A 117,012-nucleotide genomic window follows, 5' to 3' on the forward strand; every position below is an offset into this window, starting at 1 on the left:
ATTTTCTTTAAGAACATTCACAAAAAAAACCTACCAAAATCCAACAAATTTCACTGGATTTTGGTTGATTTTTTGTGAACGTTCTTAAGAAACATTTTTAACATTTCTTTTTTTCCACCAAAAAATGTTCAAAGATTTCCCAAAAATGTTGAAAATGTGGACATCAGAAGGTTCACTGTGAAAATAGATATTTTTTTCCCCACATTTTCAAATTCTAAAACAGGCCAATTTTGAACTCCAGGACAACACAAGGGATAAACGTGGTTTGGATTTTTTATTTTTTTTTAAACGCATGTTTGAAAGTGTTTAAATAAATCCCATGTTAAATGGTGACATCAGAATCCCACAGGCAGGACAATCAAGTGGCAACATAAGTAGGTGTATAAAAAATTTAATCGTAAGAGTCTTGATAGCCATATGTTTGACAGATGTTTTTAAAAAATGCCAGTGATGGACATCTGTGACTAATAATGCTGCTTAATTCAGCTTGATGTCCTTATAGAGCCATACTGTTGAGCTTCATATGGAGACAAAATGTATTGGTGCTATCCAAACACAAAGGTGCTTTTCACCACTTTACAGATCAGCTGTTTTGTCTTTGCAGCTTGGCAACACTAAAAAGGCAGAGAATTAATTTTCACATCTTAAATGAATTGACTAAATCAAAAATTAAGTCAGCAATTTTCAGGTCCTGTATTATATTGCAATTTCATCACGCCAGTCCCAACTGTGTAAAACATATTTGACGTCAGAATGAATAATCTGAATCAGAGCTGCAGTACTTCAAGTTTTACAAACTGCACCACCTATTGGCCAGTAATGTAACAGCAGAGGCAGTTTAGGGCTGCAGATGTGTTCCATCTACAGACAAATACACAGTAAAAGAAAAAGCACAACAAGAGAGAACTATTCCAGGACAGAGCCAATGTACTCAAAAAGCCCCCCTGATCTTCTTTTCAACTTGCGTAAAAAGGACAGAACAAAAATAATGTTTATAGGTACTCAACAAAAGCAAGCCAAGATTCTTTTGGAAAGAAATCTTTGACTCCAGGGCTTTAAGCCAAAGCAACATAATGCCCAATGTGTCCTCACCTTTGCCTGCAGACATAGATGACATTTAATATTCCTCACAGATGAGACAATGTGTCTTCAGGAGAGCTAAATCACCATCTGCGGTGGAGCAAACATCCTGCTGACCGAGTCATGTGAAGGCAATAACTGCTTTCATCATCTCCACTTACTAAAAACTGCCCTGTGTGACTCATGAAACCCCTCTACGCAATCTGCAGGACAATTTATAGTCTCCAAGTAACATCACTTTAACACCGCAAATTCTCAGTTCACTTTAAGTGTTAGAACACATTTTAGAGGCTGCATTTATGACTCTGTTCCAGCTTTCGCTGTATAATTTGTAATAAAAGTTGAGTAAAGCAAACATCTCAAACATGAAATTGGTAAAATTTTATTTTCCAAGTTTATCTTCATACAATGGTAAGTTGTGGGAAGGGGAGGAAAGTATGTTAACGCATGAAAAATATTGCATTTTACAATACAATGTCAAACTAAACTGCATATTTAAAAAAAAACATGCACAATACAAGATGCAGCATACAAGTGAGCAACTAAAAAAACTAAAATACAAAAATGGAAATGCGAGTTGAATGTAACTGCACAGGATGTACGAAAGCAGATCTATGACCATCGAAAAATGGAATCATAAATTAAAAATTTTCTTTTTAAAAATTGAATTCCACAAGAGGAACGATCAAGAAGTTTTCCTTCAGTAAGGTCGGTCTCTGCGCTCCTGGCGATGGTCCCTAAAGACAAGAGAACATATGGCTGATCAGTATAAACTGACTCAAATACCGATAACAGTTCTGCCATGGATTTGCATTTGCTGACTTTTCTATGATCTTTTAGACATTCGTGTAGTTGACAAGGAGTCTTGAAATAAGTTAACTGCAAGATTTGACTGCTGATAGTCTAAACCCTACCTCATATCCATCTTGCCACCTGGTGGTCCCATTCCTCTTCCACCTCTGCCACCCATCCGGTCCATCGGTGGTCCTCCACGTCCAGCCCCACGGAAGCCTCCCCGATCCATTCCACCACGTCCTCTGAATCCCCCACGGTCGCCTCCCCAGCCTCCACGGAAACCTCCAGGGCCTCCTGGACCTCCAGCTCCTGCTGGCCCGCCGCGGTCCATACCTCGGCCTCCACGCATTCCCATTCCACCTCTGCCCCGGTCACCTCCCATGGGGAAAGGAGGGCCGCCACCTAACCCTTCTGGTTTGGGAGCTTTGCACTGATTGCACTCCATCCTCCAGGCAAAGTTCTGGTTGCCACAACCCCTAGAAACACACGACCGTAACGTAAACTACAAACTTCTGAGACACAAACAAAGCATCCAAAAGACACTGTGCCATGATGTAACACATACGGATTAGGACACTCCCAGTCTCCTGCTCTCTGCTGCATGTTGCCTCCTGTGGGTCCACCTCTGCCCATACCACGAGGACCACCACGCGGGACAAACCCACCACGGTCTCCTCCACGGCCCATCATACCTGATGAGACAAGGAAATTACACATCTTTTCAAATGTGTGACTGCAAAAGGACAACTTCCCTATTTTTAAAGCAATCTACAACAGATATGTAGTTCAGAAGAGCAGACCCGCTTCAGCTGCAAGTCTGTCATCTGAAGCAAGACTGAGCAGTCTTAACATATTACTGTATTTTCCAGACTATTAAGCGCACCTGAATATAAGCCGCACCCACCAAATTTAAAAAGTTTTTTTTTTTGGACATATGTAGGCCGCACTTGTCGATAAACTGCAGGTGTCCACATTTTAACATCGGGTATTTACACAGAAAGATTTTCTTTAACATTTAATTAAATAAATGTTTTTTTTCCCCCCCAACAGTGTCTGTAACACGGCAGTAAAATGCATCGAGTCAGTTCATGCTGCTGATTCCAACGTCTCACCATCGATTCATTGATGTCAAGCTTACGTGCAGCAGCTCTATTTCCTTCTTCGAGAGGCAGATCGATTGCCTTTTAAGTTAAAGCTGCATCATATGCATTTCTTCGAGTGTTTTCCATGATGAGGGTGTGAGCATGAAGCGCAAAATGACAAATTTGAAGAATTTAGTGGGAGCAGAACTGCCAACCTTGGCAAAATATTTTTAGTACCACTTAATCTCACACACACAAACACACAGCTCGCGTTCATGTCGATAGGAAAAAAAAACTTGGTGCTTATTTCCCCGATATGACATCGTATTTTCAACGTGAAAGTAACGTTATTAACAGTACATATTTGCGGAGCGTACCAGCGTACTTTGATGTCAAATTGCGTACCTGCTACGCAAAATGCGTACAGGTTGGCAGGTCGGTGTGAGTGCGTTTGGTTTGATTTAATTCAAACAGTTTCATTTGTCTGATATGACGAGGTTAAATGTATTGGCCGCATGAAGCTCACCCGTAAAAATCTGTACATTAACCGCAATGTTGTATAAGCCGCAGGGCTCAAAGTGTGTGGAAAAAGTAGCGGCTTATAGTTTAGAAAGCATGGTATTCTACTTTTACTGAATCTGTACTTAGACATTTCACAGAAACTTGAGGAAAAGGTTTGAAGGGTTCCAAATATCATAAGCAACTTCCAGTGAAAAGATAAGTGGGAAGATGCTCTCAGATAGTCCAACACCAACATATTCCGCTGATATTTACCTCCACGGCCCATCATGCCATCCCGCATGGGCATGCCGCCTCTCATTCCACCCATCATTGGCTTTCGACGTGCCATGGACACTTTAAGCCTTCGGCCTTGGAACTCTTTACCTACAAGTAAAAATATAAAGATTAAAAACATAATAATAGAGTTATATTTGTCAGATACTTTATAACAGGTATTTTGAGAACAGTATCTGAGATTCCTTTTAGGTGTGATATGCAATCAGTAAACATACCATCAAAATGCTCCACAGCTGCTTTGGCACAGATAGGCTCCTCATAAGAAAGAGTGGCATCTCCTTTCGGCTTTCCTGTGTCCTTGTCTGTGTATATGTTAATGGCGGGCTGGCCAAGTCTGCGGTTCATCTTAATACACAACATAGAGTGTGTTCAGCTTCCACAATAGCTATGCTAAAATCAACATTTAGAGTGGGGGAGCTATTCTTACCCTAATTGGGCCAACGTGTTTGAAAAACTCAGCCATTTCCTCCAGGTTCGCCTTCTCAGTCAGCCCGGTGATGTAAATCGTGCTGTTCTCAGAGTCATCCTGCTCTTCTGGGCGTCCTACAAGAAAGCCATTTAAAAAAAACAAACAAACAACAACAGTAAACACCCAGGAGACAAGGAACTTTGCCTAGTATTACTTCTAGTGAGGTTCCGTATACACTACCCACCAATATCAAGTAGCAGTAAGGGGTTTAATGAGTTTCTACTCACCCATTTCACGCTCGTTGTCACTGTTCATAGGTCCTGTAGTCCATCAGTCGGGGGGAAAAGAAACAGATTGAGAAAAGTCAGTGTGTGGAACTGAAGTACAGTACGCAACACCTGAGGAGTACTACAAAAGATAATCCAGACACTCCTTTATAGACGCATCAGCCATATTGGGAAGTTGAAAATGGCACCATATGGTACACCACATTTCCCACAAGTGATATATTGAATTGAAAATGGAACACCTCAGACCCTTTGGCAAATAATTGTGTGTCATTTGAAAAGCCTCTAAGACCAGTAAGAAATCCTCAAAAAAACCCAGGAATTCAACTCAGATTTGTTAAAACAGTGAAACACATTTGAGTGGAAATTTGTCATTAACCTGTCAAAAACTCATTGTCAAACCATAAGCAGTGACTGAATTACTCCAAGTATCCCAGAGAAAATGGTCTCAGGCATTGAAAAAAATCCCCAATATTTTCAGATGTGTTCACGTAGATAAATTTTGCATACCACAATGTAAGACACATCAATACTCGAAGCATATTTGCTCAAAAAGTTTAAGGCTTTGAAAGGACTAACCAGTGTAATACTCGTTAACTTACCACCAGGCTTATTGAAGCCACCTCTGTCTCCAGCGCTGCTATGGGGGAATAAATGGAGATATGAAGGCGACTTCCCTTTAACAGCCACTTCCATGGCTCGAGCAAAGTGGCTTGATTGAGGGAGTAATCAAAACATTCTAACTAGCCGGACAGCAGTTTGAAAAAAAATTGTAAAGAAAAAATTTCCCAAAACTATAAATACACATTCTACTCGAGGGGATTAGTGTATTAACTATGTGCCATTTCTTAGCTAGCTCAGTACAACTTCAGTGACAGTTTTCAGTAGTGGATATACATTTGTGAAAAAATATTAACTACTAACATATTTTCACTGCCCTTTAAAAACGTGACAACAACCCAAACATTTGTACACAAATAAATAGATTTCAGATGCATTGATGGCATAAATAGTTGTACCCAGAAACAAGCCACGACCCCGACAACATTACTTCTAGGGAAAGTTACAGCTAAAACAGGTATGCACTGGTATAAAAATAGATACAATGCATCTGAAATTTCACAAGAACTGGGTGATCACATTTACCGAATAATAAAACAAATACAAAAAAAATACAATTATACATTTTTTAAGATAACACCAAAAAGAACATTGACAGTGTTTACCAAGGTTACTTTAAATTAAAAACAAACACTCGGTCACTTAATATACCCATCATGCTTATAAAAACCACCATCCTCAGTTCTTGAAAAAAGGCAGACCTCGAATCTTTGTTTAAGCTCCCTCCTGTTGCTTAAGCTGGCGGCTCTGTACTGAGTACAGATACTTTTTAGAGAATAGATGGTTTTAAATGGCTCTCACTGTTACCTGTACGGTATAAATGTGACAAAGCATGTTAAAAAGTGCTCAAAAGAAAGTGATCAAACATTTGTATTCCAAACCACAAAAACAATTTAAAACATTTCAAAATGACAATGTGCCCCCCCACCTCCCCCCACATCACACAAATATACCTGTGCAAAGCTAAAACTAGTTTAAAATTAAACTTTAACTGTTTAATTTTAACCTGTGCTATGGCTGAGTATAAAAAATATACTTGATTGTTTTCCTATTAATGACTTATTTACCACTGCACAGTGCTTGATTAGAGTCCCATATTGTATGAAATTCACTGACATATCAATGTGCTTCTTTCTCTGCATGTATTTGCTGCACCAAAAACCAAAGAGACCAAGTCATGCAAAACTCTGTTCTAAAAAGACTGAGACTGGTAAATCAGAAAAGATAATTGCTGGAAAATTTAAAAAGAACACTTGACTACGCCATGTGCTGTTCTGAATAAAAGATTTGGGGACATAAAGCTTCCCCAAGCCTAATGCTAAAAATGAAAACCTGTCACCATTCTTCATATTGAGGACTGCCTCTGTATATCTGACAACCCAAATATGCCGTTCAGCAATGTTGTTTATCTGTTCATGTCTTAGTTTTAGATGTAAAATAACCAACCTAAAATCAAACCAAGTGTACAGTACAACTTCTGATCACTTTAATACCCTTACACTTATAACCTCTTCAATTCCTTTCAAGGGAGTTGAATAATATTGAATCTGATTTGGAGTTTGGTCAAACCAATTTAAAAAGACAATATAGGAATAGGAAACAAACTGAAAATTTGCTTGCCATTTCAAAGAAGGTAACAGTCTTTACTTAGTGAGACTGTAAATGGGCCCTATACCTCCACCAAGTTTAATTACGTCCAGGATCAGCTTAATTAAGTTTAAAATTCATTCTCATGAGGAATACACATTTTCAGACCTTCAATACCACAAAGTATAAAGCACCTGAAAGCCGTTTTTGTAACCATTCTGATATTAAACTGAACCAAACGACACCAAAATTCACAGACTAATAGTATCTACATTAATGTAATACCTAGAACACTCCTTAAATCTTATCAAGTTGTGTTTCTCATGTCACAGATGGCAAAATCATGTGACTCCTTTTCTTTGCCTCCAACATTAAAAAGAAGGAGTGACACCACAGAATGCTGCCAATACATATGGTTATTTAAAACAGTGCAATTGCTTTCAAAAAGTCACGACAATTTTTTATCAAATTTGCTCCTAATGTATTTTGATCATGCATTTTTTGTTGAGTCATTTTAATTTGGCTACATACTGAAACACCAAAAACCCATTAAAAGAGATTCAAAAACTCTTTCCAGTACAACAGAACATAAAATATATTGTCATCTTTTAGGACCAATGTCCGATCTATAAACAAAAAATGATTGATGTTAAGAAAAGAATATTTCCTCAATTACTTGTCTCCGTAGATAAAGCAATGTATTACTGAGGCTTTGCAGTACCATTAGCAGATCAGACTTGCCCTTTTTAACGGTGCAATTTCTCATTTTGCTATTAATTCCTCAAAATCAATCACATGAGGACAAATCCTTATTGTCATTGACAGCCCTGCAAAAACCAACCACACTCTGAAACATGAAATGAATTTGTAAAATGAAGAAAAACCTTTGTATATATTATATAATATATTGACCCAAACATTGCACTTGAATGAGCAATGTGTATTTGAAAGGAAACTGAATGCACTGCATGAGGTCAGTGACTTTTTATAAATTTCTAAAAATACCAATGTTGTGTTATATGGTCTTGCAGGATAGACTAAGTTTTAGTTAAGGACTCCAGCATCAAAATATACGAAAAATAATCTGTAGGCTTTAAGCAACTTCTTATTGAGATGGTGAGATTGTAATAGCTTGAACGTTCTTTAAAGAATTCCCTTTCTGCAATAAGATGCTATCACATTCCCCAACAAACTTCCCAGTTTTTACTAAAACCTTTGATACTGACTCACAACCAAATGATGGCCTATCATAAAAGCTGTTCACCCTCAATATTTATGCACAGGACTCTGTTCACAGTGAACTTGGAACAAAAAGAACAAACCTTGTTGCTTACCTTTGGCCAAAAGAGGCAGGGCTGAGAGAAGCTGGATGAGAATGGATACAACCGATAGCAGCGTTGCCATCAAGACATGCCATCATTGGTGGTAGACATTTAATTATCTATATTTAACTATCAATGATTGCTGACAAATCAGCATTGAGTACGACTAAATCCTTCCCATAGCAAGGGAAGACAAAGTTGCATAATTGACTTGTCTCCACCCTGCCCCAAGTGGCAACAGCACCTGTAGAGTCAAAAATCAACGTGAGACTTGCATACTAAGGAAAGACACTTACCCCATACCACGCCCCATGCCTCCACGTCCACGATGCATCATTCCACCTCGGTCAAAGCCGTCCCTGCCTGGGCCCCTGTTCTCCCCAACCCCTGGGTACCTTGAGGATTCACTGCCAGGGTAACCAGAACCTCCACCCTGGCCATCCTGTCTGTAATTATCTACAAAACAGTAGCACAAATACATCAACACATACAGTCCTCAAAGCATATTTTAAGTGGCATTAAAAAGAAAAAAACAAGTTTTAAAAAAAGGAACAAAAGTAAAGCTTACTGTAATGGCTGGACTGGTTGTAACTGGGTGGTCCACCTTGCTGGCTGTACTGGTTGGCAGTTGGCTGCCCGTAGGAACCAGCGGCCTGAGGGGGGTAAGCAGGAGGAGCCTGTTGCTGTTGCTGTGCCTGCTGCTGGTAGCCCTGCTGCTGGTTGTAGCCGGCCTGTTGGCCCTGGTAACCAGGCTGTTGTTGACCATATGCTGCTGGCTGGGAGTAGTTATTCTGGTTGTAACTAGTCGGCTGGCTGCTGGCATTGTAACTGATAGAGACAAAACAATGATAGAGCACAACATAAACAATCAGCATGTCCTTGCGGAACTTAGTTGTTCTTTTAGTCGTAATCAAGGAGGTATTTACCTTTGAGGTGCAGTGGGGGCAGCCTGCTGGCCATAACCGGGGTAGGCAGACTGTGCAGTATATCCTGGCTGAGAGCCATAAGACTGGGAAGCAGCTGGAGCAGCAGCAGCAGGAGTGCTGTCATAACCACTGGCTCCATACCCCTGGCCTGACTGTGAGTAGTTATGTGTAGTAGACTGGGCAGCAGGATAGCCAGCTGTAGAAACACATCAACAGCAAGAAACGTTTTAGAAAGCTAAAATCTGACAGCACTGAGTTAATATAGACTCAGGAGTCCATCTGTGAATGAAAAGCTCAGCAGAAAAGTCAGTCATTTTGTGCTACTGTATGTATAAACCAGTAAGATTTGCAAGTTTACCCATCAATACCTACAAACTGCCATCAAGGAAATGCTACAATTTGTGCAATGCAGTCCAACGTAGACTGGCTTCAAAATAATGAACAACACTCCTATCTTCATAACTGACCTGATGCTTGCTGGCCATATGAGGAGCCATACTGTTGCTGCTGCTGAGGGTAGCCTCCAGCAGCAGGTGTTGACTGGGTGTAACTGCTGTCAGCAGCAGCAGGCTGGGCGTATGATCCATAATTCTGCTGGCCATAGCTTTGCTGAAAGGAGAGAACACACTTTAGTTGTTAGGCAGAATGCACAACTATCAATAACTCATCAAATGGAATATTTTACACTCAAAGATTTTTGAATTCAATGTAAAAACAAACAAACAAACACACATACTACTGAACTCAGACAGTTAGCTACCAATTACGGTTGTACCATTTTCAACATTGGACTTAGATAAATTTCTGTTTATCACCATAACACTGATTAACTTAACTAATTCAGCCACGACTTGCAAATAACACAATCATAGGTAGAGCAAAAAGCAATCCCCAACAATCAAACAACTTTGTTGTTACAGTAAATCTCACCTGTGCCGACTGTCCATAATTTTGTGAAGGCTGGGCTGCATAGGAGGCATACCTGTGAAAATACAAAACGAAGATTTTGCATTAGAAGAGTAGGGTCCTGGTTCGACTTGACAGTATTGTGCACCCCTAGTTTAATACTGGTGTTCACCTGTAATAGGTATACAATGATAACTTATACAAAATATTTCTATATTCACATCTGCATGTGAAACATTTAGACTGCGAGGTGTCTATTTTTAAATGAAAATCCTTCAATGGGCATTGTCATCGTCCTTTCCGTTATACTTCGTTTGCTCGCTTAATTGAGGTCACTCGTTCGATACTTACAAAACTACAACATCTAAAATTTCCATTCAAGTTTCTGTGGTAGGTTGAATGAAGAGTCTTACCCCTGTTGACCACCAGTTTGATTGTAGGAGCTGTAATCTGTCGAAGAAAGGTAAAGTTTGTTTGTTAACGGCTCAACATACGAACAATACGTGTTTAGCGCGCGAGCAGCACGTTGCACAGAGCAGTCGTCAAGTCGCCATTCTACAAAAAGCTAACGTCCACCAACAGAAGCCATTCATTGCACAAACATGTCGCTGCCAAAGCAACAAACGCACGTAGGACGTCTTAACTTACACATTTAAAATTACTTTTTATGGATGATAATCTAACGTAACCCTAAACGTGCGCAAACACAAATACCCATCTGCTAGAAAATACCGCAATGACTCGGGGCGCTAACAAGACCAGGCCTCAGACGTAGCGCTAGCCGAGTTCACGGTGCGACGGTATAGGACTAAATATAAACTGGGAAACCGACATACTTTCGTGTACAGTAAAATAAACTACCTAACTGCGAACGAATTTACAAAATATCGTACAAAATAAATATAAACGAGCTTAATTCCTCACTCACCAGAAGCTGACGCCATTTTAGTTCCCGTGCGATACGACTGGACAGAGCTGACTGCCGAAGAACCGTTCTTAAACTCACGGAGCAGCCAAATCTCGCGAGATTTGGGCCAACAGCCTGCCCTTGAACAGAGGACGGGTACGTAATTAACATTGTACAACAAACATAACCAAGATTATTACATTTGGCTTGATTTACTTCAAAAGTGGGCAACCGACCTACTGTTCTCCATTTGTGAAAACATAAAATACAAAAGCATAAAGGAGAAGCCTGTCATCACTTCAAAGGGGGAATGAAATAAATGTATTAAATAAATGTAATAAATCATCATAAAAATGAAGCCAAATTCTAACAGTAGGGCATATTTTTTCCATAACATACGTTAATACTGTAAAAATCTTACAAGAATGATCATTTATTTGCAGTATTTTTATTATTAATTTTTTTTGAGTGAACCACATGCAGCAACTGACTTTTAATCATTTTTATTCTCTATCCTACAAACCAATGAAAAGTTTAGTAAGATAATTCTGAGAAATTAAGTCTTAAGCTGTGAAGCTGGTTACTCAAGCTGAGAGGTAGGTTTAATTGATACTAACTTGGCATAATTTTAGCAAGCTTCTGGTAGGCCAAGAGCACAAGAGAGTATTTTCAGATAGTGTCTTCAACAGTTTTAAGTTTGAATACTGTAAAAACAGAATTTTCTTTTGACAGCTGGATACCTATAGTTACATATAGTTACAACAGTTTCATTTGATTACTTTTAGATTTTTTCAGTGGAGAACATAAAGGTTTCACTTTTGTCAGAAAACACTTATGTAAGACCTACCTAAAGTCAACAATTTTTAATTAAAAGTATATTGCAGTTTTGCTTGTAAGTAAGGACACATTTCACTCAAAAACTGGGCTTCATGAAAGACAAAGTGTTTTTTATACTTTCCACAATATGCAGCTAGTCATCTTCCTCTGTTTCACATTGCAGAGGTGAAACAGGGTGCATGTTTTGGGACACTCTGGTACAACACACCAGAAATGTTACTTGGAGTACCATTCAAAGAGTCTATCGATATGTGGGCTTTGGGCCTAATCATGGCGGAGCTGATATTAGGGTGCCAACTTTAACGGAGTACGAAATGCTTCAATTTATCATAGAAACTCAAGGCCAGCCACCTGATGAAATCCTGGACCAAGGGCTGTACACTGAAAGTCTTTTCTTTAAACAGGACAACAGAACACCATGCTGGAGATATAGTCTCCAGACGATACGTATCATGAGTATGGTTTCGATGCATCAGAGACGAGGACTATCAAACTGAAGTCTCTTGATGAGATTGAGCAATACATGGAACAAGGTGAGGAACTTCACAGGGATCAGAAGATGCTGGTGAGCCTCATCAAAAACATGCTGAACCTGGATGCAAGCAAGAGGATTACAGCTCGAGAGATGTTCTCGAGCATCCATAATTTGATCCTAGCATCCCTGAGAGCCCTTCTGCAAATGCTGGAGAAGTACTGACACACATGGAAAACCATGTAAGAAACACATCTCCCTCCATGTCTGCTTCATCAGGGAAAGAACGCACAGATTCCTACACCCAACATCCAGCTCCTGCCCTTTCTCCTGTGTCATTGGTAGAACGTGTAGATTTCAACGCACAAAGTCCTTCTCAGTCTTTGTCTACTGCATCATGGGAAAAACGTGCAGACTTCGTAGCATCATGGAAGGACGCTATAGGCTTCAACGCTCATAGTCCAGCTCAGTTCTCGTCTGCAGCATCATTAGAAGAACAGACAGACTTAAATGCTCAAAGTTCTTCTCTGTCCTTGTCTATGGTGCCATGGGAAGAATGCATGGACTTTAACGCCCACAGTCCAGCTTGGTCCTTGTCTGCAACATGCTCAGATTTGAACCCCCAGCGTTCTTCTCAGTCCTTGTCTGCTGCGTCATTGGAAGAATCCATAGACTTTATAGCATCACGGAAGGAAATTCTGGACTTCGACACCCAAAGTCCAGCTCATTCCTCGTCTGCTGCATCATGGCAGGCATGCATTGACCTCAGTGCCCAATGCCTGGCTTCCTCTCTGGCTGACATGTCACGGGGGAAAAAATTGAGACCAAAAGCCAACCTGAGCATGTGGTCATTGAAAAAGGGGATGACATTGTTGAATCAACTCCTTCTCCAACTGTTGTGTCATGGGAATACGGTCCAACCAAGACTACCAAGAAGAAAATCAGCTGGTGGAGACGCATCATGAGAAGAATTGCAAAGGCCTTCCACACGTAGATATATTAGTGGATCGATTACCCCCTATCCATCTCCCACACCCTCATTCCTCCCTCCACCCATAACTCCCTGCACTCCTCACCCCTCTATTTCTCACCCCCTCTTTCTTTAAGGGCACCACACTGGCTCAGTCATTAGAACTGCAGCCCCACAAAAACACCTCCCTCTGGTGGGATGTTTTCTGTCACAGATGTTTCTGTTTGGAGAGCTATGCTCTTTCCATGTTCATGTGGATGCAAACCTTATGCTAAGTGGATATTCTAAATGCATCCAGTAAAATTATATCCGCTCTCCCCAGTATAATAGCTCCTCAGTTCAAGCAAGGAGAGCAGAATTTTATTTTATTTTTTTAGAGAATTTGTTATAAATGGTTAATTTTTGTACACTTTTTATATAATAAAATGATATAAAAATTTATTTTACTGAAAACACTATCTTTTAAGTTTAGATTTGGTGAATTTTCCTGACAGAACTGTACATTACATATGATTCATTCAAGGACTGTTGCAAAGTTGAAAACCTCGCAAACCTTTCTGTTTTATTTATTTATTTTTTGGCAGTAGTAAACAATGTAATTTGGGGGAAAAATAGCTACAAATTTATATAAAGGATATTATCCTAAATAGTGAATGATTATGGGAAACTATATGCTCACTACTGTAAGCCTTCTGTACTGTAAATTCGTTCATAGTAGTAAACCTAACCACAAAAAACTGGTCAACATTTTTGTGGGTAGTAATACAACAATGTCATATTATTTTATGCAAAACTGAATTTTCAAAAGTATGCACCTCTTGCAAAGTTCTTACTTTCTTTTACAAAAAATAACAGCTAATTGTAAACTGTGGAAAAAGGTTGGAATATGTTGCCAGGAAGAAATATCCCATGAGAACAATAATTATTCTGAAGTGCCAACTGTGAAACAGATCTGCCACCTAGTGACAACAGCAGACAATTGTTTGTATATAAACAGTGAGTGGTGAAAGTAACTTAGTAAGCTACTTAAAAACAGCTTTGACAAACTTGTACTTTACTTGAATGATTCTGTTTTATGCTATTTTATACTTCTACTTCAGTACATGTTAAATGGAAAAATATTGTATTAACTATTCCACTAAATTTGGAATTTATTTATGTATATAATCATAGTAATATATGATGATGTATAAGTCACAACAACTAAACCACCACTTTTACTTTAACTACATTTGGCTGCTGATGATTGTTCATTTTTACTTAAGTAAGACTTTTCATGTGGGATGAAACTACAAAAAATGTGAACTATATGAAATTGTTAAAAACATCACTTTGTATGCTGTGCCAGATTATAAAGGCAGGACTTTCACTTGTGATGAATATTTTGGAAATGTGTTTTGAATATTTTTACATTTTGTCTGAATATTTACTCACAATGGAGGATTTTTTTTTTAAATAATGCAAATAACAGCAAGTACCCTAAACCCAGAGATACATCTTCCAAATTATTGTTTTGATAGATGGAAGATATTCAAACTTCCCTTAGCAACAAACCCAAAAACTTTAGATTAAAGAGGGACCATTTTGCTGATTGAATGAGTTTATGATTAACTGACCTATAGACCCTGTGCACGTCAAAATGTTAACTTCCGCGTTCTGACCGGGAGGGCTTACAGGTCCTTCCGGTCAGAACGCGGAAGGGATAACATGGAATGAAAAAGGAAAAACACTGTTTTCGCGGCAAAACAAAAAATCAGATTTCAGCGTGTTCAAGGTCGATATGGGAGGTACTGTAGTGTACCATTATGTTCGGCTTCTGGTGTTTATAACGGTTCTATAAGCTTTCACCGTTTTCCAAAAGACCGGCATTTGCAGGCTCATTGCCAAAATTAGACGAAAAAAAAGTTTCACACTGAGCTGAGGATCGGGAATATTAGTGCATAGTCACTGATCAAACAGCAAGTATCTGATAAACTATAACAACAATCCGTGCACTCTTCAATCATTTGTTATTCCGTTTTGACACCTAATCAAATATAGAGGAAATCCAAGCATTTATTTGTCATTTTGTTCAAACAAAACTAAATGATAAATGAAAAATAAAATGATAAGGTACATGTTTGGCAAGCGCAGTACATGAGAGAAGTGCCCGGAGTGCTGCAGCATCTCACCTGTTTTGCTGTTTTCCCCTCTTCTACATTTAGTAAATAATAAAGGAATTACGTTAGAATGCTGTATTGAGTCTAACTTGTCCCTAATAACCAAAATAACATGAATCTGCTAGGACGAACGAGTAAAGGTTTCAATATGTGATTACACTCGTGTATCCCTCTCGATGACGTTGTTTATCAACTTAGTGCATTTACGCGTGTATATGTGTTACATTGTTTATTTATTTCTATCTAGAGTTCAGAATTGCATGACTCCTCTGACGAAGAGTATGTCCCAGACGCCCCAACATCTTCCTCCAGAGGTCGGGAATCTAAACGAAGCCGTCAGCCGGCTATGGAGGCCGTGGTCGGGGAGCGACGCGAGTACCCCGACCACAGCATCTAAACGAAGGCGTCAGCCGGGCTATGGAGGCTGTGGTCGGGGAGCGACGCGAGCACCCCGAGCCAAAAACGTCCTGCAGTCTCTTGGCCTGAACAAGCCGTGGGATAAGGTAGCGCTTCAAAGTTATATATGTACTTAGATATATACAATTTTAATCCCTTTTCCCGTTTGCTTTGAGGAGCTGACGAAAAATCATCAACGAGACGATAAACATTGTCAACAGAAATTTTAGACAAGTTGCCTTGGCATCTGGAAAAGTAAAGTTTTCTGCTGGCTTCTTCCATTTTGACAGCCCTGGAGGCGGGATGTACAGGGTGTATGCAGCAAGAGGCGCTAAAGCTCCTTTACGCTACTAATTAAACAACGACGAAGAAGAAAACGCGGAAGTTAGCATCTGCTTAGCTTTCTTACATTTCTACGCTGGGATTTTTCTTACTTTTAACACTTATTCCTAACATTTTAATTTACATTATATTATAGAACAACAACTAAACTCTTAAGCTCGTCGTTTGAGTTTATTATGGCCTATGTCGTTGGCATAGAGTTTAACAGGAGGATTCTGCAGCCAGTAACCTTCTGTTGGGAATTATAATGTTGTGATGATGGACTCCATCTCCCACTCTCGTATTGTTAGAAGTAAAAACTGTTGTCTATCTGTAACCCTTTCGTTTCTCAAGACATTGTTTTTGTTATGAGCACCACTTGACGTTTATATCCCAGAATTATGCCACTAAAATACAAGTGAGTGGAGAACCTACAGCTGATCCTAAATAATGCTGGGACGTGTAATGTCAGTGTGGTTCTGGTTTGGGTCAGATCGCTCTGGATTCTGCCTGGGAACATGTTTATTGATAACACTTACACTGCTGATGTATGCTGGGGGCATCCAGGCAAGTCTGAGCGTAGGTCCAGGAGGAGACTTCCCAACATTCACAGGTTGCTCATGTTGTTTCCAAGCAGATCTTCAGTGTCAGAGTTGGTGAAATCAAGGCATATAATGTATTTTTCCTCCTCAGATGTGTGTCTTTATGCTGTCAGTCATGATGAGCTGACCTCTCTGCTGGTCAGCGTTGCTCTCCTGCTGTTGTTTGGACCATGTCAGGAGCGTCGCTGGGGGACAGTGGCCTGGCTCGCCCTCTCCATCCTGACAGTGGTCATTCTGCCTTTCCTCTACGCTGTGGTCCTCTTTGCTGGTGGGGGCGAGGCGAGTCGGATCTATGGTTTCTCTGCTGTCCAGCTCGCTCTGTTTACTGCTCAGTGTCGACAGGTGACACAAAGACGGCTGCTGAGGTGTTTGCCAGTCTGGTTTCTGCCCTGGCTTCTCCTGCTGATCGGCTTGCTGCTGTTGCCCGGGACCCCTGCCCTGCTTCACTTCTGTGCCATATGCATCGGACACAACTGTATCCTTCCCTGTTTATACTGTTGTTTGATGGCAGTGCTGAAGGGTGATGCAACTTATATTGCTGAATTACTGATTCTCAGCTTTTATCCACATTTTAGCGTTGTGAAACCATTTTAGATGTTTTAGGGAGATCCTTGATAGTGTCTAAATCCCACTTTCAGATTTCTTAAACCTTTCTTCTATTTGTGAAAATGCTATAAAGAAAGATTTGTGTGCTCCTTTGACACACAGAGCACATTAGACCAGGCCTATAGTTAGACTAGTGTGGATTAGACTTTCTCAGAGAGGCTGAAGATTTTTTAAAACACAGTCTCTGCTTTGTAAAATCTCTACTAAAAAAAGGGGAGAATTCTCTACTTTTTTGCATCAAAACCACATTTGATCAGCTCAAGATATAAAAAAGCAGTGAAATCTCCCTTTTTGCAGTTTCACAAACAGCATAAAGGTTTCACAAATTTGAATCTTCAGCCTCTCTGAGATACTTTGATCCAGGTTTGACCCCTCTGATGATTGTAGTTTTAGATCTGGACCTGGTTTAATGTGATCCAGATGTGAAAAAGAAGCAGTAAAAATCATCCTTGTATGCATTTTCACCAATAGAACGATGGTTTCACAAATTTGAAAGTGAGTTAGTGACACAAACATACCTTAACTGCTGAACAGCATCATCAATTGATACTTGTAGCATATACTGTGGCTTGTAGAGGCAGAGTAAACTAGTAAACAAAGTGTTTTCTCTTATTATTATTCTGCTGCTGTGGCCTTAATGAGCTTGTACAGACTATATTTAATTGTCACTTTTAATAGTTTTGTTAAACCTTTTAAGGTGGGGCCTTGTGCAGCTTTATTATTCTTATTAGTGTATAAAAATTGTTTACATCACATAATTTCCACCAAAGGTCCTCCAAACCAGGTGGAGCAGGATTATAACAGGCTATTGTCTATAATAATGACTAAACACTTTCCTGAATATGTTTTATGCCTGAACACTCATTTATTTTTTGTTTCATGCTGTGATGGTAAATGATAATAGTTGTGTTTAAAATGTAGTTATATATATAGATATGTAAGTACAGGGTGTCCATAAAGTCTCTTTACAGTTTTAAGAATGTATTACAAAGGCACTTGATAAGATATCTTAACCAGATTTGTTTTATTGTTATCAGAGTTTATTAAAGTTTGTAATCACATTGAAATTGTGTGTTTCAGATATCCTGTTGGTGAAAGAGGTACTGTTAAATGAAACTCTAAAAATGGCGACTCATCAAGAGAAGGCACAATGTGTCCTCATGGTTTGTTGAGACAAAATCGAATGTGCAGACCCAGCAAAAATACAGAACTAAGTATGGAAGAGATCCTCCATCACATCCTTCAATTTATGGAGACAGGGACAGTGTTGGATAAAGGGAGGAGTGGGTGACCAAGAACATCTGAGGAAAACATTGAGTTTCATTTAACAGTACCTCTTTCACCAACAGGATACCTGAAACACACAATTTCAATGTGATGACAAACTTTAATAATAATAATGGATTAGTTTTCTGTAGCGCTTTTCTAAGGCACTCAAAGCATGTATAATGGATCCATTATTCATTCACTCACACATTCTCACTCTGATGGTGGTAAACTACATTTGTACCCTCAGCTGCCCTGGAGCAGACTGACGGAAGCGTGGCTGCCAATCCACGCCTACGCTCCCTCCGACCACCACCAACATTCATACACCAGTGTGAGTAGCCACACTGGAGGCAAGGCGGGTAAAGTGTCTTGCCCAAGGACACAGCAGCACATGACTAGGACAGAGTGGGAATCGAACCACCGACCCTTCGATCGTTGGACTACCCGCTCTATCTACCACCTGAGCCATTGATTAGAATAAAACTGATCTGGTCAAGATAACTTATTGACTGCCTTTGCAATAAATTCTTAAAAATTGTAACGAGACTTTATGGACACCCTGTATTTCTCAGTGTGAGCTGAAAGTTCCCTATCCCACTAAATCTCTCAGTGTTTATTTCGACATAAATACCTGGGTGCCTCTTTCTCACATCTTGTGCTGTTATACTTAACGGACCTTGTAGATCGTCAGTCCTTTATTGGGATGATACAGGAGCAGGAGGAATGCAGGCTCTTGGATTTCATTCCTGATTGGGCGTATGTTCGCACTTCAGCCAGGTTCAGATTGCCCGTCTATGCTACCTCACAAAGGTGTGACTTGACTCATTCACATCTAAACTCTCATTGAATGTACATCACCTGCATGCATAGCTGTGGCAGATTTAATCATTTCTGCTTCGTCTGTTGTCCCATATCTAGATCGCTTTCTCCCTCTGCTCCCCCACTGAGTGATCCCTCTGCATTGAGCCACCACCACCACCACCCATGGATTGAACCTTTGCCTGCCTGGGTGATGGAGGAGTCTGCTGCTCAGTCTGAGGCTGAGGTGCTGGAGGAGCAGATGCTCAGGGCAGGGATACTGGCCTCACTACAGGATGCGCCCGATGGTCCTGATGCAAAAGTGGAGGTGCCCAAATCATCAGTGTCTTCCCTGCGGTCAGTAATAAATGAATCTCGTATTAAGTAGTTGAATGGGGAGATATGTTTTTAAATAAGCATGCCTCATATTACTTATATATAGTTTGTATTTTCAAGCAGTACTACAGTTAACTAAAATACCAGTGTTTCCTCTCAGACTGCAGCAGCTGGAGAAGATGGGCTTCCCCACAGAGAAAGCTGTAGTGGCTTTAGCAGCCTCAAAACAACTAGATGGCGCCATCTCCCTGCTCATTGAGGACAGCGTTGGAGAACAAGCCGTGGTGGTATCGAAGGGAAAGAGCCCTCTGCCACCACAAAGCAGCTAGATGACCTCACGCGCCTGGACTGACTCTGTAAAGATGTTTGCACTTACGCAGTAAACTGAACGTACATATTACGCTTGGGTTTTGCTGAGCTTCAGTGTTTTCCCTGTGGGCTATTTGTAGAACTATTTTAACGATCCACATGTAAAGAGGAGAAGAAAGTCTACTCGAGGGTGGATGCAAACTTGACTCACTTTATGCATCTGCACATATAAATGTACATCGGAGAGAATGGATGTCATTAATTTATGTTCTAAAAGTGTTTAATGAATACTGTTGTACCACAAATGAAAACAGGTGACATGTTTAAAAAACAAACAACGAACATTATTTTATTACACCGATCATCTAGACAGGATTATCTTAACACAGTAACACATTTGCAAGGGAAAAAAAAAGGTCCAAAATATGAAATGGTTACACGACAGCATACAAAATAAACTACAATTCATCATTTAAATAGTTTCACAATACATTTGATATAAGATGACACAAAAAGTCTTTTCATAAGGACATTTTAAGCAGTTTACCAACACAATAGTGGTAAAAACATGTTCAAGTTCTATAAAGTTTTGTTTTTTTCCTCTGTGTGTGTGTGTGTGTTAAAGATCCTGACATAGACAGCCAGAGTTATTTCAGTGTATTTTGTTTCCAACACTGTTTTCGACTGTTCCCGCTGATATGCAGCCAAACCCAAATACAAATGTTTGTGCTTTTTTTTTTAAATTTTTTTTTTGCACAGAGTAAATGTCAAAATGCTATTCTCTTTATTACTTTAAGGGGGAAACTCACTCACACTTACACCAGAAAACTACAAATCACTGTTAGCAACACATACAGTATCAGAGTGGAGATGACTTCATCTTTTTAGTGCACTACATAACATTGAGTTAAACGATAGGATAGAAGGATAACAAAATTAATACTAGAAGAGGAGGTTTGTTTGTGTAATTGTATCCCGCAAACTGTACATGCACAATATATTTAAATAATGGACTCTCTTCCGATTGCAGTTATATCATGTAAGCAATACAAACTCAAATCCAGTCTCTTTTCTCACATCTGATTTCTCTTTCATTTGATTACACTAAATGACCCTTTTTGTCCAGAACTGTTTGTAGCTTGAGCACCACAGAAGTTTCAGATTTCCTTTTTTTCCCCCAAAACACCTTAATCTGAGGCTTTAGTTCTGTAACCAGAGAAATGTGATACAGTAGGAGCTATTGGGAGTGTTGTGTAAAGGTAAGTGTTGGTTATGGCGATGTGTGTGTGCGTGGGTGGGGGTCAAACTAGTTCTCAGGTTCCCGATGGAGCAGGGCATTGTGGAGTATCAGTGGAGTTTCCCTGAGGTGTCACCCATCCTAAATCTGACGATCCAGCTCAGAGAGGGTATCAGATATGATCTAAATCTGTTGAGAGCCGATGAGACCTAGGAGGGGAGGTCAACCCAGCCTGTGATCCTCAGGGTGAGCAGGGAGGGGGGGCTACTTCCCTCGAACCTTGGTGTCGGACGACAGAGGAGAAGCAAGTCGATGTGGAAGTGCACCTGCTCGCTTATCTCTGTAGAAACTAGGGGAGACTGTGCCAAACGGTCCATCCCCAGACCCTAGATCAGGCTCTGTTGAAGAAAGACAGCAGTTGGAACGGGTCCTCCCTCTCCATCAGAGTGTGTGGACATAATGTGCACTCTGTAGTCCTAATCCAACTCTTAACCTGAAGGCATTGTAAGTGAATGTTTTATTTTGAGTGGTCAGTTGTATTAAAAGCATTTATTAACTACCCTGCTGTAAAGGAGGTGCATCTGACTAGTGGAGCTGCAACAGATATTTTTGTCATCAATAAACTGGTCAGTTGCTCTTTTATACAGCAGTGAATAAAAGTTTGCACACATTTGAAAAGTCTTGAGCTTCCAATGACTCCGATAACTCATAACTTTCTATGATGTAATCACTAGAACACATGCATCTCTGTCACAAACACAATCATGTATCTTGGTTCTTTCATAGATTTATTATGGGTCTTCTGGACAAATGTATGATCGGTTTTGGTGATGTGGAAAACTGGTGATCTTTTTTATTTTTGTGGCCTGGCCTCTTAACTTCTCATGAGCGATTGATTTACGATAGAATACAGCTACTTATTCCTCTGAGGAAATCTAAATAAGGCCCATTCATTCATCAGAAAAAGCAAATCATTGACTTGAACAAATTTGGAAAGTTACTTGGACCCGTTTAAAAGCAGCTACAGATCGCCAAATCATCTGTACAAACAATTCTAAGTATAAAGTGTATGGTACAGTTGTGCCACTGCCACGATCAGGGAGAAAGCAGAAGCTATCACCTGCTGCTGAGAGACAACTGATCTGGATGATCAAGAATCAAAGAAGAATCACCAACAAGCAGGTCTGCAGTAAATTAGGTGAGGGAACACAGGCGTCATTGTCCACAGTCACATGTGTTCAACATCACCATGAACGGAGAGGCCATGCAAGAAGGAAGCTTTTCCTCATGAAGTGGCACATTTAAAGTCAACTGAAGTTTGATGCTGATCAGCTGAACAAAGAAAAGGCTTTCTAGAGGAAGGTTCTGTGGAAAATTAAAACAAAAATTAAGCCATTTGGCCACAATGACTATAAATATGCTTGGAGGAGGAAGGTGAGGCCCTTAACACCAAGAACTTTACACCTATTATCTAGCATGGTGGTGGCAGTGTTAGACTCTGGAGATGTTTTGCTGAGCCGTTGCTTTATACAAAGTAAATTAAATAGTGAAGGATTAGGATTACTTCCACAATCTTCTGGAAAACCTAAAATCGTTGGCCAGAGAGTTGAGTCTTGGATGCAGTTGGGTGTTCCAACCAGACAATGACCCAAACACATATAAAAATGGTTAAGAAATGAGTAAGTTGTGATTTAAACCTCATTAAAAACCTGTGGGCTGTTATGATGGAATAAATCTGTCAGAAACCCAACAAATTTCTGTCGAGAGGAGTCAAAGGTGCAACCAGAAACTTGCCAGAAGCTTTTGCACAGTTACTAAAAACATGTAGTTGAGGCGAAAATGGCCAAAGGACATCAAAACAAATAATAAAATTGTTGTATGTGTACTTGTGACCAAGCAGATTTTGTCATATTTCCAGAAGACCAATAATAAATCTATGAAAGAACCAAAATGCATCATTGTTTTTTGTGACAAAGATGTATGCGTTTCAATGATTCCAACACAGGAAATTAAGAGTTGAAAAAGTCACTGGAAACTCAAGACTACTGTGATATATTCAGTCTTTATGACTGTATGTAAACCTTTGCTCACGGCTGGAGACTGGGCGTCTCAACAATCAAATGTTGAAAAGAAAAAAAGCAAAGTGTATCCTCAGATTTTCTGGTTTTCTTTTAACCAACAGTCCAATACCCAAAGATGTTCAATTTCCAAAGCACAAAGCAGCAAATTATCATATTTTGAAAGCTAAAATCAGTGAGTGTTTGGCACAAGTTTCCTGAAAACTGGTTTCACATCTTGGATTTCCATAATAGGATTCATGACTAAAATAACAACAAGCAAAGTCAAGGTAATAAAAACAGAGGTTCACACTTGAAATTTAGCTAATCTCCTTCATCAGGATGCATGGATGGAATCAGATATAATTGACAGGATTGACAACTTCAACAACCAAACAATTAAACTGTCATCTGATTTTGGTGCTTGAAAGTATGTGACGTTATCTTTTTCCACCTGAGCTCAATTCACTTTAGACCAGTGAGAAGAGCACAGAAAAATGCACAAATACAAAATTATCTCATTTGATTAAAAAAAAAAACAAAAGTCTTAAAACCTTTGCAGAAAAACAACGTGTATGCAGCACCCGTCTTTCATAGTAAGAAGTTGAGTGGGTAAATTGATTTTAATATCTGTGCCGGCATCAAATAATCCTCAAAACTAAAACAGATTATACACAAGAATACATTTCTAAAACACATCTACTTTTCAGTGATGAGAGCAACATTTCGCAGTTCAGTAACAAGTGGTTATTTTACGCTTTTAACACTTGATCAGCATTTTTTACATGTAAAAAAGAGGTAAGAGAGGGCTGGCAGAGCTGTGGGTGAGGATGTCTCAGCGTTACCTGGCCAGATGATAGCCTCCAGCAGTGTCACCCTGCGAGCCAGAAGCTCAAGATCTGCCTGCAAGTCGTGGAACATCTGCAAGCTAATGTCCTATCAGAGAGCAGTGACAGGGGGACTGTGTGAGGGTGTGGAAACGCCAGCCCAAGTCCTGGGGCTGCTCACGACTGTTCCCACTCCCTGTCTCAGCAGTGAGGCTCAGTGGGAGTTTGAGGCACCCACCTTTGACCCCTGCCTAAAGCTGACCCTGCCTCAGGCCTCCTACTCACCATGAATACCGATCATAGTCTCAAGGATTAAAACCCTCTCGGCTAAGATCTTCAGCGCCTCTCTGATCTGATGTATTCCGTCCCCCTGTGAAGATAGATACAGCCGTCAAGGTAAGGAGCACAAGCCAAAGAACTGCTCGCCAAGATGCAAGTCATTTCTCTCAATACAGTTGAGCAGTTAGAAGGTTAAAACAGTCCACATGTCTGCCCAGCACTGTCAGAAGCTAACCTGCTTTTCTCTACCGTCTCCCTCATTCTCTGATACATGCTGCTACACGAAGTCAGTCTCTGCCATGCCGGACTGGGCAACATCAGCATGCACATTACAGACCAGCATCATGCTGGTTGAACTGCGCTCTCCCAGGACAAAGATTCAATCATGCCATCTGCATTCTTTCTGTTGGGTAGCAGGTCAGCCAGGCAATTACTTTCAGCTCCACAGTGTTCATTCTTAACACCGCACTTACAAAAGTTACCCATCATCTGACAGAATGAAACCAGTAAAGGTTCACACTGACATCTGGTTTGTCTTTAGTTACAAGATAAAGCAATGGCTTCATGAGTCATACCTTCAAAAATAACAAAAGTAGTTGAACAAGAAGTAGGTAAAGCAGACAGAGACAGCTGAGAGTGTCGCCATCACAAAAGAAGGCATGCAGAGAACAGCTGAAGCCTTTACTGCCCAGGTGAGTGATTCCCACTATGACATGCTCTGATTAATAAGACAAAATGTATGTTTGAAGAAAAAAGGCAAAGTCGCACTCGCAGCATGGCTCTCGGGATCATAATGTCAGCTTGTTGGTTGGTTGAAATATCTCAACTTTGGGACAGATTGTAGAGAAATTTTGTTTATGAGACGCGGAAGAAGAATCCATTGGTGAACTTCTGTACCACCAGGTTTGTGTTTTTCAAGAAAATATGTTGACAACTATTGGATGAATTGCCATAAAACCTAGTACAGACATTCAGGATTTCCTAAATCTAAGCTTAAAATGGTGAAGACTAACTTTTTTCTGTCTCATTAATAGTTTGCCAAAAATGATCAGTTTGAACTGAACAAACTGTAAAAAACAAAAACTTGTGTGCTCCTTGGTATAATCATGTAGTTATTAGTGACTCAGCTGACAAAACAGTGACACCTGGCTGAACTGCAGGCTCTGTTTACAAATATTTTGACTAGTCTGTAGAAACTGCTTGGAGCTCACAGGGTTAATGATCAGTGCTTATGATAATGGCGATATCAACGTTCATCCCTATTATTCATATACTGTAAGCATGTTAAACTACTATCACTGATAGTGAACATTGTAACTATTATACCGAATTAAAATCAGCAAGTCAGAGAGTTGATCCCCAAATAAAACTTTGGGAATTTGGACCTGCTTTGCCTTTTTTCAACAGCACTGTGTCATTTTTCATGGTTGATTTACACATGCAGAGAAAGAGAAAGTTTATGTGATGAAGGAAAAGACATAATCATGCAAAGTTGCATTGTGGGAGAAAAGAGGATAGCTGTATCCACTCCACTCACATCAGAGCACAACACCTCTGAACCCAACAGGACCCACCACTGACACATATGGAGTGATTTGGCATATACATTCACACTTTCTTTTGTGGTTCATTGACACATTTAGAAAAAAAATCTGTGAAATCAAACAAAATGATCAGATGCACTGTTAGATTCAAATGAAATAATTTGATTTTTGCAAGGACTTTTGCTCTATTTTACATCTTTTCAGTCCGTCAGAGCTGGTGCATGATGCCGTTCTGTATATTTATATGTATATGCCAAAGTCAGATGCTGAAAAGGTGACTGTGAAAGGTAGCCATGGGGACAGTAGCTTGCAGAGGGAGTCAGACAGCTTTAGGGTCAAGAGGACAGCAGTCCAGAGCACACCCCAAGGACCAACAAAAACACATTAACACACAAAATCAGACAGATCAAAAGCTACAGTCATATATGAACAAACAGAAACAACAATGTTAAACGGACACTTTGACTACCAACAGGTTGGAAAGTATGGGCTGGAGAGAAAAAGAGATGCAGCTAAACAACACTTTGTGGCCAATCACAACCATAAACACGGTGACTGTAAAGAGATTGTAACCATAACCACAGATGTTGGTCATGGTTAGACTTAATTTAGGTCACTGAAAAGATTCATTGCATTGCAAAGTGAACATGTGATGACATGAATAAAAATATCTTACATTTAGATTGCTCTTGTAAAATGAGAAGGAGGTAAAAGAAAAGTAAGGGTTAGACAGACAGAAGACATTCAATGCTCAGCAAAGGAATCTTAAAACTTTTTCAAAATCTGAAAATCTTCCAGTCCAGAGCCATGTGAATTGTAAACAACCACCAACTACTTTCTTACCGGTAAGCCCTTCTCTCCTGGCTCTCCCTTGGGACCTGGCGCTCCCTGTGAATAAACGTTAATGACAGAAAAAAATGAATCTGACCTCAAAACATTTAGAAAAGCTGTGCTGCAGTTTGCATTAACACAAAGATCTCCTTCTCTCTGTGATTGTGTTGTTGTTGGTCAGTGTGGTTTGTAGTGCTGCTGGTGAATGTAGTTTACAGTAACATAACCAGCTGTGACATATGTTGACGTTTCCCTCCCCATACATTCTTGTTCTCAGGATATAATCTTGAAGGCAGCAGAGGTAGAGGTGGCTTACCGGCTCGCCTCTGAAGCCCCTCTCTCCTGGGTAACCTAAAGGACCCTGAAAAAGCAAAAGCACATCTCAGAAAGTTGGTAAATGAAGGAAAGGAACTGAATGCTCACGCACTGCCCAGATTATGATGCAAGAAAGATGTTCCTGAGTGCAATTATTCTCTTAAATATTACATATGATGGACAACGGGGGTTAACAACACTATGAATCAAAACTAAAAATCTAAAATAAGAAGCCTTTTGTATTGTAATCACTGTCATATCCTATAGATGTACAACATTTTAAGCTGTGAAAACATGGAGATTGTGTTTAGCATAGACGAAAAAAAACAATCTGGCCTCTTGTCTGTTTATTGGAGAACCAATAAGACAAACATTGTAAATATTTTTTTTAAAAAGATCACAAAACTGGAATAACACATCAAGCTGCAAAGTAAATGTCATTCCCAATTTCTTAGTAATCACATCTGTGCACATTAGAACAGGGTCATGTGTTGCTATCTTGTCAAGAGTCCCGCTGAAAATATTACAGCTGTTTATAGTCTGAGTACAAGTGAAGCCAAGTGTTTTCTTATTTGTCACATTTCCTTATTGCATTGTATTATATTATGATATTTCATTGAATTTGCATTTTCTTTAGATAAAATGTGCCTTCTGCCTAACTCCATCCCTGTCAGCTAAATGAATAAACTAATCTAAACTAGACCAAATGTACTCACTCTCTCCCCACGTTCTCCCTTTGGCCCCACAGGGCCCTGTGTTCCAGGAGCTCCAGGTTTCCCCTGTAGTGGGTCAGAAAGGAAATTCAAAATGACAAAGACACATTTTCACAGACAATGTTGAACTCCTGCAGTGCACCACTAAGCTGTGAGTAAGCTTACGTTCTGTCCTGCCGGGCCAGGTGGTCCAAGTGGGCCTCTAGGGCCTGGAGGACCTGCATGAACATTTATAACAGCACATCAGTTTAGCCTGGTGAGGAGCAATAAACTCAGCTTCACATGTGCAGAGAACCAGCAGGTGTTTATGACTTCTAAGTGTAGCTTTCAGGGATGTTTGTGTTTCACCTAGTTAAGAATAAGCTTTCAGTTTTTTCTTATAAAATGGCAAAAAGCAAATTTACAGCTCACTGACAGAGGCAAAAAGAGACTTATGGTAGACACCAAACACTGAGAAAGCTGAATAAACTGTATATCATTTGTGGGTGTTGTTTGCACTCTGCTGCTACTGTGTTTTCTTCATGTAAAGCCATTTTCAATATTAGAATCTTTAAATGTTTAAATAGGTGTTACCCAACCACCATGCAAACATCCTGTGTGCAGCATGAAGAGGCCAGTAAACACTCACCGATAGGCCCGGGAGGACCCTGAGGTCCTGGAACAGGCAACCCTCGTGAGTCATGGAAAGTGTTGGTGAAGAAGGGGTCTTTTCCACGATCTGGAGTTGAAACAAAATGTGCACGCTTAATGGGATGCAGAAGCTAGTCTCCTGGCTATTTGCAAAGTCAACTATCAGTCTGTCAGATCTTTTTTGTGGCTTCACTCTCCAGACAAGCTTCTAATGACTGTATGAAGTGTGTATCTATGGGTTGTAAATGAAAATAGTTGATTTCATTCGATATGTTCTACTTATGGGTTTGAATATTTGAAAAGACTGTCACAAATCCAAAGTGCAGCCTCACAAAATGAATATTTGAATGTTATTCACTGTCTAATTGAAGACTTGTGCTGCGGTTATGAAATAGTTCATATGATGCTGCTTCCATGCAACAAGTTCCACCAATCAAATGGTGTTTGGATATATTTATTGATGCTGATGTCTTGGATCAGGTCCCTGCTTGCCGTTTGAATGTGTCGAGTTTGACGGATGAACCACATTTGGGGTGTATCCTGAGAGAAAGTGCTCCCTGAGATGTGAATGTGGGAAAATGCATTGTTCTCACAGAAACATGAACTTCTCTGTTAGCTGCAGTGGTGGGCAGGCTCTCATCCCAGCAGTCAAGAGGCATTTTAGCATGCAATGTTTGTCTTTTGTTTTCATGAGACCGTGCCAGATGCGCCTAGTAACTACTCTGGTGAATATTAAGCAACCCTGCTGTGTTGATGCTGCCTCAGAAGTTCAACTCAGCCAAGTGAAGCCTGACAAATCAGTGCTACCTGTAGAGGGCAGTGTTTTCCAACAAACAGTTCATTTAATGAGTTCAGCAGAGTAATAAACTACACAAAAATGTATAAATGTCAGCAGTGGATCAGAGTTTGATATTCATTAAAAGTTGCATAATTCAGCATAAAATCTACAATGAAACAGCTCTGACTGGACAGAAACAACTAAATGTGTCCACAGAAAAAGGACAGGAGGAAGAGGGTGGTGTATGTGTGAATGACAGAGGAAGTGTGCGGTCATTGGGTCACTTTATACTGACAGGAAAAACAGATCCAATCATAGCATTAGACTTCAGGAGATACAAGTAGGAGGAGAATGAAGAGAAACATCCTCCAGCTGTCAGATCTTTGCACACCGCTAACAGATCGGGACCTGAGGTGACATCCAAACCAGACTCCAGACACTACTTTCATTTCCTGCTCTGAACATGCTGGGATCTGTGACTTAATATGACATGAAAACATGCAAGAATGTTGACAAACACTGTACTTTTGAGCAGGCCTCCTCTTTGCTATAATGTTCTTGCTGCTGCTTTAGGAACCCTCTCCTGTTCTGCAGAAGGGAATTCCAACATCCTGATGCAGATGTAAAAGCCAAATAAGACAGTGTTTTCCAAAGGAAGCTCAGCACAGAACCGCCCCCACTGCTCATGTTCCCCACTGTTACTTTGATGTGAACAAAAACGGTCCACAGTCTCGAAGTCATCATGCCAACCTCAACGTCCCCACAGCTTTCTCCACACAGGAACCTGGAGCGTGCAAATCTGTTTGCTGCATACTTTGTTTTACCACCGAATCTACGTATAAAACCCGCCCATGAGTTGACCTTGAAAGAGCCGCGGTGGGCTCCCATCTGTGTCTCTCATCCCCCCACATCTGTCTGAGCGGCCTACATCTGGAAGCTGTTGAGTGACATCAGTGGTGGACAGGTTCTCATCCCAGCAGTCAAGTCTGTCTGTGTCAATCTCACTGTCTCTGCCTCCATTTAACACTCTTTGATTCTGTTCTACTTGGCCGCTCGACAGCAAGGAGCAAGTAGCAGCTACAGGCTTAACGTCATATGGACTGTTTCTTATTGTCTTTGCTTCTTTGTGAGGCTTTTAAAGACATGAATACTAGTTTGAAGTGGAAGTCTGTAAAACCTACGTGACCCTGCCAGAGAACAAAGGCTCTGAATGTATTTGTGTACACGCACAGTCTGATTTTGGGCTCGCATTGTCTGGTTTGGCTCGGAAAGACACCACTTCATGTGAGGAGGAAGTAGGGAAGTGGTCGTCTGACATGGATGTACTCTCCATTTGGGTTTTTGACCTTTGGGAGAGATCCAGGTCCATAAAAATAAGGTGTGAGAATTCATAAGGAGAACCGTAGCAGACGTCCAATTTTTATAAATGCGCAGAAGAAGGGGGAAAAAAAAAAAAATCACATAAAAATGAAATATGCAGGAAGGAAAGGGGAAGTGAACTGACTTTATAAAGTCTTTTGTTTTACATGTGGGAGCTGTGTGAAGTCTGAAAAGTTGCCTCAGGTGACATCAGTTGGTTCGGTCTTATGATTATTAGTTTAAAAATGAATCAACGGCACAGACTTCTAACTTTGTCTTTTAGCTATCTGCACCCCAAAATCTGCTGGCGGGTTTGAAAGACTTTTTTTTTTTTTAAATTGGCCAAAATGACACCATGTATCAAAGCCAAAAACTGTTCTATAGAAAGAAATGCTGGATTTTCAACTTTCTGACATCACTGAATACATTCAGTGATGTCAGAAAGTTGTGTGGTTCTATCTGAAATAATAACAAAATATAAGCTTAAAATTGTGATATTTCTTCAAAATCATTTTATTTTGCATGTTTTAAGTGGTAAAACATGCAGTGGTAATAAATTAAGCAGATTGTGTAAAAAAATTAAATTATGCACTCCTCAGTGCAACTATGAAGCTATTAGTGACTCAACTCCAGCCAGTAATCTTAGAGACTTTTCAGCTGAACTGCAGGCTGTTTACAGAGAGCAGATAGGAGAAAAGTATGGGAACAAATCAAAAATGTAAGTAGCAAAATGATAGAAGCAAAAACAGTAAATAGAGCCTTCATTTTATGCAGTGTTGGTAACATCTGTGGGCACTTGGAAAAAGTTGTACCATACATATTATTTGTAGGTGTTTTTATAAAATAAATAATGAAGGGAATTCAGCTTTTGCTTTAACATATTTCACATTCTCTCTCCTTCGAGCCATGGTTGTGCTGTTTCCATTTACGTGCAGGACTTTGTACTGCAGTGAAAATGAGCCCACAGTGAGTAAAAATGTGACAGGATCAACAAACATCCAGAAAGTGTTTGGGGTTCAGAGGGTTAAACAGTCCAGCAAGAGTCAGACGGTATGAAAGCAAGGCAACGGTAATTTGCCAATTACTCTTTTTAGATGCATTTATTGTTATTTATTTTAAATTTTACGGGTGTTTTTGCATTTTTTATTGGACAGACGGGAAGCGAGACAGGAAATGTGGTGAAAGAGAGCAGGGGAATGACATGTAGTAAGGGCCCGGACCTGCAGTTACAACGGTGAGTCACTGTGGACGTCCATGTGGTACGTGTCCTTACCACTCAGCTATCAGCTCACCCCATACAAAGAGGACTTTTGCCCATTTATTGTGGAATTTGTGTCATGCTGACTGTATGTACAGTAGTCTGTTAGCTGTCCAGGGTCTTACTGTGATCTGGTTCTGGGATGTGGGCACTGGCTGGCGCTGGAGGCCCCGGTGGACCAGGCGGGCCCGGTAGACCCCTCTCTCCTGGGAGTCCTGGTGGACCACGGGGGCCTGAGAAGAGGGATGACAGAAAAATCACCGCGGTGACAGACGCACTGTGCTGTAGAGGTATGTCATAGCAAAATATGATCTTAAAGTTTCTCCTGGAGAGACACAGCTCACGGCAGACTGATAAATGACTGTGGCTGATGTGATGAAAGGAGGATAAACTCTGACAGAGACCAGAGAGGAAAAAGATTAGATAAAGTGCTGAGTGATACAACGTAATAGTGTCTGGCAGGAGTGAGTGCTTTTATATCTGTGTGTGTGTGTGTGTGTGTGTGTGTGTGTGTGTGTGTGTGTGTGTGTGTGTGTGTGTGTGTGTGTGTGTGTGTGTGTGTGTGTGTGTGTGTGTGTGTGTGTGTGTGTACATGTGGACTATCTGGACAGAGAAGGAGACGTGTATGAACCGGCTGACTTTTTTTCTCTGTAATTAACAGGAGGAGGCTCTTTAATGGTCCAGTGCTGGGAACCAACTCAGGGACAAGGGAAAACTCAAATAAACACCATTAAACTCTGCAAAGTGTTACTGGCACAGGCTCATAGTGAATTAAGCACTCCTTGCATACACCCCGCTAGCTTTTGTACGTGTGTGTGTGTGTGTGTGTGTGTGTGTGTGTGTGTGTGTGTGTGTGTGTGTGTGTGTGTGTGTGTGTGTGTGTGTGTGTGTGTGTGTGTGTGTCAGAAACAGCCTGTAGCTGCTCCATATGGGCCGATTAGTGAGAGTGTCCCTCCTCCTCCCCTAGTCATTATTTGGAAGGTGGAAAAAAGCACCAGCGCAACATCTGACCTCATTGTTTGGATTCTCCTGAGGTAATGCTGCCAGCTGACCGCCACCTCTGGGCCTCTGACAGACACAAACTCACCACCTTTCTCTATATGTACTGATGAAACGGATGATGACAGTCCACTAATTATGTCCTTGCAAGGAAAAGTTTACGCAGCTCTGATTTGTAACCTCCGCAGGGCATTTTCTCTTGGTAAACACTGCAGTGTAACCGGCGGTGTTTTGGCTGCTCCATGTGGACTGTAAGCTACAATCTGCAGTGGTTGAAATGGCCATTCTATGTGACATATTAGGGGAAACAGTTTAGGTTTTTCCTGTAGAATAATGGCTCCCTTGAGCAGCTGAGGGGATGCTGCGACAAAATATGACTCAACGTTTGCCATACAGCTTATCAGGACACATCATAACATACAACATCACTCACTTTTCTCCCATCTTTCCCATGAGCCTGGCTCCAAAACCTATTTGTCTACATTTTGCATGACACTGGACACATTCCAGTCCTGTGTTTATCTTTCACTTTAAATGGAAAGAAAAAAAAGAATCAGCACAATAAGAAAAACACAGCACTGCTTTTGGATACTTATGAAGTAATGGAGATAGAAAAACAATAACACCACAGGCATATGGAAATCATAAGGGCCTGGGATTTGTGTATGTATAGCTCATGTTCATTTCAGATTGAAGTCACATGGCGCTTGGGTTTTTTTAAGTTTAAGTTTCGCTCTAAATCTCATCTTTGCCCAGCAGCAGGCACAGAGCAGGGGTCATGTGTTAGCCTGAGAGGAGAGGCGCTCCCTTCATGATCCGGAGGGATAACAGCCTATAGCCGGAGCAGATGTTGTGACACACTTATCCCACCATTTACTTTATTCATCATTCAAGTTGCAGCTGCCTGAGGATTTTCCCAACAGGTCATTTATTATTTTGTACATAACCACCGAGCCCTGAACAGCTTCATGATTCAGTGTCTGGTCTGGCTGGTGACCATGAACAAGCAGCACATGTTGGAGAGTCTATATGGAGTCTGCAAACAAATACTTCTGCTGCCCACCGAAGCAGTACTTTTAGAAACGTATGATTTTAACGGCCAACCAACAAAATGCCCAAATTCCAGTAAGTTACCAGAAAGCCTCAAGGGCCGCTGGAATGCTTCATCATTTACCACTGGAGGGTCTGTGGGCCAACCGAGAGAGTAAAGAGAAAGACAAACACTGTAGAGCAGAACATCACAGGTCAGCCTTTTTGCAGGAGATCTCATTGATTTCTGCTGTTTCCACAAGCCTTTGCTCAATAGTGTGGAATTCAAATGTCCTATTCTACAGACAAAATGTTAAGCAGACAAAGAAGTAAACAACTGTCCCAGAATGCATCCAACTTTACAGCATGCTTATTCACAAACTGTGCCAATGTCTACTAAGATAAAGTTCGTTTGTTCCTCCCATTTCCTAGCTGTCTGCTAACAGTGAGCCGAGTGCATTTCCGCCTTCGGTCCTCTCTTACCTGCTGGTCCTGTAGATCCTTTCGATCCAGGGCTTCCAGATGGGCCCCTCGTCCCGGCCTCCCCCCGGGGCCCACTGGGACCTGGCAGCCCTCGAGAGCCCGGCTTCCCTAAGAGGAGGAAACAGACACGAGTAATCATGGAGCCTTAACTGGTTTACATCTTCACTGGTTTCACATCAACTGAGAGGCAACTATGGTTACAATTTACCATCTCTGCCAGGAAGCCCATCTCTCCCCTTCTCACCCTGAGGGCCTGAAATGAAATCAGAAAGGTGGCTTAATTGAGAGGTTTTGCACTGAAAACAAAAAATATTTTGAGCTCATGCCACCTGGAGAAGAGGTTGTATAAAATCCACTGAGGCTCAAGGTGCAGTTCTGCCCCAGTAATAGAGCAACATGAGGGCCAAAGTACTAAATATTTGCTTTTTTTTACTTTAAAGGAGCAATTAATTTTGAGCATGAGAATGGATTTCTGAAATTGACGTCTGGTTGAAAGATTTCCACCCTAAGCTGCTGTTACTTAGGCTTTGGTTGTAGGTTCATGGCAGGACTCTGGCTACAGTGACATTAAGACATGCTCTCTTAGTTAAAGTGGAACTCCACCAACTCCAGGGAACTGTGTAATGTTTGCTAAATTACCTCATGAGTAGTCACTTGAATCAGAATCGGTTAAGGACTTATTAGACTAAAGCCCCACTAGAGTAGAGTAGCCTCTCGAAGGAAGAGTTTACACTGCAGACCAGAACAGACTTTACACTATTATTTGAGCCTTAATATGCAGCGGTACTGGGAGAAAAAAAACACAGTCGAGAGAGTAAAGAAAGACTGAATCACAACTATGCTCTGCAAATTTCATAATTATTTGCTCATTTTCTTAGGACATGTATCTTGCATGTAAAGATGCACTTTGGCCTGACGGTGGGACTAGAGGAAAAGTTCACAGAGTGACCAAAATAGAAAAGGTTTATCCTCTGGGCAGAATGATTGAATCTGAAGTGGAGCTGCACTGTTAGACATGAAAATTTCAGCATATGGCGCCACCAAGTAGTAGTATAAAAGTCACTCTGTATATAGTGCGCTATGTTTAGCTCTATATTTACCCTCTGCTGTTTCAGTGTTTAAATTGTGAATGTGAACTGTATGTACTATATAGCTCCCTCAAAAAATTCAGAATGGAACAAAACAATCCCTCAGTGCGGTGTTTTTATAGATGTAAAAATATCCATGTGTTTGCAGAGAATGAGTGCATTTGGGTGTGATTCTGGACACAGCAGTAAACCACACTACACTCCTTTTTCACTGGGATTGTGTCATTTTATATAAATGAAAACTCACGCCATCACACTAATGATTTCAGATCATATAAACACATAAAATTCCTTCACACTACAGCTCAAATGGGGTATTTTAATAAAGCTGATGCACTTTTTCCCCTCCTTCTTCTGACAGTGTAGCAGGGTCAGTAAACTGTGTTTTTAGCTACAGCCAGCGCTGGGCTCGACTCCAGGAAAGGAGAGGACTTCTACACAGCCGCAGAGCGCTGAAAGTGAGCAGCACAGACAACTGGGCTCTCGCTTTTGTTAAAGGAAATGAGTGTGTGTATGTGTGTGTGTGTGTGTGTGTTTGTGCAGTGAAAGAAATAGGATACGAGCAGAGGTGAGCAGGTATTGAGCAGAAAAAAGCAGCAAGAAGTGATTTCTGACTCAATTATCCAAACACAAAACCCTGAACTCCACTTAATGGAAATATGATTTTTTTTAACTTAAAATGTATTTGCGTGTGACAGCGTGAACTACCGACCTGCAGGTCCCTGCTCACCAGGAGCCCCCTGAGCGGGCACGGCCCCCATCAGTAAGGAGGTCTCAGGAACAGTTCCTCCTTTGCTCTGAAGGTGGCGATGTGATGAGGAGGCCGGTGCTGTGAGTACCTGGACCTGGTATAAAAACACATAGAACAAATGCAGGTAGTTAAAAAACATGCTTGTTTATTATAAAGCTGTCATATTTATTAGGTTTATAAATACTGAGACTGAGTCTTCACCTTTGCCTCTAGTGAGTTCAGCCTGTCACTCAAAGCTGTGATTCGACTGCAGTTGAGACAATCTAAAAAACAAAAAATGGCTTTCTTTATGTCAGGAATCAGACATTTAAACATGTCACAAACCCATTGCGTTGTCTTGTGAAAGCAGTAACATGTTAACAGTTCTTACTGGAGATGGACTCTCCTGTGCGAGCAGGCGGCCGGCGTAGTGTGGATGGTTTCCTCACTGCCTCTTGAGCTACAAGCTGGTTCCCTGAATCTGTAACAGAATAAAAATTCAGGGGACAAGTCAGGTCTGTAACTTCTGGAGCTTGAAAATGTAAAATTTGTATTGAGAAATTTCTATTTCCTTCCATATGCAATATGGAAAAGTTGCAAAGTTGAATAGAAATGGTTTCAAATGTGTTTCACAATAAGCTAAGGATGTTAGAGCTGAATGATGAATTGACTCATGAAATTCTCCTTGAAGCAAAAACACCAAGGATCATCTGCTTCAAAAAAAAAAGCAGACAAGAAAAGTGCCTGTTTCTCTTTATACTCATTAACAGTCTGACTCATGTTGAAGTGACAGAACCGATTAAGTTCCATCAGTGTTCATGTTCATCAATCATGCTTCTCTGTGAAAGAAACCAGAAATCTCCCCTGTGCTTTGTCTATCCTGCAGGTGAGCTTCTTACCATTATCCAGACGGAGCAGGAAGAACATTTCCAGTGTGTAGATACGACAGAATCAGAAATGACCAGTGACAGTTGCAGCTTTTGTTTGTGTTACATTTCCAAGACACAAACAGTTTGCACGCTACATCTTTGCCAACTTAACTCCAGCCCGTTCCTTTTGCCTTGTTTCTTTATGAAGTATAAAAATCACAAGGCCGCGGAGAGAGGGCGTGTAAAGACAAACAATAGTTTCCTTGTGCAAAGAGAATGGGCAGTCTCAGCTCGCATTTTGTCTTGCCTTCATTTCATGAAGTGTGGGAGTTTGTGTCCCAGAGTTCTGGATGTTTTGAATGGGCAGACCTTTGTGGAAACGCTAGACTGACTCCATTGTCTTGACCTGGTCTGGCTCTGGTTGGTCCAGGTGCTCCTGATACAAACAAGAGGTTGGGTTCAGCACCTCATTAGCCACCGGGAAGCAGGTCTTTCCATTCAGTGGTCAGCGGGCACAGTCAACGCCAAGTGCTACATTAAAAGAAGCCACAAATAGCACCTGCAGCGCCGAGGCCAGGCAGGCGAACAGTATTCTTCTGAAACGGCTTCACTTACTGTAACATCAGATGTCATAATCTGTGCCTGACCACTGCAGACCCAGAAAAGGAAAATGGAGAGCTTATTGTCACGAAGAAAAATAAACGTTTTGGAACTTAAGACGCGAATGCATAATGGATTGAGTGATTACCCAAAGAGAGAAGAGAGAGAGGGCAATGGGCGAGGACGAAAAGTACACAGAACACATGGTTTAGGGTAAACTGAGACCACTCCAATAATTCCCCCTCCTCAACCTCTGTGCTCATGATTTCACTGTTTTGGGTTCTGGGTTTTTCTCAGAGGATTACAAGTGTAGATGGATTTAAACCATGTAAGACCTGAGACTGAAATGTTATGGCAGGAGCTCTAAATTGTAGAAAACTCTTCTACGTTTCAATAACAATATAAACTTTGGACGGAGATGAGGGGATCACACACCGGAATCTGCTCTTCACTCCACATGGGGGACACAAAGAGAGGTGAGGATGTGTGCACACTGTACATGCAGGCCGTTTCTGAGGAGCTCGGCTTGTGTAGATGGCTGCATTCAATTAGAAAGGGGAGCTCCGGATAAGAAACCTCGCTCCTCCCCTCCCAGCACCTCTTCTCCCTCCAGAGCAAAGAACATTCAAGCGCCAAGATCCCCTCACCCACACTCCAGCTATTGTTTGAAGCACTAAGCTGGCTTTGGCACAAGAACCGTTGCCTCCCACACACACCTCGTACACACTTTCCTTCTTTCTGTCTCGCAAGAACAAGTTTAAAATCTTTTCTTCTGCATCCCCAGTGGCTCTATCACCTGCAGTGTGGTGTGTGCACACAGACCGGGACGCCTCAAGTGTGATCCACCGCTCTGTTGGCCAACAATAACATCATAACAGTTAATGACTGCCCCCCGATGGACGCGGTTCATTGTATCCGCTCTTTGATCTCAGTAGGCTAATTGCCCCAGTGGGGGGGTCAAAGAAATGTGTGAACGTATTTGACCTTTTTACCCCAATGTTGAGCTGGGCTCTAATCAGTGGCTGAGTCAGAGCTCTTGATTAGAGAAATACTCCCGCCGAGAGTTCAGCGGGCCAGAGGTTGTGCTGACATCAGCCGCCTCTCGTCTCACTTTTTGCTCTCACACTCACACACAGTTCAATATTATGTTTACAAACACTGTCTAGATCATCTTTGCTCCTGCTGGTGCATTAATCCCAAAGGAAAAGAGGAAGATAGAAGCAGGGGTCACAGTACGAAGTTTATCTTTTCCTATTTCATAATGAGCCTATATTTACGCAGTTATGAAGGATGACTTCAGGGACTGTTTGAGCTCACGTGCATGATGGTAAAGATATTCTGTAGCAGCAGGAAAAGGTGTGAGGGCTCTGATGAGACACCTCTGAAAAGCAAATTGGATTTTGAGGCCGATTTGATCTAGTTTGAAGTTTATTACGGAACTCTGAGGCCCTCCAAAAGTCGAAGGGAGACACTAAACACACTGTTTCCAAGCACGTCGGCGGGGGCTAAGGTTAGACAGACCAATGAAACCGTTTGCTGAAATCTGGGCAATAGGTCTGCCAAACCACACATGTAGCTGTGTGAGCCTTAGCCTCAGCTTTCTCTGCTGTGTTTTCTCTGGTTTCCGCCACAAGATGCAATAAAGGAACAACATTGAAAGTGAGTAAATCGTTATTTGCACCTCATGTCCAGTCCAGATCCAGCAGAGACAAACTGTGGTTCACATGTAGAGATAAATGTGCACAGAGCCGTCACGTTTGACTTTGCTGATAGAATACACATTTACTTTGTGCAAATTGGATAAAATCGGCAAAATAGTTCAGAAAGTGTGAAGCAGACAGGAGGAGAGTTAGTAACAGACTGTTTTCTTATGCCAAGTGTGAACAGAGCCAAAGGGGGAAGCCCTCAATCTGAACTTACTGCTCTCCAGACGATGCAACTTTTGCAATTTGGATTCCACCAAAAGCATTAACAACCTACTTTTACTGCTATATCAATATAGTTTCTGCTATGGCAGCTTTATTGCAAAGTTATTATGCTTGGCCTTAAAAAACCCACTTGAAACTCTGCGGGTATCACCAGAGTTAGAGCCAAACACACTGCGACCAGAACTCCAGCTGCACCGCTCAATGCAATCTAAGGTGTGTGTGCACATGCCGAGTTTTTGTCCGTGTGAGTGGGAAACTGCCTGTGTGACAAACACACACACACACAGGCTGTATTATTAATGTGCCAAGGTCATCCGTTGCAGTGATACTCTCTCTGTGAAAATAAACCCAATGTTAAGAGCCCAGTTAGTCCTGCCAGCCGGAGCCCTTAAACACACAGCTCACACTCAGCTCCTCTGACTGCCAGATCCTCAAAGCTCATCACCTACTGAGGCTTATTTGTTCTCCGCTTCTGCAGAAAGATTCTGCAGACAGGCAGACAGACTTGACGAGCTTTATGAATGTACGAGTTGAACATTTGTTGTTCTGTCTGCAGCTGAGGCTGACTGAATATATGAAGACACGCTCGAATAGGCTAGAAAAGCTTCTGTTTTCAGAAGCTGTTATCTCAAAGTTTGAGGGGAGATACAGTACGTGGTCTGGCAGCAGCTGAGAACGAAAACATCAAAACACACGAACACGCACGCCAACAGCAGCAAGCAGACACAGCAGAGCAGAAGGTCCTGATCCATCTCTGTCTGGTCAATTAGCTGAGCTCAGCGCTGCAGCATCATTAGTGACCAGGTGCTGACAGGCAGCCAGGCGAAGCGTTTGTCTCTGTCTCTGCACCGGACGGACTGATAACTGCTGCTGCTGCTGCCTTCACATAAACACATGGTCCGCCTACTGTACTGCTAGAAAGAAGCCAAGCTGAACAAGGCAGCTACTTAGAACAGATGTTTGCTGACCGAGCAGTTTCTTTTGTCTATTTTGAATCCAAAGAGACAAATTGAGGTCATGTGATCCTGTTGTTGTGCTGTTCTGCTCTTATCTCTCTTTTTTCTCCTCCAATACTAATTCTATTCTCTAAAAATTACTTCTGCACAAGGAACAATAAAGGGACACAAGTAATGTAAGTTTGCTTTAACCTGGCTATACCATACCTAAATTAATTTAAACTGTCACTGTCCATCCTTAGTGGTTTGATGCAGGTGATGTACAATACATCTCCTGACTGGTTCATACAGGAGCTTTTAGTGTATTCAGTCCATTAAGACGGCAAGTAAGACTTTATTGTATGAAAATCAGGTCATTTATTTGCTTCAGCTATTACGTGGCAGCCACCAGAACCCAACCAAGACTTAACTTCATGCTGTCAGTTCATCCGCAGAAGAGCTCAACACAAACTATATTTATTTTTCAACTTTTGCCAGCAGTTTTTTCTTTGAGTAAAGCGCATTACAGACATAAAACCGATCTTAAAATGAGTCCTCTCCAACAGGACGGAGGCCAACCAGATCACACAGATGAGGCATCAGGCATAATGTGCTAGATCCAAACTAGATACAGTTTCTTTGTCTGTGTCTTTATTGAATTCAGTATTTTCCCTTTAGTTACATTCATTTAGTCACGGTGGGTTGCTACAGTACCACAGAAACCACCGTACTTCAACATGATTCCACTGAGTTTATAAGTTTACAGAATTTAAATCAGGGAAATGACAGCACTGGTATGGGATCAGTACTGAGGAATTTTAATGGGTATTGACAGAAATAAGATGAATTGAGCACCCCTGTCTTCTGCATTTCTTTGATGGCTGTCTCAAATCACTGTCAGCTGGTAACAAGGTGGATTAAATCAGACCCACCAGCAGCTTCTACCTCCCAGACAGCCGACAGCTCTCCGTCTGACCAGGGCAAACCTGCGTCTGAACTCCGGCGTTTACTGTGCTTTCCCAGGGTCGCAGGTTTCTTTTATTAGGTGATTGGCTTAAAGGGCGGGACACACTTCATCATTTCCTTACTTTGGAATTTCCACTCGGCCTGTCCACCTCTGCAGAGCGGAGCAGCCCACACATCGGACAGGTTCAACTGTAATTACAGGTGAGAAGGAAGTGCGGCGCTGCAATAACAACTGGCAGGTAATTGATCCCAGAGGAGAAGGTGAGCTTACCGAATCCTCACTTTCACACTGTTTGACTTGAAAACAAGTGCACTGAGGCAGCCAGTCTACATCTGCTGTTTTTTTTTTTTTTTTTACAAGTTTAGGTGAGGTGTTGCAAAGACCTGCTGCAAATGAAACCACGCTACAGTCCCCAGGACCCTGAAGTGAGAGTGTGCAGGGTCAGAGAGGTTCTCACCTCCAGCACACACATCTCACCTCATCAATCAGCACAGACACTTCAGCCACAGCAGTGTGGGGGCAGCAAACAAATACACGAATCCCACCCTCCGCAGAGCTGAACCGACTGCCGACACTCAAAATAACTAATTACATTTAGTCTGCTTACATCAACTGAAGAGATGATTTATGTACTTGTACTGCTTTAAGCAGTTTTTACTGCTTATGCTTTACTGTTATGTTTCCTTCTGGTAAGTTTTTATAGATTAAATGTACTTAGGAGGAATTTAACTCTTGACTGAGCAAGAATATTGCATTATATACTACATGTATCATACTTTTGCCCTTTACAGTTAGTTGTTTAACTAGCTTAAATGGTATCATGTATTTAAAAAAAAAAAATCTGAAACAGATTTATTGCCAAGTAGGTTTTCACATACGACAACTTTGATATGGTGTTTTTATGCAGAACAAGCGCACAGAGAGTGGAAAACATTTAAAGAGGAATAAGAAGACAGGAAAAGACAAGTTTTACAAGACAAATGAGAAGCAAGTGTAACAAATTGAAGGTTTTATAAAAGCAGTAAAGAGTATTAACAGTGCAGGAATTTGCAACCTATTTGTCTGAGAATGCGCAAGGCTACGTAGTTTATGCTGTAAACAACTTGAAATGTATGAAGGACAATGACAATCTTATTTGCAAATTCCCCCACTGTGACTAATGGAGCCTCATCATATCGTTATTTTATACAGTTGTGCAGTAAAACGTATTGATTTGTTTCTGTCATAAGAGCACACTGCAAAAAAATGTTTGTACATTTTACGGTGAAAAACTGTCAAACCATAACGGTAAAAATCTGTAAATTCTAAAACAGTTTGATGCAGTTTTTATAACACTGAATCACTGTAACTGGGTTAATCAGGAGAAAAGTGTGTTTTTTGAAAAAATAAATTTCCCGACTTCTGCACAGTTTCTAATGGAAAAATGCTGCAATATGTATAAAAATACTGTAATTTTTGCATTTTATTCTCTAAAAGAAAACAGTTTTTCCTAGTTAAATGTGCATATTGTTACTGGTAATAGAAACATGCTGCAATATTTACAACAAGTAACAATGCAATTTCTGCATTTATTACATGTAAAAAAAATACAGTTTGTTACTGGTCAATATTTTTGTTCTAATAATGAACATATGCTTTTAATATTGATGAAAGTTTTAACCGCAGTTTTTGCTAAAAAAATACATAACTGTCATGCTGATAATGGAAAAATGTTGTAATATGTATAATAAATTACATAAATTTTACTTTAGAAAGTATTTTCATGTAATTTTTCAAATTTTTAAAGGTTAAAACTCTTTCCTTACAGTAAAATATGGACTGAAGCATGTTTATTTAACTAGAGAAGCCACTGCTGTATTTTGGGTCACTCGGTGTTCATTGTGTTACTTTTTTGAAGCATATGTGTGCAGATATTTCTATAATTGCATCCTGCATCCTGCACAAACACAGATAAACGCTGCAGAGGCCGGTTGACTGTCACCAGCAGTTTTTCTTCACTAATGCTCTTCAGTTCTACTTTGCTCGTGCCAATTCTCACACCAGTCCTTTCAGCTCTTCCAGCCCATCCAGATGTGCTTGCACACACAGCCTCTAATCTTCACAGGAAGGAGGAGGGTCTCCCGCCTCGCCTCCCACTCTCTGTCCCACACCGGGCTGCCTTCACCTCACCTTCCCTCTCGCTCACTCACTCCCCCTTTATCTGTCTCACTCTCTCTGTTTTTCCAGCCTGCAGTGATGCTGATGCCAGTGACAGCATCTGCATCTCGGTCTGGATGCCCCTCCTGCCCCCCTCCCCAGCAGGCGGTGGTGTGTAATTACAGACCAATGCCAGGCTCAATGGTCTGACTGCTGACAGAGGGGTTTGTCTAGCCTGCAGACATGTGCTCCCATTAGCACTCTGGGAGAGGGGACTGGTCGCACTGGTCCCCGACAGCTGTGAAGTAAAGCTCTCAGGCACAGGATGCAGCATTACCTCCCATCCCTCCCTCTCGTCAAGCTTCTTGCTTATTGTATTTTCCAGAAGGCCTCATCCTGAGAAACCGACAGCTATCTGCCCCACAGAGGCTCAGACCAGACTGTCGAGAATACCTGCGAGGCGCTTGTGGATGTTAATTACAGGAAAATTGAGCTTTATTTCACTCATCGCCTTTGCCTCTAATTACTGAGCAGAGCAGACTTGCCTCCGCTGTTTGTTAAGTTCTTGTTTTGGGGGGCAGCAGTGTGGTGTTTCTCTCCTTTTATCAATAACTGGAGTGACTGTTTGCAGTCTCAGCGCAAGATAATGCCTGAAAGTCCACAACAGCAGGAGAAGCGGTTTGTGTTCAAAGTGTGAGCCAGTTGAGAAAATAAAAAAAACCCTCCAAATTAAGTGAATTTAAAAATGAGTAACTGCAACTTTTTGCAGCCCGACTGGTATAAATAAAGAAAACCCATCAGCTTCTATCAAAATGGAAACAATTTCCGTGTGCCACGAAAGCAAACAATGCTGCGGTCTGTGTAAAGTGGCTAAAATTAGTGGTGGGTACATCTGTCAAACTGCAGCGTGCTGATTTCAGATAGTGTGCGGTCGGGACAGGCAGCGCTGCAAATCCACCCAGCAGTCTTGAAGCGTTCCTCGACTTGAAGCAGCCAGATGTCTAATAAAAGCATGCGGCAGAGGCTGACAATCAGCTCACACCCTCCATTTTATTAAGAGAGACACAATAACACAGAAAACCCAACGAAAGCCGGCTCCTCCCTCGTGATCCTTGTCGACCCAAATAAAAGCTGCTTTGTAAACTTTGCCTTGGCGACACTCTCCCTTTCAGTGAACTCGGCTGGCATCTTATTCAGTGATGCGCAACCTCTCTCCCCCGTCCAGTCTCAGCCTCCGTCTCCTCTGTGGTCACCAAGGAAACGGTGGAAAACAGGCCTGCATAGCTGCAGACCAGGATGAAACCACACACTCTGCTGCTGCTGCTTTGGTGTGGCAGGGAGGGGACCGTCTTGTCTGTGACCTCTCCATATAAAACGCTGCTGACACACAGCAGTAATTAAACTCCTCTAAGCCGACACGCTGCCACAAGAGGCCAACAAACAATAGCTCTAAAAACACCCAAGACCAGGATTAGACCTCCCCACACATGACATATTAACTTAAATTACTGCGGCTGACTACTAAGCTTTAAATATCACGAATGCTGCGCTAAGCTGTAGAACAGTTTGCACTTTATAACCTTCTGTGACTGAAATAGACAAACGCCATCAATGTGCTTTAAAAGGATAACTCCACTGCATTAAAATTTGGATCTTAGTTTGTAGGCTTCTCTACAATGACATCCAACGGGAACATGAGCAGTCTGGCTAAAAGGGTGTCGACAGGTTAACAGGCCAACACTTGTGTGCACGCAGACAGTCTGAACTAATTCAGCTGGAGGTGAGTACAGTTGAACTAAGCCAGTTTTTGTTTACAAAGGAGAGCCTGGGAAAAATAATTTTACAGAATAGAATAGAATAGTCCTTTATTGTCACTGTAGCCAGTACAACGAAATTTAAAAGTGCCAGACAGTCAGCGCATCATTAAAAAAGACAACACAAGTTAATAAATAGAAAAACAATAAATAAATAAATACTCAATCAGACATGACATTCCTTAAGGCATTGAGGGTAGTTATTGCTGTGGGGTAGAAACTGTTTTTCAGTCTATTTGGTAAATAGTTGCTGAGGATTAATTAATAGACTAATTGCTGCTCCAGTGTGGTTTGTGTGTTTGGATTTGCATTTATCATCTGGCTTGGATTCTTTTTTTTACCACTCCCTTTTGTGTGCTTTTGTGTCTTTTCTTTTCTGGCAATGTGGCTGCGTCCTGACATCTCTGCTGCTAAAGGGATAGTTTGCTTCCTTTGAGGCAGGGTTATGCGAGGTCTACAGTCAGTGCAGTAAACACGGTAGAGAGTAGTTGGAGTTTGAGGCAGACAAGAGGACCAGCACAGAGGATAAGCAAAAAAACTATTGTGGACAGGGTGCAGGGACGTATTTTAGCCATCCAAAAATAAGCCAGTCTAGTAAATAATCAGTATCATTTGTATGTGTACACTAGACATTTATAGGGTGGTCCCTGTAAATATCTCTCTGGTCTCACACTGAAGGACAAGACATTAAAACCCAAGTTGCCCCAGATGATATACAAGCACTTCGTATTAGCGTGTGAATGCGGAACACATAGAAAGTAATTTGTAAAATCAAGCTAAGGTCAAAAGGTGTCACATAAGTGCAGACAATTTACATATATTTAGTTATTTTTACCACTTCACCTTGTCACCAGACTGCAATTCCTCATTTTAATTGAAGCCTTTATATTGCATTACTTAAACATTTTAGTTATAGTCGACTTCTTTGCTGTCTTAGCAGGATCTGGATGGACGGTTGTTCGGTGGAGAGGCAAACAGGAGGATCAGCATTCAAGCTAAGCAGAGAACGGCTGTAAATGGGTCAGCAGCAAAATAGACTTTAGACACATAAGGTCCAGCTGATAGAAATCATTGTAAGTTTTAAGTGTATGCTGGATTTTGAATATTTTCATCACTTTACCTTGCTGTCAGACAGCCCAGCCTGAAGGAGTTTTATCACTTTTCAAAGCCGCCAGACTCCATTGACGGAAACAGTAGTATTACCTCACACAACACTGGTAACACTGGTCCAGTGTTGCCTTGATCAGTTACTGTAGTTTGTTTCATTGTGTGAATTTCGCATTTTAATGTGTCAGTTCAGATCCAAACTAACATGTCAAAACACCAAAGTCACACAATTACAAACCAGAAACTCCCTTGCTCTGTGAAGATAAAATTACTGTTTTTGGCAATGGAGTTTGGTGGATAAAAAAAAAAAAGGAAAATAGTGGTGGAAATATTCAGAAAATACTGAACTGAAAAACTGATATTGATGTGTATTGGCTGAGCCTCAGGTGGCTGTAATATGTTTGTTGCTGACTGTCCACAGCTGTTCACTTCTCTTACATGCTGGTCCTCATGTTTTCTTCTCCAAACTGCTCCGCTACACTCACCAGCTCCTGTTAAGACAGGAAACAAGTCGACATTAAGTAAAATATTTAGGTACTGCAGTATGACAGGGATTAGTTAGTGTAATATAATTACTGAATATCAAACTACAATCCCTGATTTGTTACTGAAAAAGTCACGAACTGGCTGCATCACTGTCCAACACTGAATAGGACCCAAACAAAATGGGATATGAGATGTTACACAAAGAAACTTGTGGAGAATCAAAAAGATCCAAACAATAGGCTGCAAAGACTAAACAGAACAAAGCTGTTGAATTGACCAACTGCAGTGGAGAAGTGGCGTTTACACACTGTTGCTCTCTGCAAAAACATGCTGCTGAATTCCTGGCCAGCAGACCCTTTACTCTGACCCTGTTCGTTACCATACAGAAGTTGACATGCGCTCCAGCTCTCTGCCCACAGCTGCAGCCAAGCAAAGCGCAGGCCAATCCACAAGGCTTCAGCCAAACATCCTGCCCCATGTCTTCTGCTGTACACACTCAGTGCCGGGTGACTAAATGCTTTGCCTTCAGTGTTTGAAGGACACGTCCAGTCCGGCCCGCAGTTTATTTGTCCAAGGTTGGTCTGAACGCTCGGTTCTTACGGCTCAGAGACCTGTTGCTGCATCAGCCAAGTGTAATATCCCTCCTGTGGTATGATTTCTGTGTGAGTACACATGAGAGCAAGATTTGTTAAGAAAAAGGTTTCAGGAACCTATACTTTTCCTTAACCACCGTGTAAACAATAAAAACAATTGAGTCCGCTCTACGACCGTGCAGAAGGATCCATGACAACCAAAAACAAATGTTCGAGCTGAGCACAATGACTGTGTGATAGCGACTGCACTCGTCCGTCCAGAGCCAAGACACAACTGCCAGACTGTAGCCCTTCCAACTCCCTCTAGGACGATATTCTGCTTCAATAGCAAACCATAAACCTGCCTCACTATGCAGGGCTATAAATGAACTGAGAGCAGCAGACATGTGTGGTAAGAAATGGCCAAATCTTTCTTCACTATTGTTTCAATTTTCCTCATGATTCAGCTCCTTTCAGAGAGCATTGTCAACTTCCTCCACCATAACAAATCATTTGATTTGTCAGTTTCCTTCGGGACCTCTCATATAACACCCTAATCTCCATTTTGCCTTCATAAGCCTGGATCGTATTACTGTGGAGGTATTTGACCCAGCTCAGAGGTTCGTCAGGGTGAAAAATGTTAGATGTAACATACTGAAATAGCTAAAAACCACCGTTTCACCACTTACTTTAAATGGCGCAGAGGCAGAGGAATCTATGAGAACATCCTCTCATCATCTTCTCATCGTAAATATGCTTGACTGCCGATATAAACCATCTGTAGAAACATAAACTGTTGTGTAAAAACTCCTCAGAGTGTTGCAGTTTCGGGAAGAACTCTTAGTGCTATTTCTAACTGAAGAAATTCTGTGAAATAATGGCTTATGACGGGATTTTTGAATGATTTCAGAAACTGAATTAAGTATCTGCCATTAATGCTATCACTGACTACTGTATGTCACTGAAACCAACAACGCTACATGTTCCATTTTAAAAGAGCACTGTGGTGTTTGTGATCACAGGTTATGCTATAGAGCAACTTTCTTTGTTTGCATTTCATTTATATACACAAAGATGCTCATACAGGAGTATGTGGGTCATTTTCTCCCTAAACCACATGGAAGTAAACAATAAAATCTCCAACAAAATGTCTGTTACAGAGGAAATTCCTCAAGGATACATGGAGTGGGTTTGGTTGAGAACATAAATTAAACAACGTGGGTGCTGCCATAAACATTTGCATGATTATTATGACTCAGCATTGCTTTACCCGGCCTTCAAATGTGGCCAGCAGCCACAATGCCTTTGCGTTAAGGTTTTCTTTAACATATAAGGTTCTTGCAGAGTATCACAACACCGTCTCTGTAATTGGTCTGCACTTTGATTATTGAGAACCGTGACAGGTTCTCCAACAGCAGATGCAGTTATGCATGAACAGAGAGAAGACAGAGAAGTGTGGCTGATAAAAGCAGAGCGGCTGTGTTGTCCATTACAAAACATCATGAAGCAGTGTAGTCAGATCATCTTTGGTGGTTCATTTCATGTAAATGAGTTTTGATAGTTTCTATTTAATTGGACTTGAATGCCAAATTGTTATTTTCAAACCACTTCAGAACTTAGAATCACAAGTTTTTGAATGAACAGCTGAGAGTTCACTCAACTCACTAAATTCAGTTTATAAGGGAAAAAAAGCCCATGTATAAGCAGATTCAGCAGGATGCATTGTTAGACAGTGAAACTCCCCACAGACTCTTGCTCTTTGTAGTTTGAGAAAAAAGAAGCGGTGAAAACTTACAATATGTCCTAAAAACAGGTTTAAACTAAACTATGATTGTTTCTTTTTATAAATAAATAATCCTAACCATGACAAATGCTAGCATTGAACTTCGTCCCTACACTTGCAGACTTGTAATTTATCTCACTTTAACCAGAAACAGCTCTACAGATTGTCTTTGTGTTGACTTAAAAATAGCTTCAAAGCTGAAAACTTTGTGTCTACTTGACTTGTTGATTCAACTTAATCTCTTAAGCTCATTGAACTATTTTCTTAGGTTCAATTAAATTAACTCAGCTACTTTTACACTTTCAAAAATGATACAAACACTTTGAACTAACTGCAGCTATCCCACATTTTTGAAGGCAGCAAGGGACCTTCCATCTCTAAGCTGAAAGAACTTAAAATGATTTACGGTGTGTGGACCTGGCTGAGTCACATACAGTCGGCTGCTGCACACAGACCTGACTCAACAGCAGGGTCTCAGTCTCAAAGCCCCTGATTTAGATTGGCTCGTATTGTCTCCTCAAATGAAAACTCCCGTTTGAGTGAAGAATGACAGTAAAATCTCAGAAAAACCACAGCATGGACACATGGGCGTGGGTTTTGTTTGAACATTGGGAGGGACACGTTAAACGCTGGGGAAGGAAACTTTTGAGCATTAAACACCTAATTTCCTGCTTTCTGGTGAACGTTCATGCACCAGTTTGTGCCTTTTCTGCATCAGTTTATGGTGAATGATGGGAATGTCTTTATTTATATGGGAAAAAAAACAGAATTCAGTCACCAGGTGATAAGAATTTAAGAGATGCTGTATTGTTTTCAAATATAAACTCCTGTAGATCAATATTTCTCTTAATTTTCTACTAAGTCAATACACGCACAGATATGATTCACTTCTGTCCTTTTTTGTGTCTCTTGCTTTGTAACGTAACCTCATTAAATGTGCATGCGGCACTTTTTCAAGTCAATGAAAATTATGATTATTTTATCATTTTAAATACTCAGGGTCCACTAGGGATACTCCCAGGTAAAAAAGAGGAAAAACACCTAAACTAAACTGACATGAGACACACATCCTTTTCATTAACTCATATGAAATCTACCTACTGATGCTTTGTTACATACAGTCACATGTGTATAGGCTTTTAGTGCAGGCACAGTGCCATGATCAACATCAGTCCCTCCACACTCCAGTTCAGCATAAGATTGATGAGCCTGCTGTCTCACTGTCTTCACCATCGACTTAATGCCAAATCTGAGCATCACTCTTTACATCACTGTTCACTTCTGTGCAACTGTGCACCTGTTAAAACACACACAGGCCGACTGCAACGCTGCAGCAAGAGTTTGAATAACACAGTCATTCACCTGATACCGCCGCGTCCCAACTCTCAGTGTGCTGACAGACGGGGCCTCCGCGCTCAGTATTTCTTGAAGACACACGTCATCCTGCTGCAGCAGAAAATTAAGCTATAATTAAAGACAGCGGCATGGAGATTTTAGCTTTTAGTTTTCTCCTGTGAGGATCGATAGAGCACAAAAAAAACATCAAAAATCTGTTCGGAGAAGTGGTGGTGCGATCACACCAGATGGTTGATCTCCTGCTGTTGATTTCTGGATTATAGATGTTTATAAAACTGCTCCGGAGTCCAAAAATGACAAATGAAAAGACATTTATTTAATCACTGCAGAAATGGAGATCAGCTTCAAACATAACTCAAGCTCGACTAAATTTCTGTAATGTCATTGCTGGAGTCATAGCTGGCTGATAAAGCATGCATTTATATTTACGGCCTTCATGTCATCATGGGATGAGCATATTCTGTTATCCAAATGAATGATTTCCAATGAAAAACTAAAAATATGTAAATAAAGGTTTGGTTTTACTGGAATTAATTCCACAAAACATCATATTGTTAATTTTATGTGCGATTTTACAAACATCTGCCAAAATATCAGCTACAGATCTATGAAAAATTGTGCATCTAATATAGTTTTGTTTTTTTTACTTTTCAGCCTTGGCACAGACAATTTGGCCTTGTTGGAGCTCTTCCTGCTTTGAAACCTCAGACAGGCCCAAAGAATCAAAGAGCTTATTATAGTGACAAATGCTGCTAATGAGTGTTCAACCTAATCTGACTTGACTTTCTAGCAATGTCAGCAAAGTCTGACTGAGGTTGAGATTATTTTATCCAGCCCTCTTTCTGCATGCATGCATGCACAATTTGCGTACATGCACATCTGCACGCACACACGCCAAACCCGCATACAGTAGATACACCCCTGCAGAGTGAGCAGAGTAAATGACTGTGTGAAACTGAGCTGCTCTCGGTCTAATCCCTGGGTGAATGGTGAGCTGTGTGCCAGGCATTCCTCTGTGTCTTTCTAAGGCTTTCTGGGGATTAGACCCCACTTACTTCCAGGGGCCGCAGGGTGGGATCAAAGCTGATTGAGCCTTTTGGGTTCAGGGTGATAGCTGTGGAGCAGTGAGCCTGTGGTCAGGTAGATTTGCAACGAGGCATCGGGGAACACGACACCCCGCCGAGATGTGAGACGGCGACACAGGTCGGACACACCTGGTGGGGGTCAAACCTGCGCTAATCCAGCACCACGCTAACCGGCGCTACGCTGATTGATGGCTGGCCTGCAGGAGGTAAGGCTTTAATGCCAGCAATAATGCAGGTATGCCGCGCCTCGGCTCAGAGAGGTTACACAAACACAAATGAGAGATTTTAATCACAGCACCCCCCCATCGTTCATACAGTTTGCACAACATAAGGAGCCTTTTGTGAGGAAAACATAAATGAAACATGTATGTGACAGACGGTGCCACAATCTGGACCTGATTCTCCTGACGGCTTGCATAGCACTGAAGGCTTCACACCGACTAAACTTACTTCCAGCAAAACAGAAGAGAGACAAAACAAACATGATGGCTGATCTGCAGTGACCTCAGAACACCTCCAAAGATCTACACAGCGCCTGACCTTTACCCTGGCAGAAAATATCAGAGATTTCCTTTAATCCATTAAAGACAAAACAGAGGAAGTGGAGGATGTTCTTATTGTGGCAGCACAATGTGTTAAACATCTGAATGATCAGAATAGCCCAGAGCAAGACAAATACACTGAGACGGTAAAGAGCTCTGAGCTCTGGTCTGCTGTCAGAGATACAACAGCAGGAATTAAAAGGGCTAACATGGCGAGACGCTCCAGGCACACTGACAATAAACAGAACATATCCTCAATACACTGAACCATCAATGGGAAATCAGTGCGTCATGTGCAATATTCAGAGACACACGGTGCGTGCAAGGATGAGACTAATTACTGCATGTAGGAATTTCAAAAACTAATCATGAATAGCCAAAGCTATCTGCAGCATCTCCATCCTGATGACAAACACTTACGTACGACATGTTTCAGACACTCCCTCGGAAACAAACAAAATGACCTTCAGAGGATTTCAGCGCCCTGCAGATAAGCATAATCATAACAGGCATGCTCTGCCCTGATTGTGTGTGCACGCTACTTAAGCTGCAGCGAGTCTGATGTTGTATTCCTGCTCTTTGTTCTATCAGCACAGATGGAGGATAATGTGGGCCTTCTGTGCACCTCATGTCGTCCCTGCACAGGTGTCTTTTTGCATCTGCATGTTCTATCTCTGCTCTGTCTGAAGTGAGACCAGCCCCCACAGACGAGAACCAAAACCTAGTGACGACACCTCAGGCCTGGGCAGCGTTACTCCTGCATGTGGTTCTGTCTAATGTCTGCTTGCTCTGACAGCTGGAATTAAAAGGGGCCCTTATGCACACAGGGGCTACGGTTTGTTTGTGTTTTGCACGATTGGTGATAAGTATGCATGCTCTACAAAGGGATGATAAGCTAAAGAGGGTCTGAACAGCACAGAGGACAGAAATCCAGTCAGAGGAGATAGCTGGTGTTTTTTACAACTACAGAGAGGTCCTGAAAACACTGATCTGGAGAAAGGAACAAAGAAAAGAAAAGCGATGAAAAGAAAAGAAAAGTTGAGCACTTTCCAGTAGAATGCCTTGAGTTTCTGAGTTGCAGAAAGGAAAATAGCGTGATGTGGTTTGAACTCCAGCAGCACTTACAGTTTATTGAGCAACTTTTCTTTTACACATTACAGCTTGTCGCCTTCAATATAAATTATGAAGAACATTAAAATCAGATAAGGTTGAAAAAAATTTAAAAGGTAAAATAAATGTATAAATATACTGTATGTGTAAATACACTAACCAGCCACAGTTTTAAGACCAACTGCCTCACACTGTAAAGGTTCTGACCCCTAGAGGAAAGGACTCCACAAAACCTCTGAAGGTGTCCTCTGGTATCACACACCAGGATGTTAGCAGTGTTGGAGTTAGTTCTGATGTTTGCATGGGGATTGTATTCACCTTCAGTGGTGGACAGGCCTCAGTATGGGAACAATGCAGCTCCAGGAATGCAGCAAACTGCAATACACTATGTTTGGACACCTTTCTGTCATCACCAGCATTCAGGTCTTCAGACATTTGTCCTACAGTAGTTCTTCTGTAGGATCAGACCACACATTCCCAGCATCAGCGAGACTTGGGCTCTGAAGATCTTGTTACTGGTTCAGGAACAACTTTTGTTCCTCGGACAACCTATGGCCACAACACAACCTGAATGCCTGTCATATTGGAGCTGCTCTGACCCAGACATCAAACCATCATAATTTGTTTCTTGTCAGAGTGTTCAGATCCTTTTGCAATGTATTTTTCCTGCTTACAACATAACTTTAAAAAAACTTCCTAACATATCCCACCTCTTTACAGATGCCAATCTAATGAGATAATCCATACATTTCATGGTGGTAGGAAGTATCCAAGCTGTTGGAGGGAGGTATTTCCTGAAAAGTCCATCTTAAGTACGTCATATTATGAAAACATGAAACTAATTGAAAGTTAAAAGTTTAAATAACAAGTTGATGTAGTTTTGTGAGTTAGATTTTTTTTCATCTCACAATCTGAAATGCAAAAAAAAAAAAAAAAGCAATTTTGACAGTATTTTTAAGTACAACTAATGGTGCCATTTCATTGGTTTAAAACTCCAGCATGAAGAAAACGGTCTGAACAGTCGTGCACTATCCATAAACAATCAGTAGAAAGCATGTTTCTGATTAGTGTCTTCAGTCCACCATCAACGTGCTTTCTTGCTATCCGTATTTAAAAGAATAGTATTTGAAATTCTACCATGAAGCAGTAATCAATAATATAAAAAGTAGGTTCTGAAGGAAAACAAATGAGGCCAAATTTTAAAATGAACAGTTTTACAATAAGTTATTTTATGCTTCAAAGACAGATTTATTAACTGCAGAATGAGCTATGCTCCAAATTGTAGAGCAGATGCAGGGATTAGAGTTTTCTGCTCACATTTTGGCTATGACACACAAATAGGGGGAGCTGTATGATTTAGTCCGGAAAAACTGCCATTAATATAGTAGTGTTATTTTATGTCCAACTCCTTCTCTGTGCCTCACTTTGCCAAAGCGGAGATGCTGCTAGGTGATGGAGTGCTCCGAAGTTAACGTGCCAATCCGTTCTGTGTCACTCTCAGGATAAAAACAGCGGTGGCGACACAGAAACTCTCCCACAGTTTGCGAGCACAATGGAGTTAAGCGCCTCTACTCCAAATCACTGAGACGGAGAAATGAGGAAACTGCAGGGAAAAATACAAAAAAGGAGTGAAGATAAGATGAACAAAGGAAACGAGGGGAGGAAGATGAGATGCTTCTATTCACAGTGCTTTCACTCCCTTCATCCTCTGCCCTTCTGCCATCACATCGGAATGAGGGTCTTATCTCTGAACAGCACTTCAACACAACATGCCCACAGACAGAGCTGACTGTGTGAGGACATGCAGGGATGAAAGCACATTCAGAGGAGAGGCTCCCATGTAGGGGAGTTGAGGCAGATTACAGGATCAGAGAAGATCAAAATGCAGCAGAACCACCGCTGAATTTACAGCCGCGTAAGAAACAACAGGCCAGACGAGAGGCGAACAATGCCGAGCCATCAGTCACGTCGGTCCTGTCAGCTCATAAAACAGAATGAGTGATCAGAGTTTCAGGTCAGCAGGGGTTGGCCGACCTACGGGGCTCCATGCAGCGGGGACTGACGTGGTGGTTGTGGCTCTTATCTCAGTGCCGCATTACAAAGGAACACAAGCTCCCCCTCACACTCCTCCTTGCTGGCAGTCGCTTAGTTTTTCATCAACAGCCTTCCTGCACTCCCTCACAGTCACCCAGAGAGAAAGTGCTGATCGAAGAAAAGGAAAAACTGCTCAGTAGCTTAAAAGTAACATCAATGAATAAAGTAGTAGGACCTCTTGGAAAAAAAAAAACTAGCACTGCCAAAAGCCATGATTTTTCATTACTGATTAACCCTCTGAAGCCCAAACAGTTTTCTGCTCCTGTCACATTTGTAGTTACCGGCCTCATTTTTCACTGCAGCATAAAGTCCTGCACCTCTATGGAAAAAGCACAAAAAAGACTAAGAGTAGAGGAAACTCAGTAATGCTGCCTCTGTAGTATGACTCAGTTATAATGCAATAAATCCTGAAAAATGAAGAAACGAAAGCTGAATTTGTTTGATTACTTCTTATGTAAACTGACAAAACTGGAATCAACTTGTACAACATTTTTCTATGTGTCCAAACGTGTTACCAACTAGATAAAATGTGAATACATACTATAGAAGTTATGCTACTTATATTTTTAGTTTGTTTCCACACTTGTCTCCCAACTGTTTTGTGCAAACACAGCCTGCAGTTCATCCCAGTTCACCTGAAAAGTCTGAATTTTGTCACATGACTGTCGGTTTCAGTTCAGTCACTCATGGTACACCAGCTAAGATGTGAAACACAGATTTTAACCCTTTAAGCTTCAGTCAATTCCAGCCGTTTTCAGTACAAAAAATCGTTAATATTCTATTTTTAAATAAAAAAAATTACGAAAAATACGGGGAATATTGGACGCGCATCGGGAGGTGCATTTCCTTGAAAACGACCGATTCGGGGATTTTATACCGACTTCAGGACATGTTTTGGACAAAATAGTTTACTGGCTTGTGTCATCTGATGTAAAAGGTTGGATTATGGCCGTTTTTTGTGGAATCTTTTTTTTTGTGTGTAATAATAAACCCGGAAATGTGAGTCGCGCTGTGTGCTTTGAAGCCGTGTATAGAGAACGGATGGATGAATATTTGTTTTTGTCGGACAAATGTGTTTTTCTCACCCGCTGTGGTAATCGCATCTGAAAGTGGTTTATACCGACGGATTCATGAGAATCTAAGCTTTCCATCAGTGTATAGTGTTTGTATAATCGCGTTTGCACCTGTCGGACATTCTTGAAATTCCTATGCAAATTAGTAGGTGTACCGCCGGCGGTACACTGAAGCTTAAAGGGTTAATTTATTTTTTTTGAGAAACTGGTTTGTCCAAACTGTTTACTTTGTAGAATAAAGTGATTTTGATGACTGTTTGGCATTTTAATCACATACAGCCATCATCAGCAGAGAATTAATCATCATATGAGCACGGTTTTGTTATTTCAGTTATTATGTTGTCACTGCTGCAGCATAAAGGCGAATGGTCGTATTTAGACAGTTGCTTAAGTGAAGATAAAGTTTCCTTATCAGGTTATGAGGGGGAAGTCATGCCGTGTTATGACAGACGTATGGTATCAAAGGTGTTTTGTGGCTTTTCAGGTGTAAATCACGTACGGTCGACCTCCCATGGTCAGCGTGGAGTCATTTATCAGGTCACAGCAGCCGTGGCGACGTGCCGAGCTTCAGCTCCAGAGATTAACACTCCTCCTTCAGTGGGAGCAGAGTGGTCTGACACACACCCTGAGATAAAACATCTGGCCCGTCTCGACTGAATATGTCTCCCATGTGTGTATGTTTGCAGTGGCTGTCTGTCTGTCCGTCTGTCTGTCCACAGAGAACATGTGTGTGTAAAGTCCAGACGTGATGTGTGTATCCTCGCTGTCCTCCCCTCTTCATTGCTGCTATCTGGCAGTGTGAGTTGTGCTCCAAAGCAAACTTGTAGGTCTTGGCTGAATGACCTGATCCCTGCAGGCATCTGATGCTGCAGTAAAAAAAAAAAGGATTGATGTGTCCCACTGTCTTGCTCAGAGCCAAAAAATGTCCGACATAAATCAAGCTGTGGGACTTGAAAATACGGAGTAAGTGTATGTGAGGAAAACAAGCACTCCCTCTTCTTCATCTCCTCTCGTCGGCTGCTTTTTTTAAGGGCTTCGAGACGCAGCGGTCAACCAGTCCCATCAACGGCACCTCTTATGAGCTCTTAATCCTCTTTCTCACCCTCTATACTCTGCTATTCATCGTGTTTAATTGATTCATAAAAGTCCATATTGAAAGATTGAGTTCCCTTATGCACACTCGGGCTGATTGTGCTGACTCAGTGGGCTGTTCCTGTTTAATCTGCAGTGTGCTAAACTACTTACAAATCCTGTAAAAACACGCTAGTGACAATTTAGAGCAAAGCAATCTTGCAAAACTCATTATACACCCATCTATATAAATCTACACACCAGACCACTGTTTTAAAAGCATTTCAGTTCAAGGTTTTATGGAAGCTTCACATGACTTCACTCAGCGGGGAGATAAGACACCACACGCAGAAAATGAAAGTCATTTGTTTTAGCACTTAAGTCCTCCCTGTTTCTGTGCAGTTACGACGGTGAAAACTCAGAGAGCGTAAGGAGTTATCATAACTCACACGTGAAGTGAAGCCGGTGGGCCTCAGGCCTGGTTTCATAGCAGCAAAGTTTAATGATGATCCTTCTTTCTGTGCAGTGGCTGAGTCATGACGTCTGAACCTTTGTGTCTCTCAGAGCTTTATGGGGCCACAATAGCTTTACACCCAGTGGCCAATTTGTAAAGTCAGGGTAAAATAGTAGCTGATGAGATGTCTACAGTACGGACCTTCAGTGGGTCCAAAGCTGAAATTTTAATCAAAAGTTCTAAAGCTCAGAAACAGAAACTGGTCACAAATAAATTTCCTTGGACTCACTGCGAGCCAGCAAGCAGGAGACCTTGGTGTGGTCTTGATCTGGTTTTTAAGGCTGATGTGAGGTTTGACTCCACATCTTACTTTCATCACCTCAAAAATATTACCAAAGCGCCACTATTCCTCTCTCTGAGTGACACAGAGAAACTGATGCACAATTGATCAGACTCGACTACTATAATTCTCTGCTTTCTGGTCAACCCCAAAACGTTGTTAATCATCTACAGGTGATTCAGAACAATGCAGCCTCAGAGCTTACCAGGACCAAAAGGACAGAACTACCAACTTACCCTTATTTTAAAGTCCTCACAGTGTTGTCTGTAGTGATTTTTTTTAATTACTTAGCCTGTCCTTACACACACTTAATAGTTTTGCACCAGAACATATATTTGAATATATTCAATATTTGAGAGTGGTAATGTGTCACATGCTCATACAGTATGTGCAGTGAAATGCAAATATATGAATGGATATCTGTGCATGAACCTGTGCGATCCCTCAGGTCCACAGGCACAAGTCTGTATGTTGATCCACAGTGCAGAACTAAAACATTTTAATGAAACAGCTTCCTGCCATTATGCTCCAAGCTTTTGAACAGCCTGAGGTAAAAGTGTTGAAATCTTGATTGAGCATGCTTCTTAGACATTACTTAATGCTATTTTACATTGACACATCTGATTCTACTATATTTTAATGTTTTCTCTTTAACCTATTTAGTCTATTTTATTTTACACCATTGCACACTTGTATTGTCTGTTGTATTGAAGTGCACTAACCTGCATAAAAGACGCTTTGTTATGAATAAAGTTTGATTGATTGGACAATTTCTTCTAACGAAAGTAGAAAATATGTTGTTGTCGTTACCTTCCAGCACACACAACTTCAATGTTTTCTGATCTGTCTCCATCTTTGTGGCTACAAAAGAGTAACAAATAACAGCTGGAAAAATTATTAAAATGAAGAAAGATTGTGGTTATACTTAAAAGTTGACTCTCAGTCAGAGCAAATGTCACATGCTTTGTTGGCCCATCCATCCACCCCGCCCCCTCAAAGTTTCACTTTTACTAAAACAGCATGGTGCGATTTCTGCCTTTGTTCCTGACAGAAAATGGTCATAATTCAAACAGCCACTAGAGAATACACAAGTAAGCATACGTGTAAATAATTTAGGCATTTAAACAAACAGCACTGTCATTTTTCTCGTTAAACAGTCCCACAGTCAAGTTCAGCTAAATTACAAACATGGATTTAAAACTTTCATATGTAATTTTGCAGCGATGTCAACACCACAAACCAGATTTCATCCACATCTGATCGTAGAACAACAACCATACAAATGTGACCTAATGTCCAAATCTAGTGTGTTAACACACTCATCCGCTTCATCCTCTTGGTTTCACTGATGTTTTTCAGTGCTTATCTGTGATACGACACTGTGAAAACAGCAGCTGTGTTTATCCAAAGTAGGTCCTGAATGTCACGGCTCAAAACGTCCACCGTGTCCAGCATAAATGCAGAAAATGTAATATCAGTTGTACAGCAGTCCATTTGCTTCATCATACAGGTCCTAAACTGCACGCAGAATAATAAAACATTTGCCAAAAGGGATGACTTAAAACTTTAAAGTCTGGGCTTCACACTTTCCCCAACAGGTTCAGTGATACTTAGATTTTTCACTGTGGGTACATTTAGCAAATCACATGGATTAGAATATGGAAAAAAAAAGTATTTAGCCTCCGACATGAATCTGAACAACAGCTGTGTATTTCTTGTCCAATAAGTATGCCCCTTTTTCCACATCTTCTGTGCAGTCGACCCTGCCACATTATGCCGTTCCCTTTCAAAATTGACACGTTTCATCAGCAATTCTAACCCAACTTTTATTCAAGCAACATTAGTCAAGCTGCTAATGATAGCCGTCCACGCTGCTCGGATTGGTCCTTCAGGCACTTCCACAGAGGAGGGTGGCTGATCGCTGCTGACAGAAGCAGCCTCAGTCTTCACTGAGAAAACCTCCTGAAAAGCTCCAGCAAAGTCAGCTGCACTTTTGGAACAAATAAGTGAACTGGCAGTAGCTCAGGTTTTGGTTTCTGCACTGTCAGGTGCAGCCAAAGGAAAGGAATTCCAGCTTGGCAAAAAGAGCCGCTCTGATGGATGAATGATCCCGAGCAGTGTTTGTAATTCATCTCCCAGAGTGCCCTCTCCTGTCCCTAAGCGGACCAGGGAGTGTGTGAGGCCTCCATCACAATTACACATCCACAGTGAAAGCATTAGCTGCATGCATCTCTGGAGGTCTCAATGCTGGCCACAGATTTCAGTCTAACAGTGCAGATGAAGAGAAAACAGAGGAACAAAGCTCAGTTAGACCTAAAGAGTGGAGAAGCTAATACAAAGTGCACTCAATTCTCCCTGGATATCTCATCTTCCTAAATGTTGAAGCGCTTGTGTAGCACTGCCTTTGGCTTTAATCACTCTATTGATTTACTGATACGCCGCTGCTAAAAGAGACACATTGTGCCCTTGCAGCATTATCAGCTCACGACATAAAGCTCTGAAGTGACTCAGAAATTTAAGACAGACACCAAATGAGCATGGCCAAGAAATTTTCTATCATAGTCCTGGTACAGTGCTGCCACTTAAGGAACAATACATGCCATTATTCTGCAGGAAAGCACAAACCCTGCACCCCTCAATTCTGTGCCCTTTAACCCTTTAGGCGTCCCTATGGCTACCCACCCACACTCAGAGGGTAGCGGTGCGTGGACTGTCAGAGCGTACAAAGACAAGGGAGCCGCAAATCTAATTGTGCTATTTTTTTTTTAGTTCAGTTACATTACGAAAAGATAAATGACCTCAAAGGAGCATTGTGGTTGTGGCTCTACAGAGAGAGTATGAATGATGCTCATCATGGTTATTACTTCAGTCTGTTCTTTGTCCTTTTAACAGTAACATGAACAGGCCTTTCCAGTTAAGAAAAACCCTCCATTTCCTCTTCTCTCCATGTCCCTTATAATATTTTCCCCCCTTCATCTGACTTAAAACAACAGTACCATCCCATTTCTGTGCAAGTGTCAACAAGAGAGGAAGGAAAACACATCCTCTTTTTCCGTTCTCATTCGTGTTGCCTTTTTCTACCTGGCAGCACTCAGGGAAACGTGTCCCACTGGAGCTATGCCACTCTTTCACTAGCACAGCCATTCTCATTTTACACACTCATCTCTTTCTCCATCTAGGAGCGAGGGAATAGATTATCCCCCCCTTCGAGTGAGGCCAGAGGGAAGAGAGGAAGAGGAGGAGGAGGAGGGACTCAGACTTTCAGTGCAAACTGTAATTCTCCACTTTGTCTCGGGGTTGAGGACCCATCTGGCTGCAGATTTAGTAACTCAGCTTCAATAGGGCTCTGTTTACTCGAGTAGCTAGGTTTACACAGGCAAAGTGAAGGGTTCATATAAAACGCATTAACTGAGAATAATCCCTTTGGTCTTTTGTAAATAGGATGTAATGACGGGGGATGTCCAAAGAGGGTAACCATTCTGGAGAGGCTCAGAAAGGCCAATTTGTGTGCAGGCAGCGGTTCAGTACCAGATCCTCTCATCTGTACAACTGTGGTTTCTGACATATCAGTATCACACACGGTTTCACATAGATACTGAATTAAGTATGCAAGTAATAAACACAAATGAGAAAAACTGCAACTGAGTAACCACTATGAGCATCTGAAAAATGTCCAATGTGAAACTAAACCTGTACTGTTCCTCCTTATTTTCATTAGTTCAATAATGGGCAAAATGAGAAGCATATGTCATTTGCTGGATGTTTTTATCCAAACTACGTTATAGTCTTGGGCATATTTCAGTCTTAGCTGTCCCAATGAGACTTGAATTTCTGTCCAAATTAAATAAGGGGTTACAGAGTAGCAAGACAGGCTATTTACACAGCCTTTGTAGCAACGCTGTGGCTCAGGCCCTGTTCACACCCGACATTAACATGTGTCTTGGGTGATCCAGTCACAACCTGACAGCTCAGTACAGGTGTAAATGACCCCAAGAGGACGCACTGAGATCTGGTTTCTCAACCCAGTCTCCACAACATTATCTTTCTCAACAACTAAAGTGTATTCTCAGTTACATTTTGAGAGAAAAGTGTTAAGTTTTGTTAACTTACATTTGATTGCTCCCAATCAAAAGCACATTTCTACTCATCATATCTTTGCCACGTATTTTTTTGCTTCACTGTTGCTCCTTTTAAACCAACCAGTCGTATATTAGACGGAGACTTGTCACCTTGGTAACCCAAAAACGAAGAAGAGGTTTCAAACATGTTAAGGGGTTATAATTTAACCCAAACCATGATATTTTTACTAATCCCAACCAAGTAACTTCAGTGCCTAAACTTAAATCAAGCTTCTAACATGTAATTTGTGTTGTGAAAGTGTTAATTAAAGCTGGATTTTTTTTAAAGAAAACCTAACCGCATAGTTTTAGTGTCTAAACCTAACCAGAGAGTAAGTGAACATAAAACTTAAGTATAAGACAAATGGTCCCTCTTGGGAGGTGAAACCCAGTCTTCTTGGTTAGAGTCCAGTCGCTTATGTCACCGTCCTCCTTACATATGTGTCTCTTTCAAACTGGAAGCCTTTCTATACAGTACCCCAGGTGAGAACATATTTCATTTAAAAATAAACTGATATTACCCTCAAAATGTAATCAAGAAGCCATCTGATTGCATAGGAACGTAATTTTGTGCCACATTCCTTCACCAGTGGGAGGAACGATGTGCCTCCCACTGGTGAAAAACAACAATGCATTTGACAGAGTGCCGCACTAAATCAAGGACCTGTAGCTATCATTAGCTTTTTGTGTTACAGTAGGCTGAAGTAAAAATAAAGCACTTTAAAGTAAGCAATCATTATGCAACTTGTGCATTTCATAATGATTTGACATTTATAAACGGGTCAGAGCCGGTCTGGATTTGGGATTAATGGTAGGTCATGGGTCAGTTCTGGTCCTGAACAATGTTTTAAGTAGTTGCATGATTGCTAAACTGGACCCATGCAGGACTAGAACATTTGAACTTTGCAAATAGAAATGATACATGTTTGCAGTGAAGTGGGAGCTAATGACAAGTGGTCACTAGAGACACAGTCTAATGTCTGGTGTGAGATGTGAGACCACTTGTGATTAGATCACACAAGATGGGATGGGATGGGATGGGATGGGATGGGATGGGATGGGATGGGATGGGGTGGGTGGGTGAGTCACCCACCCACCGGTCGGTCGGTCGGTCGGTCGGTCGGTCGGTTAATGCAGGCTATGCACAGGGCTATTTTCTCCAAAGAACTGCAACTAACAGTTAGTATGATCACTGACCAATCTGAAAGTTATTTTCTTTAATAATCAATTAATTTTTTAATCAATTATTGGTAGAAAATGGTGAAAATATCTGGTTCAATGTGTCTGTGTAAATTCTTCTCTCTTGTTGGTCATTAGGAGCTTCAGTATATATATATATATATATATATATATATATATATATATATATATATAAAAACAGCTTCTCTTTGATGTTCTTCTTTTTGAGTTACAACTGAAGAAGCCCTCCAGAAAGAGAAGTGAAATATCTTCAAGAACATAAAAGAGAAGTCAGTTGCATTTTTCCAAAGTTTCTAGGATTACTTTGTACAAATATACAGGTCCAATAAAAAGTAACTGATTTACTACTAGAATGAAACAAGGATAATCCTCACAAGAGATTTTTTGTTTGACATTTGTTGAAATTACCAATCAAAATTGTTGATTTTAAGGCAACCGATTAAAGGTTCAGCTGTCTTTTTCTTTTCTGTAACACAGTAGCTTTAGTCATTTCTGCAAACCTTCTCCTTGCTATAATAATAAAAGCACAATAGGACTTGATAATGTACCACCGTCTAGTGTTGCCACAGTGTCATCAGCAAGTGAAAGTCAATCTAACTTGAATCATATGTCACTACCTGAACCCACATTAACACAGACAGTGTTACAACTGATGAGCACTTAGTGATTTTCTATAATTTGATGATTGTCCTGTTTGGCCGTCAGCCAAAGTGTCTCCACATAACAGTCAAGACAGATGGGGTCTCATATGGCCACAGACGGTCCCCCTCAGGTGAGATGGAACCTCTTAAGAAAACAATATGGATGGCAGCCAAAAGACATAAGTTCACAACTTCATTCTCTGTCCTTCAACCCACCGTCAGTGATGGCGGCAGACAGAGCAGACAGAACTCTAACTCTGGCACAGCAGCAGTGATTTTGCAGTGATCTGTCATACTGCACACATGCAACTGATATAGAGGATGTATGCGTGCGGAAACAGAGACAGACAGCGATCGTGTGTCTGTGTTCTGTATTATCTTCATCGACTCCTTACTGCAGCGGCTCAGCAAGTTCAGCTCATGGCTTTTTTGTTTTTCATGTTTGCGTGACCGGAGTCACCTGTAGTGTAAAAGTTTACTTTAGCGTGAATCATGTGTCTGTCTGCACATACAAGCCTGATATACGTGTCTGTGTTTGGGAGAGCAGGTGTTTTTGGTGCCTAAACATGTCTGCATGTGTGCAAGTGTTTGTTTGCTGCCAGGCTCTGGTTGTGAGCTCAGCGTGAACGAGTGAGAGAACCATAAACACCTGAGGAAGCAGGAACACACAGACAACCTTTCTGGACTGTATTTACGGTCCTGATTGAGGCTGGGGAGAGGTGGAGCCATTACGCACAGCCCGGCTCTGGTCATGGCGAGGGCCCAACGAAAACACCGGGGCTGTTAAAGCCCCCCTGGATGAGTCCCAGAGGGTAGTGGAGCGGACGGAATGCAGGCCTGGGTTTAGAGGTTCAGGGGTACGTCCTGTTGTTAATGAGATCACCCCGCTGGGCCTCTCTGGCTCTGAGCCCTCGACACTGCCTCACCATCGCCGCCACAACCTCTGACTCCAGCCACAGAAACTGGACCTGGACCACTGAGGCAAACCATACTTCCTGAACAATGCGCACATCAGTCTGTGCCCCCAAGGTGATCTCAACAAGGTGCGTCCCAAAGCAAAGGAAAGTGCAGGTAAAAGGAAGTGCCGTGCCATGTTGAAGTGGTTTGTACAGTGTTCAGGGATAAAGCCTAAATGTGCACATACAGACGTTTGCATATGTTAAGGACACTTGGTTGGATTCAATTCCTTTAATATAAAAGAAATAATGCAATTTATATGCAATTTACCCAGAAATAGGCAAATTGAGGAAATTTAAAGAACCTCCTGAGACGTCCTGACCCCAGACGATGCAGGACAGCAGAGGGGTTATGGGCTCTTTCCTAAATGATGCATATCTTACACGCTCTATTAAAGCAAGGTAAAAAGCACTCTGAATCCATGAAATATGCAAACTTTGAACCCAAAGCTGACCGTGAAGACCAAGATGTGCAGAACAGCACATTACTGTATGGAAGCAACTCATGGACTACATAGAGCAGACAGGTGAGAAGACTTAACACCTTAAACCTGAGAGGCATCCGGCATATCCTGGCAAGACAGAGAGTCCAGTGCAGAGGCTCTGTCTCATGCAGCTTGTTCACTCTGCTCGGACAATGTAGGGTGTTCTGACTAGGACATGGTCTCATAATGAAGGATGGCTACATCCCACAAGATTTCCTCTGCAGATGCTGGGAGGACAAACAGTGGTTGCCCCAAACTGTGAAGAAGTCGTGTCAATGCAGCTCACTAAATGAGGTGGAGAAGTATGCTGACCCAACACTTCAAGAGAGAGGAGAAGAAACTAATGAACAGAGCAGCAGACATGCAGAGAGGGGCAATTCCAACAGACCACACACAGACGCAACCTTTGTATGAGATATTGTCTTTATGGCAGTGGTCTCTTCAGTCACAAGAGATGCTTTTGTAGCCGAGCAGTCAGCCAGGACAACTCGGAAGCATCACACATGGTTAACCCTGACTGAAGGAGGCATATATTGCTGCTGGACATGGATGTAAGCGTATCATATGAGGCCGAGCAAGCTTACTTTACATAGCACATTTTTGATACGCAAATGCCATTCATGCTGCTTTACAGTACTAAGATATCAAAAAAGAAAGTTCACCTGAGGCACTGAAAAGCATTGGCCACATATCATGTACCAAAGTTCAGGGTGTAAGGATTGCTATGTTCATGAGGACTGACTAAAAAGGTCAGGGAATGTGCATGTGCAAAGAGCATCCGTTGGAACCAGATGTACAGTGCAGTGGAGCACCCACATTTGTGCTAAATGACCTGAACTCATACACCTTAGAACATCTCTATCTTGAAACTACAACCCTGAGAGATTAATCCCGGTGCACAACTACACAAATGCTCAAGAAAACATTGAACATGTTCCTGGTGCCCTCTTGATCTGATGCATCTTGTCTGGTTTAGGAATTCTCGGGCTCTTCCAATGTGAAAACTGCTGTTTAGTCTCTTGGTTGTAGCTGCAGACCCACCTCCTGTCACCACTGACGATCCTCCACATGAAGGTTGGTTCAGCTTGCTTTCTTCTTGGCTCCAGTTTGAGCTCCATGGAGAAATCACAGATGAACACCTCCCAGTTGCATGTCAAATGTGAGGGTCCTACTGTTGATCATGCAGTGACATCGAGAGTCATGACAGCTACTGCTCACAGTCCTGGAAGGTTTAGATCAACCCCCATATGTTAATAATATGATAATTGTATTTGTAAATGATGAAGTGAAATAGCACAGAAGTGGTTTCTTTGTATAACTTTAGAATTTATGACAGAAAATTTACATTGGATCTAAGATAAATCACAGTGTTTTTATTTCTGCTCAGGTTTTGTTAGACAGTCAGTGTCATCACTCACAACCATCTACAAATTCCACTTGACTGTATTTCACAGCTATTGGCTGGTGTGGTTTACCTCCTTAAATGTTAGTAATAGTGTGTCTTGCAGCCTGTATTAACACTGGCTTACACATGGAGCCCATTTCAGTGTAGTCAGGATTAACCAATGGATGTAGTACAAACCACAGCATAAACAGTTGGCACCGATTTCAATACACACTGAGCTCTGGGTGCCCTGCCATCTGGATTATGATGTGAATTATGATTGCTCAGGATTCTTGTATGGCTATTTGTCTAACACCAAGCTGAAAACACACAAACCAAATAAGTACAATCAAGATTTCTTGCATCTCTCTTGTCTATGACTATAAAAGCAGTACAGCTTACTGTGAAGTGAACTTTGCCAGCTGTGCATAAGTTCAGCTTCATACGTCAGACATTTGACCTCTCAAGGCATTATCCTTTACCTTTCTTAGCCAATCAAGTGAAATAATTTCTCTTTGGTCAAAAAGACTGGCTGCTTGAGGAGAAAGCCCGCTCTTGTGTCAGGTTTGAGCTCTGAAAGCCAACCAGGCGTGTCTCCAATTAGACCGACGGCTGGTGCAGCTCATCCAAACCTCCTTTCTACTCTCGTCGTCAGTCCAGGACTAATCACAACCATCAGCACCCCTCCTCTCATCCCCGCTGAGCACCGTATCAACCACATGAGCAAATGGAAATACATGCAAAGACGAGACCGCTCAAAAGCCAGACAGGGGCGATGACTATTAAGTTCTTCATGTTATCCAAGAGTGCGTTTAGTGACTGGGAAACTGAGACTGAGACAGAAGGGTTTAGGGGGGACACTGGGGGGTGAGAGGCCATAAATGATGTCATCACAACACAGCATGGCGAGGTCTCTGTGATGTGGTGGTCTGTTTGTGGTTTAGTATACATGGGAGTGGAGAAGGTCTGAAGGTTGGCTTCGTAAAAATCCCCACCCACTGTGCCACAACACATGAGGCTCTCTTATGTGGCGTTGCATATGTTTACGAACTCATAACAGCGACAAATGAGCAGCTAGATTATCACGACTACTGGGAGTGCACAAAACCCACAGACTGATAGAGTAGAGAAGGAGAATATCTCACTTAAAAGCAACTCTTTTCATTGCTTTTTAATGTTTCTGCAGTCTGGATATCACAGGGTGGTGGGGAAGAGACAGCAGTAAAAGGGAGGCAGACATAAATGGGTTTTAAAGGGATTCACATTACTGGATGAAGCAAGAGAATCAAAGAGTGAATATGTGTAGAAGTAGAGTTCAATTATTTAGTCGATTGCGGGCAAAATCATCAGCAACAGCTGATTATTAATTCAGTGTCTACATTTGTTTCCAGCTTCTGAAATGTGAAGATTTGCTGCTTTACTTATTCTTTTAAGAAGCTTCAGGGAATATCTTTGGTTGGACTGAATGTTTGGGCTCACAAGAACACCTTAAGCATGTTTTACAACTTTCTGGCTATTTAAATGAAATAAGTAGTTCGTCTTTTGTGTCCCAAAGGACTCTTTTCTCAGACACACGCAATGAGGGTGCAAACACAGCTTGGCTCCCCTGTCACATTAAAGTTCACACACTCCATACGGTATCTGCTGTTAAGATAACACACATAACAAAAAAATGACACAGTGCTTGTATACAGTACAGAGACATGCCGTCACCCATGTAACACCCTCAATACATACAGATCAGTCTGTGTTTATTCCTCCATTGAATATCTGGATCAAGTAACCAGTCAATCGAACAACTCAATCAACAAAAAGATTCGGGCTTAAAACAATGTAAATAAGAGGTGGCAGCAGAGAAAGTAAAAGCAAAAACTGGTAAAAAAAAAATGCAACACAGAGCTTTATGAAGCTAAATAGAGAAGGAAAGAGAAGACAAAACAAGTGGAACCTAAGTGGAAAAGTAGAATGATACCATTCGAGTTTAGAGACTGAGATTTGCAATAAGTCTGTGGATGCTGGAGAGATTCCCCTTCAGTGGGCTGCAGGCAGAGACCACTGAACTGATCGCTGCTAGAACCAATGGGCCCTGCTTCATCAATGCTGCCATTGTCTCCCCACTGACGTCAAAACGTCAAATATGTTTCATTACCTTCTCAGGGCCTTCAGCACAGTAGCGCTGTGTTATACAGTGCCTACATCATGTCACTCTATACCTGCGAGCTGAGAGATGGCGATAAGTTGAAGGGCAGGGAGCAGACGGGGTTAATGCAGCTTTAATGACATCAGTGGCTGAGTGGATCAGAGATGAGAGACAGGAGGCCAGGCCCACACCTCCACCAGTGAAGAGGATTAAAAAGTGCAGGATTTGAAAGGTTTTTTTCTTTATCATTCTACAAGATAAAAGCCGTGTTTCCACTTCACTTGCCCTTATCTGAGCGAGACCGAGCAGAGAGTGTGCTTCTCCTCTGTGCTCCTGATTGCGTGATCTGTCAGGCCGTAAAGTGCCTGTCTGTTTGTGGGTCACCCAGTCAGCACACTAGTCCACTTAAACTACTGGGTGAAGGGAAATGCCTCTGCTTTATGGGGGACAGAAGAATACTCCAGCTGCTATGACCTGCATGTGTGTCTGTGTGCATTTGTGGGAGTGTGTGCGTCTATTTTCATCCCTAAAAGTTTCTTTGCACTGCTGACTCGGGCCACTTTATTTCTTTCTGACTGCAGGAAAAACAGTTTTCAATGTTCTCCCGGGGGAAGTCTTGGGAAATAATAAATAAATCAGTAAGCAGAAGAGGCATTTCCAGTCCAGGAGCCAGATACATAAAACTAAACTCAGATTCAAGGCTAAGTATGCATGAATCTTTAACAAACCTTCAGCGCCGTGCATCTGTGTTTATTGAGGTTCAGAGCCATTGATTTTAGATTTAAGAACAGATGCGGGTCAGCGATAAAGCGTAAAGCATTAAAACATGTGTTCCTTCAGGTATGGATGGGATATCGGATAAATAAAATAAAGCACATAAAGTAATTATAAGTCTGATGGCTCTGTCATTATTATTCCAAAGCTTGCGAGAGTTTTGCTGCACAGTATGCGCTCTGTATGTGGTTTGCATGGAACATTTCAAAATAAGTCGATCATAATTATTAGTCTGCATTCCAATTTAAATACCTAAACCCCCTATGAAGTATAATTTTGGGATTTTCACAGTCTTGATGTAAATACCAGAACACAGGGAAGACCTTATGGAAAGAAAGGGAGATAGAAGAAGAGAAAAATAACCCTGTTCTGTTTGGTTCAGTAAGTTTTAGGCTGGCTGGTTGGCGTTTTCACTCGTGTTGTTTGTTAATTAATGACTATTATGACAAATCCCCTGAGCCGAGCAGCGTGGGCTGAAGGGGCTGGACGCTCCCATGTCTAATCTCATCTGGGGCCCTCATCCCTGTTCGCCTTAACTTCAGCTGCTTCCAATTTAGGCTCAGCACTTGTGCGTTGTCCATTTGCATAACTATGAATATCAGCTGCTGTGGACTTCCCTGCACGCTGGCTGCAGCCTGCCTGGCTGTATGTGCGCGATTTATGCGTCTTCCTAGTTTTTCTCTCCAGAGTGCATGAACGCAGTTAAATCTGACATCAAATTTGTTTCTTGTGAATGAACTGGAGCAAGAGAGAACAGCATGTGAATAACACCTGCTGATGCAAACGCAGGGGAGCCCAGGAATGTGACCAAATAAAAAGAAGAGGGGAGCTGAGTGGAAAGGTGACCGTCTGTGTGATAGCTGCTGCTCTGTGTGGTCTCAGAGGGTGGGAGTAGAGGTCACCTGCTCCCAGCTCCCTCCCCTCCGACTAAAGCCTGCTGCCATTAAAGCAGCTAATCACAGTGAACAGCTGCATCCCTCACTGTACAAATCCTCGACGCCTCGCCCTCCCACCCACACACCGACTCTGGCAGTCAGACAGACACATATACCGGCGTCCACGCACTCCCACTCTTCCTTTGCTAATGGCAAGCTGCAGCCGACTGATGTTTAAAGCACGGGGTTTAGCGTGTAGGCCTGTGATAAGCCGCGCTGAGCTGTGAAAACACAGATTACATTTCTGCGGCTTATTACAGACAGCGTACTTGTGCCTCCCAGCCGTATCGTAATTGGGCCCCAAAAACCGCAGCCTCCGCTTGGCTGCGAGATACGGCTTGATGGGGACCCCCACGGCAGAGCTTTGACAGCCGTGCTAATTCAAGTCTACATTCCCCCATATGTTTTGCTGCACGGCGGCCTCCTCCTGTGATAAGCTGCAGCCATTTTTCTTTTAAGTGCTCTCCCCAATAAATCAAATCAGGGCTAAAATATCAACTTATGTCTCTTAGTGTCATCTTCACACTTTAAAGACTCCGTCAAAATTAGCAGATGGGGGGAGCCAAAGTCAAAATACCTCCAGATATTACAGATATCTGTGACTGCTGAGTGTGCAATAACCCGTCACTGCTGCACTGGATGTCTCTACAGCCTGCATGGGGTCTTTCAGAGCCAGCTCTAATGTAATAATGCTGCTTTTAACAAACACATTTGATATCCTCATATCACAAAATTGCCTCTAAATGAGGTGTAATTTTGATATTTGTGTTTGATGTAGCACAGGTTGGGATATCCCGCCTGAGAACAAGCATTTACTTACTTGGAATGCCAAAGCTAACCAGGCATACATTAAATCCCTGTTTCTGGCAGGCTATGAAAGTGCCTCCATCTGCAAATACTTAGCCTTCTTTCTCAGGCTCAATCAGAGATAAAGACCATTGTGTTCCAGGTCCAAAAGTAAGACAATATCTCCCAAACCTCATAGAAAACAATTAGGACCCAGTAATTACACCACTGGCCTGGAATTCAACCCAAGTCCTGAGTTTGGGGTGAGGAAGTAAGAACAGAGAGCAAATGTGAAAGGTGCCTGTCTGATGCAGTGTTCTCTTACTTCCCTTGGACTCTGATGGAGTAAGTTTGTTTATCGGCGTGGGCGTGATGTAATGTTTTGCTTTCGGAGCCCTTCACTCTGAATGCGATAGGCCTGAAATCTTCGCAGGCTTATGCATGACTTGATGACAGCATGGCGTGATCTCTCCTCATAATGATCTCTCATTTATCTCCGCTCTGTGCAAAACTGCTGCTTTGGATTTGGAAATACACAATCCAAAAACTCAAACAGAGATATGTTATCTTTGTCACGGGCTGGACCTGTTGATTTACATATGTTGACCAATCGGCTGGCAAGCAGAGGGGTGCGAACGGAGAGACACAAGAGAAAACAACTCTCTCATCCCCAGTTAAAACCCAACCATATCACTGACAGTGCTCTCAGCCCAATGGACTTCTTTTCTTCTCTTGAACCCTAAAGCAGCCCCCAGGGTCCTGCTGGTTTGGACATTGTTGAGATCTGCGGTAATGCAGGCCGGCCCTGGGAGTCAGACATGGCCAGAGGCTTTTGGGGTTGTCTGGTGAGACAATAGTGGAGGTACGAGCAGGGCAGCATGAGCAAATGAGCGGATCATACACATTTTTCACAGTCTGTGTAAAGCAGACAAGCAGAGGAAGATCGATGATGAGAGCCAATGCTTATAACTAACACTGAAACTCCAGAAGAGGCTTTTAAAGACGTACACATCGTGCTTGCTATTTAGGAGATCAAAAGCAATATGTTTGTAACGTCTAACCTACAGAGCAGATTTCTGAAAGTGCAGCCCGACGAGAGTTGTTTGGTCTTTTATACAACAGAAGTGCTCCATTTACTCAGTCTATTTAATTCAGCCTAACTCAAAGTCAAACAAGTGCTCACAGCCATTTGGAAATCCACAGAAAGATGTGGAGAGATTTGCAGATGGAGTCGCACACAGGTATTAAGAGGCTGGATCTGAAACTTGCACCCGCTGAACTACGAGCGCAGCTTTAACTTCACTTGGCAACTCTATGGTAACAGATTTAAGCACAATCCGGTCTCCAGCTTTGCCCGTGTGGCAAGCTTTTATTTCTCCTTAAAGCGGCGAATGAGGCAGACAGCAGCAGGGTATCGAGTTCTGCGCTGGCAAGGGGTTCTGCTCACGCGGCAGGAGCAGAACAAAGCGCCGGTGGCCCTGGATAGCATCCATGGTGCCGGAGAGTAAAGGCCCTGTGAATGGGACCTGTCACTTCCACTCAGCACCGCCTGTGATCTGAGCCACCCGGAACGACGCTCAGATAAGTGGCTAATCCCAGCACCCCCGCTGGCTCGACAGCCCCCTCCTGCCATGACAACCGGAGGGGAATCTCCTCCAGCAACAACTTAATTGGATAATTTCCTCCCTGTTTCACTGTGTGTTCTTCTGCTTTTGTTAAGTAAAGTCTGCGCTGTCTGACTGTGAATGTGTTTTTGACTTTGAGAGTCGGGGAGGGTCATGATATTCGGGCAGTTTTGATGCGTGCAAGTGCAAGCAAGCAGACAAAGTGGAGAAATTACTCCAGTTGAAGCCTCACTGCAGCAGACTACAAGCCACCAGGAGGTCTGAGAGCTGTTCTGAGCTCACCTAGGAGTGGGAGCATCAAAGAGAAAAACACCCTCTCTTTTCAGCACCACAAAAAAGTGGCCACTTTAGCCACTGTAAACATTTATTGTCTTTTGTGTTACACAGCCCAACCATTTATGTTACACCCAGTCAGGTCCTGGGTCCCGGCATAAACACACACTCCACCCTTCTCCCCAGACTGCAGAGACCTGAGGACCAGTGCCAGGGGAAGTCATTATACGCTGGGAGAGAGTGTGCGTGTGCATGCGTGTGTGTGTGTGTGTGTGTGTGTGTGTGTGTGTGTGTGTGGTGGGCAGCTACTGTACTCGAAAAATGAAAACAGCAGGGCTTGCATGGCACATTAAGAGGATCAAGACATGGTTCCAGCGGGACCATAAAACTGAAAACCACAGAAAAGAATAAACCTTGTATGGTACAGCGACTCTTGGAATGAAGACATTAAAAGTGATTAATAAAGTGGAGGTATCTGACTCGCCCAGAAGAGGCCGAGGGATCTTATTTCCTAACTTCATTTAGAAGACAGAAGCAGACTTATGTAATCCTAATGGAAATCACTCCTGTTTTTAAAGTATTACTCGCACAAGTATATTGGAAGGCGCACACGCTATGCAGGCTTTAATACTGCAAACCAGAGGGACGGTGACAAGTGAGTCACACTGAAGACACGAAGAAAAATAAAGAAATGGGAGGCAGGTAAAGTAAAAGTGACGCAGTGAAAAAAAAAAAGAGAGAAAACTGACAGATGTCAAACTTGCCAGTGGTTTCTCTAAACCATTTCTCTGTCCAAGTTTACAGTGTCGGTCCCATCCAGGAGTTGTGTAACCTACGTATGCATGTGTGCAAGTCCCTGAAAACGCTCCTTCAGTCTTGACTTACCTTCCTCACAGGCAGCACCGCTGAATCCTGGGCAGCATTTCCACTCCAGAGAGGTCACAGTGCGATACACCACTTTGTAGGAAGGTCTGACCACTGTCCTGTAGCTGCAAAACACACACAATGTCTAAAATCACCACGTTCACAGGGATAGTAACGGTTGTGAATGTGATAATTACCTCTCAGACAGAGTATAATACATCATTGTGTTATTCAGTAAGTTATTTTAAACTGTGTTTGGAATTTCCAACTGGTTTAATTTGATTTCTAGGTGAATTTGCACAACTTGTCACATTTACTTCATTCATTTCCCAGATTGCCTTTTGTCTACCGCTGGAACATGTGTGAAGCTGTATGAGATTTTTCAGGTGTTTCTCATTCCGAACATAACATGTGGAGCTGCTGCAACACAATGATCTGTTCTGATTTTAGGGGGATTAACTGGCATATTCTATAACAGATCCCCCTAGATGAAAGAAAAGGAAAACCAGACTTCATTATGACACATGGTAGTATTCAACAATGATTAACACCACTATTAGCCTTGTAGCCACATTCAGAAAATCTGAAAGAGCCTCCACTATGCATGTTTACAGTTTTCTATTATATTTTTGGGTTTCTCAGAATATATTTAATGTTAAACCCCGCTATTTTTTCTCAAACTCTTCTCCCTCTCTGTCTGAAACGCTGCGTTTTAGTTCCAGTCTCTTTAAGGCTCCTCTCCTGAAAAGTCCAGTCTGCTTTGATTTGGTCAGAGGAAAGCCAGGTAAATGTTATGTACTGTAACCACAGATTTATAATATATAGAGCTGCAGAGGTGGCTCTTGTGAGCAAATATTGCAAGCAAGCAGCCTATCCTATATTTGAGGGAGTTACACAGATGTGTTACAATGTGATGTAGATGGGTAAGAAAAGACAGAAGGTGTTTTATGCAGAGCAGTGTTCTCTGAGGGACACGATAACTCCCTTTGGCATGGACTTTGTAAGTTTTCAGACACTTCACATGTATAAAAAGCTGCAACATAATAAAAGAAGAGGCAAGATATCCCAAAAGCACAGTAAGGGCTCTTTAAAACTACAAATCAGAGACTTAAGTGAATAGTTTTTCCAGTTTGCTCGATGTAAGATGCAGATAACGCCTAAACAAGGTTGAGTGAAGATTACATGACCTTAAGTGACACATATTGAGGCTAGAAAAACTCTTCTGTGACTCAAAAACAAGACAATTGACTCTAAAAGACTGATTTTGAGAATGTCGACTGTTTTCCTGTTATTAAATTCCACTACAGATTAAATCTAAACAACAACTCAACTTCCAGTGCCTCTCTTCAAAACAGTTTGATAGATCAGTCGCTGTAATGATAAGATCCTTCTGCTTTCTCACCTGCCTCCTGTACATCCCTGCGGCCAGCGACACGTCTGGTAGACTCGCTGGAGGATCGTCCCATTCTGCACCTGGCAGGTCACCGTCTTAGTGACTGTATGAGGACACCAATTCCTGAAGGGTGGAAAAGGCTGAATTAAAGTCAGAAATGCAGACTGCAGAATGCAACAGTAACAGAAACACTGGCCTGATTTGTTGTCTTTAGATACACAGGAAAAATCCCATCTTCAAAGTAAACGAGGAACCACAGTTTATATTTCCAACCTTCAAACATTGTGGCACGCTCACAAAAACAAATTAGCCACACAGTCACAGTCAGGACGCTGTGGTCTTCCCGCGGGTCCCGATTCCTGCTTCCCTTCCCCCACCCTTTTGTTTTGAACTTCCTTGTGGTGTTTACATGGTTTTAATCAGCCGCGAGATTTGCAGCAGTGCATTGTGGGCAGCGTATTTACTCTGAGGTCTCTCCTTTATCAATACACATCCGTTTGCATGCAGCCCTCACTGGAGCTGAAGTCTCTCAGGAGGGAGAAAAGAGGAAGACCAGCTTCCATACAAAGTTGAGGGTTTCTCAGCACGGGTTAATGCCAGGTCATGGGTTCTCTCCTTTTCCAAAGAGAGCTTCATAGGACATTATCAGGAGCCACTGGGGCTGTCAGGAAACTGACCTGTGGGGGACAAACACTTATGTAAAGGTCAGAGGTTAAGATCTGATTGTGAAGGTATTAGAGCCCTTATTTCTTCGGCCTCCGCAAGCAAAATGGTAATATGTAGAAACTATCTCAGTATAACTCCATAAAAGTCACCAAGTGACATAAAAGTAATCATATGAGGAGTCTTAGAGCTAATAGGGTTATTTTAATCCTAAAAGAGAGCTCAAATAGCCTTTGAAGAGAAGCAGATATCTGTTCCTGAAAGCACAGCAGCTATAAAAAAATGTTCAACTCATCCAGCTTATCAAACCAAGAAAACACAGAAGTCTTGGCTTCATATGGAAAACAGGCTGAAGCTGCTGAGCTACCACATGTTCCCATTATTTTATCAACACTGAAGTGTGCAGATACCTCCATTACCCTCACACTGCTCTAACAGAAACACAGACACACTCATTATAACCTGTGTTCACACAGTAACTGGATGTATAGAAAGGAGACTCTGGTAACCACAAAGGAAACTGTGAGGCTCATAGAACAAAACTATGCTCTGTGTGTTCTGCTGCCAGTGCATTTGCAAGAGTGGGAGGGTGTTTCCCACCAAAGTCTGTTTGTCAATATGGGAGGCCATATGTTTGTGTGCATCAGAGACAGTTTAAAGGAAAGCGCCAAAGGCAGAGGATGTCGAAGCAGCCCTGCACCGGCTCCCATTAACAATCTCCACATGTTGTGGTGGCCGCACACAGACCTGAACCGGGGCACCTCAGACAAATGTTTGTGTACTACTGCACAGATTCTTTTTTTTATGAGACTGTCTCTTGTGGATTTTTGTTTAATCACTGAGCGCTCTTGATTTTTTCCATTTGTGTAACAATCACAGCCTCCAGAATGATGCAAGATGAAAAGATACTTTGCCAGATAAAATAAAAAGTTGAAATGTTTTGAAAACCTCAAACATATCCAAGGGAGAATCAAAAAAATAAAGGGACATGTGCACAAGCAACACAAACAGAGTTAACTCTAACCTGCTCAAGCAAAATGAGTTGAAGAATGAATCTGCCACATGTTATTTAAACACCCTTCACACTTCTCACTACATCCATCAGCTGTGAGGCTACACAAATGAACATGGATCTATAGGATTACTCTATGATTGCTTTCCCTGGTCCAGAAAAATTGCTCTAATCACTGGTGGAAAATTTCAGACGTTGACAGAGCTGTGGTCAGGTAGAGCTGGGAGTCTGTGGAGGGGGCAGACTTAACCCCATCTCCTCCCCACCATTTATCCTCCAGACCCAACAGATAAACATCTGAGTTTCCCAGGCTGAGAGGAGGCTTCACCTGGGAGCAACTAAGATTGTCACCAGGGGGTATGGGGAGGGAAGTGGGGGTGGGTTTTATGGTCTCCCCTTCTCCCTTTGCATTGCACTTATGCAATTACCAAAGAGGAAATGCCAACCTCTGCTGCTTTAGTGAATGAAATAACAAAAGCAGTTGACATGACAGAGATCTTTAAAATGGCTCAACCAATACCTGCATTACCTAAACAAGTGGCCGATCCACCGATTGTGCAGACAGGATGGAGATTTGAGGATAATTCGGCAACCTGGATGCACATATTATCATTATCTCCGTCTCCACTGACGGGCTGTAACTTTCGTGGCTAAGACCCACTCTATATATACATAAAGGACACAGGTGCTCGGTGCACTCAGTCTGACATGCTCAAATGTTTCATAGTCAACACCTTCCTCTTACTGGAGGCACCCTTGTGTTATGAAGTGTGAAACCCACCAGCACCATGCTGTTTCACTGGCAAAAAACACCAAGCAGGCCCTCGGTGAGTATCAGGTCTCTAAGCACACATGGCACACTCTGAATGCTGGGCCCAAGCTAAATAAATCATCAACCATCTCTCACAGTCACACGCAGCCAGAGCCAACCGTTAAGGAAGAAATCCACAATTTTTAAGGGAAGGGGGAAAAAAAAAATCAGAGCTTTTGCCCATCTGTTCCTCAACCCTACAGACGCCAAGAGGGAAACAAAAAAAAGTGCTGAAGCCTCAAATGTATGCAAATGCTGAGAGAAAGCTCATGAACTTGTCAGAAAAGCTTATATGCTGTATTCTAGCGTGCCCTCATTTCACCTTCTATGCCACACAGTCTGCATCTTTGATGATCAGACCACAGAGTCCATGCATTTTCAGCAGCAGACTGTGTGGGGAGGAAGACGCTTGGAGTTAAGCCGTGTGAACTGACAAGAGGGCCGATGAGACTGGAGTGAAAAACATCTCAGTAACTCCCTTTTCCATCCATTCACGCACTGTGGGAGGAGGAAGGCCGAACGCTCAAAGATGTGATTGAAATGCAGTGAGGATAGAAATCTAGAGGAATTTCTCTAGATTTCTGTCTGTGGGAAAATGCTCGGGGAGAACAAAGGACAGATGTGGCAAACGGCCAGAGGAGAGGAGAGGAGAGGAGAGGAGAGGAGAGGAGAGGAGAGGAGAGGAGAGGAGAGGAGAGGAGAGGAGAGGAGAGGAGAGGAGAGGAGAGGAGAGGAGAGGAGAGGAGAGGAGAGGAGAGGAGAGGAGAGGAGAGGAGAGGAGAGGAGAGGAGAGGAGAGGAGAGGAGAGGAGAGGAGAGGAGAGGAGAGAGGTCTTTTCACCATAAAGGTCACATAAGGAAGCTTCTGATGGGAAAAGGCTAGCGAAAGAAAAGACAATTACGAAACAACGTTGGTCCCATGGGAGAGAGAAGAGGCGCGAGATAAATGTGGCACAACAACATATGACAAAGAGACATAGAGAGTACAAGTCAAGGTGAAATTAATGAAGAGGAAAGGAGATTACATTCCTGGGGTCATAATCTGCAGCTTCTAGGAAACAGCCGGAGAACCAGAGGAGTCTATGAGCAAAACCGATATGAATTATACTCAGTTGAGATTTAAAGAAATATTTTAAAAAATTAGTAGAAAATATTGGGACTGGTGAGCTATCGTATTGCAGACTCAAATCTGCCGTGTATTTTCCATGTGTCGAGGACGGTGGAGATCATCAAAGCTCTGCTGAGAGGCCTTCGAGGTCAAGGCTAAGTGACTCTTTACGGCACCCTGGAACAAGCAAGGAAAACTCTCATTTGTCTTTGTCTGTGAACTTTCAGGCCCGGACACCTGGGAGCTTTCAGCATGTGTGTAATGGTTACGTGCATCTTCAAGTGTTTGAGGCTGGAAGTGAAAAAAGAATTCCACTCAACTGAAGGATTCAGTTTCGCCTGATTACCCTGAGAGCCCCACCAATATATCGGTCAGCCAATAATACTACAGATAGATCAGTGGTGGTGTACATGTTGGCTGATGTGTAGCGATGATTATCTTTCACAAAATAATGCAGAAACAGATACTTGGGAGTAATTTAGAAGTGGACTCACCACATAGTCGGTCCAGCAGAGTGATATACTAATCTCAGAATCGTTCACTCCCTAATAACTACTATTGGCCTAAACCACTGGCACTATCAGGCCCAAAAGTCCAGTATTGCATCATTAGACATCCTGTAAAGCAGAGCTGCTCCACTGACCAAGAATAAAACCTCAACATTGCAACTATTTACTTACAGTATCCAGTTTGGATTTGGTGCTCTATTATTGGGCTCCAACCAATGATTACTTTCATAGTCAATTCATCTGTCAATGATTGTCTCAATTGCTCAATAAGATGTTTAGTTTACAAAAAGACAAAAGTGGAAAAACACCCCAAAGTGATAACTTTAAATGTCTTGTCTAAAATTGAGTTTGTAAATGAGGATCAAGCAGAGTCTGATAAATGTAGGTCTGCAGCTAACGATGGTATTTTTTCATGTATGATTTGGTCTGTAAAACATCGGAAATTATGAACAAAATCAGCTCAAAGTGTTTCCTTAATATTATAGTTTCCTAGTTACTAGTCAAAAAACTAAGCTACTAAAACTATATCAAACACAAACAGCACTCTGGAACAGAGGGAACACCATAACTTTTATAATTTTGATTACCTAGATGAATTTTAGAAAGCATGCAAAGTGATTTGATTATATAGTATATGATAATTTAAAAAACAGTTTGGTAGAGAATCAGTTATTGAACTAATCTGCTAAACTTTGCAGCCAGTACCTGATTAACCTCTGATTTCTATCTCTATCAAAATAATCCCCTTGTGCAGCGCTACACTGCTCCCAGCGCTCCTGCCACGTTTATCATGAAATTCCCAATCTGTAAGCATGTGAAACACCGTCCGCACATCATGTTAGATGTCCTGAACGGTGTCAAAACAGCAGCCCTTAAACTGAAACTAATATTGGGGAAGAGAAGGAAGTTGCAGGGAGCCAAATCTAATGAATAGGTTGGGTGGGGAGCAATAATTGTGTTGTTGTGGCTAAAAACTTGCATTTTTAACTCACTGTGAGCGGGTGTGCATTGGTATCATGGCACATAATGCTGTCATCTGTGCTGAATGTTCTACCTCAGACCCGTCACAACATTACAGTAGAAGTCTGACCCTGACGGAGGAATTCTCAATACTGTGAATGCTAAACAAAATGACAAGCATACTCTTGGCCGCGCTGCTAATCTGATGCACTTTCTCCAGTTTTGAAAATTGGGGCTTCTTCCACTGAAGTCTGCTGTTTGTTCTCTGTGTTGTAGCCCTAAAACCAACTCTCACCACTGTTGATGAGCCTCGACATGAAGTTTGGGTCAGTTGACACAGAATTGGATGGTAGCTCTCTGCATCACTTTTAGGTCCATTGGTGAAATCACAAATACACTCCTTCCACCTTCAAACACTTTGCCAGGAGCACTGGGTAGTGTACACAGCAAGACTACTTTAACAGGGGATGCGGCCAAATTTAAATTTTGATCGCACCTCGTATGTGGTCTCAGTCCTTGGAATCATCTGGATTCATTTATCAGCCACCAGTCATTATTAATGGAGCTGTACAATTAGTAACTGCTCCCTGATATCCTTCAAAGTTTTCCCTCCGCACATACGTTATTTGAAGTTATTTTAACAGTCACATCTAAAGCCATCCTGCTTTAAGCCACCCAGGGCTCAGGCTGCTGGAATCTGAGTCGTCTTCATTCCCATGCCTAAAAAAAACATGGATATGGTTAAGATGGGTGAGGAATGAGCGTGGCCACGGGGCTCAGACTGCCTGTCAGACCATGACAAGTCCTCCGAGGGAGGATAAAGAAGTGGGCGAGACAAGCAATAAAGAAGCACCTACCTCAGAAACCCCACAGTGTACTGAGCTTATACAGTCATTAAGAACGACAAGGGTGAACGAACACTTTATCAGCTCCTCCACAGAGTGACCGCACCAGTCCAGAAGTTACTCAAGAGTTGTTAATCCCCTTTGATTTTGGTAATCGCTGTGTGAAGACAGGGTTGGTATGGGGAGACATTAGTGCAGGTTTTTTCCTGTGGCAGATTTCTTTTGTAGTTTTGCTAAAATTGTATTTCAAGTGCCTGAACCCTAATGACAAGTTGTTTTTGTGACTCAAAGTCTCATTGCTGGAGAGACTGGCATGCTCTCTGAAATCCACTGTCACTGTGTGGCTGTGTTGACACACCATAAACCACTGCTTTAACAGATCGGGTCAGACAGCAGGTGGATAGATACTTTCAGCTCCTCTTGTGTCACCTCGCTGACCTCGTTGAAGACGGCGGCGTTTCTCTCGTTCTACCCCACTAGCCACTAACAAACAGCAGCTAGAAACTGTAAACTCATCTCCTTCTTTCCCAAAACAAGCCCAGATGCAGTCCCAGCTGCTCGTGTTTGGTAAACATGCCCACAAACCTCTGGCTGGGATTGACAAGAGGAGCTGAGCACTGAGGTGAGTCGGTGGAGCGAAGCTGGAGAAGCAACCCACCTGGACACACCCTGAAGAAAAGGGGGTTTCAGCCTCCGGCCACTTTCCGCCCACACACACACACACACAACCTGACAGCATAAATATTTGGAAGATGGGAACCGTCCTCTCATCACTGAGCGATGGCTGGTCTCCGATCCAAACATGGGTTGTGTCCAGGAGGAGCTGGTTAGAAGCTCTTTACTGTGTGTTTAGTCTAGTGACTCTCCTTCAGTAACACTCTTATCATCAACACTGCTGCTACACAGACGATCCATCATATATGAGGAGATCTAATCCCTCTTTATATTCAGTGACTTCACACACAAGTCATAGATCTTCACAGAAGTAGGTTTATGTGGTGCGTTCAAGAGCAGATGATGGAGATGTTGCTGCAGCAGGAATAAAAATCACACAACACACCTCATAGATAGTGGAGGCGCTTTCAGGAGAAAGACACGAGTAAAAGGTGGGACAACAATGAGGATGGGACTCAGCAGAGGAAAAAATGCTGCCAACACAGGAAAAAGGAAGCCAACTGTCAGGAAGACAATGGGCCCTGGCAGATGGATGGAGATGGGAGTAGCTCTGCAGAGTCATGAATTGACAAAAGTGCACAGAAAGACACAGCCTCAGGTTTAGATTTTGTGTATGTAACAAGACACAGTATACACAGGTGTAGGTGGATCATTCTTACCTTTTCTGATAGACTGAGGTGTGAGAGGCTGCAGTCTGGTCTCTGCTCAGCTGCGTCCCGGCTGAGTACGTTTTGTAAAGTCCCGTCTTCCAGGTTCCGTCCACCAACATGCTGAGCCACAGGATCAGCACAGTCCTCAGCAAACTTTTCCTGCACAGCGCGGACACGCTCTCTGGCTGCTGCGATCCCATTTCAGTGGCATCCAAAGTACGGCCACAGCAGTTTCAATGAACTTTCCCTCCTCCAGTTAGAAATCGCGAACCGGCTGGTGAAGCCACAATGTGTCAAACTGCACCGGGTCGGCTGGAGAAGACGCGCATCCTATTTACCAAAGTAGAAAACGCACAGCTTCTGTAGACTGGTTATTTACTAAAACAGCCTTAAAATCCTGAGTGAACTCTCGCCTCGCGTGTGTCTCTACAGACCTCCACAAATTAAATGTTAAGTGTTGTCCTCTCTTCTGTGTGAGCTCTGCCTACCTCTGTCTGTCTGTATGTGCTCGTATCCAGCCGAGTCTTTACGGCAGCGGGCATGAAACCAGTTTTATAGTCTCCTCGGGTCTTTTAAAAGCTCAGCCTGCTGCCTCTGTGTTCCTGCCCCGTTCCAACCTCACAGAGGACAATGCACGCTCAGGGCGACGCCACTTTACGCAGCGTATTTGCTCTAAATGAATTATGGGGCTGCTGCACGTCGAGGTTCCTCTGAACTCACTGGAGCTGTGCGGCGATGAGTAATTAATTTTAGAGATCTCAAGGGAGTATAAAACAAATCCGAAGAAAGTTGTGGCCACACTAGACGTGACAAGTTAGATTTAAAAGCCTATAAATAGCGCACTGTTCCCATTATATAACCAGCAATATTTAAAATATCTCCAGTTAATAAGTAAAAATGATGAAGTGTATTGATACTATTACATATACCTCTACATATATGACTTTTTACATTTAAATACCTACAATTTAAGGATCTATCTATCTATCTATCTATGATTTTACAGTGTATATTATGTAGGGGTTTAAGAGTTGGCTTCACTTAATAGCTATTTTCATTGTCAAATATTTTCTTAATTGCTTGACTACTTGTTTATTTTATAAAATATCAAACATTAATGAAAAATGCCCCAACGTAAAAACTTTGAATGTCCTGTTTTGTCCAACCAACAGTCCAAAATTCAGTTTCTAGTCATAGAAGAAACAAGCAGAAACTGATAGAGGGCATGGCAGGGCTGTAGCACACAATTATTTCTTTGATTTATGAGTTGGTCCATAAAACATCACAAAATTGTGAAAAATGGCATTCTGGACTGGAGAGAACACATAGTTTTTATGTTTTTAAAATCATTTTGATTAATTAGACTAGTTCCAGAGAGTGTGTAATTGATAACTGATTATTTATACAATGTCAGAAAGTAGTGAAAATTGTCCCAAGACGACAACTTTAAGGCAGCAGTCCGAAATTCGGTTTGTAGTTGAGAATTAAACAGAATCTGATATATGTAGAGCTGCAACTAACAACTTTTTCTTCTATCTGGTCAATAAAATATCACAAGATTCTGACCAAAAAACAGCCCAAGGTAGTAGTTTGCTCTGTCACTTGTTAAATAATATATCTGTCTGTCTGTCTGATGCATGATGCATGTCTGTGGTTGTGGTGACTACACCTCTCAGACTCTCCAGCTTCTAAACGAGCTGCACACTGCAAACTCACTTCACACAACTGGTAAGTACACAGTGCTGTAGTTGAAGTTCTCAGCTACTGATAGATAGCATTAACACTTTCACACTTACAGAAGGACATTCAGATTGGCACTAATCACCTTCTATACCACAGGGAGAAGGAGGAAAACAGTACAGGCACTTTAATGAGGCTGAGTGAGTCCACCTGCTCATAATCACAACACATGGAAACTTTGGGACTGGGGGAGGTGGGTGAGCTGGAAAATGATGTGTCAGAGTTATTTTTTTTGCTTTTTTGTTTCAGGGCACTCTTGCCGTTTTATGAGGCCACTGAGCGCAGACGGCGGTGCCAGGCAGGAACTGGAGCAGTTTAGGGTTAATGTAAATCCCTGCAGACATGAGCAGCTGAAAATAATTTTGACCTCTGAGGAGGAAGACGGGGATCAGTTCCACGGAGAGGATTTTTTTTCTTATCTGTAATTTCTTGAGCACTTACTCTCCTGCTTCCATAATTTCCTTCCCCCTTTATTGTGCCGACTGAAAGAGCTGTATTACCTATTGTCTGTGTAAGTGTCCATTTACTGAAGATCTTTGCAGGTTCATTAAACAGTACAACTCACCATTCTTTCCCTCTTTTCAACAGGGGAACACAGTTCCTCCCCTCCTGTGTTTGGTCATAAACATGTCCTTATCTTCTCTCTTTATGATAGCTGTACCAGTAAAAGCTGAGAAAAGGCCCGTCTAACCTTTACCCTCTGCTATTCAGAGGGGACCCATTCAGGCTACACAGTATGGTAATGAGAGGCAAGATGGTGATCTCATATAAGGGCAGGGACTTAAGAAAATGTAACTTTTTTGTGTTGCTGGTTGTAGCATTACTATGATTTCCGCTGTAGGCCACAGTTTAGTCTAAGCAGCAAATCCCTGATTACAGCTGCACTCTCACAGCTGAGGCTACATGATGTATGTTGCACGTGTCACGGCTCAAAACTTTTTGCAGTTTTTGTTTCTGTGTGGCTGTGACCTCACTACCGCACCAGCTGCCAGATCCTCCGGGGCTGTCTAATTTTTAGACGAAGCCTCACCTGCTTTGGCATGCTGACCACAGCAGCCTCCATTACTCAGAGCTGCACTAGATCTGTTTGTTAGATATTATAATAAAACGCACACAGCTACCTTTGCTGCAGGGAAAAGCTAAAAAGATACTTGGATGAAGTGGAAAACTTTAGAAGCCTTCGATCACTGTTACATTTTCCAGCGTGTGCAGCAGAGTATGGTCCTTTTACCTCGGCCGAAATATTCTGCATGGTTAAGCATGTGCACAATTCTCCGCTATCATTTGTCCATTAATAAACAGCTTTAGACTTTCAGTCAGTCTTTTAGTCTTTGGACTGTAAGTCAAAGAAAAATCACTGCAACTACTGACCAGAATGCAGAGCTCAGTACTGCTGTGTGCTGCCATCTACTGAGAGAATAACCAAAGCAAACAAGATTATAGGTCAAAATTTAAATGTCTTTGTCTGAATTTATTATAAAAACACGTATGACATCTAAATTACATTAAAGCATTGTTTTAATGGAATTTGCTATTCAGTGGATTTTTTTTTTCCAAAATGCAGCCATCTGGCATCAATTTAATTAACATTTCCATAAAAAGTAACATTTTTGAACAGATTGTGTGAAAGCTGACCAGCTCAGTGAGGCTAAGGGTCGTCTTCAGTCGGTGTTGAGGCACAAACAGACTCCCTGCAGCACCCAGTGGGACATGTGCATGGTGGTGAACAGGTCAGCCTCAAATACCAGCCCCACACCCATCGCATTCCTCCGCAAGGACGTGGTGTACACTGGTGTCCGCAGTGTATTCTGAAGTTCAAAAAACACAAAAATATGCACCAGTTAAGGAGAAAGATTCAAAAAGAGAACCATCGTACAATATGAAGGTCTGCATTTCTCTTGTCCACACCTGTAACCTGAGGCGTTGTACCTCTATGGGGATGACTTTGAGAAGTGGCAGCTCAACAATCAGAACTTTTGGTTTGCTCCTCACTAAGCAGCCCTTCTCTACGTCCCAGTCTGCTCCTTCCAGATACAGGCCAGACACAAAGCAACCTGCAGGGAATAAGACTGTCAGTCTTTAAAACTAATCACTGATCATGCTGCAAGCGTTTAGTGTCTTTACATTACCCTGTCGTGGTTTGTCACTGACTTCATCCTCACTGCGGTACTGGGTCACTTCTGTGTATAGTGTAGAAAGATCCAGAGGCCAACCATTTGTCCTGCAAGCAGCCTGGACCAGAGCAGTCAAGTAAGACTCGGGGACATGGAGTCCTGATAACCACATGACTTTTGGCTCACCCTCATCCACCTGGTAAACAAAAGATACACATATGCACAAGAGAAAATATACAGGAAAGAGCAATAAGACTTGCTAACAAAGCTGACTGTTATATGCAAATCCTCAAATTTAGAGATTTGACATATCTCTAAACTGCAAAAAATAATGCATGAAAGTAAATATAAAATGCTTCCAGACTGTCCACATTGTTTTGAATTGGAACGAGAGGCATAAGCTAAAAAACGTTAGCATTTTCACAAAAACAAAAGTTAGAATGAATGAAGACAAAGGTCAGGTAGGTAAATTTGGTGAACAGCTTACAAAAAGGAAATGAAAATGTGCAATATACTGAACAGATTTGAAAAAAAAAAAAAAAAAGGTTTAAAAAGAAGCCGATAAATTTAAATTGAGCTAAGAACTCAAGTGCAAATGAATTTTAGTTTTAAACTTTTGTTTATGAATAATACATATTTCACTACATAAAGCTACAGAAATCTGGACATACTAATGTAAAAATAGGAGGTGAAATAAGCTAAGACCTCAGCCTACACCTTTTAGTCAGCTAAATTAACGTGCTTTTTTTTTTACATTTGTGTTGTGATTATTTAAATATCTCTGAATTAGACAGACAGACAGACAGACAGACAGACAGACAGACAAGCTAAATGCTCTTTCTTACCCAATAGATGTATTGTTCATAACGCTTCTTGAAATGGCTCATCCAGTTTCCGAGGGACTTAAGAGTATCTGGTGCCAGCTTCTTCCAAATAGCAGGAATGTGACCATTAAAAAGGGCTCGAGCCACCTCATCCAACTCACTGCTCATACCCACCTCACCTGCCAAGGCCTACAAAACACAAGAGAATCTCAACAAACCTAAACTGGAGGGAGGCACCAAGACAGAACACCCATATGCTCATTTTCCTAATATCTTATTGTCCTCTGCTCTTCTTTCTCACCCTCTGCAGCTCAGCCAGAGAGCGCTGCATACGGACCACTAGCATGTTGAAGCGCTCTAGTTCTTGAAGCAGAACCACCGAGGTTGGAGAAATGTCAGTGCCAAAGTTTTTACGGATCACGTCCATGTCGAATAACTTGGGCAGCTTGTTCTGAATGTCCTGAGCCACCTGGCTGATGTATTCATCCCTACTGATGCTTCCACCAGATTCACCTGGGACAGAGAGAGTGTAGGAACACAAATTAGGAGAAAGCACTTGTGGACAGCTTTTACTTCTGAAAAATAGCACATATTATTTCTAAATGCCCTTCTACTCAGAATTTAATGAGAAAACTGGAAAACAATGATACAGTTTTCAATTATACCTGTCTGAGGCTGGAGGTCTATGAGGTGAGTCCACATCTCTTTAACTGCTTGTGTGTAGTATCCTATCTCTGCATTGGAATGAAGACCCATTACCTCTGGTGTGTTTGCCAAAGGCAAGGCCTCAATCTCATCTGTAATAAACAAGAAGGGAAAGCTGTGAGGGATGGCAGAAAACAACCTTTTCTAAAGTAAGAGAACTGAAATAGTGAAAACAGCAACTGACCAACATATATTGTCTTTGGTCCAGCTGGAGGGATCTTATAATCGACATCTTTGTTGCTGAAGAAGTGGAACTGACGGAAGGTGTAGAAGAGGAAGTCTCCAAGGTATTCATCCATGTAGACAGTCAGGATCCTGCGGTCGAAGCTATCAATAGCTCGACCACCATACATAACCTAATGAAACATTATGCAGTCATACTGATCTTGAAGCATTAGCTAACAGGATAGTAGCTATACATAATACATGAAAATATACAATATGAAATACAATCGGGTCATTCTAACCTCCCCAATAAGGTATTTAAGACTTCCCCACGGTATGTTGCTGTCTCCTTGGCCATGAGCTTTTGTTAGGTAGGTGTTCAGAATCTCCATACACACCTGTAAAACACAGCATTGCTTAAACTACTGAGAAGTGAAACATAACTGATATTATACTATTAAAATAGAGAATATAAGTCAGAGAATGTATTTAATTTATTTCCAACATAGCATTAGACTCCTGCACCACTTACAAAGAAGTCAGACTCGCTGAAGTCGTATGGGACATTCCAGCCGATCTTTCCGTACTTGCGTCTCTCTTGTACCACAGCATGGAAGAAGGCCAGCACGTAGACCAGGCTGCAGAATTCAGGGTGTGGACACGCAGTAAAAGACTCATGGGAGATTTTAGAGAAGGTGGCTCTCATGTTCAGCTTGAGACCGTTGGGTGGCTCTGTCACTACCTGCACGCAATATTAAAGCAGATGTAACCATACAGAAAAATGTAAAATCCTCTCGGTTCTTATTATAGTACCTCTACTTTTGGGTATATTTGAAAGATGCTCCTAGTATTTTCTCAAATGATTATCAATATGTTAAAAACAGATTTGGAGAGATAACTTTTTAGTTATTTAAAAAAAATATTTGATATGTATTGTAAGTATGCAACAATTTTTTTTCATTTTGGAGAACTGGAAATGAAAAAATATCATATTCCCCACATATTTAAAAGAAAACATACATACAGTGTAATCCTTGCATTCACTGCAAACCTATAATGTTAGCCCTGCTATCAATAAGAAATCCAAAGAAAACAAAGTAGAAGATTAGAAGAACATGTCTTTAACCTTTAGAGACTTCTGCAGTATGCCGATGGGGAAGTCCTTGATGGGGTTGGTGGTGATCCACAAGCGGAAGTTAGGGTTGGGTTTGGTGATTCTCTCTAGGGCTTTCTCCAGTTCCTTAAGCCACTTCACCAGCAAGTGGCAGTTCTGTAGCATCAACCACTGACCACCCGTCACTGCCTTCTCAAGCAAATCTAGTGCCACCTTTAAAACAGGAACAGAAGACAAAAAAAAATCAACCTTTTTACTTTTGAAATTGCTTGTATTGCTATTTAGCATGATTACTTAGTGATGAATATTTCAAATATTTCAGCTGTGACATGGAAAAGAAGTGTTCAGTACCTTCTCTTGGCCTTGGCCCATTGCGAGGAACTTGAACTTGCCTCCAAAGCTTGATCTCTCTGCTAGTTTCATGAGGTCACTGGCTGGGTCAGAGCCAGGGCTCAGGATGAAGACAATGGGGGAGAAAGGTGTGCTCTGCTCATAAATTGCATCGAAGTTGATCACAGGCGGCTGCACATATCTGAGCAGAAATACAAGGAAAACCAGGGACGCATTGACTTCTGTTGAAATAATTATATATCTGTAAACCCTGTCACATAAATCCGTTTAGTCAACTTGACCTTTACCACAGTAGTGCATTTTATGTACACACACTTTATATGCAGTAATAGTATATTTCAGTCTTTGCAAAAGTTTCAGGCACTTTAGCTGCACTTTCGACCATGAACTAGGCATCTGATTTAAATAAATTTTTCAGCATGGCAATGACCTAAAACATACAGCTATAGTCATAAAGAACTATCTTAAGCAACAAGAAGTACAAAGAATCAGTCTGTGCTGCATCAGTGAGTCGCCCTGAAGAGACAGAAGCGTACATGAAGAGACAGACAACACTGAGATGGCCTGAATCTACAACACAACTGTGGAACAGCTGGAACAACTTTCCTGCCAAGTACTTTAAAAAACTGGGCACAAAACTGTAGAAATTGACAGTGTTTTAAAAGTGGAACATGGATTTGATTTAATATAGTTGTTCTGCTTATTGCATTGTTTAGAAAATAATTATTCAAATAAAAGCTACTCAAGTGATTGCTTTTAAAGGCATCCTCTCTTTACTAGTTGTGCCCAAAACATTTGCACAATACATGCAGATTTTTGTAACTTTAGCTGCGTTATTGCAAAAGAAACAGTCTCACCTCTCTCCCATGGTAACAGTGACATAGTCCGTCACAGCTCTGTAGACTCTATCAACACGGAAGCAGCGCAGCAGCAGCAGCTTCTGGAAGGCTGAGAGGTTCTCTTTATATTTCATGGGAAATGGAGCCTGTTCTGGTCCGTCTAAGTCATACCACTGAAGAGAAAAACAAAGACAGCAATAGTCTCAGCTGACTCTATAGTGATTTTTGACACTGTGGGTACTTACAGATTTCCAGTCACTGAAATTTTTCTCAATGTCATCAGGCAGAGAGCCAAACTGTTCAGGAAAGAGCTCTGCAACTTTCACTACGTCCTCCCAGCCCTGATCTGGAAGCCAGTCACAAGGCTTTTTGTGTTGGCTTTTTTCCAGGGATAGATTACCTTGAAGTGGAAAGACATGAAAATCTGCTTTGAACATTGTGTGCATATGTCTGTGATCACTGTAATGTACCCAAATATTTGGGAGGAGTTGAACTTCTCTGGATCTCTTACCCTTGATAAAGAACTCCAGCTCCTCCTGAGGTACTCTCTCCTCTGCCTGCTCTATCTTGATGGTCATGTTAAAGGAAAAGAGCAACTTGTGCCTCTCAAACAGCCCTAGAGATGTACAATCAGTTAGGGTTATAAAGTCTACAAAGTAATCATAAACACCTCCAAATTAATTTTTCTGATTAATTTCATTGTCATTAGTATTCTTTTCTTTCTTTTTACCTGTGCAGCCATAGTTATAAACACTGTATGTGAGAGTGTTCATGATGTTCTTCAGTCTTTTGTGAAGGACAGAGTCCTGCATAGATTTTTGCAGCGAATAGTCAAATACTTCCAGGTATGAGGCTAGTGAGTACTGGTACATGTTGTTCACCAAAGCCATTTCTGTCAGTACAAAGAACAGGATAGCACCACGTCTGGCTGCAGGTCGGTATCCATCTCTGAGTTTATCAATGTCCACTGACGTCTTCTCAGCCAACTGCAGTTTCTCAAACACCTGATGATCACGATGTCAAACAAGGAAAATAACAGGATTAGAGATGTTGCTGAAATTACCCTTCTGCCATGAGTTCACTGACGCTTGTTTAAACCAAACTGACCTCAATGGCTTTTGACTTTGTTTTCTCCAATGTGTGAATGAGCTCTGTGTTGTCCAGCATGTTGCCTGTAGACGTCGCCAGTTCTCTGAGCAATGAGTCTCCAAGTTTTTTCAGCAGCTTCTTATTGCTGCTTGTCTCTTGGATCAAGCGTTCACGCTGCTCCTCCAGCTCCTTCTTCTCAAAGCCCATGATAACACTCAGCAGCTGGTCCTCCAGACCCTTAAGAGTCACTGCACATAACATAGACACAATAAATGGACAGAAGCAAAAAGAAAAATGACTTAATATCCATTGCCCAAGCACTCTTTAAACCTTTTGTCCCACAGCACTTTGCAATGTGTTTTTCCTTCAACCACTGACACACATACTGACATAGCACGGTGGCAAATGAAACTGTGGCTGTTATTCCAAAAAACTCACCAGTATAGTTTATGACCATGGCTTTTCCAAACACTGATGGAGGATATCTTGGGTTAGCCAGTTTGGTGTTGAGGTAAAGTTTAAAGTTGGGATCGTAATCCACCTCCTTGTCACCCAGCACAACCACCTGTCTGCCCTCAGCTCCTTTTACATTCTTCTCCAGGACATTGTCAATCACAGGGTCGATGTACTCATCCACATCTTGGAAAAGGAATGGGAAGCCATACTTGATGGCCATCTCTAGGTATTTTAGGAAGTCTGGATCATTGAAAGATGAGACCTGTGGCAAAACAGATAATCCCACTGTCTTGGTCCCTTGTCATTCTGGAGCAGTGGAAGGCTGCCTAAAGCAACCATTCTGAAACTTGGATAAGCACGAAACTTTATGTACCTTGAGGTTATTGTTTTCTTCCTTCTTCTTAATCCAGTTGAGTGCTTGCTGTTGAGGATCAATACACATTGGAAATCTGCTCCCTCTGGTGGTGAGGATACCATTTTGCACCGACAGTTCATCTGGAGGCAAACCTTCTGAGCCCCATCTGTCACACAGGGTTTATTTGATATTTATATAGTTAGTCTCATAGTTTTCTGTAGTCATTACTGAATGCAGCCAAACCAAATACAACAAACACAACAAAACAATGCCTGGTTCCTGTTGGTATCATTATTCAAAATGCCAAATGTATAATACAAAATATTTTTTTGTCTCATACTTAGAGTTTCTGAATGCTATGAGCACAAACTCCTCACCTGCTGATTTCTACCTCATCAGTAAGAAGGTTTTCCACTTTGAAAGGCTGACTCAGGGGTATGCCTCTCTTCTGTACATCCTGAACCCATGCTTGATATACCATTTCATTCCTAAAGTCCCAGCTGAAGGCCCCTTCATAGCTCAGAAAAGCAGCACAAATCAGGCAGTCACCCAGGAGACGTACACGGCGCTGTTTTAACTCGTCCAAGTCGTTTGTCCACCTGAGACGGGACACATTTTAAGAAAAGCAGCAGAAAAGAGAGATAGGGGGAGACAAAATGTAATAAAGAAAAGGAGATTGAAAATAAGAAATAATTTTAGTACGGTTGGTTACTCCTATAATTGCAAGTGTTTCATATTTTAGAACCTCACCGTTCATTTTCAGAGCTCAGGCCAGAGATGAGTTTGTCAGCAGCTATCAGTCTCCTCTCCATGACCTCAGCCTCCTCCTGTAGCAGCTGTTTTTCCTCAATAGCAGCTCGGTACTTCTCTCCAAGAGACTGCAACTCTTTCTGGATGCCGCTAAGCTCACTTTGAATGCTCTCCAGCTCCTGCTTACTCCGAAAGAAGTTCTTCTCTAGGCGTGCCACCTAAAAATAATATAACAACATGGCTCATTTATCTGTGTTTCTTCTAATACAGCATTGTGTAACATCACTTGTAAAACTTTCATTACCTTCTCTCTCTTGGGTTTTATCTCCCTGGCAACATCACAGTAACCCATGATTGCCTCGACAAACTTGAACATTCCTGATCCAGCCTTACTGATTGCTTGCATCTCCTCAAAGCTTGTCTGAAGGTTCTTCAGAAAGCCTAGCCAGGTAAAAGTGCAGAAAAGAAAGAAAACAAACGTGGAATATTTGTCAAATAAAAATCAGATGCAGTACATTAGGTATTATTATTTGCAGTCTTAATGGTAGGTTTCCATTAATCATAAGGTCAACTCACCTTTTACAGTTCTGACCTGGTTGTTATTGATGGAATCACAGTCCATCTCCATCAGTGAGCGCAGAAAGTTAGCCTCTGACATCATCCCCTTTGCTGACTGCCAACTGATTTCTTTGTAGCCACGCAGCACCAGGATGCACTCACAAACTACCTGTACTTGTTTGGGTGGTTTGGCAAAAGAGCTGCATGATGGACCAGCAAGAAGAGTCAGATAGAGGGAGAGGACTGTTTACTACATGACTTAAGTCTGTCACCAAAAACGCATGCTTGGTACACACATATATTGCATCTAGTCTAAATGTGTTAAGCCATGGCCTTGTAGGATTGATCCCTCTAGGGTCTAGGGATTAAACCTTCTAGAATATCACCTGCTATACAGTATGTTTTGGGTTATAATCAGTTTTCTTTACAGAGGTTCAGTATAGGCATTGTATCGTTATATTGTTTAACTAACCATTTAGAGAGGCGAGTTTGTCAATTGTTTTTTCACAATTTTTTTTCAACAGCAGAATGAGAACACTGTTCTTCAGAAGAAGGGAAGTTTACCGGATCTCCGTGACATCAGATTTTTCCAGATCTTGCAGTGCATGGCGTGCTGCTTCTAATGCCGGCAGAGCTTCAGCCAGAGCACTTTCCGCTTCTTTTTTCTCAACAGCAATTACTTTGTTCTGCTCTGCAATCTCTTTGGCTTTGTCTTCTGCCATAGTCTTTTTCTCCTCAGCTAAAAGGAAAAGATATTGATAAGTGGTTTGTAGTAGCTGTGCTTAGTTTCAATGGACTAGAGGACACTGTGTTTAAGACACGCAGATACTCACTGACCTATGGTGGTGTTTGTGGTAATCTCATCCAGCAGGGCTTCACAAGCTATGGCCTTTTCAGCGAGGACAACTTTCTGATCGGCGAGCTTTACATTCAGTTCAGCCAGCTGCTCACTGGCTTCCTTTAGTTTATCTAAACCTCCCTCCAGATGCTTGCACTGAGCTACAACAGAAGAGAACAAGTTAAATAGTATCATATATCATCATAAACAGTAGTAGTGTGGCACCAGGCAAACTCTTTCAACAGAGGCATTGAATTTATGGCACTGCTCATCTTCTCACCCAGGATATATTCGTCCTTTTCCTTCAAGAGGTTAGAATAGGTGCTAATAAAGTCCAAGTAGTTCTTTGGTGTAACATAGTTGCAACGTCTCAGTTTTTGCAGGAATAGTTTGCTGTAGTCACCCACGGAGCTATGGACCATGCATACATGGTCTACAACTGCTGCGGAGTGGGCCTCAGGAATCATTGGATTTTCACCTGTAAAAAGACAAAAGAAGCTGTTGGTCTCATCCAACTATATAAAATAAAGAAAGACCCTTTTCTGTGACAAAGTCATGCAAAAAATAAAAATAAAAAATAAATAAAAATTAATTTAAATGTATGTAATTACAAACCAAGGAAAGACTGAGCCACTGCAAGCAGTGCCTGTGGAGGCCATGGCAAGAACCAATCTATCACAGTGTTGTTCATTAGTCCTAAAAAATAAACACAAAGGTAGTAAAATTAAATCAGAAATGATATCAAGTCAAGTGAAATTTAAAAGTTGGATTCATATTTCACCAGGGAAGTTCCTGCAGCGTGTCCTCAGGGTATCTCCCACTGGAGACATGCCTAAAACAATGTGTAGATTGTTGGCACTCTTGTTGACAAAGTACTGCCATACACTCTCCTTAGAAGGACCTGCTCCCATCTTAAGAGCTTCATCGCGAAGTTGGTTGAGAACTGACTCCTTCTCATCATCAGGGAACAGTGCAGGAACAATGCCTATAAAGTGAGAGTATGATGCGAGTATTAAAGCTGTAGCTTTTAAGAAAGATGAATCAAGTGTGGGTCAGGAGATTAGACTGGTATCCAACCTGAGGTGAGCATGTTGTTAATGAGTTCCAAGAAGCCTTCCTCAGCAATATGAGCATCAGTAAAGAGGAATACTGTCTTCTTATTTTCAATGCCAAGCTTCAAATACAGTGTTTTCAGGTCGTCACGGAAGTTCGATTCACTGTATCCTCTGCTCAGTGCTATCTCATATACCTGGGACAAACAGATTGGATCACAAAAACTTCAAATTTATTTGTGAATACACATTGATTCTGCTTAACCTTGGAAACTCTGATTTCCTTTTCTATTCCTCTTCCTTAGTAACCATTCAGTTACAAGACTGCAGTTTCCACATTGGTAGACAGTGTCACCTAGTGGTGAACATGTTAGTAAAGCGCATTTGCTCTGCTTTAACTGTAATTTTTGTTTTTAGTATATGACCTTTTTTTCTCTAGAAGTAAAGGCCTGTAGAAATGCATTTCACAACCTCACAGCCGGCAGTGAAGGCAGCGAGCTTAGTGAGGGACTGCTTTCCAGAGCCCCCCACACCGACAAGCAGAGCATGGCCACGATCTATGCGGATGATTCGGTGAATCCGAGTCAGATGTTCCAGAGCATCATCAAACAGTACCAGGTTCATCCTTGACTTGTTCTCATTGTATTCCTCTAGAATTTCCTGCAGAGAGACAAAGAGCAATGGTCTCTCAAAAGAAACTATAGCAGGCAGCAAAATGTTGAAACAAATATCCAAAAAAGCTATTGCTTATTTATTACATTGAAAAACAACATAGAGCCCACTATCCCTGTTAGTAACACAGTTAAGGACTTGATAATACCTGAAATAAGGCTTTGGCAGCATCATAGTCTTGTATGTCATCATAGACCCTTGGTTCAGTATCACTGAGAGCTGTTCTGTAGTCTCCAAACAGAATTGGGTCCCTCATGACCGCCTCCATTTCTGACTTGAAATGCTCCTCAATTAAGTTCTTTATGTGGCCTTGGACCTGGAGACAAAAGCACACTGGGTATAGCTGAGAACTGCAGCAAAAAAAAAAAAAAAAAAAAAAAAAAAAGTAAAATATGGTAGGTTTTGAGTCTACATTTGTAATTACACACATTTTGATGTTGTCAATGCAATGGAAAACTTCCAGGAAATATCTGTTATTAGAAGTAGCAATTATTACCAAAGTTTTATCAGTTTCATCAATGAGTCTGTCGTGAAAGATTCTCAGGCACTCATTTCTCCAAACACGCACAAATTGGGTGACAGTCAAAAACCTGTTTTAGAGAAATCAGGGAAATCAAAGACATTTAGAAACATGCACCAGGGGTATTCTGTCACTGGAGTGAATGAGCCAGTCAGACCTGTCAGGTTTAGTGAGGGTCAGTCCATTGTAGACTCTGGAAAGGTCCCTCAGGTTGAAGATGTAGTGGAACTTGGAGGGAGTCGGTGGCAGATCTTTGATGATGGTGTTGTAGAGTTCCAGTGTGCAGAAGGTGACTTTATCACAAACTTTCTGGATGGCATCTTCAAATTGCTAAAATAGGTTATCAGGTTAAAGTCTAAGTGACATAGGTGGTTGAGAAAAGAGGTGTTACAACATCCTGGTATTGACAACTGTGATATAAAAATGAAATATTGATAGAATTGATATGTTAATAATACATAAATGACACATTGTAAATAATCCAGCACCAGTAACAAACTGCTTGACACTTCAGCAGAGGAATGACATACAGTAGAAATGCAGTCACAGACTGATTTGTATTTCAACTGTAACTCATTGCCAAAAACAGAGACAAAACACACAATAAAGATATTACGGTATTATCCTGAATTCTTTTGGCTATGGTAATCATGTAATGAAAATCTGATAATGAGGCAACCCTTGCTGAGATTTTAATTTGTCTTGTAAAAAAGAGATACTCACCCAGGTGTGGCCTTTGATAATGGAAGCATAAATAAGCTGGAGGGACTCCACTGTGGGGAAGGGGATGCCGAAGACACTGAAGAGCGAGACAAAGCGAGGATCCACCTCGTTCCTTCCACCTCCTGCCTTCCCCATAGCAGCAATAAAGTCAAGGTCCTTCAAATTTTTGTAGTTAAGCTCTTTTCCTCTGTTATATATGCCTCCGCGGTCCAGTAGCAGCTTCAGAAGTGCAATAGGCTGCTGTGTGCCGTAACTATCCACCTGTTCAGGTGTATTACAAACATTTCATACACATAAGAGCCATCACTTAGGACAGTCAAGAAAATGTAATACTTTGGAGCTTGGAATAGAATAGAATAGAATAGAATAGAATAGAATAGAATAGAATAGAATAGAATAGAATAGAATATCCTTTGGTACCTTTGGCATATTCATGTCATCCATAAAGACGAGCAGTCTCTTCCCTATAGGAGGCCCATAGCTGTCTTTGGTCCTTTTCTCCACATTGGCCTCCAAGTTTCTTTGCAGGTCCATTGAAGTCGTTCTGGATGAGAAGTTGATGATCAGAGTGCTCTATAAACAGAAAGGAAGATATTTAAACTCAAATGACATAAGAAAAGAGATGCTATATTGTTAGATGTTAAATTTACCCCTGTGTCTGCATTCATGTTCTTCACGAAGTTATGAATAGTGGCAGTCTTAGAAGTGCCAGACTCTCCAACCAGTAGCACTGGCCTCTTTATCTTCACCATCTGTTCCAGGATCCAGCCAGCTCTCGTTGTGTCAATAGTTGGCACTGGAACAGAAACACAAAGGAAATGTGAAGGAATCACACCCAAAAAGTTTAAATTCTTAAGCATGTGTTCACGTGAAATTTGTCTTCACTTCACATCTCACATATATATTACCTAGGATATCAGCAAACTTCATTTCAGGGTTGTGAATGTATTTGGCCACCAGGGAGCTCCAAGAAACCCACTTCTGCTGTGTTCCATCAAAATGGAAATCATACAGAGATGGTAGATATCCTGTGTGGATGCAGTCATTTTGTTCTCAGTAAGTAACATAATAAAACAAAACTTCACTTATTTTTGTGAAGAATAAACTGTGAAAAATAAAACTAGGTTGGTTTTGTCGTAATCTTTATCAATTCAACCCCAAACAATAAAATATCCAGTCTATTAACTTCCAATGGCAAGGGATGATTTTTTAAAAAAAAAATCTCATATTGTATCATCTACTAACAAGAATAAATCTAATCCACATTCAGACCTATCGTAAACGGCTATAAACATGCATAATCAATTTAAAAACTTTGCTCTTTACCTGGGATCTCACCAGGTCCAGCCAGGGTTTTCTCATCATGCACTGTAGTTAAGTTGGAAAGCTTTTTGATGAACTCATCAAACCTGACCCTGCTGCTCTCCAGTAATGTAGCCCCCAGTGAGCCATACAGAGCTTCCAGAAAATAACATTCCAAGACTTCAGCACTGCTGCTCTCACTTTCAATCAGCGCATCCAGTGTCAAGCACAACTGAGTCACCTGAACACACCATCAATACATGTGAGATTAATTCAAGAAGTCTGACTATGGGAGAATACCAATCTTCATTCAGGTATCTTTGTTTACATACAATAATACAGCTACTGCAGTAGATTTGAGATGTATGAGATTAACATACCATATTGAGATCTGTCTGAGGGACAACAGTCTTCAGTTTCTGGCCTTGTTTGCCACCAACAATACCATCCACAATCATGTCAATGGAGCTGTGCACATATTTCTCAAACAGCTTGTTGAGCACTTCTTGTTCCTAGAAAATATGTTGCTGAGATATTAAAAGCAAATTATATTAAAAAAAAAGATTAAATAGTGAATACATTCATTTCTTATACCTTAACAGGTCTGTTGTTCACCCATTTCTGCCAGTATGGGGTATAGCGCAGATTTTTTGGGTCAACAAATACCATCCCACAGCGGGAAACAGTAGCAGGGGAAGCATACTGCAGATCTCCAACCTGTAAATATAATCTTTTATTACAAAATTATTTAAAAGTTGCTTTGCAAAAGGTGCAGGGAGGGGTATTCTGCTAACAGCAATTTTAAATTCAGACTAACCTCAAACAGCAGGGCACAGTGACTCTGTAAACGGATCCGTTCTCCATTGGCGAGAGTGAGGAGCTTGTTGTCATCCATCACTGAGTTCATGTTCTCAACCCACAGAGCATCCACATCCCCATCAAAAAGGATGTACCTGTGTATCAAAGATCCTGCCATTATGTTGCATTCACAGAAATTCTGTTTTCTTCTCCTCTCAGTGTTTAATTACATGAAAGATTCACTGGCACATTACACATGCTAATCAACCAATAGAACAGAATAGAGCCAATAGAATAGAATAGAATCAACCAAATTCATCGTTAAACTTTCAACTTTCTACCTCCGCTCTTTTTTGTCAGTAGGTTTGTTGATGTCACGGAATATGTTGGATAAGATCCCATCAGTCCAGTCTCGAGTGTCCGGGTCCAAAACACCGTAAAGTTCAATGACACTCATGGCTTTAGGGTTCAGGGGATAAAGCTTGGTTTGCAATCCCAGTCTAACAGTGAGAGAAAAATAAAGGCTACTACTGTTCATACAAAAGATCAGAGATGTGATGTATACTGACACTGACTTGGTCTGAGCTTGGCATAATGTGCTGATCACAACGGATTTCCCTCCACCTGTCGGTCCCACAATCATAGTCGTGTGCCTGGTCATCATCGTCTCATACATCTGCACCACTTTATCCACCTGAAACCAAACACGGGATAAAAAATAAGGTATCAGCAACTAGTGTAGAGATGCACATGCTGAAACTAAATCCTAACTGCAGCACAATGGATCAAATCTAAAACTCAGATAAATAACCTGGTTAGGCAGCATGACATATTTATTGTCTTCCAGGATTTGTTCTACAGCATCATTAAAGTTGGGATAGCGAATACGAGGGCAGTCCAGGCCAGGAAAGAGATCAGAGATCAGCCCGAGAAACAGAGGGACATCCTCAAACACAAACTTTGGAAGGTTCATGTCCCTCAGAGCACGCATTAATACCACATCCTGCAGAGGAAAGACAGAAATGCAGAGGATAAGTGGCAAAAGAAGAAGATTTTTATGTTCACAAGGAATAAATTGAAAAACATTTCAAGACTAAAAGCACTTAACCTGCCCTTCATCAGTAAAGAAGCCCAAATGAAAAGTAGATATTTTTTTAATATGGGGTTGAGAGAGGCTAATTTAAATGGAGACAGTGTTTAGCTTAGACAGCTGCCAAAAATACATATAAACTGATGAGTAGCAGTAAAACCTAGAATAAAAATTCAAAGAACAAATTTCAGCAGCATTTCTTTTTTATGATCCCTGTGAAATCAACATTTTCCCAAAGGCAATCCTCCTTTCGTCTATATCTGAAAGATCACAAATAGTTTCTTGTTTTTCTGTTCACTATGTGAAAATAAACAATATTAAAAATGGTCTTAGCTCTATACCTCATTGAGATCCGGCGAGCCTCTCTTCAGCTCTCCTGCCATCACTAAAACAGACTTCAGAGCTCGGAGGCCAAAGTCATAGTGAGATTGCTTGGACAGCTGCTCTCGAGCCAGCTTGTAAAGTACCGTCATCTTCTTTGCCAGCACCTAAAACAAACAAAAATGAAGACATAATATTGTCAGAAGTGCATATCCATTGTTCACTACATATAAAAGCAGCAGTTAAACAATGAGCAATGTAATTTGTATGTGCATCTGTCACCTTTGCCATTAGGAACCCTTCAGAGAAGAGCATGATCTCACAGATCTGCTGCAGGTCAGGTACAATAACCACTACAGGCCTGAAGAGGGCCTTGACTGACTCTGGCAGCTCTGTACGTCCTGCATAACCAGGGTTCATAGTGATGAAAATCCCCATACGGTCATCAAGGCTGATCTCCTGACCTTCAAACTGATGTGAATATTGAGAAAGAGGTTGTTTAGGCAGATCAAAAATCAACAACTCTTCCGCACTCTGGCTAAAAGAGCAAATTTATTTATCTTTTGTAACCGTTATTTAGTCAGGAAGTCCCTTTATATAAAAATCACTTTTCTACGAAAGACTTGGGCAAGAAGGCCCACCACTATAAAGTTACAAAAGATTATAGAACTGAGTGTGACAACAGTTGACATAGGACAAAATTAAAGCACATTTAAACAACCAAGGGATAAATATATACAAAACAAAATCTAACTCAGGAATAGCAACTGCACTCTCCAGTTCCACATCTTTACAACAGATCTTCAACTTCAACCTTATAAAATACATTTGAATGCATATTAAAGATGAAACTGCTTTTAATGCATTGTGCATCACTGCAACAGACTTACAATAAATCTTTTAAGGTGCCGAATGAGAGCGTTGCGGATTGTCTGGATTTGGGAGGAGATAACTGACAATACTGAGGCATCAATGCGATTGAACTCATCAAAGCAGCCCCAGGCTCCACACTGGGCGAGGCCAGAAAAGATCTTACCCACAGCCTGCACACAAAGAGTAAACGGATTTAGGCAAGCAAGTCGTAAAAAACAAAAATTACCGTACAGTAAGGTTGGATAGAATCACATTTTTTAGTAGCATTTGACTCTTCAAGTGTGTGCTTCTTACCATGTAGTCCATTCCCTCACCACAGTTTGTAACCACACAGAGCAGACCTAAAGCTTTAGCCAGATCTTTGGTGGACTCTGTCTTTCCTGTACCAGCCGGCCCAGCAGGAGCTCCACCCAAGTACATGGAGAGGGCCTGCATCACAAACACACACCCACATACACAGATACACTATTGTCAAAACAAGCTGACAGAACATTTGCAGGAATCTTCCTAAGTATTACGAATTAGCAAAATGTTTCAGACCTGAGTGAGGGTGAGGTAGATCCGGTCTGTCAGTGGGGTTATGACCAATCGGCCATTCAGTCCCATGTATTCATAGCCGTAGGAGAACGAAGCACTGCACTGACGCACAAATAGGTTGTCATGTTTACGAACCCAGTAGAATCTCAGCTGGCTTTCCCACTCAAATTCCTGTGCATCCATTATGCTGGAAACAGATTGGAGTTTTTATTTTGGTTTGTTTTTTTATTATAATTTAGTCACCAATAAAAACACTTTCCAATACAAGTCAGATGTGCAAAAGCTAAGTTTACCTGTTTCGTACAAAACTGTCCACAATGTCTCTGGCATGAACATCAATGATAAGCACAGTGTTGATCTTTCGTCTGTCATTTTTCTTCAGAGGTTGAGTAATGCGTGTTACCAGCTCATCAATCTGCTGGTGCATTTTATCAGCATAGCTTCTCAGTGCAAGTTTCTGTCCTTTCTTCACTTTTTGAAAGACATCCTCTACCTCCCAGGTCCACCACACTTGATTTGCAGCCAGCACCATCATTCCCTGATACAGCAGCATCCAATCCACTCTGAGAAACACAGGGATGCCAAAGTTACTGTGGCCCATTTGCACAAATAGACACTGGAAAAATAGTCAACACACATACAGTATTTGCACACACCTACTCCTGTCTTCACAGTAGCGGAAGATTGCCTCTTTGGTGATGAGTCTATTCGTCCTCCTCATCTCCAGAAGTACTCCCATCATCCACTCCTCCACTCTGCCCTCCACTGGAATGGGATTCCTCAGCTCCATCACCTCACCCTCAGCAGACACCATGGCTCCAACAACTGTAGCTCCGCCGCTTTCCACATCAAATCTCAGAGACGCTATGTTGTCATACATCTTATGTAACAAAGAGGGGAAAATATCAAGAAGAGTCTTCTGTCCCCTACATTGAAAATTTAGTGCTCATGTCTTTTCTATCACTCTTCCAATGTCAGTAGTGGCCACATACCTTGATCATGTGCTCCTGGACACATGCAGGGTCACTACTCCCGAGAATGCTGAGCAGTTCATCATCGGAAATGAAGAAAAAGCGAGGAAATGCATTCCGTTTGGAGTCCAGGTAGTCATTAAGACTCTTTTGGCACCTCTCTAGACCATCACTCAGAGACTGCAGGTCTGTTAGGCGGTTGGGAACCAGGCAACATTTCTTAATGTTTGGAACATTCACTGTGACAGTCATTATCTGAAAAATAAAAAATCAGGAGGAGATTATATTTTGAAATTTCCAGTCACAGAGTACCTTGCTTTCATCTGGCCAATATTATGGCAACACTCACGTCGTTGAATCTTTTGTCAATGTTGTCAAATTTCTTTGCTTCCTCGGGTAATTGTAAGCGAATGTCTCCACCAATGAATACGCTCTCCAGGTACATCCATTTTCGTTGTACCAGCAACCACACCTGTTTAAAAAAATATGTCATCAGTAAGGATTTCATGGATCGGCTCAAGTGTGATGGGAAATTTGCTTGCACTCACTGACCTCTATGGTTTCACTGATAAGGGACAGATTTTTCTCCCATTGTTGTACGGTGCTAAGGAAGGGTCCAACAAAACGGCTGCCAGCCATGCTCTGTAAATTCATGACATCGTTGTCCACATTCAGCAGTATCTCATCCACAGCACCCAGAATGAAGCCACGCTTCTGTGTGCCTTTAAAATAAGGCTGCACATTGAACTCCATGCTTTCCCAAGTGTTTACCACCTCCTCCACTCCCTGGAAGCACAGCACATATAAGGATAACATATTTTAAAAGTCACTGTGATTTCACTGATAAATTGCTGAAATTGATGTATAACTCTAATTTCAGATCATTCAAAAACAGGAAAGCTTGCCATCTCAATGCTGAGCTCCTTCACAGCAGAGGTGACAATGTCACCTATGACGTTTGCATATTTGTGTAATTCCATAGCAAACATGTTCTCCAGGGTAAAGGTGTCCATGTTGATCTCAAAGCTAGTGCCAGTCCTTTCCATCAGCTCCTTCCAATGCCTGAAATATAAAAACTTATTTTTACTCAGAGTTACACTTGTCCTATTCCTACACACTACTACCATAAATACAGTATTTCATTATCTATTGATGTCACATTGTAATCATCTGCATAAAGTCACCATATTTAAAAAAAAAAACTGAGTGCTTCAATTACAAAAAAATGTAACCCATTCATGTAATAACTGATTTTGTTTAGGGTGTCGCATTAATTCCCCTTAAGTTTTTGTATCAATCTTTAGACTGACCTGTCTTTGAGGGCCTTATTGTTCAGGTCCAACAGAAGAGGCAGAGACTCTCTGAACTCTTTCATGCGTCCTTCTAAGAAGAAGGCCACAGGTAAGGCACGCACATCTTTGGGTAGATGCCTCAAGCTTCTGATGAAACCTTCAATACCCTCCTGTAGCAACTGGATGTCTAAATCTACCCACAAGGTCTGAGACCATTCTGCCTTTGCATCCTGAGAGGTGTGAAGACAAGCATATGAAAAACTGGAAAAACTTTTTTGACCATGTTTGTGTAATGTATTCTGATCTGCATTTGTTATTTCAATTTACAGTCATCATATCCTACCTGCTGAGCTTTAAATACATCATAAATCTGTCTCAAGTCCTGCATGTCCTTCTGCATGCTGATAACCTCTGGGTACACAGTCACTGGTAGGTCTAACAGCTTCTCAGCATTAGTTAGCTCCTGCCGTCCTGCCACAATCTTGGCAAGATCAGCTTCATATTTTGCCATAATAGTAAATCCTGGAAAGAACACAAAAGAGAGACTGTTTCCCCCACTCGGCTTCAACATTTAACATACATTATTCCTCTGGATATAACAACCACAGGCACGATCCAAGTGCACACAAACCTTTCTCCAAATTATCTCCCACAGCTCCAGGACCATGCATGTTGAAGCTTTCAGCAAATATAGACAATTCTTGTTTAAAGTCTTCAATCTTCTCATTTGTAATCTTTGAGTGGGATGACAGGGTAACAGAAAGTGTAGCATCTGTAAATGTCTAAGACAAACACATATTTCATTTGCTGTTTCAGTTGTCCTACCACAGTAAATGATTTCTTGACATCTGTCAGACTTTCATCCACTTGTCTGGCTTCCAGAAACAGATCACTCCATATCTGGTCAATATTGGCCATCAGCTCCAATTCATCCTCTTCAACCTAAATCACATGAAACAAGTTCAACAAAGGCAACAATATCAGTTTTGAAGGGACATCAAATTAGCGTTAAGCTCACAGTACCTCCACTTTGTACATGGCCAGTGTCCTGTATCTTTCCTGAATGTCAGTGAATCTCATTTCCACATCCAAAGACATGTCCCTGATGTCTGAGATGGTACTAAGGACAGATTTAAGGTCTTCAAAAGTATCTGGTTTCTGTTTCAGGTTCTTGGAGAGTTGCTGTAGTATAAAACATCCACAAGGACACATCACATGTGAAAACCAAAGAATATATAATATAGAAATACTAGAAAAAACTATGTAGCATGAGTCAGTACCATAAATTCATCCCTCAGGCTGAAAAGATCCTTTTTGGCAGCCTTGTTGAGTAAGCTACCTAGTGAGCTGATCCAGGATTCAGCAATCCCCTGCACGATGTTAGCCAGAGGCTCCAGGTTTAGATGGATGATGTGCTCATTCATAAACAGAGGCTCCAGCTTCACTTCCTGATGAATATGAGCAATGAACTGGAGCTTATCATCATACATAACACAGGATGGTTTCTTTGCAGCAAACTTTTCATTGACAATGGTTTTGTTCCTTTCCCAGAGAGGCCGATAGCGTTTCCAGTGGATAAGGTACCGATTCACAGAGACCAGCAGCCGCTGGACGTTCTGGGATACTGTCATGGTGCTCTCATTGATCTGAGGATGCTGCCACACATCACTGTAGAAGCTGAATGTCACAAACTCATCTTCACCCCCCACACGTTGTGGAGGGCACTCAATGCAGGTCCCATGCATCCAACGCACAAATTGCTTAAAACACAAAAATTTACTCAGAATCGAGTCAAATCAGTCAGCGTTAGATTACAAATCTGTTTTTAAAAGCAGTGATATAGAAAACAATGGTGACAATCCCACCTTGGTGCTCTCTATGCAGTTTCTGACACACTGCATGATCAGCTGGGAGATCTCATTGCTTTGTGGCTGCAGCACAATCTTTGGGTCAGACAGGATGGCATCAATTTGAAAAAGAGCAGTATTTCCCATCAGCGTCATGCTGAAGGCCTGTATGTTCCTGAAAGCACGAGAAGATGCTCGTTGAGAGATATTGTAGTACACTGCAAAAATGCAGTGTTCGTTACAAAACAGACAGTAGATAATTTCAACATCATATAGTTACCTTAGCACCATCTGTACGAGGGAATCTAGCACCTTGCGCTCCCAGTACATGTAATAACTCGCCATACATTTGGCTTTGCCACTGCTGGTTTCCATGATCAGATGTTCTGTCTTTGTGATGAGGAATCCAATGCTGGTATACTTCGTACTCAGCAGATTTATGGTCTTGACTTTCTCTCTTTCAATATGTTCACAAAACTCTTTGACACCTGAAAAAATGACCAGTTAAGTCAGCAACAAAACGTTTGAACCCTTGTGAAAGTTTCATTGTTAAAAAAATAATATCCTTCTTCAAGTTCTACCTGGTAAGTCGCTTGATTTATCTGGCACTGGAAATTTCAGTAAATTTGCCATCATCAAGGATTGCAAATTGGAATCAATTTTCTTCTCATTGTTGTGAATTTGACTGACAAGAGACTCAAACTTAGAGACAGCCTGGATGCCTCGTTTGATAAATTCAGGGATCCCTAAAACCAAACAAATATTATCCGATATCAGTTTTACAGGTAAAAACAATTTATCAAACCTCAAGTGTGTATATGTCAGACTACACAGACATTCCATTCTCTGTAGCAACAGTACCCAAGGAATTCCAGTTCACTCTTCTGCAGCCAAAAAGCATCTCTTTTTGGACAGCTTTGATGTGTGGGGCTAGCATAATCATATGTGCCTCACTCAGGCTTTCCATTACAGAGTGGTAACAGTTGACAAGCCTGTTCAGGTCATCAACATATCTAAAACCAAATTTAAAACAAATTAGAGATTACATAAATCAGGTGTTTAAACCTTTGGCAAAAAATCTGTGCAGAGTTACAAGTGAGTCCTCACAGGGTTAATTTGTCCTCTTGTAGAGCAACATTTTTAGGCAAATCAGGCACAGAGTAGCCCAGTGCTGCAAGGTAGTGTGCCTCAGAAATGATTTCCTTGATCTCTGGAGCAAAGTTCACCATATATCGGCCACCTTCACTTGGTGGGACATTCTGCAGGGAATTTAACATAATAAAAATAAGAATAGCTACTGTATGTGAAATTTACACAATATTCCAACAGCAATAAATAAGTAAAAAATTATGAGCGATACAAACCCCTCCTGCCTGGACTTGGTTTTCACTGTTAATCATGACCAAAAGGGTCTTCTTCATTACCAATGGCAAGTTGGATTCAGTCTCATCCAGCCAGCACTCATACTTCTCCACTTCATAGTCCTTGATGTGCTGTGCCATTTCCACATACTTGTCCTTGGCCTGAGCAGAATGCAACATAATCACAGGGGGCTTTCAATGACACTTTGGTGTCTGAAAAGTTTAATATTGGTACTGACCTGCACAGTTGTGCAACAGGGTAATAACTCACCGCTTTGCCCTGTTCACTCTCCATCATCTCCGGCACTTTCAGGAATGGAAGGATGGTTTGTTTGATGCGACGGAAAAGAAATCGGGCCCATCTGATCGCTCCAGCCACAGGAGGCTCCAGCTTATTTCGTGGTGGGTTGTCCTTTTTTGACTCATAGATTTCATGTATGCTGTCCACCTACAAGAATAACAATAAAGACTTTGTGATTGTGAGGGATCATGTCGCTGTATTCAAATCCTACTGATACAGCAATAAAATGGTTACATGAAATGACCATAAAACATAGTTGTACAGCATTTTATGAGACTCCATGAAATGTAATTTTCAGGTTTAATGTGGATTATTAATAAACTGTATGCTGATGCAGCAAAGCTACATAGAATAAATGCATTTTGTAACTGTTAGAAGTAATTAGCAGCAGTGCAACGTTGCAATTAGGGTTGCACACCTGATTACAATATAAGTCATATGCATGGACACACTGCTCCTCAGCTAAGGCTTTAATAACAGCATTTTTCTGACACAGAGGAGTTTTTATGGTCCCCAAAAGAGCTTTTTTTAAAAGATGAAAATAGTGGCAAAATAATGGGAAATGAGAATAATAATCATTATTAGTCAATACTAGTTGGTTTTGTTTATCAAATGGTCAGAAACAGAGGAAAATTGAAAAGATTTGAGTCAAATAAGATGACAAGTTCATTATTTTTGCTGAGCTAAGTCTAATCATGCTTGACACTCGATAATAACTGAACTTTAACTGCAAAGAAAAATATGAACCAGCATCTTTTCTTGAGTTCACAGTACAGTACAGTACCTCTTTGCAAAACTGAGCCAGGATGTCATTAAATTTTTTCATCAAATGACTGTTGACGGCCTCTCTGGAGCGGATGTGTTTGAATTTAAGCAACATTTCAAAGGCAGCAGCTGAAGATCGCAGTGTCTTAAAAGACTGATCAATAAAGCCGATGGCCTCTTCTTCAATAGCCTGAGCAGACACACAAAAAAATTACTGATAAAAGAGGTCCAGCACACATAATATTATGTAATTACATTGGTGTAAACTTAAATTTATTTATGGAGTACAGTGATAGTACCATGTTATTACTGCTGAATTAATTTATGTCACATTTAATAGTTTCTGTAATACAGTCACCTGAACTGTAGTGTCAAAGTCTTGCATGATCGTTTTCCAGCAGCTCATCTTAAAGATGTTGAAAGGATCAAAACTGACTTCCTCAAAAGGTAAAACCAGATCATCCACTTTGCACAGCACTTCATCAATGCATTTTGGGTCACCCGTCACCTCTTTTAGCTCTGGACCAAAGATGCTGTGGAACTCCTCCAAAATCTGCACAACACAGATCCAGAAGAATGCTTTCACGAAATTGATCTATATTTTAGGCATTGACCGGTTCAGTTATTATGTGAGGGGTCAGTATTTATGTGAGGTATATACACTGACGTGCAAAACGTTGTGCAGGTCCTGGCAGACAGAAGCCATGTAGTCACTCCTCTCAAACAGTCTTTTACGGTCAAATTCCCAACGTGGACCACGGCCAAATTCTTCAATGTCAGCACGCCTCTCAAAGTAGGAAAACTTCCACTGATCCAGAACCTGCTTAGCCTCATGCACCTTGGATATGGCAACTTCCCTCTTATCTCTGTTCAAGGCAAAACACATGGTTAAGTCATACTGAAACAATCAAACAACATTTTTGCATAAAGAATGCCAATTGACTGTTGAACAACACTGTAAAATAAACTTCAAAATCAACTGTAAAATTGAAGCACATCCACACTTACTTGAATAAGGTGTGGACATCAATTACTTGAGCCACACGTTCACACAGTTGCCAGGCAATACGCTCCATTAGGGGGACCATACGCTCATTTGTGTTATAGTGGCAAGAGATCATCCACATAATCTGCAAGCTCTCCATCAGATCAGGGATAGTCTCCAGGATCACACCAAAATTTGCTCCGGAAGCCAGATTCTGCAACAGACAAAGGTAACTTTGAGGATATCACAAGAATTCTGTTACCACAATTTCAATAAAAAGCAGATAATTCATCAGTAATGCAATCAGTTATTTTATTTAACCAATATTTAAGAAATCATTGAGTGCATTAGCTCATCTTTAATGATGTTCTAAGTGCAAATTAAATGCAGGACAGAAGAACACAGTTAAAAATTTGCAAACAGCCACATTCAAAAGTGGAGTAGCTTGTAATCATGGTTAGAAATTGACTCAGACACAATTGTGTAAAGATTTGAAGTGTGTTGAGAAGTACTCCAAGTGTGTGCAGCACAATGACTACAAACAGTTCTCCAAGGTTTAGTGTTTGCGTAGAGCCTTCCAGACAACGTGTCAAATAATGATTATGGGATCATTTGTTACATGCCAGTATTAAATCGTATGAGTTTATAAAAAAGAGGTAGCTCACCATGAAGTGTCTTTCCAGTGTTTTGAGGAAGCTTACATTGTTCTCTGACTCCAAACAGTATTTAGTCAGTTCAGCAATTGTTCCATTCAGGGTCTGAATAACACTTGTATCTGCTTTGGTCATCACCTCCAGGATCTTCTCCACCACAGGCTGTTTCAGCTGCTCACTCAGAGCACCCAGGACAGATGCATGCTCCTGCCAGAGTACTATTTCTGCCATAGGACCAGGTGCCTGGAACAGAAATGAAGAGTGAAAGTTTCACATTGGACAGCACCATGTACATTCTATGTTTTCTTCGACTAAATATTTACATATTGAGCTGACAGGTGTTTCATTACTTGGTAATATTAGAGACAAAATCCTTCAGTTGAACTAGAATTTCTTAGGCTTTGATGTCAACAAATCTACTTGGGTTGAACCTCAGAATACAAACCTGTGGCTTTGTGTTTTGCTGCTCTTCAATGACAATGGTAATCTGAGTCTGCCAGTTCATCACACACTGCTCCAACTTTTCCAACATGTCTGGATCAGAAAGCAGGACATCCACCCCTGAGTCCAGGTCTAGCTCAGGGATGTGTAGTGAAATCTCATCTGGGACAAAGAGACTGAGCTTTACATTGCATGCCTTATTATACATTTTTATGAAAGAGGTGTACCAAGCCTTACTTTTTCCCCTGCTAATGAATTCGCCCAAGACATTGAATTGTTTTATTAACTGCTCTAAGAGGGCACTTTTCACAACAGACTAAAGTCTCTGCAAAAGTCCTCTCATGGAGGGGCATGCTTGGAAATTTTTATTGTTTACTTGAGATAATATCAATCAAGCTGAAGTTGAGTGGATGACTCAGTAGAAAATACATGACAAAATAGAGAAAAAATAAATTACTATTATTATCTCATGTAAACAATAAAAAATCTGAAAATTTATTTAAAAAAATAATGTTATCTGTTTTTGCAAATAAACTCTTCATATATATCATGAATGCCCAAAGGTTTCTGATTACACTGCAGAGCTCAATCAAATCCATTTTTGTTTGTTAATTTTAGAACACTGATGAATTATTGAAATCAAACATAAAGAGCCTGGGTATATCAATAAAACAAACCCTCAATCTGATGGCTTTGGAGAGTTGTGTTGATCACTCCCAAAAACTTGTGTATCCTGTGGAGCAACTCATCGCGAATCTTGAACTGCCCACTTGGCTTCACTGGAGTCTTCTCTTCATCCTCTCCACTGGCCTCCTTCTCAGGAGAAGCTTCCTCTTTTTCATAACCTCCACCAGCTTTTGTCATCTGGTGTGCAGTAAGCGGGGGTATACACACCTGACATAAGGAACACAGAAATTGGACGTCTGGTATTATTTATTCAGAAAATCAGATATGTTGAGGTTTACAGCTTTTCTATTGTTGTTACACTGAATTATAATCTTACTAGTAGAGGTTGCTGCCAGTTTGTGAATTGTTTTCTTTTACTTACATGTGCAAGTGAGTTCCACACCTGAAGGGGATGTCCACTATGTATGCTGATGTCAAACAGCAGAGGCATCAGGATGTTGGCCTCATTCATATCCAGTGGTTCAGCAATGGGTTCTGTTTAAAACACAATAATGTATTGGTTCATCATTTTTAAGTGCAACAGAGGTTTGAACATGTGTAACTGTAATTACTGAACTGTCATCTCACCCTTAGTGTTCCTGAGAAAGCAGAAGATGCGAGAATTCAAAAATCTCTCAGGGTGATGGTTTACTGCCACACGAAGCTCAATGTAATAAACCACTTTCACCTCAGTCATCTAAAAACATCAAACAACGAACGATTTAAACAGTTCAACTATCTCTGTCGATTTTAATAAACACACAACCACAACTTCAAAGCAGTTAGGAAAGGTCCAGTTAGTTGGGTCTCACCTGCTTAGGGCTTTCTCCATTTGTCTCCTCTGAGTCAGAGATGTTCCCTACTCCACTTTGAGTCCGGAATTTCTTGTCAGGATCTGAAGAATCTTCATTTTGTTGTCTGAGATTAGAAACACTGTAGCTAGATGCTGCTTTACTGTACACATAAGACCTGTATGATTTGCAAGGCATTTCTCAAAACGATATTGCAATTTGATTTGTGATCTTTTTAGAAGTAAAGCTATAATCAATGGGTACTAAACCTAAAACATGCAAATAAGGATTACCACATGAGATAATATAAAAAGTGTGACTGTCATACAAGGAGGACAGCATGAATTTGAACACACGCTCAGAGATAAAGCACTGGGATTTGAAAGCAAAAAATGATTTTTAAAAAAATCATGTCACAGTTAGCTCTCTTTCTCTTCTTGTGCTCAGTGAAGAAAAACATAGAGCAGTAGAAACCTTCTTTACTAGAGAGCCCAGAGAAATGTGTCGACTTGTCAGGTAAGAACAAATCTACTTCAAATGTCTTTCTAAGTTCAGACGTTGTTTCTCTTTGTGGCCCCTGATGGATTGTATTTGTTTATTATTTCGCGCAACAGTAAACTGTCTCCAATTGCCTAAATGTAGCATCTTATTTTATAAATATTGTCATAATTAAACAAAAAGAACTCTGGGATTCTGAAATGTTTGCGGAAAATTCAAATGCTCCAGGAAAATTCCCATAAAATTTCAGTAAAGTTTCGATAGAATTTCTGAAAAATTCCCATAAAATTCCCATAAAGTTTAAGCAAAATTTCTATAAAATACCCACAAATTCCAGGAAATATGCTATAAAAGTGTTGAAAAATTCCCATAAAGTTACTACAAAATACCATCCAATTCCAAGAAACTCCCCATAGAATTATTAGAAAATTCACTTAAAAAGTTTTCCTGGAAAATTCATCAAAAATTTCTCAATTTCCAGAAAACTCCCAGAAAAATTTCCTGGAAAATTCCAATAAAAGTTTCATAAAATTCAAGGAAAATTCCCATAAAATTCCCATGAAAGTCCAGCAAAATTCCTAGAAATTTGCAAGAAAAAAATCACAGAAAATTCCAAGAAAGTTCTGGAAAAATTCCCAGAAACAAAATTTCTTTAATTATTTACTTTACAAAATTGCAAATACCTGGAATCAACACATCCAATCAAATTTCCAAGGGCCCTGATTATTTAATTGCCCTCAACTGCACTGTCTCAAATTGCGATTTGAAATCAATTCAGTCTAGTACAAATCTGAACAGAATTGAAAAATGCATCACAATTAAATCCTGCCTTTGCTTAGTTTTTTTTAATTGAGTTTCTTAAGATACACACGTGGACAAAATTGTTGGTACCCCTCAGTTAAAGAAGGAAAAACCCACAATTCTCACTGAAATCACTTGAAACTCACAAAAGTAACAATAAATAAAAATTTATTGAAAATTAAATAATCAAAATCAGCCATCACTTTTGAATTGTTGATTAACATAATTATTTAAAAAAACAAACTAATGAAATAGGGCTGGACAAAAATGATGGTACCCATAACTTAATATTTTGTTGCACAACCTTTTGAGGCAATCACTGCAATTAAACCATTTCTGTATTTGTCAATGAGCGTTCTGCAGCTGTCAACAGGTATTTTGGCCCACTCCTCATGAGCAAACAGCTCCAGTTGTCTCAGGTTTGATGGGTGTCTTCTCCAAATGGCATGTTTCAGCTCCTTCCACATATGTTCAATGGGATTCAGATCTGGGCTCATAGAAGGCCACTTTAGAATAGTCCAACGCTTTTCTCTCAGCCATTCTTGGGTGTTTCTGGCTGTGTGTTTTGGATCGTTGTCCTGTTGGAAGACCCATGACCTGCGACTGAGACCAAGCTTTCTGACACTAGGCAGCACATTTCTCTCCAGAATGCCTTGATAGTCTTCAGATTTCATCGTACCTTGCACACTTTCAAGACACCCTGTGCCGGATGCAGCAAAGCAGCCCCAAAACATTACTGAGCCTCCTCCATGTTTCACCGTAGGGACAGTGTTCTTTTCTTCGTATGCTTGGTTTTTGAGTCTATGAACATAGAGTTGATGTGCCTTACCAAAAAGCTCCAGTTTGGTCTCATCTGTCCAAAGGACATTCTCCCAGAAGCTTTGTGGCTTGTCAACATGCATTTTTGCAAATTCCAGTCTGGCTTTTTTATGAGTTTTTTTCAGCAGTGGTGTCCTCCTTGGTCGTCTCCCATGAAGTCCACTTTGGCTCAAACGACGACGAATGGTGCGATCTGACACTGATGTACCTTGGCCTTGGAGTTCACCTTTAATTTCTTTGGAGGTTGCTCTGGGCTCTTTGGATACAATTCGAACGATCCGTCTCTTCAATTTGTCATCAATTTTCCTCTTGCGGCCACGTCCAGGGAGGTTGGCTACTGTCCCGTGGGTCTTGAACTTCTGAATAATATGAGCCACTGTTGTCACAGGAACTTCAAGCTGTTTAGAGATGGTCTTATAGCCTTTACCTTTAAGATGTTTGTCTATAATTTTTTTTCGGATGTCCTGGGACAATTCTCTCCTTCGCTTTCTGTTGTCCATGTTCAGTGTGGTACACACCTTTTCACCAAACAGCAGGGTGACTACTTGTATCCCTTTAAATAGGCAGACTGACTGATTATGAGTTTGGAAACACCTGTGATGTCATTTAAATGACACACCTGAGTTAATCATGTCACTCTGGTCAAATAGTTTTCAATCTTTTATAGAGGTACCATCATTTTTGTCCAGGCCTGTTTCGTTAGTTTGTTTTTTTAAATAATTATGTTAATCAACAATTCAAAAGTGATGGCTGTTTTTGATTATTTAATTTTCAATAAATTTTTATTTATTGTTACTTTTGTGAGTTTCAAGTGATTTCAGTGAGAATTGTGGGTTTTTCCTTCTTTAACTGAGGGGTACCAACAATTTTGTCCACGTGTGTAATAGCGTTTTTTTTAATGACAGAAAAGTAGCCTCACAAAGAAAAATAACCAAGGAATTATATATATTATCTGTAAATTGATCTACTGATGTTGCAAAATGACAATAATTATCTGCACTAAATATGTTTTTTGTTGTTGTTTTTAATGTAAAGGTATATACCCAAACTATGAATTTAACATTTCTTCAAATTTGGTAGTGACTTTTATTCGTGTTAGATTTCTGTATTTTCTATTCAAACTCTGTAATTTAGGAAACTTTTTTCATTTCTTCGAACATAATGCATTGATTTTAAAAAAAAGAGTATAAATATCGCTGGATATTGTACTTCAACTTCAGTTTTTTTAATTTGTTTGTTAATTACAGTGCAGTCATGCTTGTTCAAACACCAAGTCAATGCAATCAGAATAGAATAGAATAGAATAGAAATAGTAGTTTATTGATCCTCAAGGGAAAATTGTTGTTACAGTAGTAAGCAGAAAGAGTTAAGGTTTGTTTGTCTCCTGACTTTCTACAATAACTTTACTTTTAAGGACACTGAGGCTGAAGTTTCTCTGCTACTATACACGAGGAAAACAGACAATTTAGTCAAAACTTACCAACTGGAACTTCAACCTCAATTTCTTTCTCTCTCATAGTTTCGAAAAACAGGAGACAAGAAGACGAATCTTTCTCAGAGACGACGTTCAGATATCGGATAATTTCCTTTTCTGTTTCTCCATCTTCCCGACTGAGGAGTTCGTCGAAACTTTCGGGGCAGCTTGTTAAATTGAAGCCGGCAGACACCTGCTGTCGGATCCATTCCACTCGTAAATCGTGGTGAACCATATTTTTCAACTCATTAAGTTACTGTTTGAAATATTTGAAACCCTCATGGCCAACACGTCGCTATCTAAAATTCATAAACTGTTTTAGCAAACCTGTTGTAAGTTAATCGCTTCCCGTTGCCGTAGCAACCACTTAACGTGTCTACTCGGCAAAGGATTCTGGGTAATTTCATTCCCGAGTGTTGGCTGAGAGGCAGCTGCTGCCTGAACACAATGAAATTAGTGTCATTTATCGTTTTGGTTCCAT

General features: G+C 41.3%; 4 protein-coding genes across 7 annotated transcripts; 1 reads left to right on the forward strand and 3 right to left on the reverse strand.

Moving 5' to 3' along the window:
* Positions 1-1,446: 1,446 nt before the first annotated feature.
* On the reverse strand, positions 1,447-10,839 carry ewsr1b (EWS RNA-binding protein 1b). Of its 2 annotated transcripts, none has more exons than XM_022198959.2 (15): positions 10,742-10,839; positions 10,227-10,263; positions 9,838-9,889; positions 9,375-9,516; positions 8,908-9,103; positions 8,550-8,809; positions 8,278-8,437; positions 5,054-5,088; positions 4,452-4,484; positions 4,183-4,298; positions 3,971-4,100; positions 3,732-3,842; positions 2,441-2,567; positions 1,995-2,351; positions 1,447-1,817 (listed from the first exon to the last, which is right to left on the reverse strand). In XM_022198959.2, the coding sequence occupies exons 1-15, from the start codon at positions 10,755-10,757 to the stop codon at positions 1,781-1,783; spliced, it is 1,809 nt and encodes a 602-aa protein (XP_022054651.1). In that variant the 5' UTR covers positions 10,758-10,839; the 3' UTR covers positions 1,447-1,780. The 2 variants fall into 2 exon arrangements, with proteins under 2 accessions (XP_022054651.1, XP_022054645.1); XM_022198953.2 differs by having other exon boundaries at positions 5,054-5,091.
* A 4,901-nt stretch (positions 10,840-15,740) lies between these two features.
* Positions 15,741-20,858, forward strand: rhbdd3 (rhomboid domain containing 3). Of its 2 annotated transcripts, XM_022198942.2 has the most exons (5): positions 15,741-16,488; positions 16,569-16,952; positions 19,036-19,162; positions 19,271-19,507; positions 19,647-20,858. In XM_022198942.2, exons 1-5 carry the CDS (start codon positions 16,326-16,328, stop codon positions 19,813-19,815), a joined length of 1,080 nt encoding a protein of 359 aa, XP_022054634.2. In that variant the 5' UTR covers positions 15,741-16,325; the 3' UTR covers positions 19,816-20,858. The 2 variants fall into 2 exon arrangements, with proteins under 2 accessions (XP_022054634.2, XP_051806397.1); XM_051950437.1 differs by having other exon boundaries at positions 16,374-16,952.
* emid1 (EMI domain containing 1) lies at positions 20,118-83,819 on the reverse strand. 2 transcript variants are annotated; one of them, XM_022198917.2, is made up of 17 exons: positions 83,090-83,819; positions 75,858-75,971; positions 74,477-74,580; positions 36,344-36,433; positions 36,175-36,236; positions 35,935-36,067; positions 34,343-34,387; positions 34,135-34,242; positions 31,749-31,856; positions 28,227-28,316; positions 27,764-27,816; positions 27,602-27,664; positions 26,887-26,931; positions 26,583-26,627; positions 26,416-26,427; positions 24,202-24,286; positions 20,118-21,430 (listed from the first exon to the last, which is right to left on the reverse strand). In XM_022198917.2, exons 1-17 carry the CDS (start codon positions 83,278-83,280, stop codon positions 21,297-21,299), a joined length of 1,482 nt encoding a protein of 493 aa, XP_022054609.1. In that variant the 5' UTR covers positions 83,281-83,819; the 3' UTR covers positions 20,118-21,296. The 2 variants fall into 2 exon arrangements, with proteins under 2 accessions (XP_022054609.1, XP_022054619.1); XM_022198927.2 differs by lacking the exon at positions 26,416-26,427.
* A 2,451-nt stretch (positions 83,820-86,270) lies between these two features.
* dnah10 (dynein axonemal heavy chain 10) lies at positions 86,271-113,055 on the reverse strand. Its single transcript, XM_051950441.1, has 77 exons — positions 112,961-113,055; positions 112,737-112,845; positions 112,531-112,643; positions 112,160-112,376; positions 111,487-111,644; positions 111,054-111,284; positions 110,412-110,602; positions 110,071-110,269; positions 109,762-109,956; positions 109,423-109,593; positions 108,609-108,785; positions 108,341-108,499; positions 108,084-108,235; positions 107,838-107,989; positions 107,558-107,722; positions 107,257-107,464; positions 106,995-107,151; positions 106,410-106,889; positions 106,153-106,311; positions 105,955-106,071; positions 105,761-105,863; positions 105,473-105,651; positions 105,148-105,359; positions 104,739-104,899; positions 104,390-104,619; positions 104,187-104,309; positions 103,859-104,092; positions 103,523-103,746; positions 103,160-103,429; positions 102,870-103,053; positions 102,624-102,758; positions 102,347-102,499; positions 101,739-101,927; positions 101,477-101,623; positions 100,857-101,048; positions 100,621-100,739; positions 100,387-100,545; positions 100,065-100,200; positions 99,842-99,964; positions 99,628-99,759; positions 99,272-99,488; positions 98,854-98,973; positions 98,596-98,741; positions 98,366-98,518; positions 97,946-98,206; positions 97,380-97,552; positions 97,199-97,292; positions 96,851-97,018; positions 96,502-96,690; positions 96,056-96,227; positions 95,760-95,963; positions 95,594-95,674; positions 95,259-95,456; positions 94,978-95,139; positions 94,705-94,879; positions 94,159-94,340; positions 93,887-94,023; positions 93,583-93,800; positions 93,210-93,431; positions 92,851-92,998; positions 92,460-92,739; positions 92,040-92,269; positions 91,663-91,936; positions 91,444-91,548; positions 91,178-91,332; positions 90,951-91,105; positions 90,094-90,274; positions 89,755-89,955; positions 89,161-89,370; positions 88,931-89,026; positions 88,648-88,819; positions 88,424-88,555; positions 88,060-88,271; positions 87,780-87,947; positions 86,950-87,130; positions 86,729-86,874; positions 86,271-86,628 (listed from the first exon to the last, which is right to left on the reverse strand). Exons 2-77 carry the CDS (start codon positions 112,843-112,845, stop codon positions 86,482-86,484), a joined length of 13,380 nt encoding a protein of 4,459 aa, XP_051806401.1. The 5' UTR covers positions 112,961-113,055; the 3' UTR covers positions 86,271-86,481.
* Between the last annotated feature and the right edge of the window lie 3,957 nt (positions 113,056-117,012).

Source organism: Acanthochromis polyacanthus, chromosome 7 (genome assembly GCF_021347895.1).
Source record: "Acanthochromis polyacanthus isolate Apoly-LR-REF ecotype Palm Island chromosome 7, KAUST_Apoly_ChrSc, whole genome shotgun sequence".
Lineage (NCBI taxonomy): Eukaryota > Metazoa > Chordata > Actinopteri > Pomacentridae > Acanthochromis > Acanthochromis polyacanthus.

Bases quoted from the DNA above. Each gene is read 5' to 3' on its own strand.
- emid1 (XM_022198917.2), bottom strand. From the start codon at position 83,280: ATGGGATCGCAGCAGCCAGAGAGCGTGTCCGCGCTGTGCAGGAAAAGT. The intron at 36,434-74,476 runs GTAAGTCAAGAC...ATTCTGTTACAG, and splicing joins CGGTGCTGCCTGTGAGGAAG to ATTCAGGGAACCAGCTTGTA. The intron at 36,237-36,343 runs GTAAGAACTGTT...TTTGTTTTTTAG, and splicing joins CACAGGAGAGTCCATCTCCA to ATTGTCTCAACTGCAGTCGA.
- rhbdd3 (XM_051950437.1), top strand. From the start codon at position 16,394: ATGTTTATTGATAACACTTACACTGCTGATGTATGCTGGGGGCATCCA. The intron at 16,953-19,035 runs GTATCCTTCCCT...CGGACCTTGTAG, and splicing joins CATATGCATCGGACACAACT to ATCGTCAGTCCTTTATTGGG. The intron at 19,163-19,270 runs GTGTGACTTGAC...TCCCATATCTAG, and splicing joins GTCTATGCTACCTCACAAAG to ATCGCTTTCTCCCTCTGCTC.
- dnah10 (XM_051950441.1), bottom strand. From the start codon at position 112,845: ATGACTGAGGTGAAAGTGGTTTATTACATTGAGCTTCGTGTGGCAGTA. The intron at 106,312-106,409 runs GTACTGACTCAT...TTTATACTACAG, and splicing joins GCCTGAGGGATGAATTTATG to CAACTCTCCAAGAACCTGAA. The intron at 105,864-105,954 runs GTAGGACAACTG...TCCCACTCAAAG, and splicing joins TCAAGAAATCATTTACTGTG to ATTACAAATGAGAAGATTGA.
- ewsr1b (XM_022198953.2), bottom strand. The intron at 9,104-9,374 runs GTCAGTTATGAA...GTGTTTCTACAG, and splicing joins ATATGGCCAGCAAGCATCAG to CTGGCTATCCTGCTGCCCAG. The intron at 5,092-8,277 runs GTAAGTGTCTTT...ATTCCCCCATAG, and splicing joins GGCATGGGGCGTGGTATGGG to CAGCGCTGGAGACAGAGGTG.